This window comes from Sander lucioperca, chromosome 11 (genome assembly GCF_008315115.2).
Source record: "Sander lucioperca isolate FBNREF2018 chromosome 11, SLUC_FBN_1.2, whole genome shotgun sequence".
NCBI lineage: Eukaryota > Metazoa > Chordata > Actinopteri > Perciformes > Percidae > Sander > Sander lucioperca.
In genome coordinates, this window is record NC_050183.1 from 10,186,594 (window position 1) to 10,308,489 (window position 121,896).

Below are 121,896 nucleotides of genomic sequence, written 5' to 3' on the forward strand. Positions count from 1 at the left end.
ACTCAGCATGTGACGGAGCCCACACACAACAAGGGGCACACTCTGGACTTGATTATCTCGAAGGGTTTGAACATTTCCAAGGTTGTGGTGACTGATGCTGCTCTCTCTGATCATTCCTGTGTTTTCTTTAATGGCACTATCTCTGTGCACAAAAGTGTCCAAACAAAGTTAATAAGAAAACGGTATATCACTGACAACACCAGTGAAACATTCATTCAGCTTTTCTTGTCCACACCCGCCCTCTCAGGGGTCTCAGTCAATGAGCTTGTAGACAATTTCAATTGTAAAATTACAAATGTTATTGATGCCATTGCTCCCATTAAGGTAAAAACTGTCTCTGATAAGAAAAGATCTCCATACTGGTAAGAACAGAAAAAAGAGAGTGTCGAAAAGCAGAACGCAGGTGGCGAAAAACTAATCTCCAGGTCCACTACAACACCTATAAAGAGAGACTTCGCACTTATAATTTGGAACTGAGGAATGCAAGGCGGTCCTTCTTCTCGGACATTATTGCCAAAAACAATAATAATTCATGTGCTTTGTTTACTACTGTCGATAGGTTAACAAACCCTCCAGCACCAGGAGCATCTGAACTTTTATCCACAAAGGCCTGCAATGATTTTGCCACCTTCTTCAATGACAAAATTCAGAAAATTAAACAAACAGTCAGTGCTTCCATATCGAGTACAGGGTATGTGTTGTCACAGTGTCCAGGCAAAACAGATTCCAATATGACCCAATTTCATATGATTAACCGTAAAAACCTGGAGGACATTATACAACATCTGAAAACCTCCTCCTGCTGCCTTGATATTCTACCAACGGGCCTTTTCAAAAATGTTTTGAATTGTTTGGCTCCAGATCTTCTACAGATTGTAAACACGTCTCTTCTCTCAGGTATCTTCCCACAGGCCCTGAAAACTGCAGTCATTAAGCCACTCTTAAAAAAGAACAATCTAGACACGTCACTAATGAGCAACTATAGGCCGATATCAAACCTTCCATTTTTAAGTAAAATCATTGAAAAAACGGTTTCTCAACAACTGAACCTTTTCTTGACAGTAAACAACAGTTTTGATGCCTTCCAGTCGGGTTTCCGACCACACCACAGCACTGAGACAGCTCTTGTTAAAGTCTTTAAAGACATCCACTTAAACACAGATAGTGGCAAAATTTCGGTCTTGGTATTACTTGATCTCAGTGCTGCATTTGATACGGTCGACCATGACATATTACTAGACCGATTGGAAAACTGGGTTGGCATTTCTGGCTCAGTACTAAAGTGGTTTGAGTCTTATTTAAAGAATAGGGACTACTTTGTGTCTATAGGGAATTATACATCTGAGCATACAAATATGACGTGCAGAGTTCCCCAAGGCTCCGTTCTGGGGCCTCTCCTGTTTAACATCTACATGCTTCCACTGGCTCAAATTATGGAAAACAACAAAATAAGTTACCATAGTTATGCGGATGACACACAAATTTATATAACCTTATCGCCAGGGGACTATAGTCCAATACAACAACTGACTAAGTGCATTGAACAAATTAACGACTGGATTTGCCAGAACTTTCTTAAATTAAATGAAGAAAAAACTGAGGTGGTTGTTTTTGGAGCAAAAGAGGAACGATTAAAAGTCAGCACTCAGCTTCAAATGATAATGTTAAAAACAACAGACAAAGCCAGAAATCTTGGTGTAGTCATGGACTCAGACCTGAATTTTAACAGCCACATTAAGACAATTACAAAGTCAGCCTATTACCACCTTAAAAATATATCAAGGGTTAAAGGAGTTATGTCTCAGCAAGACTTGGAAAAACTTTAGGTCTCCCTAAAAAATCACTCAGACAGCTGCAGCTGATTCAGAACGCTGCTGCGTATAAAGATACATTTTACAGTTGTATGTGATTTCACTGTTGCTTTCTTCCATAATCGAGCAGCTTAACGACTGGTCACATGACAGTTAAATTTAGCAGTCTTTATAAATAAATTTAGTCGAGAATAGACGACTGTGAGCTGGGTAAAGAGCACCATAAGGTCATGGCCCTTTGAGCGGCCCTAGCAGTTGGGTTTAGCCGACAAAATGTGACGGTCCTGCGGCAACGATCGTTAAGCTTAGTCACCAAAACGACTAGTTAAGATTAAAAAAAATATTGTGTTTAGGGTTAAACAGGTTAGGGAGTAAAGTAGTACTCCCGGGACACAAATGTATCCAGGCTAAAAGCCCTGTGTTTTAGGAACCATCAATTCAACCCTGACCTCCCTATGTGGATCTTGGTGCTCTTACAGTGGCAGTATATTGCAAACAGCAATACATATTTAGAATACAAACAAATTACAGAGCTTTACTTTTCGTAGATATATGTATGAATGGTTCATGAGAACAGCAGTGTTCCTATCTCTCATTTCTATGTGCTGTCTCCTCCCCAGACATCGGCATTACCACAGATATCAATGGAGCAGCAGTGTTGTTAGATTGTGAGTCTAAAGACTGGTATCCAGAGCCTGAGGTGTTGTGGCTGGACGGTGAGGGAAACCTCCTCTCTGCTGGACCTACAGAGACAGTCAGAGGTCCTCATGATCTGTCAGCAACAGAGTGACTGTGGAGAAGAGACCCAGCAAGAGCTTCACCTGTAGAGTCCAACAGAAGAACACCAAACACACTGCACACATACATCCATGTTGCAGGTAGAAATGATTAATAGTATCAGGATTTGCCTGCTGCTTTAATATCAAACAAATAAAGTTCAATATTAAATTATAAATGTCATGTTTTGTCTTTTTTATCATTTCAGATAATGTCTTTATGTTCCCACCTTATTTCATTGTTCGTGTCAGCATTACCTTGCCTGCTTGCTTCTTGTCTATCCTGACAGTTATCTTTATTGTGTGCAAATGTAGATGTACAATAAGTCAACAATATTTTATTATCTTTAAATATTATTATTTTAATGACAACATACTTTCACAGCTCTTTAATGGTAATAAATTCATAATCCTTAAGATTTTCATGAAATCAACTCCCAATCAAAAGCCTTCTTTAAAAAAGACACCAACACTGTATACATTTAACTGATTTTAACTGCAAACTAATAGTTTTCATTCTTTTTTTTTATACAGAGACCAACATTAAACATGACAATGAAACTGAACTTGGAGGAAGAGAGAATATCACAAGAAGAAACAGCATGGAACATCAGTCAATGAGAGAGAATAGTGAGCGATCTGATGGTTTGGACAAGAAAAACACAAAGTTCAATTTTGAACAGGTAAAAGAAATGAATCCAAAATTGGAGGACCAGAAAAACGATCTGATGAACCAGATAGAGAAATTCACATTGTTACTGCAGGAGGAGAACACACAGATAGAGGAAAAAGAAGAAGCTTGACATACCCGCTGCATTTGACAGAGAGAAAAAACATATGAAGCGTATAAAAGCCCAACAGGATCTGGAGAGGTTGAAGGCAGAACATGAGAACCTGTTACAGAACACAAAGCATATATAGAGACAACAAATGATATGATTAATAAAATGAAAAAAAGGGAAAAACTAAAGAAGGATGAGTAGCAAATGAACACCTGGTGGAGAAATAGAGAGATTACATTTACAAAATATTTAAGGCGAGAGAACAAATGGTGGTTTAAGAGGTATAATTCTTTTTCTTTCTTTTTTTAACTTGATCTGCTATTAAAAATCACTGTTTAAAGAGCTGCAAAACAAACAAACAGGCTGTCCAATTGTGTGCTCGGTTTGGTCACATTGCAACAAGTAATTCATTTTTATTCTCTGCTCACATGTGTATATATATATATATATATATATATATATATATATATATATATAGATATATATATATATATATATATATGTGTGAATATATGTGTTGTCAAATTGGTAAAGATGTTTTCTATGTCTATTTTCTTAATTTGCAGTGTGTTGAGCTCTCAGGCTCTCCACTGTAAGGTAGAAAATTCTTTAAAAATAATATAAAAATGTGATGTCGTGGTGTTTGACCCATGACCATACATTTCACCTTGCCTTTAGAGATACACACAGTATACACATGACCCTTTGCTTTGATGCAGACAGGGAATATAGTTTAAGCTAGAAATGTGTTAAAAGAGGTTTTATCTTTTCTGTTTAAAATTAATTAAAATTTAGATTTCATTCTAACCCCCAATTTCCACCAACTGCGGAACGGCTCGGGAACAAAATAAAATACACCGTGCTCACGATGGATCATATTTCCCTGCACTACACCTTGAAAACGTCATAATGGGCGGAGACAGGCCTGAAGTCAGCACAGAGTTGTTTCCCCTCTACGCCTCTGGATGGAAACAAACTGTTGTTGGTTTTGTGGTTCTATTCTACGTGAATTCGCGAGATCTCGTGGGCCCTCGTGACTTCAGCTGTCAGTCATGGCCGCAGCCGTGCCGAAACAAATCCGGTTGGTGGAAATTGCGGGTAAGGCCGGCTTCACACTGGCTGCGTGGCGTGAGCGTGGCGTTTCTGTTGCGTGTCAGTTGCGTGGCGGCTGCGTGGCATGCACACCAGAAACGTGTCTGACGCAGCGCTGCTGCTGCTAGCCTTGTCTGTACACATGTATGTTTCCCATTGATAAAAAGCAGTAGTATACTACATGTTAAATATAAATATATACTGATCTGATTACAGCAAAGACAACGGCAGCAGTATTGATGGCAAAATAGGCTACAGAATATTACGTTCTGTATTGACAGGTGCAATATTTGAAAATCAATATTATATTATATATATATATATATATATATATATATATATATATATATATATATATATAATTATTATTATTTTTTTACTTATTAAATTACATTTATATCTGCATTTATTTCAAAACCTAGAGACTTTCAAACATCAACATGTCATTTATGAATATGTATTTGGGTCAAAATGACATATAAACATATTTTCCTATTCTATTTTGTCTGGAAACGCTTCCAACACGCTAGCATGCACGCATTTTTGGCACTGCTCGAGCCGTGCCTGAGACATGCACGGCTGCCTGAGACAGGCAGTGTGCAAGCTGTAACCTGTTAACATGGGAGCCCAAATAAAAAACAGACACGCCACGCAGCTGATAAGCTCACGCCACGCAGGCAGTGTGAAGCCGGCCTAAGAATAGGGGATTGAACAAAAACTGACCTTTGACCTCTCCCTAGTGTGTGATAATTGAATGAAAAATCACCATTAAGAAAGATAATATTATTTATTTCCTTCAGTACTGCTTCACACTGATTTGCTTCTCAGAGAAACTATGCTGAAATACTTGCAATTGCAACACAGATTACAATCACAGTGTGTGGGCCTTTACAATACCACCATAACTTCCACTGAACCCCTGGAGGTCCAGGTACCAATGATGGTCAGGAAAGTAAGACGAAAGCTAAAGAAGAAGTCCCTGGGTAGCTCACGAAGGTAGAGTGTGTGTTCCATTTACACAGTTTTGATTCTGACCTGTGATGCTTGTGATGCCCCCCCAACTAAGTTACCTGTAGATTATAGATGATAAAAATACTATTTGTTTTATCAGCTGCATCAGGCCTATTCAAACTGGATTCCCCAGATTTCCTTTATACATGTTCAAATATAAAATTCTATTTATTATTCTATGGATTGGCTAAATACTTGGTTATTTACTGAGAGTTGTGCATCTATATTGCCCAGCTAATCGACTGTTTAAATTCAAAATAATTTCTAAATGTCTAAACAGTCAATGTCTACTAGAGTGCGGATCGGGCCGCATTTTTCTGTCCGAGCCCGGCCTGCGTCTGACAGAGCAGTAACCGAGCCCGGCCTGAGCCCGACACAGTTAAAATCTCATTTTTTTCTCATACTAATGACACATGTATGTTTGTTTGTGTGGAAAGCTTTTATTAAGCAGCTGTAGGAAGGCATTCGGAAATGTCAACAGATGAGGTCATCAGCTCACACGGGGCAACAAGCGCACGTAAATAAGCTGTTTAATTTAAAATGTACAATGCTTAACCTTTACAGTGACTATATAATCATTGTCAAGTTTGAAAATGATGTCCGTCTATGAGGAGCACCAATCAGCCACATATTGTCTGTGGACTGGTCCCCTCAGAGGTTCCTGCTGGAAAGCAGTAGCATTTGACACATGTTCACAAGCGACTTGTTTATCTTTTCCAATCTGCAGTTGTCCGGGGCCATTGCTCCAGAATGCAGCAAAAGATTTATTCTACGTTGTGTTTCTGGTTGGCCACCATGCCTGCCATGCCTACATCTCTGTTGTTATTTTGGCTGCTGGTTACTTTTAGCTGTCTGTACAACTCGGCTGCTGTGCCATGCCCTTTTCAAATCAAAACAGTTTTTCACATACATATTCATTCAATAGTACAAGATATAGTGACCATTTTTGGTGGCTTCCTCCATAATGCAACCTAACGATAGTAAAATGAATTGGGTTTACAAAATAATTAAGATGAAACAATGAACAATATAATCAAAATGAGTTTCAATGAGTAGTTATGATTCCCAAAAAAATATAAACAATATATAACCAGAATTTAATAAATGTATCAATATAAACCGTATATGATAGTCTGTGCAGAATAGCTGACATCACTATGACAGTGATGTATGGCAGGTGAATGAATGATAAATTATATCTCTCTATCATGGCCGCCGAGTCCCGACTATCTATGTAATAGGCTTGCAGTAGATGTGCAATAACTTTTCCTTTTCAGACAGATCTACGAATGGTAAGTGCCATTTTCATTTAATTTTAGACAAAGTTGTGTTTTTGGTTGGCTGCCGCGCCTACCTTATGCTTTATTTTCGATCAATCTATCTCTCTCTCTATCATGGCCACATTTCTCTCTCTCTACAACATGGCCGCCGTGCCATATTGTTTCATCTCAAATCTAGTTTTTTCCTCGCATATACAATCATAAACAGTACAAATGGTGAAATTCTTACGTGCTTTGCTCTAGATTACAACCTAACAATAGATAAATTAAGTTTACAAACACTAAAGTAAAACAATGAACAATATAATTATAATTACATTAAACTATTTATAACCAGTAAACAATGTGATATGTATGGCAGGGGAATTTGATTTGTTAAAGTTATTATGAGAGACTACGTTTCTGCACGAATCTAACGTCTTTAAAGGTGCAGTAGGTAAGCCTTATAAAACTAACTTTCTGTCATATTTGCTGAAACTGCCCCTATGTTCCAGTAGAACTACATGAAGCAGGTCATTAAAAAAAATCCAGCTCCTCTGGCTCCACCTACAGCCTGTAGTGCGATTTGCAAAAATCCACCGCTCCCTGTTCAGATGCACCAATCAGGGCCAAGGGGGGTGTCTAACTGCGTGTCAGTGCACACGCATTCATTCTCCCTTGTGGGGGGAGGGGCTTAGGAGACCGTTTCGGGCTTTAGCAGAAAGGGGGGAGGGACTGAGAAGTTGTCGATGTTCAAATTTTTTGGCTAAGTCCTGGATCTTCACAATCCTACCTACAGCACCTTTAAGTGTACAACAATGTGTAGCCATGCCAACATGCTGATTTTGCCGGGGTTTTAAGAGCGGCGTAAGATAAAAACAAACTAAGATGTAGGCCAGTCTGGAGCCATGCCATTTGTACATGTTGCACTGCTTTACGATGCTTGACAACGCTGTTAGTACTGCCTAAAGTGCTGATTGGCTATTCTTTAGTCCCATCGCGCTGTTACTGAAATCGATTGCATTTTTACCCGAGAGTGGAGTTGGAGGATCTACAAAGGTAAGATGCAACTTTATTTTTTATTCTACGTTGTCTTTCTGGTTGGCCGCCGCACCTACCTATATCTCTGTTGTTATTTTGGCTGCTGGTTACTTTTAGCTGTCTGTACAACTCGGCTGCTGTGCCATGCCCTTTTCAAATCAAAACAGTTTTGTCACATACATATTCATTCATAGTACAAGATATAGTGACATTTTTTGGTGGCTTCCTCCATAATGCAACCTAAATGTAGTAAGATGAATTGAGTTTACAAAATAATTAAGGTGAAACAATTAGCAATATAATCAAAATTAGTTTGAATGAGTAGTTATGATTTTTCCGAAAAATGGTTGGCTGCCGCGCCTACCTTACGCTTTGTTTTCGATCAATCTATCTCTCTATCATGGCCCGTGTGCCACATCTCTCTCGCTCTACAACATGGCCGCAGTGCCATATTGTTTCATCTCAAATCTGCTTTGCTCTAGATTGCAACCTAACAAGAGATACATTAAGTTTACAAACACTAAATTAAAATCATGAACAATTTAATCATAATTACATTAAACTGTTAATAACCAGTAAACAATGTGATATGTATGGTAGGGGGGATTTCATTTTTCTTAAGTTATTACGAGAGTCTACATTTCTGCCAGAATCTAAAGTCTTTAAATGAACATTTATGCCCGAATCTAACGTCTTTAAGTGAACGACGATATGTAGCCATGCTAACATACTGGTTTTGCTGGGGTTTTAGGAGCGGAGTAAAATAAAAACAAAGATGTAGGCCGATATAGAAAAGTATACAACTTACAATGTTATATTAATGGCAGGGGGATTTGATTTTTCTGAAGTTATTACTAGAGACTACATTTCTGCCTGAATCTAACGTTTTTTTTTAAGTGAACGTTGATGCATGACAACGGCGTTAGTACTGCCTATAGCACTGATTGGATATTCGCTAGTCCCATCGCGGTGCTACTTTAATCCATTGCTATTTTACCCGAGAATGGACTGGGAGGAGCTACAAAGGTAAGATGCAACTTTATTTTTTTAATTCTAGATTGTGTTTCTGGTTGGCCGGTGCGCCTACCTACTGTATATTAGCTTTGGCTAACTTTCTAATAAGTCATTAAGTTTGCAGTTATAATGTTAAAAAAAATCATGAACAAAAGGTTGCAGGTGTCTCACTTCACCTCTTTGGTAGCTGAAGGCTCTGGCTCCATTCTACTTTACTACTGACACTAGGAACCACAAGTAACTCTACATTCTGGGAGCGCAGTGTTTTAGTCGAGATAATAGGGTTTCATGAGCTCTTTAAGATATGATGGTGCCTCACCATTAAGAGCTTTAAAGAGAGCTTTATGTGAGGAAAAGGATATTAACTTAAATTCTGGATTTTACAGGGAGTCAGTGCAGAGAAGCAAACATGGGAGAAATATGATCTCTTTTCCTAGTTGTTGTCAGTACATTTGCCGGAATGCTGCTGGATCAACCGAAGAGTCTTAAGGGACTTATTGGAGCAACCTGATAATAAGGAATTACTATATTCAAGCCTTGAAGTAACGAATGCATGGACTAGTTTTTATAAATCTTTAATTAATATGAGTGTTTTAAAGGAAGAGTGTGTAGGATTTAGTGGCATCTAGCGGTAAGGTTGCAGATTGCAACCAACTGAATACCTCTCCCCTCACCCCTACTTTTCCAAGCGTGTAATTAGAAGGCCTTCAGGTTACCTAAAAACATGAAAGACCCTAACCCTAACCCTCTGAACTAGTGTTTGATTTGGCCATTCTGGGCTACTGTAGAAACATGGCGGCACTGTAATATTATATTAAAGCAGCCATATTATGCTCATTTTCAGGTTCATAATTGCATTTTAAGGTTGTACCAGAATAGGTTTACATGGTTTAATTTTCAAAAAACATATATTCATATTTTTGTTGTACTGCACCGCTCTCTCTCACTGCTGCAGATCCTCTTTTCAGCTGGTCTCTGTTTTAGCTACAGAGTGAGACCTCTTTTCTTCTTCTTCTTCTGTACTATCTTTGATTGCACTGCACATGCCCAGTAGCTCAGATGTAGCTCATGTCAGCTAGCTAGCTCCATAGACAGTAAAAGAAAGGCTGTTTCTACAACTTCAGTCAGTTACAAGGCAGGATTAGCTGGGAGACTTCTAAATGAGGGTGCACATGGAAGTAGTTCTTTTGTAGATTATGGTGAACTTGTGTGTGTTGTAGCAGTGCTTTGCTATTGAGAATGAGGTAGCATGCTAGCGTTAGCATGCTAACGCTACGAGCTAATGGTTGCGGTTAGCCTGCTCGTTTCGGCTTGTGACGTCACAAGCCGTGCCGATTTTGAACAGCTCACCCAGTGACTGAAAGCAGGACACATTCAGAAACCGTATCTCACTCTAAACAGCATGGATGGATTTTTTTCAAAGTTTGTATGTGTGTGGAAGCACCAGAGACACAACAGAACACCCCAAATCCCAGAAAAAGTGATTTTTTCATAATATGGGCACTTTATGAGTGAAGCGGAGCGAAGTAAAAACAAACTATGATGTCTGCCGATTTTAAGACATCTTGACCACCTTGGTGCTGATTGGCCAATTGTTAGTCCCCCGCGGCGTTCATTGGATCGATTGTTTTTCAACCGAGAAACCACGGTTTCATGTCATGCCGCTGGACGAATTGGTCAACTCGGTGGAGTGGGCAGATGGCGTGGACCCAGGCAATATGTAGATATGAAGGGCTTATTCTAAGCTAACGAAAACACAACAATTCTTAGTTTCTGATGATTATACACTAATAAAAATATAATGATGAATATTATATTTCATTGCTGCCAATAGAGCCCCCTAAATCCTACATAATGGTCTTTTAAATTATAGTCTGAATAGAAAATTTGGTTATAGTGGGAATGGGGGTGGTGCAGAAGGTAGTTGTATGGTAAAGCGAAACACCAGCACAACAGAAAGTTTTGACATGGTGGAGTGCGGAGGATGAGGGGGAGTTGAGGAGTCTCACAGCCTGAGGAAAGAACCTGCTCTAGTCTGGTGGGGAAGCAGCGATACCTCTGCAGAGCTGGGTATCACCAGCATAGCAATGGTAACCACCAGTGGGGCTGGTGTATATTGAGAAGAGAAGGGGACCAATCACAGATACTTGCGGTCAACCCAAGAATAAATTAATAAGTTGTTAATAAATGGATTGTGGTCCAGATGCTCTGTAGTTTTTTTTTCCAAAAAGGTCAGAGGTCAAACCAAAGAGCTAAAAAGTTAAAGCAAGTGTTATGCTGGACAGGGATGACCAACCAAAGGGATTTTTCTCAAGCTGGCAACCCAAAAGTTCTCATTAATAACTTATTTCTAAAGCATTAGTTAATGATTTGTTAGTCCTTAATAAAGCCAGTTATAATGCATTAACTCTTTCTAAATGACTCCTTATAAGAAAGTGGTTTACATAATGTTATTTTAGGGGGTCACTTCTTCCCCTTGTGATATGAGGGAAATCTTGCCTTCTTGCCAACCTTTTAATTGTCTAAACATTTTTAACAGTCAAACTAAAACACTGGCGGTGAGCTCCACGGCCTGCAGCCGCAGACGGACCGTCATCAGTGGGTAAGAGGTGCCAAGTTTCGCATCCCTGCCGAGAATTGCATCCACTAGGGAAAATTATGATTTTATAAGGCAAAGTACTGTTTAAAAACTAGGCAATAGTAAATCTCTTTGGGGAATGGGCCGCTGCTACCGGATGTGGGGCTCTCCGTGTCCCACTGGAGCTCCGACTGCAGGTCGAGGTCGGCAGCGAAGCTTTCTGGCAAAAGCAGTGTTACTACGCTGGTCGATCCCCACTGATGACGGTCCGTCTGCGGCTGCAGGCCGTGGAGTTCACCGCCAGCGTTTTAGTTTGACTGTTAAAAATGTTTAGACAATTAAATTAAAAGGTATTTATTTAGAAGCGGGCTGGCTGCTAGTTAGCTAACGCTAGCATGCTATTCCACCAAGTTTCCATGCTACATAAATAAGCCGGACAGAGTTGTCCCTCATCTGGCGATAGAAACCCTGCTTTTCCCGTTCTGTTAGCTCAGAGCTCCACAGCCTAAGTCCACAGGTACAAATTAGTTTTGCACCAAATGTATCGTCAAGAGTGTTGTGAAAGTCGAGGTGCGCAGATTGGCCACTTTGTGATGCGAGAGAGCACATATGTGAAGTTGCAGTGACAGATTCCAGAGGTTGTAATCACTGAGTTGTGGTTGTGATGGAAAATGAACCAGAGTAAAAAAAAAAGTATACGAGTAAATGTTGCATTATAAGTTTGCAGCTGTCATTGTGTTCATGTAAATATCAATCTACACATTTGTGAATATTTTTTCTGTAACTTCACATTCAGAATACAGGTGTGTGAACATTTTCTACAAGTGCAAATTTCAACTTACAAGTTCCGATTTTTTTTACAAGCTCTCATGTTTTTTTTCTTTGTATGACTTCAAATTCAGATCACATGTGTGTGAATATTTTTTACAAGTGCAAATTTTATTTTTACAAGTGCAAATTAAATTTTTACAAGTGCAAATTTAAACATACAAGTTCAGATTTTTTGTTCTGCAAGTTCTCACATTGTATTCTACAAGCTCTCCCTTTTTGCACCATATTTACCTTCATACGGGACACCCCTGTACCTGGCAGCGTATTGAGCTGGCCCATGTCACGTGGAGACGAGCGAATGAGCGTCAACGTGCGACACAGCCGACAGCGACACAGCCAAGGGCCTGAAAATGTGTATGTTTTTGTTCATATTTAATTTATTTAATTCATATTTATGTTATTTATTTTAATTTAAATTTTATTATGTATTGACCATAATACATTTTGTATAAATGGTCTGTATTTGCCCATGCCAAAAACTGCCACTGGTTATCCCGAAGGACTCCAGAGGCAGTTGCAGGGTACCGAAGGGCCCGAAGAGCTGCAGCCTCTGCCGTGAAAGAGGCAAAGCAGCGGGTGTGGGAGAAGTTCAGAGAAGACATGGAGAAGGACTTTCGGTCGGCACCAAGGTGCTTCTGGAAAACCGTTCGCCACCTCAGGAGGGGGAAGCGGGGAACCATCCAAGCTGTGTACAGTAAGGATGGGACGCTGTTGACCTCAGCTGAGGAGGTAATAGGGCGGTGGAAGGAGCACTTTGAGGAACTCCTAAATCCGACTAATATGCCCTCTATGTCAGAGGCAGAGCTGGAGGATGATGGGGGATTGTCGTCAATTTCCCTGGTGGTGGTTCCCCTGTTCAAAAAGGGGGACCAGAGGGTGTGTGCCAATTACAAGGGTATCACACTTCTCAGCCTCCCTGGTAAAGTCTACTCCAAGGTGCTGGAAAGGAGGGTTCGGCCGATAGTCGAACCTCGGGTTGAAGAGGAACAATGCGGATTCCGTCCTGGTCGTGGAACAACGGACCAGCAAGGATCCTGGAGGGAGCCTGGGAGTATGCCCAACCAGTCTACATGTGCTTTGTGGATCTGGAGAAGGCGTATGCCCGGGTCCTCTGGGAGATACTGTGGGAGGTGCTGCAGGAGTATGGGGTGAGGGGTCTCTTCTCAAGGCCATCCAATCTCTGTACGACCAAAGCGAGAACTGTGTCCGGGTTCTCGGCAGTAAGTCGGACTCGTTTCAGGTGAGAGTTGGCCTCCGCCAGGGCTGCACTTTGTCACCAATCCTGTTATATTTATGGACAGGATATCAAGGCGTAGTCGGGGTGGAGAGGGGTTGCAGTTCAGTGGGCTGGGGATCTCATCGCTGCTCTTTGCAGATGATGTGGTCCTGATGGCATCATCAGCCAGCGACCTTCAGCACTTACTGGATCGGTTCGCAGATCAGCGGGAGATTGGTCGGAGAATCGACGCAGCGGGTGCGGTATTACATTCAATTTATCGCACCGTTGTGACGAAAAGAGAGCTGAGCCAGAAGGCAAAGCTCTCGATCTACCGGTCAATATTTGTTCCTACCCTCACCTATGGTCATGAAGGCTGGGTCATGACCAAAAGAACGAGATCCAGGGTACAAGCGGCCGAAATGGGTTTCCTCAGGAGGGTGGCTGGTGTCTCCCTCAGAGATAGGGTGAGAAGCTCAGTCATCCGTGAGGAGCTCAGAGTAGAGCCGCTGCTCCTTTGCATTGAAAGGAGCCAGTTGAGGTGGTTTGGGCATCTGGTAAGGATGCCCCCTGGGCGCCTCCCTAGGGAGGTGTTCCAGGCACGTCCAGCTGGGAGGAGGCCTCGGGGAAGACCCAGGTCTAGGTGGAGGGATTATATCTCCAACCTGGCCTGGGAACGCCTCGGGATCCCCCAGTCGGAGCTGGTTAATGTGGCTCGGGAAAGGGAAATTTGGGGTCCCCTGCTGGAGCTGCTGCCCCCGCGACCCGACCCCGGATAAGCGGACGAAGATGGATGGATGGATGGATGGACTCTTAGATGTGGATAGTTTTTTTACACCGGCACATAATTGACAACTCACCACTACATTTTTGTCTTTAATTTCGACGAGCGAAAAGTAATGTCTGTCATACACGGTAGTTAGAATGCGCCTGCGCATATACTGTGATATATACGGTAGTTAACATGTGCCTGCGCATATACTGTGATTTATACGGTAGCACCCAAAACGTGTGTGTCACTGCTCACTTGTTACTTGCATCGTGAGTTCAGAGTAAAGAAGACTAAATGATAAACTGCCTCCTTCATTTTTCACAAAAGAGAGTAACGTGAGTAACAAACTCATTTCAATTTCAGTAATTGTAATTGCGTTACTTGATGAAAAATTTTTTTTGTTACATGCTCGTTACCGCTAAAAGTAGTGGAATTACAGTAACGCGTTACTTTGTAGCGCATTACTCCCAACACTGCTAAGCGGCAACACTTTAATTTTGTACTTCTGCAATACAATGAACCGTGACTTAAATACCATCCATTCAAAAACAATTTGGTATATAGGTTGGAAATATTTCCCACTACCTGGAAAATTCGCAAATTACACACATTTTACATTTCACACAATCTATTTCATTTCTTAGATTTAATAGCTAAACTTACATTTTTATACAGTGTTTTTATTTTAGGCATGATAGTTTTTTGCCTTTTATATTATACGAAACTAACTTTTTGCATTGTCCCCTCTATGGTTGATTCAAACTCTATTGTGAACGTTTTAGATAGTGTCCATCACCCAATACCACACTTTTTGGCCTGAGAGCACATTGGCCATTGACAGAAAAGATACATGCATGATCCAACCCTGTTTCCAAGTGGCCATAAAGTCTCATTAGACGACAAAATAATAAACTGTAAAATAGCATCAGCAATTAGGGGAATTTCATATTTCAGTATAGAACCTTTCCAAAATGAACAATCAGAGTTGTATTTTCACCATTAATGCAAATCATGAGCTTGAACTGCTTACTATTTGATCTTTTGGTGGCATCCACTTTCCCTCATTCTCCTTGGACTACCTCTGCTTATTACATTACCCAGAAATCATCTCAATAACTCCAAGTTGAGTGACAGTATTGTTTACAGAATAATTCTTTCTAGTTAAAGGACACATTTTCTTGTTAACAATTCGCATAAAAAGACAACCAGCAAAAAAAAAAAAATCCTACTAACTATTGCACATGTACTCAGCTATTTTAGTAAATTATTTAGTCTTTTAAAAAAATTAAACCAGATATTTGACCCAAAGATTTCCATCTTCAGTATGAACCAATGGGTTTAGGGCAGAGTGCCATAGACAGGGTAGGGAAGTCAAAAGTATTTAGAGAAGAACAAACACATTGTTGGTGTTAATTCTTTCATGGCAATTATTGACAATGAGAGAAGGATAGCCTTATCCCTTAAAGAAAAAAAGAAAGTTGTGCACACATCGCTCAACACACGTCCTGTGTCCAAACTACGTTTTGAAGCTGCTGTTTGTTTAAACATTATATCTCCCACTCTTGAATGATTGACTTTTTTTCTGTATGACTGTTGAACATTTAGTACAACATGGTAAGCATGTAGTTTTCCTTTTTATTTTTTTGTTATAGTGAAGATTGCCATATTGTCGGTCTCTGTACTCAGCCTGGAAAAAAAAAACAAATGAGATTTCTCCTGGACAGTTCTTTCCTTGTTTGCTTTGCTCTTTTGCGTAACTGCTGACATTTTGTTGGAGCTGGAGCTAATCCAGCAGTTCTGTGAGCCACTCATCTTGTGTTAGGTTTGGCCATCCTCAGTGAGAGTTAGGGAGCATATTTATTGTGGTCACTGACCCAGACGCCTCCCTGAAGACAGGCCACTGAATATTCAAAATTTGTTTCCAGGAACCAACAAAGACTCAAATCACTAACAATGACCAGGTTTATCAGAGAAATGTTGGAGCCTTTATGGCCAAAGGGAACCATTTATACACACACACACACACACACACACACACACACACACACTCTTCAGTGGAAGCTTGAGTGATGTTTAAGTCACAAGCCTCATATACGCATTGATTTATTTGCTATGTCGGTTTCCTTTGCACTTTGTTGCATTCTGTGTTTATTTTCTATGTGCAAAGTGAAAATGCACATCAAAAAGGTGGATGGAAGTGCACTTATACAGTATAATGAACAATTTCAACTTGTGGAAAGCTAATGTTAGCTAGCTAGCGTCCCTGCCCAGACTAATTTCTGTCCTTTGTCTTGCATATTTCCCCACAGTGCAAACACTTGTAAATCCTGTGAAATAAAGCTAATAACCTTAATACTACAGGACCCTGCTGTTCCTGCTGGCTCACTTACTGGACTTAATACGGAGCCATTATTAATGTTGTTAGTATCCCCTGTGTTTTTCCTGCTATGACAAGTTAAAGTGGCTACTGTAAGAAAGGTCTTTTCTAGTGTGACTAAAGAATGAAACATGCTGCCTGCACTCCAAAGAGTTTTTTTTCCTGGCCTTGCCACCTTGGAACATGCAACCTGCCTGCTGCTAAGGTCAAATCAAGAGCACCCACCCACTGCTCAAAGTGTCAGCCCTCTGTCACATAATATTTTCTACCTGGTACATACTGTAGAATCAAAGATAATAACATGTAGCTTAAAAAACAGTAATGAGTTTTTAACAAATCTGCACGATTAAAGGTTTGTGATACTCATACCCAAACATATGGTGTCAATATTTTCCACTTTAGTGACTTGAAAGCATGAGTTTGGGAATGTTTCCCACGTCTTACCATTAACAAATGCAACATAACATTTTGTCTTTGAAGCAGGGGAATGTCAAGCAATGTCTTGTCTAAACTCAAACGTTTGGATTTTTTTTCAGGTGGTAAACAGGCGATTGATGCTTTACTTTAATGTTTTTACCATTTCAACGTTCACCACATATTCCAAATTAGACCACTTTCACCTTAACATAAAAACATAGATAACGAGGAATTCAATGAATTCTCAACCAAAATTCAAGAAGAGTGATTGTTAAACCTGGAATAACATATTTTAGTATTCCTTTTAGCTCAGTTTCTGGTCTCCATCAACTCCTGTGGAAAATATCTGATTAAGCTGCAGAATGCTCCGCTATGTTCACCAGCTAGTCACTAACTGTTTCTGTCTGCTGTTTGGTGCTGAGCAGGTAATGTACAAGTGGTTTTTAAAACTTTTTCACTCAAAACAGCTGCCTGCTGCGGCCGAAAACTACAATATGAGTGTGAAAGTAAACCCAAACAGTGGTGGGCCAGAAAACCTAAACAAACAGCTGAAAGATGCTAAAATACTCTGTAGTCGGACGATAATTCTGTGTGACCTCTTTCACACACATGTAAAAATATAGATTATAGCAGCTTTACATTCTGCTTTTTGCTCTATAATAATGTGATATCATTAAAGCAATAATAATAGTCAATATTCTGACAACTGTGATTATAGTTACTTCATGCTATATTAATCCTCGAGACTGTCCTCCCCCGAAAAATGCCTCCATAAATCATTTGTTCAAGCAGCAATTATGACCTGTATTTACGTTTATAGTGGTGGCACCCTCTAGTGGCCATTGTAATTATGATGGGAGCAAAGCAGGAAAAAGGTGACAAAGTATAAGAGCACCTTCGAGTAGTGGATGGGTAAAACAAACACAGGACTTTCACCCAGGAGACTGGGTGAAAGTCAAGTAAACAGTGATGTTTTTTTAATCTTTAAACGTGCGCCCTACTATGCCCTACTGCGCCCTGCTATGCCTGCCACGCCCTACTACGCCTTGCCACGCCCTACTACGCCCTGCTGCTCCCTACTGTGCCCTACTGCTCCCTGCTATGCCTGCTACACCCTACTACGCCCTACTACGCCCTGTTATGCCCTGCTATGCCCTGAACTGCAACAACTACTATTTCTAGTCATAGTTCCATTATCTTTATTGAGACTATTATTGCCACTGTTCATCACACCCCCAACCGACACCGTCAGACACCGCCTACCAAGAGCCTGGGTCTGTCCCAGGTTTCTCCCTAAAAGGAAGTTTTCCTCGCCACTGTTGCACTAAATGCTTGCTCTTGGGAGAATTACTGGAATTGTTGGCGCTTTGTAAAATATAGAGTGTGGTCTAGACCTACTCTATCTGTAAAGTGTCTTGAGATAACTCCTGTTATGATTTGATACTATAAATAAAATTGAATTGAGTAACCAGAAGTGAAGTAGTGTCTGATGTAATCTTAACTACGACCTTTTTCGGAACTTAACTAATGTTGCCTAAACATAACAAAGTAGTTTTTTTGTGCCTAAATCTAACCAAACTGCATCCGTTTCACAACATTATTGTTCCTGTGGCCATTAGAACTAATTAATTACACCGGTTCAATGAGAATTCATCCTCCTCTATCAACGGCTAATGCTCTTATTCATCAAGAAGGGATTACATGTTTTCTGCCCTCTGTAATTAAGAACTGGAGCAAGGGAGCTTAAGGGGATTCACTTTAAAGGCTATTTTTGAAAACCCTGATACTTCTGTTACAAGACAACGTAATGTGAAATAGACCGAAATAAACATTTCCTCCTTTGATCACCCTATCAGCGAGAACTGACCTCATTGAAGGTCTTTCTTTTTTATTTATAATGAGAGGACAAATTGCACAGTGTATTATTAAATACCATATGGAAAAAGCCTTTTATGTGAAATTATGTTAACATTACAGATGATTAGAATGTTGTAATTGTAACAGCTGTGAAAAACTATAAAACAGAGGAAACAGAACTTTTGAGTTGAAACAAAGTATGAGAGAGAACAAATGATTATATTCTGCAGTGCATGGATAATAGTGAACTTTAAGCTATGCTTAGAAGGCAGTGCTTTCACAGATGCCTCGTGTTGTGCTGAACAAGCTGCACAGTGATTCATGATGCTGCTGTAAGGACTATAGTTGTAAATGGTAAGTACAGCACTAGGTATTTGCTACAGTCTTTGTAGTCTCACATTGCCAGACCTTCCTCCACAGTGCTGCAAAGGAAGGTCTGGCTAGTCCACACAGCATTCCGGGATGGGAGAAAAACATACTCTGGTTTATTGGCATTTCTTTAAACCAATCACAATCGTCTTGGGCGGCGCTAGGCGCCGGACAGAGCCACGGTGCCTCTGCTAAATAGTCTCAGGAAGGAACTTGTTTTGGTGGAACGTGTACATTCAAAAGTAGTTTTAGTCGTGCAACAGAAAACTCAGATTGGACAGATAGTCTAGCTAGCTGTCTGGATTTACCCTGCAGAGATCTGAGGAGCAGTTAACCATAGTCCTCACAAATCCATCAGAGGTTAGAAGAAAGAGGAAGGTAACGGACACCCAGCCGATTACACGTATTACACACTGTGCCAGTGGTATGAAACGATAGACACTTCCTGTCTCCTAAATGGGCATGGACCTCATTTTAAGCTAAGTTTGCATTAACTGGCACTTTGACACTTTGTACAGATTCAAAACCAAATAATTTACTCAGTGTATGACTAAAAAAAGTGATAAAAGCAAATTTGTCGCAAGGCTTCTGGTTTCCTCTGAGGCTAACTGAAAACTGACATTACCAGTGTGGAAATTAGAGTTTGTGTAACTGTAGTTACGGATAGTTCTACATTCCTGACAGACTCTCGTGAAAGGAAACAAAACGATTATAGCACAATGACAATCCCACGCTCTGTGCTGATGTTCTGTTGTGGTGGGAGGGTATAAGCCTGCAGGTTTCTGTGAAAAGGCATTCGATGTCATCGACGAAGCCTTCTTTGAGATTATTATTGAGATTGTGAATTTGTTGCATTATGCTTTCAAAACGGCAGATTGCTGGTGTACAACAAGCTCATCTCAACAATGTGGCTGAATTATACTTAAGTTCATTGACTATTGCCACATAGAGACATGTAAGCTCATCTGTTTGATAGTGCTGAAATATTTACTAGATTTGTGTATATAAAGGGAAGGATTTCTCGTGTTAGGATCATTTTCACTTGATAAGACAGAGTAATAGGAACACATCACTCTGGCCCCTGGTTACTTATGATGGGCATTCAACCTCATTTGTGACCATTTCTGATCTGCTACTACAGTATGAACCACCCAGACCTCTCAGGTCGTCTGGGACAGGTCTGCTTGTTGTCCCCAGAGTCAGAACTAAACAGGGGGAAGCAGCGTTCAGTTTTTATGCTCCACATATCTGGAACAAACTCCCAGAAAACTGCTGGTCTGCTGCAACTCTCAGTTCTTTTAAATCAAGGCTGAAGACCTATGTATTTGATGTTGCCTTTCTTTAAATAACTGTTCATTTCTTATACTGAAGTTGCATTGTTGACACTGTATGACAATCTGTATAAGCATATAAAGAGAAATTCCTATTTCATCTGCTTTTACATATTTAACTGTTTTAATTGCTCTTCAATGTTTCATTTCTTATACTGCACTGGAACTTTTATTCTCGTATTTTATCTGTTTTAAATTTTTTAATCTGTTTTCATGTAAAGCACTTTGAATTGCCCTGTTGCTGAAATGTGCTATACAAATAAAGCTGCCTTGCCTTGCCTTAAGAATTACTTGATTGAATAAAAATGCTAAACACCAATGGATTAATCAATAATTACTTGCATGCCTCCAATTAGCTCTGACCAATATCCCAATCAAACCTTCATGTTTGTTCATCACTTTCTACCGGGTTTAACAGCATAGCTCATAAATGTAATCCTTTTTGGCAGGTGATGTAACATGCTTATCGCAGTAGGGTTTTTAAAATCACCCATCATAAATAAAGAAATGTGCCTGTGTTTGTTGTGACTAAATGCCCACTTGTTTTTGAACAAGCAGTTGATTTCCATTGCATAGGGAAGTGAATGAGGGGTAAGAAATGAATGCACAACTCATGGTGTATTTTAGGATGGTGAGCCATAATGACAATACATTTTTGTAGTTCCTGGAGTAAAACAATCTAAAATCACTGCCATGACATTTTAAAAGTCAAGCTTTGGACCGATGCTTCCTCCTCATTCATTAAAGGTTTAATGGAACCATCTGACATTTGGCTAAATACACTTGTTTGCTGTCTTAACAAGAATCAAATGAAAAGATTGACTTCACATTTGTCTCTGTCTATCCTGTACATTGTAGCCTAGCTCCATCTGTCTTTGCGTAAACTGATTAGACATATAAATGTTAAAACTTTGGTAGCTACACGTTGAAGATTTCTGGCCGACCGCTGGGTGTAGTGATTGGGCACAGCGTGAAGCCGGCCGCCATGGAGGGTCAAGACACTGCAAGTGTTCTTTCCATCCAAATGGTAAAGCAGCTGGTTTCACTGATTAGCATGTTTAACGTAGATTTAACGTAGGAAGAAGTAATCATACAGATCACCTGGTGAAACACAGACCTACAAACTGTCAGACCTCTAAGGCATGAGGCTTGACACTCCTGATTTAGACTGAACCATGCTCCACTGTGTTCAAGTTACTTGTGATCATTATCTCTCGCAGGAGCCACTAAAGGCCTATTATTTTCTTTTCAAACCAACAGGCAAGAGGTTTCACAGACTAAAAGCTGCAGCGTCTCTTCCTGGTTGAACCGCAGTTGTGATCACAGCTGATCAAAACTCATTCCCCTTGTTACTATTCCATCCCTTAATAATAGTGCATTTGCATATCTATGACAAAAATGTATTACACTTTCAATGGCTTATTGTTTATAGACATGTATGAGATGATCGCAGAAATGGGAAATAAGACTGCAGAGCATCGACTTAATTGGATTTCTTATCTAGGCATTGTGTGCATGATGAAATAGAGTATGGGCGTGAGAGTTGAAGTCGTGATCCATGCAGGGTTTAACTTTCAACTGTTTTGGCCAAACTGTTGTCTTTGGTTATTCAAACAATCTGATGAAAACAGGTGAGACACCAATAAAAAAAAATTCACAGCGAGATTATCTTATTTTATAGGCCAATGCTAGGCCAATTTGCATTAAAAAAAATAGCTAATTGTAATGTCATGTAATGCAATATCTCCTCAGCTAACTATTGAAATGCTGATTTGAAATTAAAAACAATTTCAATCTAAATGCAAAAGATTTTAAATGAATAGTTTCGCAATTTGTAAAATATGCTTTTTCGTTTTCTTGCTGAGAGCTAGATGAGAAGGTTGATACCTCTCCCATGTCCGCTACAGAGACTGTTAGCTTAGCACAAAAACAGGAGAAAACAGCTTGCCTGGCTTTGTCAAAAAGTTAAAAAAAAAAAATCCTACCAGCCCCTCTAAAGCTCACTAATCATCATGATGGTGGTTACATCAAAATAATATTAACACTTGCACAGTCCATTCAGCTAAGTCAAAAGATTTCTCAAGAAATATCATCTTGTGACTTCTGAGAACTACTGTAGTTTCTCTGAACTGTTGCCTGGGAACTCCTATACATAAGCACAGTGTATGACTCAGTCTAATGTGGAGTGATTAGACTGTCTGTGAGAAGCAGTACTGTATGAGGCGAGAAAGAGATTATTCCAGCAGCTGTTTACATGCTACAGCCTCTCCCTCCTCCTCTACACCTGCTCCCAGCAGGCTGCACCCAAGGATACAATGTGCAGTCACTCTAGTTAACTACACAGCTTCCTCCAGCCTAAATGCAAAAGCTGATGATTGCGTTGGAGGGTTGTGGTCACTGGTTACCTAAAAATGCTATTTCTTTTTCTAGTGCTAAGACAACAAAATGAAGTTTGAGTGATTAAATAAATATAGATCAAATATCAAAGCAAGACTACTTGAACAAATGCTACTGAATGTGATAAAATACTAATATGATATTAAACATAACTGGATAAATGACAAAATGTCAGTGTTTACCAAGCAATGAAAATATACTGTAGTATAAAAATCACATTGCAGAAACTCAATAATCTAATGAATGCAATTTGTCTTTTTTCCCACACTAATATTACTGTTGTGTTTCCCTTTGACGTCTTTGATTAATAGCCATGCTAGCGACGTGGCTTTAGGGGTGGCAATGTCCGTCTGTCAGTAAGTTGGTCTGACGGTCCACCACTTTAGTACAGACTACTGGATGGATTGCAATACAAATTTGGTGCTCAGATGATGAATCCTAAACGTCTGACTTTTCTTCTAGTGCTACCACAAGCTTGACATATGTGGTCTGCTTTACATCTGTATATAGCATTTTTTCTTTTCATATTTTGCCTAGCTATCTGCAGCTAGACAATCAAAAACACTGTAGCCACATACTGTACCTTTCTCTCAATTTGCCAAAATAAATTTAAATTTAGGAAAATTTAGGAAAATTTGATTTAATTTATTGATTTTTAATTTTTATTTCTTAAACAGAATAAGTGTCAATCAACCACATTCTGCCTGATTGATTCTTTATTACTGCACAGATTTAAAAGTGGTGTTGGCATCAGTGTCCATTTCTAAGATACAACAGTTTTTTTGGTGTTTTGGTGTCACCAAGCAGGACCACAGCAGTGTGGTGCAGACCCCTGCTGTAAGGCAGTAGTGGAAATGCATATCATCATGGGTTGGCATGGCACAGCACGGCTAAAGTGGGACGAGTCAGACACATGGAAAAACCCTATTAGCCTCCAAATTCCCAAACAGGCCTCACTCGAATCAAAAAGTAAGAGGTTATGAGATGAATGTTCGGATGGTGAATGAATGAACATATAGCACAGCAACACTATCCCTTTTTTTCCTTTTGAGTCTGACCATCTCAGCGACACCTTTCCCTTTTCTTTTTTGGCTTTCCATCATTAGACTCACACACTGTTAACACTGTTAACCGTTAGACTTCCAAATGTGACGAAGAAAAAAAGAGGTGTTTGATGGCTTTACGTCATAGGCCGACCAGGGCTATGCCATTTGGGGAGGGGCCGCTCACTGATCCCCCTATATTTCTGAAAATCCTAGACATGGTGTCCGCACACCAGGCCGCCGGATGGTGTTGCTAAGAACTTGCAATGTACAACTACTATAACAGGCCTATAACACGGCCTCGAAACACTACTGGCCCACCGGGAAAAGTCCAGACCCTCCCGATTGCCACTCCACCACTGGCTACATTACAAATCCCATACGTTACTGAGTAAAAACTTCGAAAAACGAAAGGAAGAAAAAAAATTGCACCCAGAACCACTGCAGTGAAAGAAAGCTCTATTGTCAAAGTAAAAACAAAAAAAAGAGAGCAGAGAGGGCGAGTCAGCAGTCCGCTAACTTGTTGCTTTCTCTAATATAACCAATATAAGCTGCTCTGTTTCGGCTACAAAACGTGCATGCAGGCTGAAATTCAACCGTGCGGTTTTGTCGGGATTAAGCTAAGCAGAAGGAAACTGTGCAATGGTATCACTGCAGCGTTAACGTTAATGTGTCGACGTCCACCTCAGCTCAACAGACTGTCCATCCTCATGTGTAAAGCTGAAGTGATGAGCAACTTAAGTCTTTTTTTCTCTCCATAAACTCTTGAATGTAGGATAGAAGACAGTCGATGAGGATAACTACACAATGATTATTGCTTTAATTATATTTCATATCACACGATATCTGTTCTCCTGTAATTTTCGCGAGCAAAAAGTAAAAAAATAAATAAAAAATATGCGGTGATGGCGGTGATGTGGTTATCGTCTTCATTTAAAGGTCCTATGACATGCTGCTTTTTGGATGCTTTTATATAGGTCTTAGTTGTCCCCTAATACTGTATCTGAAGTCTCTTTTATATAGACCTTAGTGGTCCCCTAATACTGTATCTGAAGTCTCTTTTATATAGACCTTAGTGGTCCCCTAATACTGTATCTGAAGTCTCTTTTATATAGACCTTAGAAGTCTCTTTTATATAGACCTTAGTGGTCCCCTAATACTGTATCTGAAGTCTCTTTTATATAGACCTTAGTGGTCCCCTAATACTGTATCTGAAGTCTCTTTTATATAGACCTTAGTGGTCCCCTAATACTGTATCTGAAGTCTCTTTTATATAGACCTTAGAAGTCTCTTTTATATAGGCCTTAGTGGTCCCTAATACTGTATCTGAAGTCTCTTTTATATAGGCCTTAGTGGTCCCTAATACTGTATCTGAAGTCTCTTTCCTTAAATTCAGCCTTGGTGCAGAATTCCAGCCACTAGAGCCAGTCCCACAATGAGCTTTCCTTAGGATGTGCCATTTCTGTGTCTGTAGCTTTAAATGCTATTTAGGAGGAGAGAGGGGGGCAAGGTGGAGGGTGGGGGTGTGGCCTTGACCAACTGCCACTTTGCTTGTTTGCAAGCCATGATGTCTCTCTCTCTCTCTCATGGGTGGGCCAAATTCTCTCGGCAGGCAAAGCAGAGAAAGGGGAGGTAACCTTCCTCCTTATGACATCATAAAGGGAAGATTCCAGATTGGCCCATCTGAGCTTTCATTTTCTCAAAGGCAGAGCAGGATACCCAGGGCTCGGTTTACATCTATCACCATTTCTAGCCACTGGGGGACCATAGGCAGGCTAGGGGAACTCATATTAATGTTAAAAAAAACCTCATAAAGTGAAATGTTTATGCCATGGGACCTTTAAATTCAAGAGGGCCAATAGTATCATCATGCAATGCCAGATGTGCCTGCCAAAGGTGACAACTGGCAGCATTCAATAACTCCACATCTAATCTGCGGAAGCATGTTTTGGTAAGTATTTGTGCATTGGTACAAACTAAGTTTTCATGACTAATAGCAAATTGCCAATTAGCAAAACATCGTTTCGTGGCATTGCTACTTTTTGTCTAGCACTAGCAACCCGTAGGACAATGTATGTAGTAGAGCTGCACGATATGAGGAAAATATCTAATTGTGATTATTATTTTGACTGATATTGCGATTGCGATATGATTCACGATATTGAAGGGAATAATCATGTTTGTATCATTATTCTCATTTTCATTGACTAATATTAAATCTTAAAAAATTAAAATGATTATAATGTGATTTCTGCGAGGATCAGTACCAAACAAAGATTTTTTTCTGTAGGATAGGATTTGTAGGCCGGGACGTCTCTGCAGCACCACAAGAAGTGCACAAGAATGTTTTGACACATATTTTGCCTTTAACAAATATTGCGCCCCCCTGCGATTTGGATATTGCACTAGTCAATATTGTGATTTCGATCAAATTGCGATTAATTGTGCAGCCCTAGTATGTAGGACAGTGGCTAAATCCCCCCACCCCACCCTGTTTTACTGGGTTTTTTTTTATGTAACTAAGTAACTTTTACTTAAAGTACATTTGTAAATGAACTACTTATTACTTTTACTTGAGTAATTCTTCAGATAGGTAATTTTACTTGTACTTGAGTAATATTTGATCAAAGTACTGGTACTTTTACTTGAGTACAATATTTTAGTACTTTTCCCACCTCTGATAACCAATGGAAAGAAAAGTACAAAAGGCAACATGTTGTCAAGGCCATTTGACAAAATGGAGTCAGACTTCCCTCGCTGCCTGCGATCTTTAGTCACACTTCATTATATCAGAAAGAACACGGTTACCATGGCAACTGACAATTTTATAGTGCCGAGTAGACAGTTAAGGGGACGACTGACCAACACAGTGCTGATCTATGAATTTGATAGACTAGGCTACTTAATGTTTGGCTGCATCACCCTCTACTGCTCCTACACAAAGAGAATTTTAATGACTCCACAGCCAGTGTTTCCTGAATGAATCAATGTGTAGACCTGGAATCAAATGCATTCGGTGTAGCTTGGTTGCTCTGATCAGTGTATTCTGTTCCTGCCGGCGTTTTGCACCCTTCTGCTATGTGGTGAATTGTCTCAGAGGCCTTTTTGCACAGTCTGCACCTTGACTTCTGACATGGGAGACCCCTGCGCCCCCTTGACAGTACCTGTAACTCTTCCTGGTGATGCCTTAGAGAGGTATCCTGCCCGAGCATCTACTCAACTTTTTCACCCACACTTCCCTATCACTATCCCTATCCGACAGACAATCTAGCAACTGGTGAACACAGTGGAGCGTATAGCAACGAGCAGGTTTTTATTTCAGGAGGAGACTGAAATAGAGCTAAACAAAAAGCCAACACTGGATGTACATTCACTGGATGGCCAGAAACACAACTCTAAAATAAATGCTAAGGGACCGTTAGGTATTTATGGGATGGACCACCGGAGGAAAATAGGGGAGGGTCATGTCTTTTTATTCTTTGTTGAGGGGAGGGTCACCCAAAGTTATTTTAGTCGGTTCATGAAAACCGCAACATTTCAAAGTGGCTTGTTTGGTGCAGTAGCGTTTTTTGGCACTGGTGAAGCGGGCAGCCGCCCAGGGCAGCATTTTTTCATGACACATGGGGGGCGGCACGAGCACTTAAAAAAAAATCCTCTAAGCGGTTTTCTACTGTATTATCTATCATTTCACCATGTGGGGAATTGGGGAATTGGCAAATTGGCGCCCCTGCTTACTGAGAAGGTACCGCGCACAGAGAAGCTGTGTGAGAAGGGGAAAGGGGAGGGGGGGACAGTTCACCTCTGGGCCAAACGGGTTGCTGGGCATAGGCGCCGATATCGTTGGTGCTCCGCTAATACTGAGCACCCACGAAGCTGATCGCGGTTATGTGTCAGTTAAACTTTTCATCTCCAATCCTATCCTGAGTTGAAAGAGCCTACTTTACGGCTTTATTATCGAGTTGATAGGCGTGTGTGTTCGTGTCGGCTGTCTGAAATGCAAACATTTTTTGACTACTTTTTTTTAAAGGGTATGTGCCCGTGAGCACCCACGGAGGAAAACGTAAATTGGCACCTATGTTGCTGGGTCTCCCAAATGGAACGGTCCGGACAAGGGGGGGAACGGGGGATGATAAGGATCTATCAGAGATCTACCCCGACTTTTGGACTGCTCTCAGGATTGCACTTACTCTGCCAGTCACTGTGGCTCAAGCAGAGAGGAGCTTTTCAAAACTAAAGTTGATCAAGTCATACCTGAGGTCAACCATGTCCCAGGAACGGCTCACTGGCCTTTCCGTCAGTACCAATCACTCAATAGGGCAGCAGATTTCATACAATAACATCATTGATGATTTCGCATCAAGGAAGGCCAGAAAGGTCAGGTTTTAGTTTGTGTTTTCTGTTCTTAGTGCAATAGTGTAATAATTGGTTTCTCTTTAGTGTGTTTTCACATTTGTGTGATGAAGGATTTGTGCTATTTAGAATATTTATTCTATATTTTATTCGCATATTATTCTTAATATTTTAAATTATTGTTGCTCTCTGCTCTTGTTACAGTTTTTATATATCTGATTATATATATTTTTGGCACATATATATATATATATATATATATATATATATATATATTATAACAACATAAGTGAAAGAGAAAATTATATTTCTCAATTGCACAAATCCTTCCATTAGAACATTTGAAAAACACACTTAAGAGAATCCAGTTATTTAACTATTGCACTTACAACAGGAAATGCTTTAAGTTGCACAACCTCCACCTCCAACATTTTCAACACAATTCAGCAAAAAATATGACAGTATAAGTTATCAGAACGACTCGAAGGGGGTCTCGGCCGGGGTGTAATTCAGTGTAGAACCGCCACTGGTTTGGTGCCTATTTTTCCATGTAGCTCTCAGTCTCGGCCCCCCATCGCTAGCAGATGGGTCTGACCAAACAAAAAACGTTAGGCCAGCAATACGTCATCCGAGGGAAGGTCTTATCACCGCGCCCCTTTCTGGGGGAAAACATTCCCACGTTCCCCATAGACGACAACAGCGTAAACGACAGAGAAAATGTAAATCGCTCCAAACTTTTACTTTAAGCAAACCGTTTTAAATTAAAAACTATGCCGAAAAGTTGCTGAGTAGTTTGTTGCACCAACAATACATCCAAAAACCCTTGTCTTTGATTTGTCATCTTGCCATGTCCTAAAATAGATCCTAATAGATGGGCTTTGGCTCCAGGCCAGACCGGACTGGCACCGCCGAGGCTCCCAGTGAGAGGGAAGAATCGCGCTGTCACATCAGGAAAGAAACAGGAAAATGCTGAAAAAGCTGTTGTGTAGTGGGTTAATCGAGACTTTCACATTGATATACGAGGCTCATAACATACGTGAATATTCTCAGTCAGTGTGGTAAATGATGCTGGTTACTACTGATGGATAGCTAACGTTGGCTTTAGTGGAAGGCTGCTAACAGTTTAGCAGCATCAGACGGTCTCCAACTAAATCTCAGCTTATAGATCCAACAGTTGGTCATTAATAACAGGTTGATTAATTGATTACAGACGACACTCAGCCTAAAAATAGTGATTTAATCAGATATGTATTTCCACATAAGCAGTATGCGGCCACCGTGTTGGGTCATTGATCTACTGATACGGGGGAAGACTGAGGGGACATGACAGCGATCAGCCTTAGTTTATTAAGGTATCGTGAACGCTCAGGTTCAGGCAAGGTCACAAAATAAATATTAGACGTGTATAAAACAAAACATCTGTTTAACAAGAAATATACGGACTGCTAGCTGGAAGCACAAACACCTAAGAGTTTCACTCATGACGCTGTCCGGTGAGGAAACATTACACAACAGTACAGCAGGCATCAATAAATTGTTGGGGAGGGTCATGCCTGTTTTCCCAATCATTTTGGAGGGTCATAAAATTTTTTATTGCTGGCGAAGGGAGGGTCAAGTCTATTTTGACTAAAGATCCCAAAACTCCTCCGGTAGCCCCTTAAATAAAAAACGAACAGTCCCTAATGTTTCTGTGTGTCTTCTGGATATGTAAGCAGGCAACTGTTTGCTAATAAGTTCGCCATATCAACTTTATAAGGTCTATACAAGTCTTCAGCCATGCTAGCAGCTCTGTGAGGCTGTACGTCAAAAGCACACCGGTTTTCTGAGCTGAATATTAGCATGCTAACATGCTCACAATGACGATTCTAACGTGCTGATGTTTAGCAGGTATAATGTATCATGTTCACCTTCTTGGTTTAGTGTGTCAAGGGCCTTTGCGCTCTAAAACACATTATTTCCAATGGCTTGCGTCGTACCACAACGGTTTTTCGATGACGTCAGCGTGCTGCTAAACACAAATTTACAGCTGAGGCTGATGGGAATGTCATTAGTTTTGCAGGTATTTGGTCATAAACCAAAACTTTGGACTAACAATTAGACCTGACAATGGCATGGGATGAAAGGTTAGAGGTTCACTAAATGTCCTGTGGGGAACATGGACAATCCAGTAGTTGTTGAGACTCTGTCTGGACCAAAGTGATCTACTGACTGACCAGACCAACATTGCAATCCACTCAAATTACAAAAACCTTCTCACTTAGCCCTAATGTCATCATGCCATGCAGATAGTTTCCCCCTCTCAATTTCTGCTTCCACCTTAATGTAATGTGGATTAATAGAATTCTATCTGTGGCGCTCACAGCATTGAAAAATACATTACAAAATATAACAGCCACTTAAAGCATCTTAAAGGATCAAAACTACAGCAGTACTTTAGCATTTAGTAATACAGTCTTGTGGCCTTCACCACCGTCAACATAGACAACTTTATAGAGAACATTTAAACTTTTATTTTATTTTTTTTCATACTTGCTGGAGTTTTGAGCCTTTAAGGCTGCTTACCTGTCTCCATGCATCTTGCAAGTAGGTGAAGTTATGCCAGAAACCTTTAGCGTGGATAACCCACAGACCTAACTGTGGACAATTTCCATTAGAACCATATCGACTTGACCTTTTAAAACTTTTTGTGTCCATGACTGTGATCTTAACACTCACTATACTGCACCTTTGTGTGTGTTTAGAAAACAGGCTACTATGTTCTATGCAAAGGCTCATATTTTGCCCCTGTGGTGAAGGGGCAAACACAATTCCATCTTTTTATGGGTATAAGCAAACAAGAGACATCAAATTGTGTTACTTCCCTCCTCCTTTAGGTAAAGCCTTATTGGATTTCAGGCAATTGAATTTGAAGACAGACTCAGGGTCAGTTTGTTTTGATCCTTTCTCGAATATGTTTTCTCTCGTAGGGTGACTAGACTGGTCTGTAGCAAATACATGGTTTAAACATTTTGCTCAGGTGCAACTATGGAGACATTTTGTGTTTTTGTTGCAGGTTAACAGTTTATGAATGGAGTAGTTGCACAATGGGTCCCATTGTGCTTCTCACTCTGTCCAAAATTGATTTTGACAAAATAAAACAGTTGTGGTAAGAAAGTCTATCAGGAAGCACATTTTCTAATAAACCATTTAAAGCTTTAGTGCGTAACTTTTTACTTTTTATTCAAGCCGTTGCCAAATGAGTTGCTACAAAGCTAATTAAGACTATCAGCTACACACACTCTCTCTGGATTTCTCAGTCTGGCTATGTTCAGAAAGTGGTGTCGTCCGGCAACTTTCGCGCGCAGAAATCGGGTGAAGATAATGACCTCTTCTGAAGAGTCCATGTTTTTTTTTAATCCTCTGTGTCCTCCTTGGCTACTAGCAACTGCGTAGAGGAGGTGCACGATCACGGAAGGCTGTATCATGTGGACGCGCCGACAGTGTTGATGTCATTACTTAGAATTCTTCATGGGGGACACAGAAACTACGCACTATAGCTTTAAAAATGCATTTAAACAAGACATTTGAAATGCCAAATTGACTGCACTGATGTACATTTATAAAAAAACAAACACTTTATTAAAAAAAAAAAACATAGGTATGAAAATAGCATGGGCATCAGAAATGGAATGTAGATGCTGGAGCCAAAAGGAGAAATATCATCAAAACAACCCCACTCACAGGACACCACGCTGTTGAGGAGTACAATCTCAACACTTGCACTTGACTGTACCATTGTGTAATGAGATATCTACTGTATGTCACAATGAATCCACAAATATGAAAACACAAAGCAGAAGAAGTGTACAGTTGAGTATTGTGTATACACTAAGTTAGATAGGAGATAATACATGTCAACAAAAATATGATTTACCACTGTTGAAATACACTGCAGATAGCACAAGTTTGGCTACAGAATGAAAAGCTGCACTTTACATACAGCAGCAGAGACACTCGTCAAAATCCTCTTTAGCACATACAGTAGCAGTTAGTGAGATTTCTGCCACAAATAATACAATCAGTGGATGAATTGGCAAATAACATAAACCATCTTAGGGTGCTTCTAGGCTAATTATTTCTGTTACGCTCATAGTTTTCAGTCCAATGACACTTCACAGTACTGAACTGAATACATGGAAACTGAAGTCGTAACTCAAAACACAACAATTTCCTCCAACATGATTTAAACGTTCAGAGAATAAACTAACACAGACATGTCTTTGGCTTATTCATCACAATACCGAATGTGGCTTAGAATCAATGCAGTATTTGCACTTTGAGTCACCAAAACGTCACTAATACTCTGAAAATTCTGTCCATTTACATGACAAAAATTTCCGAATCACAAAAATACAAAACTTTTCTTTGCAAGGGATTTACATAGCACAGTATTGGCAGACAGATACGTTTCATGTCTAAATGTCTGTCCCTCAGATGCCCCATCTGCACAAGTCCTGCTGATCCTCGGCACAGATGACACGGAGCCCAGACTTGGTTCAATGGTTCAGTCTGGAGTCACACACATGCCCATACTGGCCTGGGATCAAATCCCAGCCTAAATCCCGCCCCGTGTTTACCCCTTTTGCTTTCCCTGTGTCTGGAAAGAAAATACAGAAAAATGTGAACTGTCCATTTGGAAAAACGTGACGCAAAATCAACAGCAAATTTGACAGGGTACGTACAGTAGAGAGTGGTGGTGACAGCCGATGGAAAATCTGTTGTGTCAGTTTAAAGGCACATTTATTTAACCCTTTTAGACCATGTTACATATCCTTAACAACCATTGTATTATTGTCCTATGTAAATCCCATAGCTCTTACAGAAAATGTGATAATAATGAACTTTCAAAGACCATCTGGAGCAGTGTTTACAATAACTCTCAACCTTACATTTGAGTCTTACTCAAAAGAACTACTACTACTAAGTTAAACGATGCAAGAACTTTCTTGTGTCTGTTTCTGCTGTGTGTTGTAGACACTATTGCCTGATGATACAGTGGGAGTCAACAGTGAGATTTCAACAGTCAGGGCCCTGTTGTGTGTATTCTGCCAATACAAACTTAAAAATTGGTGCATCCCGGTGGCTGTGCAGGTGCAGCCTGGGGTCTCCGTCACATATATGCCTCCCCTCTCTGTCAGTTAAGACAAAAATGCCCCACAAAAGTGTATGTTCTTTGAGCTTTAATCACATTGTAGAGTTATTGTAAACTACTGTATAGCACCACTCAGAATAACTTATTGCATCGCCCTTCATCTGTCAGCAGAAATGAGTCAGAACACTGCAACTTCTGGGCTCCACAGAGTAATGAATTAACACTGAATTAAATGTGATATAAAACAATAGTTTTGCATTCACATTGTGGCCAATAAAATACCATGTTAACATTTTTAGTTATTACAAAGTAGGTAGGATTAAAACAAATGGACTACACTGCCAAAGAAAAGAACAAAAAAGTAGGGCTGCAACCATAGAAATAAAATGGATAGAAAGGCCATTGAACTGTTTCCCGTGGTCCTTTGATTGGTACATAACAAAATGGCGATTGTTGTTAGGTGTCATAGAGACAATGTGCGTCAGTGTGTTGCAGCTCGCTGGGAAGAGAGCTGCCCGATGCAGCTCAGGAGACGTTCTCTGGAGTTGCAGGGAGTGAGGAGGGACAGTTAGCCCCAGCGGCAGTGGGTCAGTGGACCGCTAACGTTAGACCCAGCCCGCCGTTCGGCTCATTCTCTGTAACCGATGCAGCAAAGCACGGCGGAACCAGCCAGCAAGCCAGCCAGCTGGTGTTAGTTGGCTAACGTCAGCTTGCTAACTCCGCCTGAACGTTACCCCCTCGCCACATCGTTCACAGAAAACGAGCCGAATAAAGCTGTCAGTCGTGGCGATAGCAACGTGTTTTGTGTGGATGAAGCATGAAGTTAATTTGACTCATTTACTGGCTGCCTCTCTGCCTCTTAACGTTACTACTACACTGCTCGTTTGTCCGTTACTGCAAAACCTCAGTTCCGCGACTTGCCGGAAGTCGGCTTATTATTGGAAGTGTTTTACGTTACCATGGCAATGGTACATGAAAATGGCTGCTGCTCTGACCATTCTGCTACGTTGATTTGAATGGAAATGGCCTTTCTATTCATTTTATTTCTATGACTGCAACCAACGATTATTTTCATAGTCGATAAATCTGCCAATTATTTTGATCAATTAATTGATTAGTTCTTTTGGTCTACAAAATGTTGATCAGTGTTTCCCAAAGACCAAGATGACGTCCTCAAATTTGTCCAAAACTCAAAGATATTCAGTTTACTGTCATAGAAATGTGAAGAAACTAGAAAATATTCAAATTTAAGAAGCTGGAATCAGAGAATTTTAATAAACTACTCAAAACGATTATCAAAATAGTTGGCGAATAATTTAATATGTGACAACTAATCTATTAATCTCTGCAGATGTAAAAGACAGTCAGAAGCACTGCTGTCAGTACTTTGTGTTTGTTGAGGAGACGCAATAAACAGGTGCACTGACATGTGGCTGCATCCATTTTCATTCAGCATCAGTTTGTCTGCAGGCACAGTAGGCGGCACTTTACACCAGTGCTGGCAGAGTTAATTGTTCTTCTCCTGTTGGCAATAATGACTGTTCAGTTTCACATCGACTGCATACTGCCACAGTGTGAACACAGCATCAACCCTGGCAATCGGTAAATACCCCACAATTAAAAAGCCAACTTTATATATATACTATATTTCTTTTACGTCTTAAGAATTTCACCACTGTACTGTTTGTGCAGTAATGAAAGATATTAGTGTTGTTCATACGTGCCTGAAAACATAAATGACAGGACACGTGAAATATTTGGCACATATATGTAGCCTATATAATAAAAAGAAAACCGAGGGATATAAAAAGTTCCACTTAAGTATACTGCCCAAGGCAAAGACGTAACCATCGCTGAAGTTCGGTCTTCCTCATGCTGAGGTTATTATCAGAGGTAAATATATTTCTGTTCATCTCAGCTCTGGGCAGGCTACACTAAGGCAATTCAACGGTTGCTAATGCCAAATACAAACACAGAATCAAATTATAATACAAACAGTCCTTATTAAAACTATAATTCTATCCCAGAACGTATTATAACTTCTTCAGGGTGATATTTAATTGTCTATTGCAAATAAGAGTCAACGGCCAAACAGAGATGAGTGATCCTGATGAGTGGGATTATCATATTTATGCCTACAGTAATGTACAAATGACACCCATTAAATTTAATTTGGGCATCCGGTTAGGAAAAGAACTGAAGGGTCGTTGTTAGTTTAACGACTAAAAGAAGAAATTATTTGCTTATTCACTTCATCTATAGTGTGTTAAGAGCTCTGGCAAGAAGTGGCTGCTGTGCAACACCAATACATGGTAAGATTATGTGTAACATCCAGAAAAGTAACACTTGAATTATACACATGGCTGCCTTTCTTCCCTGGGTGTTTCATCTCTGAGGGCCCCAATCTGTGACAATGCAGTTGGTATACATGAGAAACTGCTTTTTAATGTTTACTGTCTATATATATTTTGCTGACAGTTAGATAAGAGGATTGATAACACTTTTACATGTCTGTACGATGAATACGAAGCTACAGCCAGCAGCCAGATTAGCATAAAGACTGGAAACAGGGGCTAATGGCTAGCCTGGCTCCGTCCATAGGTAAAAACTTACTCGCAGTAAATAAATGTAATGTAAATAACACATTATATGTTTGTTTAATATGTACAAAACCCAAAGAGGTGGTAGGCAAATTATATTACCTTCAGACATGGCCAGGCTACCTGTTAACTAGCATAAAGACTGAAAACCGGGGCTATGCTAACCGGCTGCTGACTGTAGCTCCTATTTAGCATACCGAAGGCTACAGACGTGAGAGTGATATAAATTTTCTCATCCAACTCTTGGCAAGAAAGCCAATTCCTAAAATATCCAAAACTATTCTCTTAAACCAAAGGTATTTTTAAACACGTGTCACTGAAAGTGTTGGTGCTCTGTGCTGGATTTCCTTTTGTAGCCACAGCGTTAGTCTGTGTGTACAGTGATGAGAGATTTGTGCCTGTACGCACACTGTCTAAAATAACCATTTAAATCTTTGACTTCACATCCACTAACCTAAACAATTATGCCAATAAAGCACATACTGTATCAGTATTCTTTCTGCTGTAAGGTTTATTCAAACCACTCTCTTCCCTGGGAACCAGTTTATTGATTATACTGTATAGGGCTACTAGCAGGAGGAATGAGTCATGCCTAATGGCTGAAAGTCAGTATGAAGAGATAAAAACCTAATAAGTTTTCATATGGTTGTTACAACAAATGGCTGTTTTATAAATGTAACTCAAAGCTCTGAATAAGAACAGCCATAATCAGTCAAAGCCAGGCTCTTCTATTAAGTTTTTATAAATCATTATTCCCTGATTATTGTAGCAGATATTATCTACCCCTCCAGAGGAAGGCACTATGAATGGTTTGAATGTCCTTGGATTTTCATCAACTGGATTTAACTGATGGCTGGATAATAACGTGCCGGTACATTCCCTACAACACAAGTCATCCTCCTGATTGAGAAGTTTGGGGTAGCAGTGCAAAGCACATTTCCTTCTTTGCCTTTAGATGGTCATTAGCACACAGTCCATCCTGTCCTCCCTCTGTGTACAGCATATTGAAGGGAATCAGTAATATGTCGTATTATCATATCTGAAGTCATAGAGGCAGAAATCTCTGCTTGGCACAGGCCTGCAGATGCACGCTGTCTTTTTGTCTCCAGGTAACCACTCCAGATAGCACAGGAAATTGTTTATTTGGCGTTACCTTTTTATTAATCTTGGATTCTGTTAAACTGTGCTGTCCATTTATTGTCACCAGTGTGCTAAAGGTAGAGATAGCCTACCCAGTAAACAATGTTAAACAGCAAGAAGGAGGTGGGAAAAAAGACGCGCGAGTATGCGTCCAGGTCAAGTAAATCTATGTGGACGCGTCCTTTTCTCCACCCACCTCCTTTACACTCCTCGAAGCAGCAGAAGAAGCTCTGGCAATCTTTTCCGTCTAGACACTCGTAGACACAAGTGTCCTCAAAGTCCTGCCAGTACATGGAGTTGTTTAAAGTGATGACGGTGTGTGGAGGTCTCACATCCAGGACAGAATAGTTCTGAGAAGAACAAGAGACATAGAGGAACATGAATTTAAATAGATTTTTTAGTTTAATTAATGCTCACTCATCAAATATGTAGTTTTTTCCCCCCACCAGTATGGACCAGATGTTTTAAAGGGATTTTTAGAGGAATTTGGATAGGTAACAACCATGTATTTTCAATGAACAGAGCTTGTTACTGAGTCATGAAAATTAGATCTTTGAATCCATCTGTTTTGTCTGTAGCCAGAGTTTCACCTAACTAATTTTTTATTAAGCCTCACCACATAATCTAATTTACCCAAAACCTAAAAACAATTAAAGGGACACCAGACATTACAGGGACACACCAGTGATTTAGTATTGTACTTGGGGATTGGGAAAGTTGGGGAAAAAAGGTCAAAATTAATGTATTAGCGTTTAAGATATCCTGACTATTATATTACACTTCCATCCTGCAAAAATGTCTCCCATTTACACAGAGAAAAAATATTATTTCACAGTCAAGATAACATTATCAGGGTTACTTTCTCAGACTGGAAGAAGCTAGACTGGGTAAACCCAGCCCGATCTGCCAGCGATTTGATTTTGTAAAGTACAATTTTGTTAATCAAGATTAATTCTTTAATCTACCATTTTAGGTAAAAGTATACAGTATTAATACAGAAGAGGAATGAAAATGTATATATATTAACATATGTAACTGGTCACAGCAGATGGCTGCCCACCAAGAGCCAGATTCTGTCCCAAGGGTTTTTCCTAGTTAAAGGAAGTTTTTCCTCGCTGCTGTCGCACCAAATGCTTGTTCTTGGGGGAAATTGTTAGTTCTCTGTAAATTATAGAGTGTGGTCTAGACCTACTCTATCTGAAAAGTGTCCTGAGATAACGTCGGTTATGATTTGACACTATAAATACAATTAAATTAAAAAAATTAAATACGTATTGCGACTTCAGAAATCTCTGACAAACTTGCAAACTTTCTTCCAAATGCACACGCAGGTCAGACGGCAAAGCTTTCTCTCAACAGATAAATTCTGCATTAGGTCAATTTGATGCAAATTGGACACCAACTCAAACGCTTGTGATTATATATTAAGAAGTTCGACAGAGATAGAAACATATTTCCATTTTAAAAACAATAAAAAGCGCATTTAGAAGAAAAACAATCACACTAATCTCCACAGAGGAGAGCCTGAATGTCTCTGTCTAACTTCAGATTAGAGCTTTGGTTTACTGCACAGAGCATGAGGTGACAGCCTACACTGCCTTCCGTCAGTTGTTGAAGCTTGTTCAGACTGATGCAGTGTCCCTTAAAATAGTAACAGTCTTATCAGAAGAGCTTATAAATGGCAGCATCACCTCATCTCAACCCTGAAAGGTTTTCACACTTCCTTCTTGTGATAACCAAACCAAAGCGCTGTCAGAGAAAAGCTACTTTTGTAACAAGTGACAGTAATCCTGTACATAAGGGCATCACTTCCATCTACATTTGATCATCATTCACATCACTTATGAGTTCATTATTAGGAGATTTTTAGGAATATTGCTGCAGGAATATTCAATGTATCTACTTATAAAAAAAGATGATTTAAGGCCAACTCACCAATCTTTTAGGTTCCATACAGCTGGGTCTTCGAGCACTGTATGAATAGTAATTTAATGTTGCATACTCCATCAAAGCAGCAAAGACAAACAGGAAGCAGACAGTGACGAAAAGATCCATGGCAGTGACATAAGACACTCTGGGTAGTGATGTCCTCGCCACACTACTAAGGGTAGTCATAGTCAGCACTGTGGTTATACCTGAAAGACACAAGAGACAACAAACTCACCTTAGGCACTGCTCACAGGTAATAATGAGGATCCACAAGGTTTGATTGTGGCATTGAACTGTGTTGAAGGACATATTTGCGCTATTTCCTCCGCCTGATGTTTATTTTACTGAAGAAGCACAAGTGAATGCAGGATTACGACAAACACATACATTGTGGACAAAGAACATATAAAATCGTCTTTCTTTGAGTGCAAAATCTAAATTGACCTTAGTCGAAGCTTTGACAGATGCTTGCAGTGTTTGTCTCGAGATCCTTCATGATCACTTTAAACTCAGGAATGAGAAAAAAAGTTTTATAAATTCCTGGAGAAGAGTAAGTAGACTACATGAAAACTCTGTTGATTACAGTGGATTTTGATTTGAAGCTCAGGAGCAGAGACCAATTCTAGTGAATTGTCGCTGGAAGGTTTTATGTTGAACAACCCCTTCATGCACAGAATATTTTGTTATATTACACTTTCATTGAGCTCTAACCTGTCTAATATTTTGAGATGTGCCCAATACAGAATGTATAGAATCCCATCACAGTTTCCACTTTAAATGGGAATTGTGTCAAATGTCCAAAACAAGACAGTGAAAACTCCATAGAGCCAGACCTGTATTATGTGAGCATTATATTAAGATAAAAAAAAGGTCCATCATTCAGTGTTGGGGGTAACGCAGTAATGTAACGCATTACTGTTGATAACTCAGTAATCACATTACAGTTACTAATCAAAATATTATCGCGTTAGTGGTTCTTCAACTATCTGCATAACGGGAGGAGAGAAAAACAAACACTCGCCCGAGGAAACAAAACAAAAATGGCAGAGCCACCGCTTAAGACATCTTTTGCGGGGTGGAGGTATGGCCATTACTTCAAATTAGTTGCGCGAAATGACAAAAACTTGATTGTAAAGTGTAAATTGTGTCTGGGCCACAAACACAACAACCAATCTAAGCTAGTTGCTAAAGACCCCCGGACCCTGAGACGCTGATGAAAAGAGCATGTTGCTGACACCAGCCAAGCAGCCAAGACTGTATTCAACAGCAGGTAAACAAAGCAGAGATACATGGCAGTGGCAGCATGGAGGAAATGTGGCCTGTTTGGACAGTGGAATCACTGTCTTTCTGAACTGGGCAAGATACAGGTTATGAAGAGCGGATGGCGGCCAGTGCTGTAGCGTGTTTTTGACAAATTTTGTGCTGATGTTCACAACTTTGTTGTCAGCTTTGTGGTATTAAAGAGCATAAAAGAGCGATCTTGTGTATGTCCTCATTATGAGAAGGATTTATGTTGATCTGGGCATATGAGGTTTAACTTTATATTGTTATTTGGCAAGTTAGTTATGGTGCATCTCAGGTGAGTAATCCAAAAGTTACTAGTAAGTAACTAGTAGTGTAACTAATTACTTTCAGCAGTGAGTAATAAAGTAAAAGTAAAGTATTACTTTTAAAAAGTAACTAGTAATGTGTAATCCATTACTTTACTTTACTACCCCCCATTACTGATCATTCAATATACATTTTCTCCTTGGTCTACCAGCTTGAAGAACGTTTATATTTTGAAAGTTTTCTCTATCTTTAAGAACACCTCAAAACGGCGTTAAATGTTTTTTTTGGCCACTTGGGGGCAATACAAAAAGCTGTACACAACATTGACATATTAACTTATAAAGTTGATAAAGTGAACCTGTTAGCAAACAGTTGCTTACTTACACATCCAGCAGACATGAAGCATCATTATTAATTTTAAGTTGCCTCTCTGGCCAATGGACAAATGTAAGTAAAATAGTCTTTTTTAGCTCTGTTTTTGGTCACCACCAACTCTTGAAAGAAAGATCTGGCTCTGTAGCTGGTAAATGTGCCAATATGTTCACCTGCTAGTTGCTGACTTTGTATGCCTGCTGTTTGGTGCTGAGCATATAGTGTACAGTGCATTTTTTGTTGTTTTTGCTGAACACAGCTGCCTGCTGCATCTGAGAGGCTGATGAAAGCAGTGAGTGGCAGGCTGTAAAACTAAAACTAAAAACTGAATCACTGTGACGTCATGGTAACACAAAAGTCAATTCCGGGTAGACAAATGGCAGTTGATTTGAACTGCGGATATATGCAAAATTGGCAAAGTTGTTCATTGCTGTTATCTGACGTTTCTGCTGTGCCTTTTTACTGTACTGTATTGCTTTGCTAGCGTCTTTGATAAACCAAATCTAATGCTGCGAACAGCGAGATCTCGCCGCCTGTCGAATTGACTGCTAGTTTGGGTGGTGTAATTTCTTGAGTCTGTGTCTCCAACCTAATCTTAGTGAAAGTGTTGACGTATGAAAGCATCAAACATGCATTTTAGATGAATGCGATGAAAGCATATCCAGTTGTTCCTCGTCCCTGTTAGCTCAAACGCTCAGAGGAACTGTGGAGTTCATTTTCTGTGGGGTCATCACTACGAACTTCTTTCACATTACACATCATCATTTGATCCTTTGTTAATATAAATATATTATATATAGGCAGCTTTAATATTTCCTGGATTTACTGCATGCAAAAGCAACTAGAAGCTGTCGTTCTTTTAGTAATTTTCCTCATAGTAAAAGTAACCTTATCTAAATGTTAAGTGTCACTTAGTTGCTAAGTTAGAAGCTAACGCATCATTTTGACTAACAGCAGATGTTGTTGTCACTCAGATTGACAGACATGAGAAAAACCTCTATTCCTCCAGCATCTCTGTATGATTTCATTCTTTCCTCTCTCCCGTCTCCTCATCCATGAGCATTATAGAGATGCCTATAAGAAAAAAAACGCATCTGTGACTGTTTCACTGAGGTTCCCATGGTAACAAGCCGGCCCCATCTATTTCGGGCGGACAACTCACACTTTTCCTTTAGCCTCTGCTTGCCACAGTGATTACACTTACCTGCCTTTTTGCTGATGCTGTGGCACAGATTTAAGAGTTTTTGCTCTAAACAATAGAATGAACATCAGTTTTGAAGAGGCATTTATCTTAACTGACAGCTTAATGTGGAGTAATTTGTGAGGTTCTGTATATGGTGTGTCAAATATATATGTTTAAAGCAGCCATATTATGCTCATTTTCAGGTTCATACTTGTATTTTAAGGTTGTACCAGAATAGGTTTACATGGTTTAATTTTCAAAAAACACCATATTTTTGTTGTACTGCACCGCTCTCTCTCACTGCTGCAGATCCTCTTTTCAGCTGGTCTCTGTTTTAGCTACAGAGTGAGACCTCGTTTCTTCTTCTTCTTCTGTACTATCTTTGATTGCACTGCACATGCTCAGTAGCTCAGATGTAGATCATGTCAGCTAGCTAGCTCCATAGGCAGTAAAAGAAAGGCTGTTTCTACAACTTCGGTCAGTTACAAGGCAGGATTAGCAGGGAGACTTCTAAATGAGGGCGCACATGTAAGTAGTTCTTTTGTAGATTATGGTGAACTTGTGTGTGTTGTAGAAGTGCTTTGCTAGGTAGCATGCTAGCGTTAGCATGCTAACGCTAATGCTAACGCTAACGCTACGAGCTAATGGTTGCGGTTAGCCTGCTTGTTTCGGCTTGTGACGTCACAAGCCGTGCCGATTTTGAACAGCTCACCCGGAGACTGAAGGCAGCACACATTCAGAAACCGTATCTCACTCTAAACACCATGGATGGATTTTTTTCAAAGTTTGTATGTGTGGAAGCACTAGAGACACAACATAACAACCCAAATCCCAGAAAAAGTGATTTTTTCATAATATGGGCACTTTAAGGGCCCAAGGGGTAACTTGCTAGTGAGATAAGTTAGTACCATCGGTTATTAAAAGTCCCATATTATGCTCATTTTCAGGTTCATACTTGTATTTTAAGTTTCGACTAGAACATGTTTACATGGTTTAATGTTCAAAAAACACATTATTTACCTCATACTGTCTGTCTGATTATACCTGTATTCACCCTCTGTTTAAAATGCTCCGTTTTTAGCGCCTGTCTCTTTAAGCCCCCCTCCCGAAAAATCCCAGTCTGCTCTGATTGGTCTTTCATGTCTTCCACAGCTGCACTCTGTCTCAGCACCGTCATTGCAGCCAGGGAATGACTGTAACTGTGGCGGCACATACTATATATGGTATACTTGTGACCTCACAATAGAAGTCCTGACAGCTTGTTTAAAGGCACAGTTTCTAAATATGGGCTGTGTCCATTTCTCCATGGATTGAGCGTTTTGATACTTTCACAGTATTTATATAGCACCTCATTCTGCTTTTTTAATAAAAAAAATATGGAAATCTAGTTTTTACAATAAGGGTAACTTCGTTTTTTTGTCAACCTGGACCCTATATTTTTGTTTTTGTGTGTATGTGACTGATGGGAACAACATTCTCTGACATTGGTCCGAGTTAATAGGGCAATTGCGCACCTTCAACTTGCGTCTACAAAAGTGCTTGTTTTACCACTGGCGTGCTCAGATTTTTATTCCAAGTGCCTGAGAACATTATGGAAAGAATCCCCTCAGAGGTCGACTTTTTTGTTAAAGAGTAAGATCCTTTTTTTTTTTTTTTTTTTTTAACATAAAAACATCCTCAAAATTGCTATTGCCAAACCACCAGACTCCATGTAAATAAACAGTAATCAGAATCAGAATTTTGTCATCGTAAAATACACGTCATTCAAAGTCAACAGAAATAAAAAATGAAACTCAGTCTTGGTTCATCTTTCCACTGTTCCAACAATCCCCACTCTGGTTTGGTTGAAATAAACCCTTAATTCACCCATTTACATGTGGAGATATGCTGGCTCTATACACGCTAAAAGTGTTGTTTATTTAAATGGAGTCTGGGGGGTTTAGCGATAATGCTCTCGGAGCGGTTTCTAGTTAAACAAACATGATTTTACTCTTTAACAAAAAGGTCTGTCTCTGTAGGGTTCCTTTCCATAATGTTGTCAGACACTTTTGACCATGAAAAACATCGAAATTGACGATGCACATTTGCCCTATTTGATTACATTGCAGCCCGGTTCGCAGCTGATGATTACAGTTTTCTGTCTCAATACTGGACCAGTGGTAAAGAGTTTTGTTCACATTTACTTACTTACTTAGACACAAATTAATAGAAAAAACCTAGGTTAACTTACCCCAATCCTTCTCTACACCTAAGGGCTTTATTGTTACTTCCACACTGGCTTGGCTTGCCCCTGTACTCTACAATCAGCCTACATCTAAGTCCATTCATAATCTTCATTCTTTCTCCTGATTTGCATGCAATTAATTCAGACGCTTTACAGCAAATATAACAGACTAATAGCACTCATTCATTTTCTACCTTTCATCAGTTGTGAATATACAGAATGGAACACAGTGGCTCTGAGCAGATGATAGACACTGTGAGGAGTGGCTGGTGTAATGTTTTGGTGACACTGGTAAGAGAGGCCACAACTTATTACAAGTTTCTATTAAAAGCTGAGTGAAAATCACACATTCATACAAATATTCAGAAAAAATATATATTTTGTAATATTTGCAAAGATAGCTCAGTAGTAGGCACCTGTACTGTTGTAAAAAGGCACATTTACACACTTGTCAGTCTAAAAGTTTAAAAGTGCTGTATGTAAACTAGCATTAAACACAACCTCACTCCAATATGTGAAAAAAGTATAAAATGTAAACAGAGAAAAGGAAAGAAATTGGATGAAATCATGTACCTTCACCAAAGTGGTCCACAGGACTGTGCACGACAAATAGTGAGCATGCACAAAAGAGAAAAAGTATAACAAAACAGTATAAGCAGATGGAGTGACTCAAGTTAAGTGACATAAGCAAATATCCGTGCAGTACAGATAAATAGTAAAGACGGAAATTCAATAATAATATTCAAAGCAAAACATAATTAACGTGCAAAAGGAAACCTAAAAAGAAGGACCTTGACATGATGTCTACATCAGTATTTCCACTTATCTCTAACAGCTGAAGTTTAAAGCAATGTTCCAGACATAATCCTATTGAACTGCAGTGAGACCACAGTACCTAAAGCCGTTCTGGCTGGCGTGGCGTCTTTTTTGATCCAGAAGGACACCCAGGAGAGGACCACGGTGAGAATGCAGGGGATGTAAGTCTGGATGGTGAAGTAGCCCATTCTTCTACTCAGGTCAAAGTACACTGTCATCAACACATAGTCACCTGTGTGTGAAAGAAAACACACAACTTGATGAGAAACTTTACGGACAGACGCCTCCAGTCACTGGTACAGTAATTGTACTGATGAGGATAAACAAAAAAGATAAATAACAAACAAATTTGGGTTATGGCTGATATCTTTGGAGATCATGCATGTAATTTGAGGACAGAAGAGTGTAGTAGTTCACAAATTGTAATTTATCTGTGTACAATAACATCTAATTATTACACGGCTTGGTTTAATACTTGATTCTGATTGGTCAATCACGGCATTCTGCGGTCTGCTAATTCTGTAAAAGAGATCGTTGCTAAGTATAACAGATCGTTGCCATGCATAGCAGAGCATCGCCATGGACACAGTTCTGATCACTCTGGAGGACAGCTATCAATCCGCTGACAGAAGTCCAGGTAATTTATCAGCTCTGGCAAAAAGTGGGGAAAAGTGGAGCAAGATCCTGTCCTCCAATCCAGGCAAGGCAGCAGATCTGGTGAGCACCTATTGCTACATCTTTATATACAGTCTATGATCGCTACGCAGTAACTTCAGCCGTAGGGACAACAATGTTAATTAATTATAGTTATTAATTGCAACATTGTGTTTAGAAATGTGTTCAGCAGAGGCAGGGATATATAGACCAGAAAGGAGGAAATCGCACCCTGTAGACAGGTATGTTATATCTCTATTTCATTCATGAAATAATTTTACAATGCGAGACATGGTTGTACGCCAGTAGCCTACATGAAATTACGCCCCCCTTCCATTTAGCGCCCAGTTTTTATTTCTTTTCAGTCCGTGTTTGTGTTAGCTGCTATTTTCTTTTTGTCCCCCTGTACTTGTGTAAAGCGTCCTTAGGTTTTATGAAAGACGCTATATAAATCTAACTTATTATTATTACGTTCTTTGCTACAACAAACTCTTGCTTTGGCTCGTGACACAGTGACAGTGATACCTGGTTTATCTCACGAGACATCCAAAGTAGGCTAAGTTACTGTATGCAACATTTGAAATGCAACCATGCATCTGTAATGTATTCTCTTATTGTAAATGAATGATTTTCTGTCTGAGCAAAACATTCATCGCAACCACATGACCTCCCAGTAACGCTAGCTTAGTAATACAGTGGGTAATACATGCTTTCCTCCCATGGACATTACATTACGGCACCAGCCGGCATGTGCTAGAAAAGATCTTTACAATAGCAGGTGTGGTAAAAACACTACCGCTTTTGTCCAAAGGGACCGCTAGAATCAAAACTAACTGAAAGTTCCTCATAGCCACTTTAATGTTGACTCATTTATATATTTATTGCCTCATTTATTTTAGGATTTATTTTATAGCCTTATTTATTTATTTTTCATATTTATGTATTTACTTTCAAATGAAATGGATTTTCCATACTTAGGCAGGAAAACCTATATTGATACTACAGTACAGTAGCCTATTTCTTGCCGTATAAATTGCTTCAAATTGCTAGTGTTTTCTGACAACTGAAAAACACAACTTGTTGCACAATATATAAGCGAAGGATTTAATGACTTCTGCCACTACTTCTACAAAACAAGTGTCAGATCCAGATCCTACCTGCTGTAGTCTTTATTATGTCTGTAGTGTTTCTCAGGCCCATGAAATCAAACTGGTAGAGACGCCAGGACTTTTGGTCAGCCGTCTCCACAGAGTTCTTCCTCCACCTGTAAATCATCTCATCTCGTGGGTATCCATCTGCAATTACACAGAGCATGTATGTGTGACCCTTGGAGCTACATGGCACATTCTAATGATAGATATCCTGTGCAGACAGACCTAGGGCCACCCAGAGAAACATTTGTCTTGTGCTGGAGGCTGGCTAATGAAAAGACAGTCTGGAATGAAGACAGAGGCAGAAGGAAAGTAGATTAAATGAAAGCTTTGGTTCAATAATGTACTGAATCCATCTTGATGTTGGGCCTGACCTTCACATGATAGAGCCGGAGCCTGGGAGTGCTTTTACATTCGATCATGTGAGGTTAATGATGGGTTAATGGTTCCATTTCTGATTTGGTGTCACACTAGCCTGGATCTTTCCGGTCTTAAACAGACACATAATCATTTTAAGTAGAAAAGCTAACACAATTAGGATTTAGCCTGATAGCAATTTGATGTAATAGGCTTTCAATTAACAAAAACATTAACTGTAATTGTTTTCAAACATGCTTGATGAATGAATTTCATTAACATTTACCACAGTTCTCTCATTTACTATTAATGATGCCATTAAAGATTCAGCAATCGCTACTCAAATTCAAAATATGCAGAAAGTAACAGCTTACTATTGGAAATAGCTCTTCAACCAACACACTTGATGAATGGCAACACTGGGTTGGCAGTATTGTGTACGTTATTTGCATAAAGCATTACTAATGGGCTCAAGTCACAATTCATGGTGCATTTATAAATTAACAATATTCATGAGACTTAATACACATTAGCCTAACAGGAAGACACATTTTTTTCCTTAGGATGGCAAAGTCATGACCCGCCGTACTCTGCATGTGATTGGCTGGCACTTATTGCCTTAGTTGGTTGAGTTGGTTAAGTTTAGGCATGAGGAGTGAGATTGGTAAGGAGTAGAGTAGGGTGGGTCATGCTTTCCCCATCCTAGGAAGAAAATATTACTAACAGGAAGACATAGTACCTTTCAAAATAAAAGTACTTTAGATGGATACAGTAGAGTTAACACTCTCCACATCAGACCAGGACCCGGAGCTGGTAGAGGCTATATGGTTTATTTCAAGTAGTTATGCCTGTATAATAGCTTTGCTTTTACAGAGGCCTGGTAAATGTGATAAAGTACCTTGACTTGTCAGGTATGTAACTGATTGGATGAGATAGAAATGTACATCTGGTTACTTTATCTATGAATTGTTCAATGAATTTCCAAAAAAAATGTACAATTGTAACTTGTAACTTTTTGTGGGACTGACTTTCACTCTACCTGCCTCAACTACTTGTACTTCAGTTAGTAGTTATTAGAGATCTGTGTCTCTAACATGGAAGTACTAAGCCAAATAAGCACTATATTTTCCATAGAACATGAAGGTATTAAGAATTAAGGTGAGTTAAAGTGCATTTATTTCAGATGGATATTTGTGTTATTGCAAAGACCTTTAGTTAATAATTGCACCAAGTTGCATTTACTGCAAAGCTGGTGTGTCTGTAATGAAAATACTGGGCCAAAAATATGTTGATTTTTATACAAACCCTTATTAATTGATTTTGTTTTTTTGCAACTTAAGTGCAGCAAAAAATTACAAAGCTGTAATAATGAACTTGTTAGCAAACAACTGTCAATTTACCTGTCCAGCAGACAGAGAAACATTAGCATTCATTTGTAATCGTCTTGTTGACCCCCTGGAGAATGTAAATCTAATATTTGCTCTCCTTTTTAGCTCTGTTTTGGATCTCTGCCACTTCCTGATGGGAAAAATCTTAAAACTGGCTTTTAAGTAGCTTACATGCTTCACTCTGTTCACCAGCTAGCCGCTGCTATGTCTGTCTGCCATTTGGTGCTGCACAAGTAGCATACAGTCTGTTTACTGTTGTGTCACTGTTTGCCCTCAGCCTCAGCACTGGCTCCCAACAGGGCTGTGTGCTGAGCCCCCTACGCTACACCTGGTACACCCATGACTGCACCCCCGCCCACACCATTAACAGCAGCATTAAAGTAAAGGGCAACCATTGTATAGCATTTCCAGGATTCTACTTGCATTTTGTGTTTGTACTAGAACATGTTTACATGCTTTAATGTTAAAAAAAAAAAAAAAAAAACTTTATTTTTCTCATACTGCCCATGGCTGCTGCACCTGTATTCACCCTCCGGAGGGCCGTCACCACCGCCCAAAGATCATTGGCTGCCCTCTCCCCTCCCTGGAAGATCTTTACAGTTCCTTGCTGCCTCAAAAAAGCCCAGAGCATACTAAAAGAGCCATCTCACCCTGGAAACTCTCTGGCGACGCAGAGGGGTCTGCGGGGACGCTGTCGATTCGACGCAGAAGCATAAAACAGCCTTAAGGCTACTTGAGTTTTAAGGATGTGCAAGTGAATGTCTTGTATTTGTGGTGTTTTTGTGTCTTTACTTTCTTTTTTAACAATCTTCTGTCTCTTTTTATATATCTTTATACTGACTTTTAGAGGCTCTTTAATATTTATTTACCTGTTTTGCATCTGGAATGCATCTGATTTCGTTGTACATGTACAATGACAATAAAAACTATTCTATTCTTATCGCAACATTTTTTCTTAAAACAGCTGCTTGTAGGGCTGCACGATATATTGTTTTTTAATCGTCATTGATAGGTGATATAATCAAACCAAATGTATTTTCATATTTCATATTTTGTAAATGTGTTATTGAAAGAATCTAGGTAAAAGTTCAGAATGATGTTATGGAGCCTTATGCGTGAGAAGCTGGATCCGATCCAGATGTTGGCATAGGAGAATAACAGACAAAAGAGGCCCTGATTGAGTAACTGTCAAGATGTGTTATGTTTTCTGTCATTCTATAGCTGAATAACAAGTTTAGGCACAGTTAACCTATGACCTTAGAAGAGGCCTACAGGAACTGTGTGTCTTACAGTCTATGGGAACATATCGTTGTTATGATGAGATCATGTAAGGGTTTCCAGATGTGAAGGTTTTCAAGATCTATAAGACGGTCGGGTCGAGACAGATTCGAAGAGAGTACTTGGTCTGTGCCATGCTGCATGTACCTTGTGTTCTCCCTCATGAGAATTTGTTCAATATTGAATAAAGCTGCATATACTCTGAAATCATCGAAGTCATCATCTTTGCGCATCTCCATCATCATTTCCAGAGAGCACCATCTCTCAGTCATCGCAATATCAACTGGCAAAATACATTTCACAAAAGGTTGAGACATACACTATTTTTTTAGTGGTGCCTTTTACATTCAATTCAAATTAATTTTGTTCAATGAAAGAATGTTGGAAATTATTTCCTTTTCATTTGTTTTAAATTCAACAAGCAATTTGTTGTATTTTAGCAGAATACTGAAAGCAGCAGAAATGCAGAACTGAATACACTTTATTATCTGTTTATTTATCGCGAGTAATATTGCATATTTTCCTCATATCGTACAGCCCTAGCTGCCTGCTGTGGCTGGAAACAAGGTTAATGAGAGTGGTGAGAGTAAACCCAAACAGTAAAACCAAAACAACAAACTGAAAGACGCTAAAGTGCTCAGAGCTGAGGGGAACTGTAGAGCTGTCTGATATTTGCACTGTACTCAGTTGATTATTACAATCCGCCAGATGCATGATGGCTTTAAAGATCTGCAAATCTGACTTAATCAGAAAACATTGTTGTCATGGAAACCAGTGTAATGCCTGCTGATTTCCTTAGGTAAGGAAATGGGTTTAATGGATGACAGCAGGATGGGTCTGAAGCTCTAATAAGCTGCACAAGGTGCAAGGTCTTTTCACATTCAAGTAATCCTGATAATAGATCACTGAGAGGCCACTATAGATCCACATCACTCCATCCATACAGCAGCAGGCTTCATTTTCAACACACTGCTCTATTAAGCAGCACATACTATAGCACTATTTTTCCTAAAAGTATCATCGTGCTTCCTGGATTTCCCGCTAGATGAACTGACAACCCTTTAAATGTCACATGACACATCCAAACACCAAACAGTCAGAATAAATTCCACAATGTGAAATTTAGAGTTCTCTTGTTGAACTGTTATGAATAGGGATGTAACGATACATTCAACTCACGATTCAATATGATTCACGATTTTAAGTTCACGATACAATTTTCTCATGATTTTTTTTAACTTTTTAATTAATTAATTTGCAGACGAATGACTGAAAAATATTCCTTTATTTATATAAACTGTGCAAAACATGTATCCTCTTATCAAACATGCAAATTAAATAGTATTTAATCTTAGATAACTGAAAATTTGATTTTCAAAACAAACCCCACATCAAAATGACTAAATAGAAAAAATATCTTCAAAAACATAAACTAAGAACATGTAGGGACGCCTGAAGTCAAACAAGTGAAATCAAAAGTAAATTACGCCCTAGGCTGTTTCGTTTAATTTAATTGCATCACGATTAATTTTTCATCTCAACCGGTTGTAATCTTTACACATTTATATCGATTTTTAACCAATTCACAGTGCATCGTTACTACAGCAGTATGTACTTGTATACTATATTTGTAATGTGGAGGCAGTCTGTCACTGTGACTATGCAGCTACAGTAAATACTTCACTGCACTCATGCTTCAGTTTACTGTACCTATCTTTCCCTTAGTCCTGGAGACAGTGCTGTATGAGCTTCTGCTATGTGTTGTTCAAATGTTTCCATAGCTACCTACAAACCAACCGGAATGTGAGGGGATGAGGATATAGCATGTTGCTTCCAAATGATGACTTGCAAACTAATAGTTTGGTGCAATATGACACAAAAGCAGTGATCATGATACAGTACATATTATGTTTATCTCCTTAATGACAAGACAACAGGGCAGCACAGTCATCTAATTGTAATTCCAAATAGCCAAGAGCCACCGGCAGCTTTTGAGAAAATGGGCCCCTGGACACAGACATGTAAAAGGCCCCTGATCCCTCCAACATATGAGCAAGAAACTCACACTGGTTGTTTCACGTTTCTTTGTGCTTATTTTTTGTCTCTTTGTGGTCATTTATTGTCTCTTTGTAGCATATTTTTGTCTATTTGTGGTCTCTAGCATCTCTTTGTGGTACTTTTGGGTAGAGCTGGGCGATATGGAGAAAATCAAATATCACAATATTTTTGACCAAATACCTCGATGTCGATGTTGTAGGGCTGACAATTGGTGCTTTCAACAAAATATTTACACGAGATTTGTGATAAATAATCACCAGTAATGTGGCTGAATAACGTGTTTAAAGGCAAATAATATGTATATGTAATAATTGCTTTACTGCGATGATGCCTGTAAAACCAGGAAAAGACAACACTTGAAGACGATATCTACCCTCCTGTATCTCTATCGATATAATATCGATGTATTTCCCAACTCTACTTTTGCATCTCTTTGTGGTCACTTGTTTGACTTTTAAACAAGATATGTCCAGAATCCCATGTCTTGATGGGAGCCCCGCCTTTTTCCTGCTGGTGCATTTTACTCACGTAATTTATAACCCATTACACCCAGCTCTGAGGTGCTATAGTGGGACACAGGAATGCTTTTGAATTGGCCTTCAGTCCCTTGGCCATGATTGCCCTTCACCACTACTTTTCCAGATGAAAAAAAAAATCAATGTGTTTTTGACAAACACTTCTAAAAGCATATTTGCTTGTGGGTGGCCACTTCACTGGCTACTTGTCTCACACAAGCAGCTGTACCCAGGTGTGACGGCAATGGTGGACACTAACATCAGCACATGTTCAGTGACTACTAAATCAAACATTTTCACCTGAGACATACAAGACAAAATGTGGTACTTTGTTGCAAAAGATACTCCAAAACAAATATTAGATTTTTTCATACTGGGTACCTGTGACCCTAGAGAGAACACTACATTGAGCAGGGTGTACTCACAGCTGGAGAAGACGAGCGGACAGGAGTGTTCGTCCATTGGAAAGTTGTGCAGCTGCAGCTGGCATTCTGCATTTATTGTCAGTCTGAAAAGAAAACAATATAATCAGTTTGATATATCTCTCTTAGTACTGCAGTGAAGGATCTCATGTGAAAACGCATCACATGAATACATTTTTATTATTAGGCTTTCACATTACATCCTCACATCTATACAAGTAATTTGTTGTATGGAATTTTTTTTTTAAATGGAGAAAAGAATGTAGGCATGAATGCATTTTGCAATTTTGATAAAAAAATATCTTTCAGCCTCAAGTGGTGTGGCAATTTAACTACTGTAGTAGCCATCAACCTACAGTGTACAGTAGGGATTCAAGGACCATAATCACTCAGTGTGAGACAGCTATGAGTGGAGATTGTGAGACATTTCTAAATCACCACACACCAAGTTACAGAGGGCAGAGGTTGAGGAGGAATCTGCTCTTTACAGCTTTTTTCTATAAATTGCTTATTGAATTCCCCTTTGCCATTTGTAGTCAAGAAATTAGTTTTTCAGAACCAGACAAAAGATACCAAAGTCAACAATTTGACCTTTTACACATTTTGCATCTGATTCTTCAAACACACACACAATCAGGTTTTAGCTCTGTATATGCACAGTATAAATCAGGGTTGAAAACCACTAGTCCATTCATCGATTAGTTTTGATGTTTTAATGAGTGGGGCCATGTTTTGTCTGTATGTTGTACACATGCACGGGAAAGCACATGCTCACACACATTCCTGCCAATTATTTTCACTATTCTACTGATCGACAGTAATGTACCGAGGAAAGAAGTGATGCCAGAAAGACAGAGATGACTGCAAGCTTGTCAACTCAGATGTAAACAATGCAGGTCTACAATTTTTCAAAAAAACAAAACAAATTTCAGTCAACATGTTTGTCAGGCCTCAAGGACACACGTGTTTTGCTCAGAAACCGTGAATGTAAACAGAACAATGCCTGTTTTGAAGAAAGTCCTAATAATTGATTATTCTTGAAGTCATTTTTAAAGCAAAGATTCCATACATTCTCTGGTTTGCTGCTTTTCTTTGTTTATATGATAACATCTTCGGAGTTTGGACTGTTTGTCAAGCTACAGTAAACAAGACATCGGAGGATGTTACCTTAGATTCTGGGAATCGTTTTTTACTATTTGCAGACATTCTATTGTAAGGCCCAAACAGTTAATTGATCAAACAGGAAAATAATTGTTACTTGCAGCCCTAGTATAATGTATATTCATATCCTAAAATGACTGCATTTGGAAAAATATTCTATACTTTCTTAGTATACACACATCTTATCTAAACAAGTTCTCACTGTAAACTTGTATTACATGACATAGGATATCTATGTGAGCAATAATCTTAATTGAAAAGTTAAAAGTGGACTTTCATGACTTTTATCGGCCTCCATTGGCAACCAGGTAATTACAGTATGGACTCGGTCTCGGTTTCGCTTCCAAGTGCTCTAGAGTTCGGTTCACTTTAGGTGAGAATGCATTACGACTAAAATAAGGGAAGTGAACCAAAAACAGAGCATTTACTAGTCTGCAATTTCAACCGTGTACAGAATTAACAGACGTATATGTAATTCAAGTGATGATAACTTTCAGATCCATAAAGTATTCTGACAATAAATCGTTGGTCGTCTGTGTGACAACACGTCATCATTTCTCTCTCATCAGGGCCCGCCCTCTCCTTCGCTCGCTGTCTGTCAACTGCTCATATTGTTCGCCTTCTTCTAAAATATTAGAAACATTAAAGCAGAACCAGAAAATCCAAGATGTTATAAATTTGGTGTCTCTATTATTTCTGAGAGCAGAAGTGTCGGCGAGTTTCACTCAGATATTCCGTCCAATAAACAAGCGACCATTTCGACCGCGTGACTTTTGTTTACAATGTTTGCTGCATTTGAGAAAGTGCAGTCTGAAGGCAAACCGAACCAAAGGAAAAATGCAACAATGTTGCAACTTCACGTTCACCCCCAAATTGCACCAAGTCTACTGAACTATAGGTGTGAAAGCGCCCTAAGCTTTGGTGTGGGGAGACAATGTGACACTGTATATCTAAATTCTTCAAACTGCTCTGTGTAAGTGCTATACAAATATTTTAGATTCTGAATACATTGCTGTCAGTGTGTTAATGTTGGAGTCCCGACCCGACTCTTAGCAAAGTTAACTAGTCGCAAGTTTGAGGTAAAATGCAGTTGGGTTGTTGAGGTCAAAACACTATGTAGCAGCTGTGAATCAAATAGTTATTATAAATAATGTCATTTTTTCACTCTTACACTGAATGTTTGCTGCTTCAATCCAGATGAGTATTGAAAAGTATTTTCCGTGACTGAAAAAGGCCCATGTTGAGGATGAGGACCAGCCTGAACCGGAGATATCAGTCTCAAACAGAGCTCAACAGTCCGGCCAGTGGAATAGTTATGGTATTAATTTGTTTACAATATTTTCAGGCTTCAACCAGTGCTGCTCAAGCAGAACGACAGGGTCACTGGGAGAGAAAGAGATTCGCGAGGCATAGAAGAAAGAGTAGGAGAGGAGGACAGCATCCAACAGCATGTCCTCCTCAGTTTTTGATACTTGATTGTTACAAAAATAAGTATTGTACCCCCCCGCGCCACAAATTGCTTTCTAATCTGTGAGAAACACTGCATGTAACTAAAGGATGATGATGTATCAACAAAACTCTTAGAAAACTGCCCACTGCAATTATCATGTGTAGCTTCTGATGGAATCTGTCTGTGATGTAGCTAAAGGCCAGTTGTCCCCTGAAGACTAGACAAACCTGTGGATGTAATTATGCAACCAGTGTGTTGTTGACCTTCAATTATAAACCCGTTAAGAACGCAAGTTACATTTCTTATCTCAATGGGAACAGAGGATACAGGAAGCATTAAGAGTTCCTTGACCTCTTTAAGCATGATGAAATGGACTGGCTGGTTTCACACATCAGCCTGAATGCTTTAATAAATCCAGAATATACAATACAAACCACCTGACTGAGAAAACAACCAAAACGACATGAAAGAAAGTATGTTGAAAGCAGAGTTCTGGTGGTAAAAGGGGGGTTGCATTTTTTTCCAAAATGGTTTTATCCCCTACAGAAAGTGTAAGATAAAATCCAAATTAAGTGAAAAAGTACACTTTACGGGCACATATGACAGAAAAAAGAAGAAAGTAGAGAAAAAAAATCTGTACTGTAATTCTGGTGTGATCTTTAAACCTCATTAAAGCATGGAATAGGGACAATGCAATGCATGTGGGAGAGGCATGGATATCACAAAATGTCATCTCTGTTTACTGCGGCCAAGCCAATGCACAATTAATACCAAATGACATTTCATTGTCTTTCTCTCATGCCATCAACGGATATTACTCCTCAAAGTTTGCACGCTCCCAAAAAGTCAATATCAATAGAGCTGCATGAGGATCTAGCCGGGCGTTGTTAGTGACTTGACTAGCTCTTAGAAACTTTTCTGTTCTTGCAGAAATGTACTAGCTCCGCTTAAATTATTACATTTCCCCAACACTATGTTTTAGAGACTGATATAAATTTAAAACACGGATGCTTATTGAGAGTTTTTTTCTGACCGGTAGCCGACCCTTGTTAACCGATCATTAACCGTTAACCGACAAGCAGTCAGAGGAGTGCTGTCCGGGAGGCTCGGACATACTTTCCATACTCTGAGTCCGTAGACAGCTGCAGGGTTGTACCAGTCGCGCAGCCACAATGTTCTGTGCATTGATGTGGACACATGTTGCCACTTTTTCTGGAACCGCTTGCGGGACCGAAAGAAGTCTACAGCGGTCTGCGACGTGTATGTCTAAGCCTGTCTTCACTCATCCATATGCTAGGGTGTCAGCTGTTTGGGTGCATGGAAATAACATGTTTTGTGCCTTTGGTGTAATGGACTTACTAAGTAATTAAACTTAGCTCAAAAAGTAAGGAAACTTGTGTTTGGTAGATTATTTCTCTGTGGTAACAATGCTTTTTGGCAATAAATCTTATACCGTTGGAAAGCCTGTTTAGTTCCCTTTCAAATGGTGCCCCATTTGTAAGGAACATGCATTTGTGGGATGAGCAGCAGCGCTGAGTATGTGGATTGCGCCCATGAAAAATTTGCCAAATCTTCTCTGCCAATGCCCTTCACTGTCAGGCCCGTTTGCGCTGGTGTCGGCATCACGTGCACTGGAACCTGAACATGTGGAGGAACGTTATGTTCAGTGATGAGTCCAGATTCTGCCTATGGCAGTTGGATCGTAGGGTCAAAGTGTGGAGAAGACGCGGAGAACGCTATGCTGATTGCTGCACCGAGTAACACCTTTTGGTGAAGGCAGTGTGATGGCATCTCCCTCACGGGAAAAACAAGGCTTATCATCATTGGAGGCAATCTCAATGCAGAGAGATATAGAGATGAGATTCTGCAACCAGTGGCAATCCCATATCTCCACAGTCTGGGACCGAACTCTATCCTCCAAGATGACAACGCTCGTCCCCACAGGGCGGGGTTTATCAGAGACTACCTCCAGAATGTGGGAGTGGAGAGGATGGATGGCCTGCCAGCAGTCCTGACCTCAACTCCATTGAACACTTGTGGGATCAGCTTGGGCGTGCTGTTGGTGCCAGAGTGACCAACACAACCACGTTGGCTGACTTGTGAAAAATGCTGGTTGAAGAATGGGATGCCATCCCACAGCAGTGTGTGACCAGGCTGGTGACCAGCATGAGGAGGAGGTGCCAGGCTGTTGTGGCTGTGTATGGTTCTTCCACACGCTACTGAGTTGCTGAGTTTGTGAAATGAATACATTGTTAAATTACCAATATATCTTGTTTCTTCAAATCTTCAATCATCCAATCCACCAAACGAGTCAATGGCAGAATAAGCTGTTTGGCATTGGCAGAGAAGATTTGGCAAATTTTCCATGGGCGCAACCCACATACTCAGCGCTGCTGCTCATCCCACAAATGCATGTTCCTTACAAATGGGGCACCATTTGTAAGGGAACTAAACAGGCTTTCCAACGGTATAACATTTATTGCCAAAAAGCATTGTTACCACAGAGAAATAATCTACCAAACACAAATTTCCTTACTTTTGTGCTTTATATGTATAGTTTATATTTCATATGTGACAGAATGAGCTACCCTACTTTTAACTACATTAATAAGAGAAGTAGGCCATTCTGATAGATCTTTAGTGCCTGAGAGAATGAGATACTCTACTTTTAACTACATTTATAGAGGAAGTAAGCCATTCTGATAGATATTTCCTGCCTAAAGAAATGAGTTGCCCTACTTTTAACCACATTTGCATAGATATTTCATTTTGTGCTAGGTTATTAGGAGTAAGGGGCTTAGTTCATCAGAGTAGTCTGACAGGGCTGACAGTACTCATCAATATACTGGCTATTTTCACTTATCTTTGATCTACTAGTGAATTTTTTTAATTCATTTTTTGCCCCATCTTTGTTGTGTATGTATAGGTATGTGTACTGATGTGCTGTCTATATTTGTTTTGTTTATGCTTTTGTTTCTTCTGTTAAAGCACTTTGTAAGCTGTTGTTTTAAAGGTGCTATACCAATAAAAGTTATTATTATGTGTCATTTAGCCCTCTGCTTTGAGTGCCGTCCAGCAGAAAACAAAGAGCAGCTTAAAAAGCAACTTGCTAGTACAAAGTTGGCACTAGCTAGTTAACTAGCAGTTAAGAAATAAATATAGCCTTGTTTTTTATAATGTGAAAAAGCTTTTTTAATCTTTTTTAATTTCAGTAGTAGTAGTTTAACTGTTAATCATTAACATCCCTAGCTCGACTAAATCTTCCACGTGTACAATACATGGTACTAATATATAACACAGAAACGTCCTTAAACATTATCAAAAGTCTGGAGATGTGTCAAACATAAGGACAGTGTCAAAAAGATTGAGGGCAGTCCAGAGATGATATTATGAAGGAGCAGTTTATATTAATGTCGAGTAGTCCAATTACAAAGAGCGCTTTAGGGCACTAGGGTGGCTGCTTTAGTAAATTGGTCCTAAAGCTCAAGCAGGCAATTTGCACTTACAATTGGTAATGACAGGAGCTTTTGCGCTGCTCTTTTTAGGAAATGTTTGCATCACAAATTGTTTTGCATACATTTCTTAGTGAGTAAGACTGCTAAAGTCTGCTAAAATATAAACGGATTGATTGATAAACCTCATATATTCCCAATGGGAAGTCTAAATGCTCACAGTGCACAGAGAAGATGGCGAGTCAGGAATGTAATTAAAAGAATCATATTAAAAATGTTGATACAGCTTTCAGATAATATTCTACATAAATCACTATAATACTATAATACTATTACTGTAAGTAAATGTTCAGGAACTTAGAAGGCCCAAAATTCCTCCAGACCATATTAACCTGTCGCAATGTCCCAATTCCATACTGTATAGTAAAAACGATGTACTAAATAATCTTTATAGCAGAGTGTTTTACAGTTAGTTTACATGACTTAAAAGTATTTTTAGCATTATTTTTAGGGATGTAGGAAAACTAATAGACCTGAAACAATTACCAGTAAGTTAATTGACAGCAACTATTTTGATAATTTATTACTCATTTTTCAAGACCAGCTTCTGAAATGTGAGGATTTGCTGCTTATCTGTGATTTATATCATTGTGAACTGAATATCTAAAGCTTTAGAAAATGTGGTGAGGATTTTTTAGAAAATAATTTGACGATTAACTGAGAAAAGTATTGGCAGATTAAAAGTGCTGTAGGTAGGATTGTGAAGATCCAGGACTTAGCCAAAACATTTGAACATCAACAACTTCTCAGTCCCAGAAGCCCAGAACAGTCTCCTAAGCCCCTCCCCCCACAAGGGAGAATGAATGCGTGTGCATGAGCAGTGATTGACACACAGTTAGACACCCCCCCCTGGCCCTGATTGGTGCATCTGAACAGGGAGCGGTGGATTTTAGTAAATCTCACTACAGGCTGTAGGTGGAGCCAGAGGAGCTGGATTTTTTTAAATGACCTGCTTCATGTAGTTCTACTGGAACATAGGGTCAGTTTCAGCAAATATGACAGAAGCTCAGTCCGTAGGGTTGGGAACCGGAGGGTCGCTGGTTCAAGTCCCCGTTCGGACCAAAGTACAGAGTGTGGATTGGTAGCTGGAGAGATGCCAGTTTACCTCCGGGGCACTGCCAATGTGCTCTTGAGCAAGGCACCTTACCCCCCCAAACGCTCAGAGCGCTGGTCCAGCACTGGCAGCCCCCTCACTGACATCTCTCCATTTGTGTATGAATAGGTTCTGAGCATGTGTGTGTATTTCAGGCCTGTGTGTAGTGATTTCTAACAAACAGAGTGTAAATTGTAATTTCCCCACTGGGGATCAATAAACAGTATACAATTAAATTATAGTTTTAGAGCCGTGAGAAGCTTCTCATTTTTGTTGTGCACTGCTTGGTGAGACAATAATGTCCATCATCTCACTCAACACTTTGTACGCATAATGACATCTTTTAGTATCCATAACTTTGATAATATTCCAGTTTAAACACAGCTCATACTAAAAATCCAGTTAGAATAGATAAGTGGAAGGAATGTTGACAATATAACATCACAAACACCAAAATCAGAGCTGGGACGTTTTCACCCAAAAACATCCCACGCTATTTTGACCAAGATATTGTTCTGTACCAAATAAAATGGCAATCTAGCCAATAGTTTTTGAGATTTCACTCAAAACCATGAATATGAACTTTATAGTGACACTAGAGGAAAGTCTGTAAGATTCATCCTAGCTATTTGATCACGTCATTAAAAACGTAATTGTTACTAACTTCCTAACTTCCTTCCAGTTTATTCAGCTACTAATTTGGAATATTCAAAAACGTATCCAGACTATTCTCCCCAAATATTCTTTCTGTGTCCAGTCATAAAATAAACTACGAAAACAGACTGGTAAGCAAATCTGGTGTCCTAAACTACAGTAACACACATTTTTCTGTGCATTCCAACATATGCAATTTGATCTTAGACATGCAAACAATCAGGCATACTTTAACTTATTGTTATAAATTGTGTGTGATAATTGGGTTATAGCTGTAATGCTATTCATTACTGTTTAACGTGAATATATTCATGAACATAAATTCTGCATAAGCTTTGACTTTGTATTGTATTTCTTCACTAAATCACTGAAGTCCTCCATTCTAAATGATTATCTTAGGTTTAACAAATAAAAATCTTTCTGTGTTTACCTTAAGGTGTAAAGTATCTTCCCATCGTTCCATATTCTGAGCAGCTGGTTAGGCACTGTAATCCAGTGGGAATCTGCACTCTTGGAGTTTCTGAAGATGGTATCTGGTAGCCAAATAAGTCCAACCATATTGCTGTTCAAAGTCAATTTTTTCATTGTGCTGTTGTATCTGAGACGACTGTCTGTCCACGTCTGGGCAAAGATGATGTCTATTTGGTATTCCTAAAAGGGAAAATCAAAAGACATGTAAGTGGATGTATAGCGCTGTATCATTTGATGCCATGTCATTTCAAAAACATCAATAGTGCTGTTCTGTGTCCTCAGCTAAAGGAGCAGAAGGAGCAGCTTCACCCGTATTGATTTTCTTTTTAAACGACACGGAATAGAAGGATTATGTGCTTCAGCAACACATCTCTGTGCGCCATCTATCATTCATCACTTTCACCAACGGGAGCGTTTCTCATTTCACTTGTTCACCGGACCGTATGTCGAGCACAGACCTCACCTGGCTCCTCTCAGTGATTTGCTTAACTCACCATTGTGCTGACACCAAACTCTCCCTGTCTGCTGAGCTTCCCACTGGGAGCAAACATTATGTTTGGAGATGTTTGGTCATAAACCAAAGTATTGGACAAACTGAAAATTTGATTTGATGGGTTCGATATGAAAAGTTAAGGGATCACCAAAGGGATTTTAATTCATCTTGAAGGAGGCATACATGTATGTAGCAAATGTTATGGATATACTTTCAAAAGTTATTAAAACATTTCACACAAGCCTCATGTTGGCGTTAGAGGAAAAGTCAGAGGATAGGAAGTCAGTAGGATACATCGTCTGGGAACCATGAGTGTCTGCACAAAATTTGGTACCAATCCATCAAGTAGATTTTTAGATATTTCAATGAATAAAAAAACTGACCTGCTGGAGGCACGAGGAAAAGTCAGGGGATCTCCAAAGTCAGAATGTTTCATCCTCTGGGGACCATGAATGTGTTTACAAAATGTCATGTCAATCCATGCAATAGCTGTTGAGATATTTCAGTCTGGACAAAAGTGGTGGTCCGATGGACCTAGGCGTCTCGAGCCATGACACTAGTATGACTAAAATATTTATTTTTACATACAAATAAAAATAAAGCAGCACTGTTTTCGGATAGTCTTTGTCTCAGGGAGCCTCCACAGAGGTTAACAGCATACATGACACTAAAATGCCCTGTTGCTTTGTTTGGCTCCTTCATCCAGATCACTTAGAAATCTGAGGGCAATCCACCCAACTTAATGACTTGCTTTTACTTACTTTAACAAGGGTTATGTGGTCGGTGGGTTCAGGAAAAACAAGAAAACAGGGGCAAAAAGTCAAAAGGGGAGACTGGTGGAAAGACGAGGAATTGCAGAGTCTGGAAAGACATGGCCGAGGGGACGGAAGAAGGTCTGAGGCTGAAGAACGACAGAACCCCAGAGTTGCTTAAGAACAGGATCATATACATATATAGCATTTCACACGTATGCTTGCATCTAAAAATGACTGAATTACCAACACAATGACAGTTACATGCACTTAGAGTATTTAAAGTAGTTACTGTAGTTTCTTTACTTTGACCTCAGTGATGTATGTACAAAAACTCATGTTTTAGCATTAAAGCTAATCTGCCTTTTGTTAGATTTTCTGAAGATTATCTAGTCTAAAATCAGTAATTCCAACTGGCCTTGTTTTCGTATATTGCATTAAATGAATAGTTTGTCATTTTGGAAAATACACTTATTCACTTTCTTGCTGAGAGTTTGATACCAAACTCATGTCTGTAAATAGGAAGCTACAGCTAGCAGCCAATAAGCTTAGCATGCCAGACAACAAGTGGAGACTCCAGTCATTGTCATGACATTTTTGTATAGATTAAACAAATAAGATAGAATTAATTTTTATTTTAATGCTAGGTGTATATATTTTTGCTACATATGTTTTTATACATGTGCACCTGTGTAAGCCAAGTCAAAGACTCATTTTAACTGCTTTGCAATGGACAATAAGTTTTTGTAAATTAGTCAGCTTTAGGGATAGGGTAAGGTGCTAGGGTTAGGCTGATTGTTACCTTTGGACAGAACCAGGCTAGCTATTTCCCACTAACGCCAAAAACACACAGGATGCGGAAGCGCTGTGAAGAGGAGCTATTTTCGTTTCGGCGCCCATGTTATCCAATCTGTCTGGCCACACAGGCTGTGATCAGGAGTGGAGCGGCCACGCCAGCCCACACGCTGCAGCAATCGTTTCGGCGTCTCCACTATTTCTTTCTTTCGTGAGCGAATGTGTCAAGCCAGGTAGGTAATCAAATACAGGAAGGCCACAGCACAGTTGGATACTTTACAAAATAAAACACCCAGGTTATGGTGATTTTGGCTGTCTTCTCAGCTGTGCAGAGCTAGACAGGCAATCAAGCACACAGAGGGAGACGGACACATACACACACACGCACACACATGCGCGCACACACACACACACACACACACACACACACACACACACACACACCAAACACTCATGGGGAGAGAGGGAGAGAAAAGAGAGAGCCGTTCTGTTGAGAGGAGAAGCATCGCTTTGTAACCGCCGCAGAGAAATGCACGTCTGGTATGAACAGCCAGGCGCGATCGGACACGAATCTACGCTTCACGGCGCTTCGCAGCTTGTGTGTTTTTGGCACACTCTTTATGGTAAGCTAAGCTAACCGGCTCCAGGTACATAAATACATATGAAAAATGCTGTAAAGCCCACCCATAATGTAATCTGGCATGTGTTAAATCCTTGCCTTGAAACACTACTAACCAAGATACCAGATAATGGTTTCAAGATCCCATTTAGCCTGTTGTTAGAAATGCATGATGTCTCTATCAAGTAAACCAGTATCTCATTCAGTCAGGAAGCATGACGTCAAGTCAAAATGAAACCATCCACTAGACTGCCGTTGCAGAGATGATCATGCTTTGGTTTTAACTGATGGAGACCACTTTGCAGGTGGTATACCCTCAGGTGTGTCAGCTCCCATGGTGCTTGATTGATTTTAGCACCTTGATGTGCGGAGTAAACACTGAAAAGCCAATACATGTTGGTCGCATACATTTCCCAGAAGTGAATGTACATTCTCAACACACATCCAGGTGTGTTCTCTGGTATCATACAATCACCTTTAGGGTAAAAGGTAATGTGTGCTTTATACATCGCCAGTGTGTGTTGCTCTTGTGGACCTGCCAGTTAGCACAGAAGCTACTTATGTCAAATACCATGAAGTTACTCTGTTGTGGAAAGGTAAAACAAAATTACAGCTAGATTAGTGTCAGAAATTATTAAGGGCAAAGAGCAAAAATGCCCCAAGAAATATCAGTATGGCCCCAAAAAAGTGATTTGGAAGATTTTGGGGGAAAAAAAGATGAATTTGCCAATATCCTAATCTTACATTAAGCCATCATTTATTTGTCATTCAATTCTCATCTCCATCTCTAGTTTACACTCACACAAACAGCCCTGTTAATATAACTGCACTGATAGTAGCAATAGTGTGCTTTTTATTTTTTATTTTATTTACTCATGTTTGCACAAGGTGGTGAGTGTTGCAATCTAATTTAATCTGGGCTCATTTCACATTAGAAACAGCTGGCAAAAGTTGCCCAAAATGTTCTACACTGAGTTGGATTATAGCATATACACACAGCACTCTGTAAAACACCTGCAGCTCTTTCAATTGTTTTTAAATGTACCAGGCTTGTGATTAAAAGAGTTATGTACTGCTGCCTTACTGACAGTCCCTACTTTGTAATCTAACTGACTTGACAGTGATGCTGCTGTGCAAGCTCAGTGGGGCACATGCTAGCTGAGACACCGCCAAAAATCTCTTCAGCAGCAGTTGAGTTCCTAGGGTCCAACAACACAGAAAAGATGTAAAGTATAATGAAATTAATAATAGTCTGCCTTCCTCCATTAGCCCACACATTTTCATACTGCTGCCTGAAATGCTTTTGACCTTTTACCCAGTCTCTGCAACAGTTTGAATAGCTCACCAATTAGAATGAAGGCTATAATCAAGAGAACCACTGGGTGCTCATGACCTTTGATTGTGTGCAGCTCAGGGGATCTAATTTTTTTTTAACAATATCCAGGATTTAATGACCAGTGGAGGAAAAGTGCTGCAAATCAAATAAATAGAACTAATATAAGATGAAGCAATCACATCTGGACATAGTGAGATGCAGATGGAGGCTGAGAGGTGAATCTCATATAACAGACCAGCATTTCCAGCTTTGTAATCTCTTATATCATTTCACATTAGAAGGAAATTGTGCCTATGCTGAAAGAGTATTGATCTCACTTCCCCTCCCCGCTGCTTCCATATGCTTTCAGCCACTGCAGCAGGCAGGCTGTAAAGAAAATGAGTCTTTCACCCAACTGCCTCAGATGAGCTGCTATATTAAGCTTGATCTTCTAGAGGTACTGTATATACTTGCAGTAAAATCAAAGTTACTGCTGTAAAGAAAACAGACCCCACTCTATAAAGCCCTTCAAACTGAAGTACAGAACAAACGATCTCCTAAGACATGCAGACCTGACATATGCTTAAAGCAACATTGCTCAACTATTTTACCTAAAATAACAGTTTCAAAATGAATTTGATGCTACACTGACTTGTAATAGGGAGAATGGTGCCTCTGTCATTCCCACTGCGCGCCCTGATCTGCAGTTCATCTCGAACTATGTAACTTTGCCGAGCAGGTACGATCTCCCGGAAGCGCTGTAACGCTTTATGGCACTACCACTGCTTTTGGTGAAACTGGATCATATTTGTGTGAAAAAATGTTTTTTCTAGTTTTTCCCCTGATGTCTTCCGGCTTCTCTGCCTTGACTCTTGGTGATTTACGGAGTTTCCTAATGGACAAAAAGCTTTAGTTGTTGCCAATGTAAGGCTAACCGATAACTGATGCTAACTTTAGCTGCCGTCAGCTCAGTTAGCCGTGCCGACAGCACTGGAAGCTCGGAGCACCGGGGGAGTGTTGGTGTTCACACCGCTAGCACAGGAGCTTTGGACTCCGGTGTCGTGCCAGAACCAGTGCCGTGCGGGCAACAGAACCAGGTTCTGCAGCATGTACGGCCAGCTGAGCAGTGGCAGAGAGACCGAAGAGAACATTGACAGAAGAAGCAAAGAAGAGAAAAGAAAAAAAATACCAAGTAAGAGTAAATCTCTGACTGGCTTTTAGTCGCGATGACAGCTTCGCAAAATAAAAGGCTGCAAGACAGATGCAAGCTAGTCATCTTGCTGTTGGACTAGTAAATATTACCTGGCTTGCTAGGTCTTGTGTTGTTGCACTTGCTTGATGTTTGAAACCCTGACTTTAACCCCATCTAAAACCGTCAGGATGAATTTGAATGTCAACTGCCAGCGAGGCCTTATCAGAGCAACAGAAAACTCAGATTGGACAGATAGTCTAGCTAGCTGTCTGGATTTACCCTGCAGAGATCTGAGGAGCAGTTAACCATAGTCCTCAGAGATCCACCGGAGGTTAGAACACCAACACAGAGAAAGAGGAAGGTAACGCATATCTGGGCGAAAAGAGCGTGATCCAGCGGCATTTCTGGCAGCACCGGAGCAATCCCGGAAGTGAAGAAGAGCTTTATGTGGTTTACGTTGGACGGTTATGGCATGTGGCTAAGAGTCCCTCATAAAAACTATTTATATTGCCTTATTTGCTGTTTGATTTTTTGTTTTCATTTTTATATATAGTTTTTTTCACAACCTCACCAAATCTAGCCTGAACTGCTTGTTGGTGTTACAACTAAACTTAAAAAAAAAAAAAACGAGGGGAATCTTTCCACACGCATCTTAATGCCTTTGTTCATCCTATGTGATGTGAAAACATCAGATTTCCACATATAAATTGTGTGCGTCCTGGCACACCACAGAGTTTCTCTCCTGTGTGACATGGAGGGTTACAAAAACATGATGGACTCTTCAGAAGACGTAATTATCTTCACTCGAGTTCTGCGCGGGAAAGTCACCGGACGCCACAATCTTCTGAACATAGTGTTAAATATCAAGTTTCCACCTGACCTGCCTCATTCATGGACTGAAACCACGCCCCTTTCCAAGCTTGTAGAACTCCGCCCTTCAGGCCTGTGACACTCATTTTTTTCCTTCCAAACAAAGCAGGCAGAACCAAGAGAGGAGTGATGTGAGTCTAATGGACTTTTTCGTTGTATAACACTTATATTTATTTGGTCACATTGAATGTTATGCCTGAAAGTTTTATGTATATTGTTAGGTTTATGTTAGATTGCAGAGTGAAATCCTATTTAAAATTAAGAGAAAAACCAAGTGCAGACTGTGGATGCATTACTGAACCCAACCTAATTTATTATGATTGATTGTTCAAGGCTATTTAGATCTGTGACATTTTCTTTATATATTTATTTGTTTAGACAAAATCATCCATACATCCATCCATCCACCATCCATTATTCACCTGCAACCAGTGTAAACCTTTTCCCTGCATTGACAACAATAAAACCTTGGAACGGCACTGGATCCTGTGTTTAAGTGTGCACACCACATCAGATGTTACCAACACCATCAGCACTTAAGAGTATTTTCAATAGTCATACTGAGAAATCCAGAGAGAGTTGTGTGGAGCTGATAGTTTTAATTAGCTTTGTAGCAACTCATTTAGCAATAGCTTGAATGTAACGGACGTTCATTAATATCAAAGTAAAAGTACTAATACCACACTGTAAAACCATCTCTGTTACAAGTCAAAGTCCTGCATTGAAAATGTTACTTAAGTAAAAGTATGTAAGTATCATCAGAAAAACTAAATATACTTAATAATAATACTTATTACTTAAATACTAATACTTAAAGTACTCAATGCCGAAAAATCCTCACATTTTAGAATCTGGAAACGATCAAAACAGTTAATCAACAAAGTGATTAATGGTCTAATCATTTCAGCTGGACTTGTAGGTCTATATATTGTGTAGTTTAATTTATAATAAAACATTGTATTTTACAAACTACATGTGTTTTGTGTGGACAAATCTTAATTTGCAAAGTAACTAGTAACTAAAGCTGTCAGATGAATGTAGTGGAGTAAAAAGTACAATATTTCTCTCTGAAATGCAGCGGAGTAGCAGTAGAACATGGCATGAAAAGACTCAAGTAAAGTACAAGTACCTCAACATTTGTACTTAAGTACAGTACTGGAGTAAATGTACTTAGCTACATTCCACCACTGACAATGACGCAGTGATTTGACTGGTAACATGAGATATAACTCGGGGGCTTCGCGACTAATGATTTAAATCCGAACATTTAGGGTTTTCTAATTTTTTTAACTGTCAACGCAAAACTCTTTCTGCCTCATGTGACTTTACTTTCAAAAGATACTAGGGGTGGGAAAAATAATCGATTCTTAGATGCATCGCGATTCTCTCTAGAACGATTCGATTATCGATTCTGATAAGTTAATAATCGATTTTAAAAAAAAATGTTTTTTTTAAATGTGTTGATTTTTATTTAAAAGTCTCCAGACAAGTACAAATCAGAAAACAGAGTGACTGAAAGAGGATGGGATAATAGACAACAACTTAGAGTTTAGTTTTTTGTATATAATTTTGTAAATATACACACATGATCTAATAAGACATACATAAAATAATTAGGCAAAACACACATAGGCTGTTCATCTACTTTATCACATGACATGTGACCACCTCATGTTTCATGTTGTAAGAAGCCAATTCTCCACCTTTAAACATGACTGGGCCTCTGACATGAAGATCACCGGGAGAGAAGGGGACTTTCAGCATGGAATGACTACACCATAAAAACCTCAGTAGACAAAACATTTCATTAAAACTTGTGTGTGACTGACCGTATTTGTCGTATTTTGAAAGTCTGAAAGAGTTACCCAGTGGGTGAGTATCTCTAATTGTAACTGAGAACCCCCCCACCCCTTTATCCTTTCAGCTGTTTATTTTTTATAAACCATTCATATCTCTCCCTTTTTTTCTGTTGATATTTGATCGCATCACAGAATGGTTGACACATTGTAAATAATTACTGAATTTGAGTCACCTAATATGTTATGGACATATGTGGGCCTATGCTTTGAAAGTATATTGATGCACAGCTGTGAGAATGTACATTCATAATTGAGAAAGTTTTTTATATATTTTTTTTTTTTTTTTGTGTGAACATACTATGCCAGGAGGTGTATGGGGAGGGTGGGTGAGGGTAATCTTGTTCCTGTTTATATTAAAATTAAAAAAAAAAACGAAGAAAATGTATTGTTTGGTGTAACCTGTATTGTGCGATTCCTTCAATAAATATATATATATATATAAAAAAAAAAAAAACTTGTGTGTGACAAATATAGGTCAACATCTAAGCTTTGTCTAGCTGCTTTTCTAGGAAGTGATTAGCAAACTCTGAGTAGCAAACTCAGATTTATATGTATATTTCTTTTAAATCACGCATAGAAATTGAGATGCATCGATAATCGGTTTAGAATCGAATCGTTGGCCTCTGAATCAGAATTGAATCGAAAGGTGCCAATCGATTCCCACCCCTAAAAGACGGGGTGGAAAGTGAAAAATATCTAATTCCATCATTCATCATTCTGTCCTGTCTAAATGATGTTAAGTTGGGTCATGCTGAACAGATTTACTCTTATAATTGAATATTTCTCCATCCATTTTTAAATCATGTGGGACAAATTAGGACGTTACTCATTATTGAAAATCTGCACATGGCTTAATGTCGACTCTGATATGTGGGGAATTACTCTGCCACAGTTTACTCAATGTTTTAAATGACCAGAATACAAATCAGACTGCAGCCGGGTTGACTAATGGCTCAGGATGTGAAGCCACCTACCACGATGACAGCACTGCTCTGTGCCGCCTGCAGCGGTGCAGCTTTTAATTTCTGTGAAAAGAGAGCGGAGGCTTATTCCACTGGCCTTCCTGTCCCCTTAGGCAAATAAGGCGTTATTAATGATTTTTTGAGATTTTTATGGATGACACTATGTTGTCTGAGCTAGGAAGGATACCCCTAATCACCACATTCTGTATATGCAGAGTGCAGGCATACTAGTAAAATAACATCCATTACTAATGTTTCCCCTGCATGAAATTATGTTTTTTTGAATGGTACATTTTACACTTTTTGGTGGGTTGTTGAACAAGATACTGGTGAAAACACGCTAAACAAAAACTATCTTTCTGACTTTTTTTCTTGTTATTTATGCGTTTTTTCCCCAGTAGATTTTGTAGTTGCACCACTTATGACTGACATAACTGTGAACTCAAGGACTTGGATAAAACCTGTATTTTTCAGCTCTCCAGCCCTTTTTAACTGAGCAGAGTTCAGTACTTCAAGTACTTCATCTGGTTTGAACACTTATTTTACTCCCACTATTCTATTATCTCCCCTACTATCTTTCTCCTTGTTTCACTGCAGTTCAAGGTGGAAATGGCCCATTTTCAGACATGAAATAATCAGAACATTCACATTTAAACATCCTCCCCAAATAAGCAATTTCCTGACAAAATTGGTGGCATGTTAAAATAAGATTAAAGTAAAAGTTCATTTTTTCAGCCCAGTACAGTACTGTTCACTGCACCAGATACTGTAAACTAGGACAAAGCATATGTCTCAAGTGTGAAGCTGGGACTTTATGATTATGCAGCAAAGAGGATAGAGTACATACTGTATCTGTCCTGTGCTTTGAGAGTTCTTGTCACGCTCCTTTGTTGGCTTGAGGTCGGTCCTTGTGTCCTCATTAGAGGCAGCTAAAGGATGTATGTCAGTGCGGGAAATCTTTATAAGTCACCCTTTGTTAGTGCTATGATGCAACAAAACCCAGGTTTTCATCAAGCACAGGTGCACTTCCTTTGTGATAGAACCTGACGGAGGAGGTCATTTTCTGTAATTACATTTTATCTTTGAATAACAACTTGCATACTGTATGGGTCTTTTTTTCCCATCTGCTTTGTAAAATATTAATGTAAACCCTCACTTTTAAATTAGGGAGTAAGCAAGCCATATCTGTGTGAGTTTCCTCTCACTGTCTAACAACATGCAGGCCAGGTGAACTGGAAACTTGTCCATAGGGTGTGCCCCACCTCTCACTCAGTGCATGCTGGGAAGGGCATCAGCCTCCCTTGACCCTGCATATAGAAAGAAAGTGGATGGCTGGAGTTTAACAACATGCTCCAGTACCCTCGAGGTAGCTTAATGTTACACATTGAATGCTTGTTATATTGAGCATTATTTATGTTTCATAGTTCAATGAATTTAAGTAACCTGTAACAGTGATTGTTCTCTTCAAGTTACTCTTTTATTCCTACAGTTTAAAGGTTTAAAAAGCAGTACTATTATATAAAACATTTCTTGACATTTCATGACATCAAGGAGAAATTACAATTTGATTTCCCTGCTGCAACTGTCAGGACTGCGACTGTGAAACATGTGAAACAAGCACCCTTTGTTAGCTCACGATTCTGCCTTTGCAAATTTCAGTCGACTAATGTTGAAGTATTTCCTCACTGAGAGCAAATATTTTCTAAAGCCCACTTTCCTGCAATCATTAGGAGGCACACGCACATCCATAATAATATCCTTCTATTTATCCTTTGCAGGTGCTGGGTAACAATAATCTGCGCAAAAAGATGAAAACATTCACACTGCAATCTAGTTGGGAAAGAAGCAGGATGGTGGTATTTTTGTCTTTACATACACTTTATAACACCAAATGATTAATGGCATATGAAACTGGCAAGGAGAGTTCACACTATCGTCTCCAAGTAAGAATGTTATTACTTTTTGATGTGTTTTGTGAAAAGCAAGGAATAAACTACTGTACAGTGCAGCTGATACTGGATATTTAAGGTTGATAAAAAGATCAAATGAACTCGTCGGTGTTCTCTGGTAGACAAAATATGTAACGGAGACACTGCTTCTAAATTACCTCAACCATATATTTGGCCTGTCTGTACAGCAATTTCTTGTTACTATACGGATATAACTGCAACAAAATCTGTGAATATATCAGTCTACAGTAGCTCTAGGATATACAACACTACAATGTGAATGTGGAGATAATGAAATATATATTTGCTTGTAAACTAAGCAATCAGTTCATGTTCTGATCAGGTACCAGTTCACGATACTTTATACAATATACCTTTATCGAGGATGCAGGTAAAGCCCCTTTGAGTGTCTGCCAGCATGAAATATTGTACTTAAACCATGCTAAAAGAGACATCAAGATATACAGTATTGTTGCCCTACATCCAATTTGATAACTGCCATATCAAGCTAAATATCAAACTCCTCTGCACACTGAATTGTTCTTTTTTTGGCAATTATTACATACAGTATCTGCTTCCATGCCTCACACAGTCATGCATTACTTACCTTACTTGGCGCTTACCCACTGCTAGTACCAGCTCTAATCGGCTCGGCTCGACTCGGCCGCGGTGCCCCGTCCTCCTTTTTCCATTGCAGATTTAGTACCGCCTCATGTGTGAGGCGAGCGTGGCTGGTCGTCATAGCGACGCCGCAGGAAACTGCCGTGAGCTAATGCGACACGCACACAGAACGTGGAAGGTGTGTTGTTTGTGATTCTCAGCATGTGGCTGTTTGCCAGAAGACACATTTATTTTCTAAAGAAGCTGGAGGCAGCAAAAAAAACCACACCGCTGGCTAAACTATTTAAAAATGGCGAGTTTGTCCAGGACCCCCCCTGTCTGTCGCTATATGATGCAGTGATTAGTGACAATTCTCTCTGACCAATCAGGAGTCTGCAGGTTTTCACGTCACCTTTTGGTATCGCCTCAGCTCACTTGGAACCTCGACGGAGGTGGTACTAAAAGAAGTACCTGTTAGCAGGTACCAGCGACTTTTTATCAGAATGGAAAACCAAAAAAGGCGAGTAGAGATGAGCTGAGTCGAGCAGGTACCATGTGATGGAAAAACGCCAAGAGTCTCTAGCAGCAGGAGGTAGGTGTTAGGAGCACTGGTAGTACAACACGTCTGCTAATCGTTCATTTCTTTAATTAGGGGTGCAACGACACATCGATCTGGATCAATATATTGATTTACTCCTCAACGATCCAATATTATTGATACAAAGTAAACATTTCCATGCATATCGTTATCTTTAAGATGCGCCTTTATTTTGAAATTCCCTCTTAATATTTATTGTTTTTATTAAAAAGACTGGTTTGTTTTTAATTCAAATGTCTAGAAGAGTTTTGTAATACAATTGTCAAATCATATTTTAGTTGCTTTTTGTAAATAAAAGACCGATAGACACTGGCCGATTTTCGGGCCGTTTTTTGGCAGTTTGCAGATTATCTGTATAACTGATAAAGTTAATGAATTAAAAAGTGTTCTACTTTGGCTCGGCTACAGCTCTGTGTCCGTTCCTCTGCTTCAGTTTGTTGACTTAATGTCCCGCGCACAACACTATCTGACTCTCTTTTACTGGCTATTATGTTGAAAGTTTCTAATGCATTAAATGATTGCTAAAAGCATTTAAACTAAGTTTTGTGTTGTGAGTTTGTAACATTCCAAAATCTTGATTTGGACTTTTTTACATTTTCACTGTAAATGCATATATCCAAATATACTAGTAATAATCGGTATCAGTATTGGTTGATCTCTAGTAAAAATATATATATATATATACATATAAATGTAATGGGTTGTGTTAAATGGGCTTATGTATTGTCTCGTATCAGTCGCAGGCCCCTGAATTGAATCAAGATTGGATCATGGCAGACTTTGTGATATCAGTAAATATTGTATCGTTGTCCAAAGAATCAATATAATATGATAAAAAGGAGAGTTCTCTGCGCTTCTGCAGACCACAAAAATCCGGTGCAACCAAGGCAGGACAAAAACAGTATAAAGTAACAAAAAATAGCCGGTGCAACACAGATGTCTTCTTACTTGATAGTTTTATTACTTAAGGTGCAAAACAGTGACTAACGTTTCGATGTAGTAACAGTAACAGTACACATGTAGTGTACCTTCTAAAGTGTCCCTGTGGACTGGCTTATATAGGCCAAACAAAACGTCAACTCAAACTAAGAATATCTGAACATAAGAAAGCTATTCGTACCCAGAATTTAACATATGCCATGGCCAGGCATTATAAGCAGGCCAATCATGGCTCCCCTGCATCACTGAGGTTTTGGGGAATCGAGAAAATCACACCCCCATCCAGGGGTGGTGATATCATTAATAAACTTCTATGCAGGGAAGTGTTTTGGATACCTACACTCTGCACTTTAGAACCTCTAGGTTTAAATGAAGAATTTAATTTAACTTGCTTTCTCTAAAGTCAAAATATGTTAAAGTATAGTATTTAAGATGAATATACTTTTATTTCCATTGTATTGTGAACATTTTATATTTGTTACGTATCAACATTGTTTTTTAATCACTTTTGATCTGTGTGTGGCATTTGCCCTTTAATGACTGATTGAGTGGAACACCTTGATTGAGATGGGTGTATCTTCAGGCAGCTAACACGCCCCCCTTACGCACCTGTTGATTCTTATTAAGGGCTTCATTGCCCACTCTCTCCAAGGACTCTGATGAAGATGTAACTCTACATCAAAACGTTAGTCACTGTTATGCACCTTAAGTAATAAAACTATCAAGTAAGAAGACATCTGTGTTGCACCGGCTATTTTTTGTTACTATCAATAATGTCAATATAATATCTTATTGTGATAAAACGTGTTAACCCATGGTTCTGCAGATCATGTACTGATCTGTCTACAACTGGATGCTCAGTACCGGGGTCACACAGGTGCCATTAAAGTCATGACGACTGGTAAAACAGGAAAGATATTTTTGTTAGGTCATTAAATGCTAATTGGACCACACTACCAGCATATTACAGTTTTTCTTGATTGCTTTGACCTGCTTAAAGAAACTGGGATCCACTCGGTTTTCATCAGCACTGTCTCAGCAGAGCAGAAGACACCACTTGCAAATGTCTTAACCCTTTCTCATTGGATTGACACATTTTCCCCACCCTTTTGCAGAACAGTTAACACGGATGTCATTCAAGCAGTCTAAACTCCATTGTTTTAGCTATGGTAACCAAACAGAAACCATCTGTTCCTAACTATTAGAAACTACCTACATCAGTATGAAATCACTGAAGCACCTCTTTGACACTCCTTCACACAAATCTTCAATTAGCAATCAGTCTGCAGGCCTTAAAGGTGCAGCGTCTGTGTTGTTCTTTGCCATCATGGATGGAAGAGGTCAAAGGCAGATGAGAGTGAGAGGAAAAGGTAGAGGGGTCCGAGGAAGAGGAGTCTGAGTGCGAGGTGGAGGTATAGTTGGAAGGGCTCAGGTTTCTGATGAAATTCGGGCAACTGTTATTGATCAAGTTATCAATCATGGCCATGTGGCCCCATCATCAAGACAGAAGAGACTGAGTATCAATAGTGGCTATTTCTTATACTCTACAGTAATAGATGTTTATACTTTACTGTAAGAGATGTTATTTTTATTTTCTTAATTTCTTATACTCTAATAGATTTTATTTTGGTTTACATGTATTTTGTGTAATATTTACAGTATTTCAGTTTTCAGCCACAGTTTGAAAATAAGAATCAATGGAATCAATAACATTTGCATCAAAGCATTTCTGATTCTGGATCCAATTCTTTGCAAGAAGGCAAATTTGACAACAAATGTCACTGGCATGAAAGCTACATAGAGTAATAGGCTACAATGACAAGCAATGGTGCACTGATTTGCACTGAGTGCTGTATTTAGTATTTTGTTGTCCACTGTGTAATGGTTGATTGGAAGAGCTCATACACTTGTTTGCAAGTTGTGTTGTTTGAAGGAAAAATTAGCTTTTGTTGCATATTTTAAATGTTTTGGCACGGTTAGAGCCTTTTACAAACAAAATGTGTCATTTTGACCATGACTGCCACTGTTTCGGCCTGTGTGTTAACTGTTTTGAAAAATGTGGAGTTTGAGTTGACTGCTGCATCAAAGCAATCAAGAAAAACTGTAATATTCCACTGAGATCTGTTCTGTTTGTGGCATTACCAAGAGCCTCATTATATGATCCTCATGCTGATGACTTCATTACCCAAATCTTCCAGCCATAAAAATGAGAAGAAAAAAATGAGAGCCACCACTTGGAGCCTATTAGGTGAAAACATACTTTTCTTTTTGTATCTGAGCCATCTAGTAATTAAGTTGAACCAGCTGACCCACCTATTGAAGAAAGATTTTTTTGGAAGTGAACAAAATAAAATTCAACGTTTTCTATCACAGCAGGTATGAGCCAAACAATTACAGTAAGGAACATTACAAATGAATACTGTGCTGCGAGCTAAAGAAAACCACAATACCAAGGATGTTGCAGTAGTCCTGCCAGCAGTAGGACATCAACTGGCATGAATATTGTAAAGTGTGTGTGTGTGTGTGTGTGTGTGTGTGTGTGTGTGTGTGTGTGTGTGCGTGTGTGTTAGCCTTGGAGTGGGCATCTCTCTCCACAGGGTGAGACTAGCATCAGGCAACTGGCACCGGCTTTTGTTTTGGCCGAAATTCCTGGATTACACCAGATTGCATTGGACGCTGCATGACAGAGTATACAAACAGCTTCTTTGTAATTACAAAGAGGCTGCCCTCTCCAACTTAACATATTGTGTATTGCTTATTAAAACATAGCTCAGCTTATTGTTGCCTCTGAATAAGTTAGTTATGGTGTGCCTCATCGTCACTGTGCCTAATGAAGAGAACATTAGGGAAAATAGATTGGTTTCACAGTCACAAAAATTCCAGGATGTTTGTGTGTAGCAAGAGGTAGAAAAAAAATGTTGCAACAATGTCATGACAGCTTATCATGCACATTTTTTTTAGAATTAAAAACATGTAAGGGCCTTTTCACACCTGAAGGTCTGAACCAAGGTTCATGTTTTTGTTACATTGTATACATTTGATCCGGTTTTGGTTTCACACTGCAGTTATGCAAGCACACTAAATAGTGGCGGTTCTACATTAAATTACACCCAGGACGAGACACCCTTCGGGTACCCCCCCCCCCCCAAAAAAAACAAACACACACACACACAAAATTGCAGAATTACTATATTATAGTGTATATTTATTTTAAGTTCTGATAACTTATACTGTCATATTTTGTGCTGAATTGTGTTCATTGTATTTTGAAAATGTTGGAGGTGGAGATTGTGCAACTTATAAAGTGTGTTTCCTGTTGTAATTGCAATAGTTAAATAACTGGATTCTCTTAAGTGTGTTTTTCAAATGTTCTAATGAAGGATTTGTGCAATTGAGAAATATAATTTTCTCTTTCACTTAGGCAGAGTAAGTGCAATCCTGAGAGCAGTCCAAAAGTCGGGGTAGATCTCTGATAGATCCTTATCATCCCCCGTTCCCCCCCTTGTCCGGACTGTTCCATTTGGGAGACCCAGCAACATAGGCGCCAATTTACGTTTTCCTCCGTGGGTGCTCACGGGCGCATGCCCTTTAAAAAAAAGTAGTCAAAAAATGTTTGCATTTCAGACAGCCGACACGAACACACACACCTATCAACTTGATAATAAAGCCGTAAAGTAGGCTGTTTTAACTCAGGATAGGATTGGAGATGAAAAGTTTAACTGACACATAACCGCGATCAGCTTCGTGGGTGCTCAGTATTAGTGGAGCACCAACGATATCGGCGCCTATGCCCAGCAACCTGTTCGACCCAGAGGTGAACTGTCCCCCCCTCCCCTTTCCCCTTCTCACACAGCTTCTCTGTGCGTGGTACCTTCTCAGTAAGCAGGGGCGCCAATTTGCCAATTCCCCACATGGTGAAATGATAGATAATACAGTAGAAAACCGCTTAGAGGATTTTTTTTAAGTGCACGTGCCACCCCCCATGTGTCATGAAAAAATGCCGCCTCTGGTGGCTGCCCGCTTCACCAATGCCAAAAACCGCTACTGGCACTAAAGAACTAGACATGACATAACTACGTCCTGTCGTCATCACACACATGAGCCACGTCTCCCAATACTTGTAATTGATTGGTTTGTAGACCGGCTTCCCCGTCCTCTCGTGTCCACTCTATGGTGTCGGAATTTTTGTGAGTTTTCAGCTCGTCATGATTGCTACTCTCCCTGAGCTACTGCGTTTTGTTGTTGTTGAGAAGTAAGACACAACTTTACTTGGGTTTTGAGGAGCTACATTTATTCAGAGACAAACTTAAACCTACAATGTACATTTCCTACCACTTAAAGGGATATTTCACCGCTGGAAAAATGAATATATCTTTAAATTGGGTCACTTATGTAGTAGAAATGTGAATTTCTTTTAGAAATTGGCGCCTTCTAGGCCGAGAAAAGCCAGAAAATGTGTTTTTGGCTGGTTTTATGCACTTGCTTTGCTTCACTACGAGGCCACCCCCAAGCCACGCCTACCGCTTACAGAGACTGAGTCAAGTCTATTGTGTTTTATTGTCATTTCAACCATATACACGAAACAACGTTTCACTGTGGCTCAAGTGGTGTTACACATTTAAAATATAAAAACGACATACGAAACAAGCTACATTAAGTGCACACACATTATAGGCTCCGTAAAGTTCAGCTAATGCATTGCATTAGTGCTTGGTGTAAACACCCGAGTATAAACACAGTCGTGAATTTGCGTGGAATGTAGCTAGAATGGTCGGCATCTAACAGTCACAAACTCCACCAGTGGTGAGCAGTAGTTGGATACAAGCACCCCATTTCTGCACCAGTCCGTGTAAACACAGCCCACCTCCACGAGTTTTATCCAGTGACACAGCAGCATCTCTATCTGCTCGGAAGGCTAGCAGGCCTGGTAGCTGGATAGTCCCGTACACTGTTGTTCAGCCATGTTTCCACAAACAAAAACACAGCAGTCTCTGAACTCGCGTTGGGAGTTTCGTTGAAGTTGGATGTAGTCCAGTTTGTTGTCTAATGAGCGGACACTTGCAAGCAGGATGGATGGCACAGGTTGCCGCCTAGCGTTAGCTTTCCACCTAGCTGGAACTCCTGCGATCGTCCCGCTTTTCCGCACACCGCTTTGGATGTACCCTTACCCGGCTAGCGGCATCGAGCAACAGCGCTGGCTGAGGTGCTGGTCTCCATAGGAGGCGAAGCTCACGTAGTGTGTCGAGTATTAATATATATATTATAGTAATAAAGTAATCCTATTCTGCTGAAAAGACAGAGCCTGTTTAGCGAAGCTTCAAGATGACTGTCCGCTCGGCTAGCATCGGCCAGTGACAGTCCAACCCCCTATGGGCGGGTTGAAAACATGCGGAACTAGCTGGCTGTAGTTCATAGACTCTGGGAAAAAATGCCTCCGATGACGCTAAATGGCGATTTTTGTGTCATCACAGGCTTTTTTCCAGACACACAATACAGAGAAGTTTGTCGCAGGGGGACATGAGGGAGGGAAGCAGGGTCATTCGAAAATACTACCGGGTTTCTACTGATACAAAGCTTAATGCTAATCTGTGAAGTATCCCTTTAACAAGTAAACTGCTTTATTATTCTCTAACACTGTCACTCTCACTACGTACACACTAATTCAATTCAATTTTATTTATAGTATCAAATCATAACAAGAGTTATCTCGAGACACTTTACAGATAGAGTAGGTCTAGACCACACTCTATAAAGCCCCAACAATTCCAATAGTTCCCCCAAGAGCAAGCATTAGCAGTGGCTATTGCGACAGTGGCGAGGAAAAACTCCCTTTTAGGAAGAAACCTCGGCAGACCCAGACTCTTGGTGGGCGGTGTCTGACGGTTGGGGTTATGACGGTACGGGATGTAGCGTGGCACAGCAGAGCATGGGTGGACGCGGTGGACGCAGCAAGACGTAGACGGGCATTGCAGGGAATCGCAGAGCGTAGCAGGGTGTAGCAGGTCCATAGCCACAGCTGCACCCAAGACCCAGGTCTTGGTGTCGCCCTAATCCGAGGCGATGTTCTGGGCGAAGAAGAAACATAAGGACTAAACTCCCCAGAGCTAGGTGAGTAACAAGCACTTCTGAGACAGGATGTGCATAAAAGGAAACAAAAGAAAAGAGCGTATCATAAGAAGGAACTTCCTCGGCAGTCTAGAATTATAATAGCATAACTAGGAGAGGCACTATATTATTGATTATACGATAGATAAATCTGATGACTGTAAAGAGAAGCAGAGAAAAGCAGGGGTGCTGTGTCTGCAGCTATACACCCTGCCCCGCCGGTCTAGGCGTCCACTGCTACTCCTCACTCCCCAACTATAAGCTTTATCAAAGAGGAGAGTTTTCACTTTAGTCTTAAATGTAGCGACGGTGTCTGCCCCCCGAACCCAGATTGGGAGCTGGTTCCACAGGAGAGGAGCCTGATAGCTGAAGGCTATGCCTCTCATTCTACTTTTAGAGACTCTAGGAACCACAAGTAACTCTGCATTCTGGGAGCGTAGTGCTCTAGTGAGACAATAAGGTACTAAGAGGTCCTCAAGATATGAAGGCGCTTGACCATTTAGAGCTTTGTTGGTCAGAAGAAGGATTTTAAATTCAATCCTGGATTTTACAGGAAGCCAATGGAGAGAAGCTAATACAGGAGAAATATGATCTCTTTTCTTAGTTCTTGTCAGAACACGCGCTGCAGCATTCTGGATCAGCTGGAGAGTCCTAAGGGACTTATTTGAGCATCCTGATAATAAGGAATTACAGTAGTCCAGCCTGGAAGTAACGAATGCATGGACTAGTTTTTCTGCATCGGTTTGAGATAGGATGTTCCTAATTTTAGCAATGTTACGAAGGTGAAAAAAGGCTGTTCTAGAGGTTTGTTTTAGATGGGCGTTAAAGGATAGATCCTGATCAAAAATAACTCCTAGATTTCTGACAGTAGTACTGGAGGCCAGGGCAATGCCATCCAGAGTAATTATATCTTCGGCTAATGAGGTTTGTAGGTGTTTCGGGCCCAGCACAATAACTTCGGTTTTGTTTGAGTTTAACATCAGAAAATTGTAGGCCATCCATGATTTTATATCTTTAATGCAAGCTTGAAGTTTAGCTAACTGGCTGGTTTCGTCTGGCTTGATTGACAGATATAATTGGGTGTCATCCGCATAACAGTGAAAGTTAATTGAGTGTTTCCTAATAATATTGCCTAGAGGAAGCATATATAAGGAGAATAGAATTGGTCCAAGCACTGAGCCTTGAGGAACGCCATGGTTAATTTTAGCGTAATTGGAGGGTTTATTGTTAACATTAACAAATTGCGATCGATCAGAGAAGTAGGACTTAAACCAGTTTAGTGCGATTCCATTAATGCCAACTAAATGTTCCAGTCTCTGTAAGAAGATGGTATGGTTGATAGTGTCGAATGCAGCACTAAGATCTAATAAGACAAGTACGGAGACAAGTCCTTTGTCTGATGCACTTAGAAGGTCGTTAGTGATTTTCACCAGTGCCGTCTCTGTGCTATGATGCTTTCTAAATTCTGACTGAAAGTCCTCAAATAAGCTATTGCTATGTAGAAAATCACATAACTGGTTAGCGACTACTTTCTCAAGGATCTTGGATAGAAAGGGAAGGTTAGATATAGGTCTATAGTTGGCTAAGACCTCAGGATCGAGGGTGGGTTTTTTCAGTAGAGGTTTTATCACAGCTACTTTAAATGACTGCGGTACATAACCTGTCAATAAAGACATATTTATCATATCTAGCAATGAAGTGTTAACCACGGGTAACGCTTCTTTAAGTAGCCTCGTTGGGATGGGGTCCAAGAGACAGGTAGATGGCTTTGCTGAAGAGACCTTTAGCATTAATTGTTGAGGGTTTATAGGATAAAAGCAATCTAAGTATATGTCAGGTCTAGTCGTTCTTTCTAGCAGTCTGTCAGTTAAAGGTGACCCATTAGAGGTTGGGGGCAAGAGGTGATGAATAGTATCTCTAATTGTTATAATTTTATCGTTAAAGAAACTCATGAAGTCATCACTACTCAGAGCTATAGGAATAGATGGCTCTATAGAGCTGTGGCTATCTGTCAGCCTGGCTACAGTGCTGAAAAGAAACCTTGGGTTGTTCTTATTTTCTTCTATTAGTGATGAATAATAGTCTGATCTGGCCTTTCTTAGGGTCTTCCTATAGGTTTTCAGACTGTCTTGCCAGTCTAAACGAGATTCTTCCAGTTTGGTGGAACGCCATTTACTTTCAAGTTTGCACGAGATTTGCTTTAATTTACGAGTTTGGGAGTTATACCAAGGTGCTAGTTTCCTTTGCTTCATCGTCTTCTTTTTAAGGGGAGCAACAGAGTCTAAAGTAGTCCGTAGGCAGGCCGTAGCACTGTCTACGAAATTACCAATTTGAGAGGGACTAAAGTTTACATAAAGATCCTCTGTTATATTACGGCACGGTAATGAGTTTAGTGCTGTTGGAATATCTTCCTTAAATTTAGCTATAGCACTGTCAGATAGGCTTCTAGTGTAGAAGCTTTTATCTAATTTCGTATAGTCGGGTAGTAAGAATTCGAAAGTTATTAAGAAGTGGTCTGATAATAAAGGATTTTGCGGGAATACTATTACGTCTTCAATTTTGATGCCATATGCCAGCACAAGGTCAAGGGTGTGGTTAAAACAGTGCGTGGCCTCATGCACACTCTGACTGAAACCAATTAAATCTAGTAGTGAGTTGAAAGCAGTACTAAGGCTATTGCTGTCAACGTCCACATGGATATTAAAATCACCTACAATAAGTACTTTGTCTGATTTTAGGACTACACACGATAAAAATTCAGAATATGGACCTGGTGCTCGGTAGACAACAACAAATATAATAGGCTGTACTGTTTTCCATGTTGGATGCTGAAGATTAAGAACGAGATTTTCAAAAGAGTTATAATTTAGTTTAGGTTTAGGATTAATTAACAGGTTTGAGTCAAATATGGCTGGAACTCCCCCTCCTCGGCCTGAGCCTCTAGGAATTTGAGTATTAATATGAGTGGGAGGAGTGGCTTCATTTAGACTGACATACTCTTCATGGCCCAGCCATGTTTCAGTTAGACAGAATAGATCAATTTGATTATCGGATATCAATTCGTTTACTAGTATTGCTTTAGAAGACAGAGATCTGATATTTAGTAGACCGCATCTAATTTTCCTATCGTGTTCTATCATTGCAGTGGTAGTTGTAATTCCAATTAGGTTGTTAAGTATTGCCCCTCTTTTGGTTACCTTTCAAGCACTGAGCTATTTTTTTTTTTTTTTATTTATTTATTTTTATTGAGCTACAGAGTATTGTACAGACAGTGAATTAGTCAAGTCAGTGCTCATTCATTTTTCTTTTTTTTAGAACAGTGAAAGTAAAATTACAGCTATTAATCTATATACATAAAACAGTTGTTACAGAAAAACACAATTAAAGCACACAATGTAGAACCGGAGAAGAACTACTAAAGAACGAAGGTAGAGATAAAAAAATAAAAATAAAAATAAAAATAAAAAAATGCATAGTGCATATAAGAGAGTTTCGTGCCTCTATACCCTACCCAATCCCAGTCTGTCGTTTCTACTCATCTAACTCACTCGGAAGTTATAGTAAAACAGTGTATATATGTATTTTATAACTTTCATTGTGACAGGTAGGAAACCAAGGGTTGCCAGGTCTTAATGTATTGTGCTAAGTTGTCCTTCATTACATATCTTATCCTTTCCAAATGTAGTGTATTAGACAGGTCTTGGAGCCACATCTTATGTGTAGGGACTATTGTCCCTTTCCATGACATCAGAATCAATTTTTTCGCTGTGATGAAACAGTAGGAGAGGAATTGCTGTTGGAACTTGGTAAATTTTCTCAACGTTTCAGATGTTCCGAGGACAATCAGTAGAGGCTCTGGTTCTAATGGAGTGTTGGTGATTTCTGAGAGGGTTTTAAAGATATGAGTCCAGAAGGGAGTTATTTTGGGACATGATACAAAACTGTGAAAGAGGGTTGCTTCTGAGGTCAGACATTTATCACACATGGGCGAGACGTTTTGATAAATGGTGTGTATTTTCACCTTAGAAAAGTGAAGCCTGTGTAATATCTTAAACTGTATAAGGCGATGTCTGGCATTATTTGAACATTTATGTATATGTTTAAGACTCTCTTCCCAAATATTGTCTGGAATTTGAATACCCATTTCATTTTCCCATTTAAGTTTGAAACTTTCAGAAGACGGAAGGGTTGTCGATAGTAAAGAGTTATATATACAGGAGATAAAATTATCGTTAAATGGCGACGTAGACAGGTACTTGTCTAGGGATGAAAGCTCCTGTGACTCAAATTCCGGAAGATATTTCCGTACATAGTCTTTGATTTGTAAGTATCTGAAAAAGTTGTTGTTTGGGAGTTTAAACTTATGTTGTAATTGTGCAAAAGTGGCAAACAATAAAGGTTGTTTTTTTTGCACCAGATAAAGGTTTAAGACCAAAATGAGACTTAATTTGTTTCCACGTACGTATTAAGTCAAATATGACAGGGTTGTGGTTGTACACCGATCTAGGGATTATAGTGGGGGCTAGGAGTACGGCACCTATAGAGTAGGGATGGCAATCTTCCTGTTGAAGCTTTAACCAGTCGGGTGGAGAGATTGAGGTATCTAACCAAAAGGCAAAGGATTGAATGGCAGAAGCCCAATGATATAGCACGAAATTAGGGAGAGCTAGGCCCCCATAATGTTTTGGTTTGGAAAGATGTTTCCTATTTATCCTATGAGCTTTATAATTCCATAGAAAGGGTAATATTATTGAGTCCAATCTTCTAAAAAAAGCTTTCTGCAGAAAAATTGGAATATTTTGCATTAGGTAAAGCAATTGGGGGAGAAAGATCATCTTAATGGAGTTCACTCTGCCAAGAAGAGAGATTGGGAGGGTTCTCCAAAACTGTATTTTGTTTTGTAGTCTATCAACGGTTGAAAGTTGGCTTGAAAGAGAGAGGAGTGGCGTTTTGTGACCTCAATGCCTAGATAGGTGATTTTTTCTAAGGATATCTTAAATGGAAAGTGTTCTAGTGAACCTGTGGGAGCTGAATGGATGGGCATTAACGTACTTTTACTCCAGTTAATCCTATATCCAGCAAATGTACCGAATAGTTCGATTTTTTCTAAGATTGTTGGGATGGTTATTTGTGGGTTTGTTATATATAGAAGAATATCATCTGCATATAGCGAAATTTTATTTATTGTGTCTCTTGTGTTGTAACCATGGATTTGGGGGTCCAGTCTTATACTTTGGGCAAGTGGTTCTATAGCCAGTGCAAATATTAATGCAGACAGAGGGCAACCTTGCCTTGTACCTCTGAGTAACTTGAAAGAGGGGGATAATGTTTGGTTGGTAAGGATTTGCGCTGTGGGGCATTTATAAAGAAGCTTAATCCAAGTTAGGAATCTGCCTCCAATATTAAACCTTCGTAGGACCTCAAAGAGATATGGCCATTCAATCTGGTCAAATGCTTTTTCAGCATCGAGGGAGAGTATAACCAGATCTTCATTTCCTCGTCTTTTGGTGTAAATAATATTGAAGAGTCGTTTCAGATTAAAAGTTGAGTTTCTATTGGGTATGAAGCCTGTTTGATCTACGTGAATTAGTTTGGTCATTAATGGATTGAGCCTATTAGCTAAGATTTTGGCAAATAATTTTCCATCTAAATTTAAAAGGGAGATTGGACGATATGAACCTACTTGTTGTGGATCTTTTCTTTTCTTGTAGATTACTGTGATTATCGCTTCCGTTAGGGTTGGGGGGAGAGTATCGTCGAATTGGGCCTGTGTGTACATTCTGTGTATATATGGGGATAGAATATCATTGAATTTCTCGTAAAGTTCAGCTGGAAGGCCATCTGGGCCTGGAGTTTTCCCACTTTTAAGAGATTTAATTGCCTTCTGAATTTCTACAACACTGATTTCCGAATTTAGATTGTTACATTCTGCTTCGCTAATCTTCGGAAGGTTGCATTTTACGAGAAAATCTTCCATGATCGATGTTTCCGCAGTGTATTTGGAAGTGTAAAAGAGTAAAATTGTAGGAACCTGTCGTTAATATCTTTGGGTTTTGTTAATTTTTCTCCATTGTTAGTCTTAAGTTTATGTATTGTTCGGTCGCTCTCCATTTTTCGAAGTTGACGTGCTAGGAGTTTGTGCGGTTTGTCCCCGAATTCAAAATATTTTTGTTTGGTGTATAAAAATGCTGTACTTATTTTTGACGACAGTATTTGATTATATTCATATTTCAAGTTAATTATTTTAACAGAGGGAGATAGGGCATTTTCCCTGTCGAGTTGTTGGATGTGTTTCTCTAAATCTTCTATTCTTTTTCTGTTCTTTTTTTTCTTTGCCGCTTCGAAAGATATTACACAGCCTCTTAGGAAGGCTTTGAAGGCCTCCCATAATATGGTGGATGAGGTTTCCGGGACGTCATTCGCTTCAAAATATAGGACAATCTGAGACTTCAGATATTCACAGAAGTCTTTTTCAGTCAACAATTGTGGGTTTAGTCTCCATGTCTTATGTGGTTTGTCGATGTCATCCAGATAAAGCGAAAAGGTCAAGGGGCTATGATCTGAGATCCCAATGCTATGATATTTGACGTTGGTGATAAAGGGTGTACATTTTGCATCCACTAGGAAATAGTCAATTCTACTGTACGAGTTATGTACAGAAGAATAGAATGAGTAGTCTCTGCCAGTGGGGTTGTTAATGCGCCATATATCTGAGAGGTTTGTATTTTTGATTATGGCGTTTAAGAATTCACTTGAGTTATTTCTTGCCAATCTCGTGGTAGATGATCTGTCAAGATATAGATCCAGCGTGGTGTTAAAGTCTCCACCTATCATCAAATTTGTTTGGGATATATCTGGTATTAGCGCAAAAACGTTCCTAAAAAATGACGGATTGTCTACATTTGGTGCATATAGGTTAATCAGGGTCAAGGAGGTGTTCTGTATATCTCCAATTACAATTAAATAGCGTCCCTCCTTATCAGCAATTTTTTTTTATGAACGAAAGGTACTCCTTTTCTTATTAAAATTGCTGCACCTCTTGCTCTCGTGTTAAAGGTTGAGTGATATGTCCTGTATCCACGTTGTTCTAAGTCTGTTGTGAGAGTCATTTTTCAGATGTGTTTCTTGGGGGAACATTACATCTGAATTTAATGATTTCAAGTGGGTAAAGATTTTGCCTCGTTTAATTGGATTATTCATTCTCCTAACGTTCCAAGTTGTGAATATCAGACCTTTCCTGTCCTCTCTAGTTTGATTAATTATGGTCATCGTCTGGAATATGTGTTGAGTGTCCCGTGGGTTCTTACACCGTTCTGGGTCCTATCAGTGAGTTTCTGAGTGAGTAGTCCCCCATCTCTTGAAAGTAACCCTCCCTCCCCCAGCTTACCTCTTCTTAAGGAACTCTCTGCACCTTGCATTACTATTAACAACAAAGAAAAACAGCAAAATATCTCTAGCCAATACTACTAGAACACGTACGGCACGAGTCCAAAAAGAAAATAACAAAAAACAGGGATTAGTTTCTCTTCAGAGTAGCTGTTAACCTCGTAGAACTGTTACTTCTGTCTTCAAAGTAGCTCCAGTATATGGATATGAACCAAATGTATCCTTACAACATTAAACTATACCAGCCAAAGCCATTTTAAACATTTAGAAAACAAGGTAAAGATAGTAAGGTAAACGTAAGGCTAGTTCTCACCATATTTTACTCGATCTATGCTACCGGCTCGTAGTGGAATGAGGGAGAGGAACGTAATGGGTGGAGTATACAGTGCGCTACGTTTCATTTGTGGAGAGATGGATATATTAGTAGAGAGGAGAACTAAATAGTAGTGAGTAGATAAATACTCAGGTTGTAAATATTAAAAATAAATAATTTAAGTTACTCCACTTTGGGTAGTAAATGTGAACGGTCATTCTAGATCTCAAGTATCAATATTACTCCATTATAAAAGTGGAAATATTCCACTCCGGGCCAGTAGGTGGTGGTAGTGCGCTCGAGGGCCGATTGTCATCGGTTAATGCAGCATAGATAGATAGGTTGTAGCCTTCAGTGAGTCCGGCAGTCTGTTTTGAGACTTAGCATGAGTAACACAAGCACCCACATATCATCTTGGCGTCTTTAAGTTATTCAGAATGGATCGAGTGAACAGTGGTAGATGTGCATCCAGTCTGTAACATTGTAGGCAACGTTCACATTGTCCGTGGCTTAAGTTAGCCAGCGCTGCTAATGAAGTTAGCTTCGTGTTGACCTTCCCGAGATTTTTAAAGTGTAGTGTTAATGCCTTACCGCACTGTATAGTCACTATTTGGCAGGGATTGGTGAGTGATCCGACCGTATCCCGAAGAGTTGTTCCGCGTATGTCTGGGCTTTCTGTGGATCAGTGAATGAAGTCTGAACTCCTTTATAGGTCACCAAGAGCCTCGCAGGATAGAGCAGTCCGTATTTGACACCGGGTTGGTTTCGTAAAATTTCCCTGGTTCTGGTGAAGAGGGCTCTCTGTTTCACGATGGTTGGTGGGTAGTCTGGAAAGATGTGGATTTTCTTTCCTTGGTACTGAAGGTTTTTGCCATCTCTGGTTGTTGTCGCAGCCTTGTTTAGAATGTATTCTGTGGTATGGTAGTAGTGTAGCCTTACGACGAAGGGCCGCGGAGGTGTACCAGGTCCTGGCCGTTGTCGCAGGGTCCTATGGGCTCTGTCGATAAGTGGCGGTTCGTCTAGCGACAGTACATCCTGTAGAAGTTTGGCAGTAAAGTTTCTTGGTTTGGGCCCTTCTTCCCCTTCGGCTATTCCCACTATCCGTACGTTATTCCGCCGTGAGCGGGCTTCTAAGTCCTCACATTTTTGAGCGTACTTCTCCATTTCTGATTTGAGATAGGTCACCTGGCGTTGAAGTGTAGTAACGCTATCTGAGTGATCTGTGGTGGATCTTTCTATCTCCTTGATGGTGGTGTCATGCGAAGCCGTTGTTGCTTCGAGTTTCGTAATGGACGTCTGTAGACTCGATGTGGCCGATATTATTTCTTCTTTTAAGTCATTGTACGTGTCTTTAATGCGAGTGTCTATTATGGCACATACATCAGTCTTAATTTGGGCTACCTCGTCTCGTAGTGTCATGATAGCGTCTAGTACCGCTCTGTTGGGTGGGTCTTTTTCTTCGGTCGCTTCAGCAAGGTGTCCGTGTTCAGGCGAGGCCGAGGGTTTTCCGAGGCCTTGTCCGTCGCTGCTTTTCTTATCGTTTCTTGCCTTCGTCTGCCTCGATGCCATAGTTATTCTTTTGGAGTCGGGTTGATTGATTTCAAAATGCAATGCAGATGTACTTTGGCGGGGAGTTTTGATAGATTTTTAAGTATTTATTGTATAAATTTGTCGGAGCTACGAGAAAATGCGTGTTACTCCTCCATTGCTCCAGCATAACACGAAGATAGCCTGACAGAATTTCCTGTATTTGGTCCGAAAGTCCAAACCATCCAAAAAAAAACCACCAGAAACGAACCGGACCATGGTTCAGTTTGATCCGGACCGAGTCTAACTCTTTTGGTCGGACCAAATTTCGACTGTTTTGTCCAGACCGTGGTCCGTGGAGCTTTCTCACCTGTAACTTTGGTTCGGATCAAACCGTTTCAGAACTTTGCAAGAAAACCTGCAGCAGTCTGAACTGGCCGTCTTAGCTCGCCAGCTGAGGCTGTTGCCTTCGATTCAGCTTGTCAAGTCCCCCCAGGGGGCATCCATACCAGATGCCCAAACCACCTCAACTGATTCCTTGCGACGCAATGGAACAGCGGCTCTACTCCGAGTTCCTCCCTGATGACTGAGCTTCTCACCCTATCTCTAAGGGAGATGCCGGTGGCTGGCGTAACATAAGAGACGTCTTTAACAGCCAACCATCTTATAGCAAGTCAGAGGTAAAGTCAGTTACAAACCACATCAGCTAGTTGAAATGTTTTTGACGGAGGCTCAACGAGCGCCCGGGAGCAAGTAGTCGAAGTGTTAGAGAACAAACAGTGAATCAGAGACAAAAAACATTTTCGTCGTTTCATCACTACTAGAAATGCAACAGTGATAAATATTTCACTATCACAATCCTCATTCATATTTTAAGAGTCTACCAATTCTATCCAGCTACAAAAAAGCTTGAAGAGTCGGAAGTTAGAACGGCAGTACAGAGAGTCGTTGCCATGGAGGATGATACACCCTCTCGTCTAGTCCCATTGGTGTAAAGTGGCAGGATTTTCAGAACATTGCAGAACGGTGCATTGCAAGTGGTTGCAAGTTTCAGCTTGTCTCGTTACGAATCTTTAGTCTGAACTGGGCTTCAGCCGGACCTTCTGCCAGACCATGAGCCACCAACAAGCCAGCAAAATGTACTTTTTTTCTCATTACTTTTTTTGAACAGTACTTTAAAATGAATTCCAGTTGGTCTAATACACATTTCAAATACACTTGCAAATGGAATGTCAAGAGTGCATGACCCTCTTTATGTTAATATATAAATAGAAAATGTGAACAGGAGTCAGTTTAGGCCACTCCATCATGATGCCTCATGGACACCTCCCTGTGCAGATATTCTCTCCTCAGTTAGTGGTACAACATGAATGAATGGATAGATATGCAGTGTTAGCCATTCAGGCATCAAGTGATGTCAACACTTTTTAAAGAACAGCACAAATGTATTATTGTAATTTAGTATGAATGATGCTGCAGTGGACTCCAACAGCCACTCCATTCAAACCTTTCAGCATGTTGGCAGTGCCATCTTTACGTCAAAAGACGTGGTACAATACTTTAGCGGGCTAATGGACATTAATAAGCCCATTTCTATTCTTTCAATGTCTCCACAGGATACTTTTCTCTTTGATTGTACATTGTAAACTCTGAGTTTTTTCCTAAAGCGAAGGGAGTTAATCACCATCTGTCTCCCGGCAGAGTCATGACACACGGAATTATACACCGCTTTCTAATTAGAAACAATACAAGTAGGACAACTGATACTGTATATGGATTCTTCTCTGACAATGGGGCTTAAAATTAGCTTGTCACACAGTTGAGTGCTTGCTGTAATATGCACAAAAAATTGAGTAGTACTAATTTAAATTTAAATGCAGGCTCTCATGTATGCCATCAGAATATTCCAGAATGCCAATATGAAGCAAATGACTTTTCTCATAATATGGATACAATGCCCCATATAAGACTGGTGCAGTAATATTGAAATATTTCCTAGCACAGTATACTGTATGACGTATTCAGGTACTGCACTGTTTATCTAAAACAGATCTTCAACAGGGGGTCTGGGACCCCTAGGGCGTCATCAGAGTTAGTGCAGAGGGGCTGCCAGATTATGTAAAAAAATGTTTTTATATATATATAGTTTATTTCAAAAATTAAAAGTCTGAAAATATACACTAATATGAATGCAAAATTTTAATAGCAAGGATAAATTGGCTTATTAGTGAAAAAAACAATTATTCACACATTGAACATAAGCTTAATATAGGTAAGTTAGACACTATGGTAGCCATACAGTTGACCTTAAGGAGTCACTGTGCCTTCCACATGTTATGTTTAATGTTAAAACATGATGCATAAATAATATCCATTTATTTTTATCCAATCTGTCCAGTTTAATATGCAACTCAATTGTATACAATATATGCGGTAGGGGGTCCCTATACTCAGTCTCTTTCAGTTTAGGGGTCCCTGGCCTGAAAGACGTTGAAGACCCCTGACCTAAAACACAAGTAAGCAAGCGTGTAAAAAGGATTCCTGTCATTAGAGAGAGAGAGCATTTGGCTCAAAGGGTCATCCTTCTGTGACAATAGAAAAATGCATTTAAAAGACAAAAATGGTCACTTATTGGTTTGTTGGTTGGTCACACAGGTCTGTGCAAGCACAGTGTGTTCCTTTTTCAGATATTCTGCCCAAATGTGCACTCAGTTTGCAAAACCAGCAGGTGTTCTGCGAGCTCAAGAGCTGCATCAAGTTCAAGGGAAAAAGCTGGTGTCTGCTCAAAAAGTAGTTCAATTCTTTTTTTTCACTAAAGGGTCTGAACATTTGTAAACTGTAGACACAAAATCACTCAGGTGGCAACAATGATGACAAGGTTAAAGCCCGCCGCACACCCATGTTGCAGGCCCACAGGTGTTTTCACTTAACTTGGCTGATTATACTGTGTGTGGGTGTGTGCGGGCTGCATGATTGACAGAGTAATGTCGCAAATGTTAGAGTGGAACAACTGACACCTGTAATGTTACACTCAACTTAAACCTCTGACATTTATCACCCAGAATAACTGAGAACACTCGTGTGGTTTAGCTAGGCCTTTAAATTAATGTAAGCATTTAAATGTTAGCTAACATTTCAAGAAAGAAAAAAGCCCTGCTAACTTACAATGAACAGCGGTGAAAATAAAACTAACTGCACAGCTACTGACAACATTAACTAACACACACACACACACACACACACACACACACACACACACACACACACACACACACACACACACACAAAAAAGAATCGTGAAAAGATTGTGGATCGTGATCATGCCTAAAAGAAATTGTGATATATTTTTGCCATATCACATAAACGTCTCATACTAGGACACAGTATCAACAGAAATGATCCTGATCAGATAAGGGCATTTTCACACTTGTAGTTGGTTTGCTTTGGTCTGAATCAGTTGGTGAGTTTGTAAACTTGGAGCAATTTTCCCTTGGTTGGTTTGGTTTGGTTTCACACCTGAAAAAATCCAAGCGTACCAAAATGCGTCATTACAAATCACGCAAGAACGTCCAGCCCTCTTATTGGTCGGATATGTCTGGGGGCGGGAGCAAGAAAGTAAATACAGGAAGAAGGTCCTGTGTTCTGGTCTAGTTGTCAAACCAGCTCATTTCATTAAAATGATCAGACATTGTTTCGCAAGAGACGTTACTACGCCTGCTCTGGTCACCGAAACTTCGCTCTGCTCTGGCGGCGTCTGTCTCCAACTTTAGCAGCAGCTGGTTTGACCACGGAGATACAAGTGATGGACAGCGAGCCTGACTGCTGTCTATTTCTGTGATAGAAACACTGCTAGCTGCTACAGTTTGCTGCTCTGCTGCAACGCAGATTGCTAGGCAGACCTGACTGCAGGAGACATTAGCTCAGACTTGCGGAGTACATATCGGTGCGGTTCGAGTACGGATCACGTTCTCACCACAAACGAACCGCTCCAGAGTTCGATTGAAAGCGGACCAAATAAGCGTACCGAGACCTGCTTGAAGAGGTGGTCTCGGTATGCTTGTTTGGTCCGCTTTTGGTGCGCATCAGAGTTCGATTGCCGCGTTCTCACCTGCCCAAATGAACTGCACCAGCGGGGCAAACAAACTCTAGTTCGATTCAACCGAACTAAAGGCTGTCGGTGTGAAAACGCCCTAAGATGCCCAAGAAAATGTCTCATCCGTTTCTCTTAGTGCTTCTTTCAAACTGACTTTGAATTTGTTTCCCCTCTCAACAAAAGACTCTCTGTCCATCTGACAGCCGATACTCTATCCTTTTCTAAAACCCATAACTCTCCCCCACTTGACCATTCTTCACATACACTCAACATCTCCTGCCTCTCACCCATCTCTTATCAGTTTCCGTGCTTTCTTTCCATTTCTACATCCATCCCAGATTCCCCCATCCCTCTCTGATCCGGTTCTCCCCAGCTTCCTTTCCTCCCCTCATATCATAACTAAAAGCCTCTCTTGCTTATAAAGTGACACCTCTAAGACATAACCTTTGCTAGCACGTAGTACATATAGCATTGTCTCATAAATATAACATCTCTCAATTTTAAATGTATGTATCGTAAAGCCACAATGTAGGACAATCCAAATCCAAGCAGGCCATTCAAACCAGTCTGTCACGTCAGCAAGCAACGTTTTTCTAACACATCCGATCATTCAGAAGGTGCACCAAGCTGCTGTAGCTGTTATCAGATACCTGATCACTTTGACCATTGAATGATTGGTGTGGGTGAGAAGGTGGCGTGAAAAAATTTACTGTAGCAATAATATTTCTATAATAACAATGTATCAAATGACAATGTGAAATCGATGTGACAATGTGTGAGGTGAGCTTCATCACCTGAATCTGTCTGGCCGTTACTGTTTTAGTTCACTCTCTCCGCTCTGTGTCATTTTTAGGTACAGCCGTTTTCAACGACAAAGGCTCTAAAAACCCACTGTACACTACCTGCTCAGCACCAAACTCCAGATACAGTTCCAGACACAGTTAGCTGGTGAACATAGTGGCGCATTTAGCAGGTGTTAATAGAGCCAAAAACAGAGCTAAAGCATATTGGAATTACATTTATCAGGTGGCCAGAAACTTGACACACAAATGAATATGTTGCTCTGTGTCTACTGGATGTGTAAATAAGTAACTGATTGCTAACAAGTTCGCCCTATCTACTTAAAAGGTGATGATATGTCAATGTTGTGCTCACAACTTGTTTCCGCTGCCCCCAAGTGGCCAAAGAAAATTAGTTATTGCAGGTACTTAGTAGATAATATATAAAGGCAATTAGGACAGCACTCCAATTAATACTTTTGATTGCCACACAGACATTTTGTTTCGCCCTTCTTCAGCATGTTTTTGCCTGGGGAGACACTTGCACAAAATGTCTGTGTGGTAATAAAAAGTATTAACAGTGCTGCCTTTATATATTATTATCTACATAAGGATCCAGCACCCAGTCTTCAAAGTTTCAATGTGAGTTGAACACGTTAGGTCTTATGAAAATAAGGTTTAAGAAGATGAAATCTAAAGTTTCAAAGAGTTGTGCGAGGTGGAGCATTCAGTAAATACAGTAAATAGGGAGTTGTGAGTTACTGACTCTGGTTTTGATGCCCATGATTTAAGGAAGAGAACCTCAGTAAATCATCAAATTAAAAGCTGAAGAAACCAAATACCATCCAGCCAAGCACCGTCTCAAGACAAATTTATGCTTCTGCATTAAATTGATGCCGTGGGTACGCACGTAGGTACGTGGAGATACAGACCCTATGCCGTAGCCTGATGTGCACCTTTCAAAAAATTTAACTACACGTTACTGCAGACCGCAACAACTGTGATTGGTCTGTTTGGCTAGGGTTTGGTAGCGTCGCATTTCGCCCTAGTCATTTCATCTGACTCATTTCATGCTTCTCCTTCTCCATAAACAACATGAAATCAAGGAGAGGGTTAACTTTTCCTGCTACAGCTTGCCCACAGTGGTCAGAAAGCACAGGGGAGACACTTTGTTTCCCCGTCTACACCTCTAGAGTTGGTATTTGCTCCAAAACTAATCCCCGCCACTCTCTCACTCGCTCTACCACACACTCCCCACACATAAACACACATGCTTGCTCTGCTATTCTCTTAAAGAGATACACCAGAACAACGCAGGAACAAGCGCACAAGTATAAACCTCAGGCCACTTACGTAGGCTACGGGAAGGCTCTGCGTAGAGCCACCGCAGAAGCATAAACCCCGCTTTAGCTGCACGCAACTCCACTTGGATGTGACTACCCTCTCTTCTAATACCAAACTATGGTCAATGCACATTTCAAGGTCAGACAAAAAAAAATAATGTAACAAGGTGCAATTGGTGCATGGTGTTGTGCCGCCATGAAGACAGAACTGTAAAGGGATTAACTCACCATATTTATTGAAGACACTGGTCCAATGCTGTTCACAAATATATCGACATCTATAACAGTTGGTTTAACTGTGGAAAAAAAAAAGAGAAAAATAATTATTGATCAAAACTGTCATTTAGGCACCATACATGCCTCTATTTTAAACCAAAGAGAGGCAAAGTGCAGTTAGATTGATGAGACTTTGTTGTTCTGAATCCTTTGTAGAGTGAGTAGCTGCTGTGTGAGGCAGTCCTCGGGGAGTTGTGGTTGTTAATGATCGCACATTAGTCTTCATCACATAAACTGCTGTCATCAAACACCTCTATATGTGATCTTTTGAATGCAGCATCCTCTAATTATTTAAGCAACAGGCCACAGACTGCACAATAACGCAACATACTATCAGACATTACTGCTCCATGTAGAGTATCAGAGGAAGTGCATTGTAGTCCGCTGGTTCTCAATCCCACTTATCCCTGCGGGTTTTCACTCCAGCCAACTAATTAAGAACTGAATTACACATGGGAGGCCAGATGAATGCAATTAACTGATAAACCAGCAGTGCTTCTATCCCTGATTGGACAGAGATGAAGCGCTGTGGTGGTCTACGTCCTATCCCAAACTCCAATGTTATCTATCTAACCTGAAGGTAGAAGATAATTCTACAAATTAAAAAAGCCAAAACCTTATCAGCAGCAGAATAGGGAACACACGTTTGAAACACAGTGGCAGAATCAGTGCATTAGTAGCAGTGGTGGGTTGCATTATTTTATAATACAAACTACTGATTTAATCACAGCTAAAAATAAATGTATTTTTCGTCCAATTGTGTTTACTCAAGATCACAGATAGGCGACCACTAGTAGTAGAGCTCAGCAGGCGGACTTGCACCTTCACCAGAAACATCTCTAAATACTTAGTAGGGCACTTATTCTAGATTTTCTAGATTTTGTTTTTTTTTATAACATCTTAGTTGTGATAGTAAGTTAGTTAAAGACTTTAATATAAAAAGCAATTGGCGATCATCCCTTCAATCGTTGATATACGATCTGATTGCCAATCAGCACAAGCCTAGAGTCCAACAATGTTACCCATGGAATTCCACCAGGCGTGGATGTGCCTCGTTCTGGCTGCACCATGGTTTTGCGTCATACCACACTGGGAGCATCTCAGAAGTGGAGCGTATTGCCTGCCATGCGTAGATTCCGTTGTTTTGGTCATTTTTCCTGGATATTCATGCTTCCAACATTAAAAGTAAGTTGTCTACATAGTTAAATGGTTTCTTCCATTTAGTCCAGTTATGAATGACATGGATCAAAGATTTGTGGGTGTGTTTTAGTTGTTAAAAAAGTGTAGTGATGTGATATGCGATCGGGAGTCTTCACAGGGTGTTTATTTTGAAAATTGACCGGATGCTCTAGTCCTTCCACTCACCGCGTGGCCTGTTGAATGGCCTGCGGTTCGGTCAAAAATAGACCTGGTGGTGTATAGCCGGTTTGGCTCAGTTGGTGGAGCCAGGCACACATATAGAGGTTTGTTCCTCCACGTAGAAGGTCCGGGGTTCGGGTCCGGTCTGTGACGATTTCCTGCATGTCTTCCCCCTCTCTCTCCCCTTTCATGTCTGGCTGTCCTATCCATTAAAGGTGGAAATGCCCACAAAATAATCTTTAAAAAAACCAAAAAAAATAGACCTGGTGCGTATTTTTGACAAGGCAGAGCGGACAGCCACATCTGGCGTGGTGATGGTGCAGTGGATATGAGACATGCTCTTGGTGTGGGAGATCTGGGTTCAATTCCAACTGCGATACATCAACCAATGTGTCCCTGAACAAGACTCTTAACCCATAGTTGCTCCAGAGGCGTGTGGCCTCTGACACACACACACACACACACACACACACATATATATATACATATATATATATATATATATATATATATATATACACATATAGCCATGGAGCAGAACGCAGTGTGGACACGTCTGGTGCAATCTAGGGGTTATAGGAGTGCGATGCAAAATCGGTTGAGTACTCTATTAAAGCTATAGTGCGCAACTATTTTATATTAATGGGCATCTGTTACATTCAAGCCATTGCCAAATGAGTTGCTACAAAGCTAATTAAGCCCATCAGCTCCACAACTCTGTCTGGATTTCTCAGTATGGCTATGTTTAGAAAATAGTGTCGTCCGGCAACTTGCGCACGCAGAAACTCAAGTGAAGATAATGACCTCTTCTGAAGAGTCCAGCATGTTTTTTTTTAATCCTCCGTGTCCTCCTTGGCTACAAGCAACTGCGTGGAGGAGGGGGGGTGGTGCACAATCATTGAAGGCTGTGTCATGTGGATGGGGAGATAGAAACTATGCACTATAGCTTTAAGGCAAAAAACAAGCACTTAATGTAGCTCAGTGACATAAGATAATAATGGGGTGTAAGGATATCATCAAATCAGTTAAGTTTGTGAAACGTGGATGATAAATGTTAGAGCTAGGCTTACAACAACTAACAACAAATACTTCAGTCAAGGTGAATTATTCCACTCTCACTAGTTTGACAATGTCAGTGCTGTGTCCCCCTGCCCATTAGTGTGAGCTGCCAGTGGGCTGTATAATTACACATATGCCACAGTTAGCCAACAATCGCCTTCACCAGGAAGGTCTTGGCAGACTGAGGAGAAAGCTCTCCCTCGCAGTTTTCAACCAGTTTTCATAGCCTGCAGCACCAACATACAGTACACCAACACACTCCTCACAGTGCATACACACCACATTGTAAGAACAGACTATTGTCTACAATCTAACTCCCGTTGGCAGGAACACTCCTGGCTTTCCCCAACTTTGCTGCTCTCAGGGATTTCATGCTCGGAGTAAAACTGTCGTTTAAAGCCTGAACTTTTAAAGCGGCTAAGTGACAGCTGTGACATACTGCTGTCATGAGCAATCACATTTACATAGCAAAGAGCTCCCCCATCATTTTACATTACCTGTCTTTTAGAGTTTTCATGTCTCAGCCAATTAAGTCCACAGCTAGAATTTTTCCACCTGCCATTCTCCGTTCCAGCGTTCAGTTCACGTGCTAACAGATGGCACACTAGAGAACACTTCTGGAGAGTCCCTGCTGAGGCAGCGTTTCAAAAGCACGATATTCATAATCACACAGTACCTGGTGAGCAAACTGCATAGATTCACTGTATAAACCTCTAAAAGTAAAAGGGAAGAATAGCTTTAAAACCTTTTATGATAACTCTATTGCTGTCATTTGTACATTTCTGTAAATCACGGTATAATCAGCACTATCGTTTTTGTATTGCCTGGCCTAGGTTGAACCGTTTGTAAACCATAAACAAATACATACAGAGAATGAATGCCATAGAACTTTTTATTATCTAGTTGCACAATCATAACAAAAAAAGAGTTGTTCAGTGGCACATGAAGCCTTCATGGAACCAAAAATTACCCGGATCTTGCGCTCTGCTTCCGCATTGTTCAGCCTATAAAGCGTGCACACTCGAGACCTCTGGCAGCAGAGCCGGCCACTTCCAGTTAAGCGCTCTGCTAACTTAAATGGGGATTCAATTATTTAATTGTGTGGTTGGTTGTGTAATTAATTAGGCTCACGTGCAACTCATTTGCATTAGTAATTTATGTTCAGCAGGAAGTAGTGTGACATTCATACAGTGCAAAGAAAACTAGTAATGTGGAGGTCGGTGTAGGGCAGTGTTACTCATTGCGTGGCTCGCCAAGCTTTAATTTGTGGCTCACATGGCAGTAAATAATATGGTGATATGATCATGCACTCAATACAGATATTTCATAAAAACAATATAAACAAGCAGGGCTATAACATAACCATAAGTCTGCTCTATTTCAAATAATTTGAAAAAAATACCTGAAACAGCGGCATTACAAGATGGAAATATAGACTAAAAGAGATAAACTTGCTCTGCCCTTCCGTCATTAACACTGACTCAGTGCGGAGTTGCCAGTTTGGGCAATCTTTCCAGCTCTTAACGCCAAATGTGCTCTTGGATGGTTAGATACATGATGGGCTAATGTAGAAAAAACTGCATATTGTATGTTCAGGGATGATAGATTGATAAACAGACATGCTATTTATGACTGGATGTAACTTTTGATACTTTGTGGTAAAAGTGGCTCTCCTATTGACTTTGACCTATCAGTGTGGCTCTCATGAAAGAAATAGTGAAGACCACTGATGTAGGGGATGTTATTGAAATACATGCATTTCCCATCTTCATGCAAAGATTACATTTGAAGCGATTCTCTTCTTACAGTCTTCACTTTGTATCTTTTTTTAGATTAGAACCCAACCCTCAAATCAAAAATGCCTCATTTAGACATCTATGGCCAGCTGTACAGTTAATTAATATGACCAGCAGGAAGCTTTCCTCTACATCAAATCTACAGAAAAAAGATCAACAGGATATCCACATTTGACTAATATACTTTAAATAAGCTATAATCACATAATAATTGTACACCCCATGACTATAATTATTAACTGAGTGACAATGTGCTGAAAAGAGACTTGATTGGACGCAAGTCTTCGCTAAACCCACCCTCCGAACAGCCAATCCCCAATCATAGTTTAGCCACTGTAACTAGGCACGGCAGGTCTGTGAAGCTTTTGATTGCTCCTCATGTTGAAGCAGTGTGTATAGAGCTTTACAGTGAAGTTAGTCTCGCTTTGCCAGACCTTGGTCTGGCTAGTCCACACAGCATTCTGGGATTGGAGAAAAACGTGCTCTGGTTTATTGGCATTTCTTTAAACCAATCACAATCGTCTTGGGCGGCTCTAAGCACCGGACAGAGCCACGGTGCCTCTGCTGAATAGTCTCAGGAAGGAACTTGTTTTGGTGGAACATGTACCAATATACAGGAAACGACTTACTGACTGTGAATGAGAGTTTTGACCGTTTCTGTTTTTATTTCTTGTTTCCCTCCCGTGCATCCTCTGATAACAGCTGGCAGTAGGGGTGTAACGGTACATGTATTCGTACTGGAGCGTTTCGGTACAGGGCTTTCGGTACAGTGCGCATGTGCACCGAATGCAATCTTTTGTGTGCGGAACATAGGTCAATTTTCGTGTTTCCACACAAACATATTAAGTTGCGGAAGTCTCCGCGTTCAGCGCAAATCCCGCCCTGCAGCTGATTCTAAAGTTTTCATTGGTCATGTCAATATGTCAATCACTGTACAGACACCAAACACTGATCTCTAAACCTACCCGCCGTCACTGTAACCTAAACCAATGAAATCGACTGCAGGGCGGGATTTCTGCTGAAGTGGTTTGGGGAAAAAAATAATAATCACATACCGCGTGCTGTACAACAACATACACGGCACGCTTTAGCCCAGCCTCTCACTAGCTAGCGTCATGGCCAATGCAGACAAGGCCATAGACAGGACGGACAAGCCGGAGCTTGAAGAGCCACCCACATCATTAAGGTCTCCTGTTTGGGAACACTTCGGTTTCCCAGTGAAATACGTCAACGGACAAAGACTAGTCGATAAGACGAAAGCAGTGTGCCGACGTTGCTAACGCACTTGAAACGGCATCACGCGAGTGTGAACATCACTACTACAAGGAAAAAAACGACCGTAATTCAAACGCAGCTCCCGTTGGCATTTAAACAGACCTTTGCTGGTAATTCTGATCGGGCCAACGCAATAACGAAAGCAATTGGTGTTTTTATAGCAGCTGATCTACGACCATACTCGGTTGTTGACAAGCTGGGATTGACGTGACATGACGTGTCATTTGTTGACGTGTCATTTAGCTGACGCTTTTATCCGAAGCGACTTACAATTGCTATATATATCAGAGGTCGCACACCTCTGGAGCAACTAGGGGTTAAGTGTCTTGCTCAGAGAGACATTGGTTGATGTATCACAGTGGGAATCAAACCCAGGTCTCCCACACCAAAGGCATGTGTCATATCCACTGCGCCATCACCACCCTTGGATTGGTAATGCTGCACTGTAATCCATAGTTATTTATTTATATTTTTCATTATATTTTATTATGTGATATTGGTTTGAGACTGAGTATTTTATTTAGTGGAGAACTTTGCAGCAATATTTTTCTTATTCTTTTTTTATTTTATATATATTATATTATATTTTATTAAAAAGTTTTTTAAAAAGTGTAAACAAATTGTTAAAACAAGTTTATAGTAATAAACAACCTGCAGTTTAATGTTTGCATTTCTTTCCCTTACTGTACCGAAAATGAACCGAACCGTGACTTTAAAACCGAGGTACGTACCGAACCGTGATTTTTGCGTACCGTTACACCCCTAGCTGGCAGCAGATTGACGTTTTCACAGCTCTGTGCTGTCCCAAAGCAAAAGCTCTCCGTCTGGCCTGTGACTCACACACGGTGTGTGTGCGCAGCAGGTGTAGCCAGTTAAACCGTACATTCTGCGGCACATACGCTCCGCTAACGGTCCGCATACGTTACACGTTCAATGTAGCCAAAGTCGCACAACCTTGTTTTTTTTAACTGTTACTAACTGTTGCCAAATAGTTGTGTTATGCATAAATCAATGTTGTTTATAGTTATTTTCAAAAATGATGTGCACTAAACCACAATTGTGCTAGTGGTCACACAGTTAAGTGTTTGGACACCCTCATAAATAGTTGTTTTGTCAATGTTGTTTTTATTTATTCAGCAACACCATCATCCGCAGCACCTCTGGCAGCAACGGACCAATCCTGGTAGTGGAACGTTGTGGATATAGAATACAATGAAGTAAGCATCCAAATGGGGTCAAGTTAGAATGAAACAACATTTTTCATTTACCTAATAAGAATGCACTATAAGGGCACCACTGGGGCGTGATGAATAAATGACAGGGAAATGCGAAATAATCGCCCCCATCAAAACTATTCATACCAGCAGCGACGCAAATTTGCGAACGTTTTCAATACAAGTTTGTAATATTTGCCCCAGCTCATCTACCATGTTGGTGGAGAGTTTGAGGTCCTTCTGGGGAGGGCTGCTGAACAAAGAGAGAAAGTGTTGGGAGATACGGTGTGAGCGGACGAGAGAGAGCGCTCGGAGCAGAGGAGAGTTCATGTTTAGCGCTGAAGATATTAAGTGAATGTACAGTAGCTGGAGTCTGAGCAGTTTGAGCAGAAATAAATGCTGCAGCTCCTCCAAACCACCGGGGTTGTCCTGTCTTGTCTCCCCGGCTGTTGAGTGGAGTGATGAGGGTTAGCTCCGGAGATCCCAGCCCTGTCTGCCCCTGTGCTTTCCGACCACTGTCGGGATGCCGAAGCAGGAAAAGCTAACACTATTCTACTGTTGCTACATTTCCAGGATAATTGCCTCACATCTCTCATGGATTCCACTCTCTGTGAGTCGCTGTTCCCAAAATCCCTTCGGGAAACAACAACAAACTTCATGCAAGTGGCAAATCTGCCTATTATTATTGTAAACTGCATGTTTGAAATGTTACAAGGGAAAATTATACATAGTAACAGTACGTACTGGGGGTAGCACATTTGTCAATGCAACTTCAAATAGCATGTTGGTATGTCTTGTTTTAAAATACCAAAGGGATGGACAAAGCAAATTTCATGATCAGGAAAGCACCATATTGTTGCATACACCGTGTTCACTTTACCAAAGTTAGGCTCTCTAAAATTTATAAAGATGTTGACCCAGCTTGTGATAAATCTCAACAAGCTCCTGCAAGCCATGTCCATATGTTTTGGTCTTGCCCCACTCTAAAATCTTACTGGGTAGACATCTTTAGTTCATTGTCCGAGGTCATTGGGAAAGCAACTGATCCAAATGCTATGGTAGCATTGTTTGGCGTAATCCCACCCATGTTATCACTCTCTTCCTCAAAAAAAAGGCTTTGTAGCTTTTGTCACTCTACTCACCAGACGCTTGATCTTATTAGGGTGGAAATCTCCGGCAACACCTCTGCATTCCCGTTGGAAAAGGGAAGTTCTTGGGTTTGTCAAATTGGAAAGAAATAGATGTATACTACGGGGCTCACTGAGAAAATTCAATAAAATATGGGACCCCTTCTTTCAATACATTTGAGACGTGCATTTTCCAAATATCCCTGAGTGATGTACTTACTGATATGATATGACGGGCAGCAGACCAGCCCACAGCCTTCGTTTTTCTAGTTTGTAGTTTGTATTGTCTTAATAGTGCTCTGTCTTTGCTTTAACATTTGTATGATACCGTGTTTGGACCCCCTTTGTACTGTTCATTGTTTTGTTTACATCATTGTTGGAAAATTTAATAAACAGATTGGGGGGAAAAAAAAAAATGTTGAAAATAACTTGTGTGGGGTATTTATCAGTGCAGCCATTAGTGAAACATTATGGATGGTCATCTGCCAAATATACTTTGCTGTTCAGAAATTTGTTTCGTCAGATGCCAATACAATGAAAGTACATTGTCTGGGCACTTTTAAATAACAGGAAGACAAGAGAATAACAGAGAAGGAACTCTCTCAGGGGAGGGTGTAATCTGCTCTGCAATGCTGAACGAGTACTTGGAGACATTTATAAAAAATCGCCCAGTGAGAAGGAGAGGTAAGCCATAACCTCTTGTGAGATTTATTTGTCATTAGGGTGGGCAGAGGATGATGAACAGGTCCACAGAGACATTAGCCAATCTCTCCCCAGGTCTGCAATGGAGCCGTCTGATGAATGGATGTATATTAGCTGCCAATGAAGAGCGGGGACAAACTGCAGGCTCGTCTCTGTTTGACATACTGTGACGGTGATATTTATGGCAAACAAGAAGATGTGACCACAGATGGATATTTGCCTTTTTATGTAAATGTATTAGAAATGTCCTACTCATGGCTGTTACAGCCTACATTTAAAGAAACAAACCAAGGCTCAAAAGGGATTGGAGGATGCAACATATAAAAAAGGATGCCAGTCACAAGGTTAACAATTAACCAACAAGCTTTATTAAATAATGCAAAAATATTCCCAAAAGTAGCAAACAAAGAAACAAAAAGGGACTGGAGACCCCGGCCAAAAAGAACAAATGATGGGAAGATGCCTGACCAACCTCGCAGTGGTGCCTCCAGCACCTGGGGGTTAGGGGGTTAGCCTGTCATCCTTATTCAAAGAAACTGAGTTTAAGCCAAAAACGAGAAAAGGAGGGGAGGGGGACGTGTGTCTGTCCTTACCAAGGGTGACTCTCTCTGTTTACAAAGAACAGAATATTTAATCAGTTAATTAGAGTTCCACTTCTGTGAGTCATCAAGCTGATCAATTGTTTTGACCTCCTGCTGAGTGGGTTTGGATCTTCCCACCACATCCTCTCCTGAAAGGCTCCCCGAGCAGGAAGATAATCCATCTTTGATTTTCAATAATTCCTCATCACCAATCACCAATAAAGGTCTTTTTTCTGCAGTGCATATTAGTGATGGCTGGTTAGTGCCGGAATAAAGAGGATTACCTTTCCTCTTTGAATACTGAATGGTGCTGGGCCACTTGGTTGAAATGAGTATCACAACATTGATAAGAATATTTTTAAATAGTATATAAATAATATAACAAAACATAAAATAAACAAATTGAGGTTCAATGTAATAAACTGTGAAGACTCACAAACGTACAAAAAACATCAATAACTTTTTGTTTTTAATTACTATTTGCTCAGATTCATTAATTTGGACAATGGGAAAAACAAAATATGATGATATAATCATAATACAATAGCACGGAAAGTCAAGATATGATAAAACCTCTTGAAACAAGATGCATAGGGTAAGTAATACTTCACTAACAGACAAACCTGCTCTAAAATATGGAAGCTCATATCTGCAAAAAATTTGAAAGTAAAAATAAGCACGCTAATTGTTAGGGCTGGGATGATTCGTCGACGTAATCGATTATGTAAATGCGTCGACACAAATAATTTGCGTCAACGCGTCACACGTAGAAATCTATAAATAACCAGCTGCCTCCAGCAACAGCACAAGTATGGATTCCTCGCAAGTTCAACAACACGTTGAGAAAAAAGCTCGCACACGGTCTTCTAAAGTGTGGGAGTATTTTACTCTTAATGCCAACAACAACAACGTGGTAGTCTGTAGACTTTGTAAAATGCATCCCTGAGTCAGGATAACAGCAGCAAAACACCGTAAGTTCTGCTCACCTTTTTGTCCCTTTACCTCCCAAGTAGAGTTTACTGTATGTATGTATGTATGTATGTATGTATGTATGTATGTATATATATATATATATATATTTATTAAGGCTGAGCAATTTTATCGATTCTGCGATATAAATCGATATTGTTTTTCCCAAAAAAGTATCGATTTTTAAGCCGCGAGTATCGATACATAAGTACCATTCAAATCCCCCGTGTTTACCCCCGTTCGCGTTGCAGGAAGAGCGATTTGGTCAGCCAGCCGCTAGTGTCGCTGTAGAGCAAGTTACCGTACTAACTTTACACAGACGCCGACATCTACGGGCACTGACACACAGAGCCGATAATCGGCCATCGGACCGTCTGGCGAGGTCAGTGACTCGAGTCTGTTCGGTATGTTCCGTGCCGTCGTCCATCCGAGGAGCCATCGGCCTTTGTCAGAGACAGGGCAGTCGGTGAGCGGATGAGCCCCTTAAAATCTGACGAAAATCTTTTAAACTAACCTTTGTCGATCTGAAATGAAGACAGATTCAGCAACTGCACGGCCTATTTCTCTCTTAAAATGTTTTCAGAAACACGTTTCGGTGAACTATTTTAGTCCAATATGAGATCGTATTCTGAACAAGCCGCCATGACAGTCTGGCTGTGAATTTCCGGAGAAAAAAGAACCACGTGACGCGTTTGTCCAATCAGCTGCCGGTTTTCATTTTCTGGGAAACAATCAGACTGTTAATGGAAACAATTAAAACTAACCCTAACCCAAGCTAAAAAAGCTGTCAAAGACACTGTTCAGAACAGGCCACTTGCTGCACTTTTTAACTCTCCATTGTTAATTGCAATACTGCACTTTATTTACTTTTCAAAGGCTTGTAAGCTACAGTTTGCACTGTTTCAATAAATGGAACTAATTTCTCAACACATCTTTGATTCATTTTGTCCAGCATTTGCAAGCTGTAGACTCTCTGTCTAGTCAGAGACATATATTGTGTAATTGATGTTTTTAGTTTTCGTGTATCGAATTATATCGAATCGTATCGTTGGCTGAATATCGTGATATATATCGTATCGTGAGTTAAATATCGTGTATCGTATCGTGAGATTAGTGTATCGCTACAGCCCTAATATATATATATATATATATATATATATATATATATAAACTTAGCACAAAAAGTAAGGAAATTTGTGTTTGGTAGATTATTTCTCTGTGGTAACAATGCTTTTTGGCAATAAATCTTATACCGTTGGAAAGCCTGTTTAGTTCCCTTACAAATGGTGCCCCATTTGTAAGGAACATGCATTTGTGGGATGAGCAGCAGCGCTGAGTATGTGGGTTGCTCCCATGAAAAATTTGCCAAATCTTCTCTGTCAATGCCAAACAACTTATTCTGCCATTGACTCGTTTGGTGTTTGGTGGATTGGATGATTGAAGTTTGAAGAAATAAGACATATTGGCAATTGAACAATTTATTCATTTCACAAACAGGAGCCTCAGTAGCGTGTGGAAGAACCATACACAGCTACAACAGCCTGGCACCTCCTCCTCATGCTGGTCACCAGCCTGGTCACACACTGCTGTGGGATGGCATCCCATTCTTCAACCAGCATTTGTCGCAAGTCAGCCAACGTGGTTGTGTTGGTCACTCTGGCACCAACAGCACGCCCAAGCTGATCCCACAAGTGTTCAATGGGGTTGAGGTCAGGACTGCTGGTTGAAGAATGGGATGCCATCCCACAGCAGTGTGTGACCAGGCTGGTGACCAGCATGAGGAGGAGGTGCCAGGCTGTTGTGGCTGTTTTTAGTAGTAGTTTTGATGACAAACAAAACCGGGAAGGTGGAGGTTGGGGTGGTGGAGGTGAGCTTTGCCAGCAGCAGCGGTGTGAGGCAGCACTGAAGTAGCAGGAAGCAGAGAGGAATAGGGAGACATTTAAATGGACCGTCTGATGTGAAAATGGCTGTGTTTGGTTGTGACTGGTGGGAATGATAATTCCATTAGTGGGCCTATGACTTCCGTGTCCTGCATGAATTAATGCAATGCTTAATATATACTGTATATATTCTAAACTTCTCTTACTATTTTGATGTCAGGAATATTATTTATTATAATGACATTTTAGATTTGTTTCCTGTGAAATATTATTGAGTTATAGTGACTTTACTGTTGTAAACTTTACTGTTGCCACTCTAGAAACCACATTTTGTTATTTTGAAAATATAAATAAATTCAAATCATATTCTGAATTTATTCTTTTTAAAAATGTAGTAATGGAAAAGAACTAATAACTGTATGGATAAAGAACCGATAAGGAATATCGATAAGAGTATAGTAGTATCGATACAATCCTTATTATACCCACCCCTAGGGGCGAGTATGGAAGAAGATTTTTTATTTTTAGTTTATTTTGAACATGTTTGAAATATATATATATATATATATATAAAATATATATATAATATATAATTCAAACATGTCCAAAATAAACTAAACAAAAAATAAAAATATTTAAAAGGAGTAGGAAGAAGTTAAAAAAAAACTTTTCTGGTCCTACCCCCTTTTTCTATAATTATACTTTAGTTAAATACAAAATAATGTGATGCTTCACTTATTTATACATGTTTACATACACATACATGTACCGTATATCTACCTACCTAAAAAGACATGACATGCATACACATAGACACATAGACATGCATACACACATTTACACATTTTTTTCTTTTCCTTCTATCTACATGAAACCGAATAATAACCTATCCAAACTAGACTTACTATATAAGCCCAGGAACCATACAGTCAGTATACAATACTATCACCTCGAGTCCTTTTCGTATCCATTCAATATATTCATTTTAAATAGTCTCTTTTAAATAGATTAGGGCCACATGTGAAAAATGTATTTGAGTTAAGTCACTATTGTGAGATTACAGTCAGAATTCTGAGAATAAAGTGAGAATTCCGACTTTAATTCTAATAAAAAAGTCAGAAATCTGGGAATAAAGTCAAAACTCAAATACATTTTTCACACTGGCCCTAATCTTCTTCCGTAGATGAGAGAGGGGTATAACAACAAAGGTCCCTGGCTGGAATAGAATTATGGATGATGTCGCTGACATTGTATACACCTTAGGCATTATGCAACCAGGGTGCCGTAAAATGCACATCTAACCATTTGATTGTGACTGACAAAACTCAGGTTTGCAGCTCTGAATAATTACTGTGAAGTAAATGTACAATAAGCCACATCAATATATCACTGTCAACCACCTAGCTGACAGTCTGACACATCCTGACAGCATCTTTTGTAACCAACTCAGTAACTAGGTAATGGTCCACACAAAAGCCTCAGTCATTTTTCTGTGTGAAAGGTGGCGTTTGAAACAACACATTTCTTTTTTTTTTCTTTTTGGGGCCTTTGAAAGCCCATTATACTACTGTGATGGTGTCAGCTTTTAACCGTTTGTGTCTTGACATTATGCACAATAGAGAGGAAAAAAACAGCTGTAATTATAAGGGTGTTTTATGTAAGTCCATCAGAGAGCTACACATGTACTCATGGAACTAGAGCTACTGTACATTGAGATAACTTTACTGTTTAAAGTTGTAATCCTTAAGATGTTTATGAAATGAAAAGCCTCTTTTGATATTATGTATGCTCTGCATTTATTTAGCAATATCCATTTAATGTATTTACATTCTGTAATTACCTATTTATAGAGACATTTTTATTGGTATGGCGGAGTCAGCCATTCCCGTGCTAGTTTTAAACTGGCTACCTACTGTACGTACAAGAGATTTATTGGAAATGCTGCAGTGTTAAATCTCCTTACGCCAGAGCTGTATATAGTTACTGCTATTGCCAACATTTACTACTGCTACTGCACATTAAAAAGCATTCAACAGTAAACTGACTCAATGATCATTTGATAGCAATAGCCACAATGAGCTTCTGGTTACACCATTGAGTGAGTTTGTGTTTTATTATGGCTAACCAGTGTTTCCCCTATAATTGTACAAGCCTGGCGGACTGCCAGGCTAACGGGAACACACTTCTTTTTTTTTGAATGCAAAATATAACACCAAATATTCATTGTGTTTCCTCTATATTCATTCCGCAGCCGCACACCGCCATGGACTGACTGCAGCGACGCACCGCCACGTGTCAGTGAAACAACAGTTGTGGTTAGTTCACATCTGTAACAGCAGGACAGTCAAGTTATCTAAACTGCTAGAGTCAGTTGAACAGATGAAGTGAATGTTGTTGATAACGTTTGCCTACTGGTAGTCTCGCATTGCCAGACCTATCTCCACAGCGCTGACAGATTCTGTGTTTTTAGCTGAGATAGGCCAGAGAATATTCGGTTAAAACAGATCGGCGATGCTGTTTTGCCCTCATTGTTCTCTGTGAGGTTGGCGGGAAGTGAATGTATTGTTGCGTCGTGGAGTGAGCAATGCACCCGACTCCTTTAAAAAAAAGTCTTTTAAAGGCTAACGTTACATTGCTTGACGAGAGTAACAGGTGAACAAGCTTAAAAGTCATATAAGACAACTATGCCGATGTGAAGCGTTTTTCATGTGGATCTCGAAAAGTAACTGATAAATATAACAAACTTTAAAGTGTTAAGAACGGAATTTGGTGCGGTGGTATCTAGGGCTGCAACAACAAATCGATAAAATCGATAAAATTCGATTATTAAAAAAGTTGGCAACGAATTTCATTATCGATTCGTTGTGTCGCGCGACACGCCACTCAGTCGCAGAGATAAAAGCAATTGAGTTGAGTGCCGTGCGGAGCGGCGCAGAGCGAAAGAAAAGAAAAAAGAGCAGAGCGGGGGTAGAGGAAGTACGGAGAGAGACAAGAGAGACCCTTAACGTTGTTCTGAAACACATAGCGGAGGCAGAGAAATCAGTAGGACCTAAGTCATCCAAGGTGTGGGAGCATTTCACACTAAATAAATCAAAAACGTGTTAATTGAAAAAGCGACACGGCATGGCACGGCCGCACCACGGTAATGATTCAGCACCTAAAACGTAAACATGTTGGAGTCCTTGATGAGGAGGGAGTTCAACAGCAGGGTAAAGTCACTACACAATCCTACTTTTGTTCCGTTTTGAAGTGAGGAACGTAACGTCCCTCCAGTAGCTCATCTGGTGCTGGTGTGGTGTTTAATCGTTATCCGGCTTGACAAGCATGACAAGCTAGCTTTAGCTCGTTAATAACAGGAGTAAAGCAGGACTAAAGACGTTTTTATTCACTCGCCTTTTTTGGCCCATTCATTTTTCAATCTATTGTCATGTATATATTCTGTGCTTTGTCCCATATCAGTTATTGTTGACAAATATATTTGTGTGTGTTGTACTTTTTAATTTAATTTTAAAGTTATTTTATAGCACTTGGTCATGTTAAGCTGTGTTTAAATGTGGTGTACAAATAAACTTAACTTGCACTTACTACAATGATGGTAATAATGTAATGAATAAGCTTCAAGTAAACGTGTGCGTGCGTGCGTGCGTGCATGCGTGCGTGCGTGTGCGTGCGTGCGTGTGCGCGCACGTGCGTGTGTGTGCGGTCTGTATCTGCTCTTTGGGTTACTTACCTTTACACAACTATTAACTAAAACAACATGTATGTATTGAATTGATGTAAATTAATGTTTTTTTGTTTTTTTATCCGATTCATCAATTAATCGAAAAAATAATCGGCAGATTAATCGATTATTAAAATAATCGTTAGTTGCAGCCCTAGTGGTATCAGCATCCCTCCACCAGGCTAAAGAAGTCAACCTTTGGGAAAACACTGCTAACTAGGCATGGGCCAGTTACTGGTTTCAAGGTATACCGCGGTTTGAAAAAGTCAAAGTTGTGTGGTCAAGGAGAGAAACTGCAGTTTTGAAATCCATCTCCCTGCCAGTGTGCAGTGTGTAAAATACATTGTGTTCAATGGAAAAAAACATTTTACCCAGACATTTAAAAAAAATTACATTTTAAAGCTTCAATTGCAATACCGCAATACCGTGAAACCATGGTATTTTTGCTGAAGGTCATCATACAGTCAGAATCGTATACCGGCCCATGTCTACTGCTAACAACATCTAACTTGTAACAGGAATAAAGTGTTATTTCTTCTTTAAAAAGTTACATAGTCCCGCTTTAAGATATGACATTAGGAAGTCCAATCACCCTTCTTAATATTCCTCTCCTGTAAACATTCAACCTTAAATACCACCACACGCAGACATGACACAACGGAGACACTACTCACATATTCACCTCAGTGTGGACTGTCTCTCAACATCACCAGCAGTATCACTTTACATTCAAGCCCTGTGGGGGAAAAGGCCCCTTGATGTTTAACAATGGCCCATTAGAAGTTTTAAAAAGTCCCATTCAAGAGGACAAGGTCAAATGACTTTAGTGCACCATCTGCCATCAAAGGGCCAGCATCACAACAAATTACTTTATAATTTACTTTCGATCAGGGGAATTAAAAAAAGAGGCTTATTGCCAACATCCTATTTATCATTGCTTCTTTGAAAGTGTCCTTACATGTTAATTTAGTCAGCTTTGGCTGGGCAACCAGGGAGGAATAAATATCTGTGATACACAATAGAATAGACAAAAACTGTAGGAGTGTGTGTGTGTGTGTGTGTGTGTGTGGCACACACACACACACACACACACACACACACTCAGACTCAGACACTTATGTTGCATTTCCACTGCATGGTGCTACTCAACTCACTCTTTTGGAGTTTTCCATTAGCAAAAGTTGTGGATGGTACATGGTACCTGGTACTTATGTTATCGCACAACGCAGGTTTTCCTCATATCATGCAGGCTTGCAAAATCAGTAATTGCAGGTTTAAAGTGCCCAGAAGATTCTACAAGAGTCTACAGTTTTAAACTCTGTGTGGTATGATGGAAATCTCCAGACCATAAACACTAAGGTATTGATTTGTCAACTGCTGTTTCCAAACTCGTCGCACAACAATTTTTTTGACACTACAAAGCTCAGCAGAAATGACATAGAATTTAGTCTCTACAGTGTTTCCCATACATACAGTAGGATCTATATTGGGCGCACCGCCCAGGTAGATTGAGCCCCGCCCAGATATATATGAAATCCAAATTACATTTTTTTCCCCAAATCAACAATGTATTTTTTACAGCGCACACAGACCAGCTGCCTCCAGCCCCTCCCCCTCATGAAATCTCCCGCTGCGTCAGAGGCTATTGTTAGTATGGGAGCGTGCCTATGTTCCCACAGCCCTATGTTCCCACATTTCTAGGAATTTTAGTTTTCACTGAAAATTAGGCCCTGTGTTCCCACAGCCCTGTTCCCACATTTCTAAGATTTTTTTCAAAATTAGGCCCTATGTTCCCACATTTCCTTTTTCATAAATTTGTATCAGATTTTATCCCCCTTTCTCCCAATTTGGTAGCCAATTACACCCAACCTATTATCCACTACAGATGGAATGTAACCCTAACCCTAACACTAACATAGGGCCTAATTTTAAGGAAAATGTTAGAAATGTGGGAACATAGGGCTGACCCCGTTAGAGTAGCACGCTGCTGGCGGTCTTGCCGTGGGATTAACTATAACGTTACTAATAAACCGTAGAAACACCGCGGCTACGCTGCTGTGAAAGCTCCCCGAACATCATTTATCAGAGTCTGGTTGTTCACCCTCTCCGCGGCAGTCTGCTTCACTCTTTATAATGGAGCTGACCGGAGCTAACTGCTAACCGAGCTTTCAGTTCCCGTTCTCCGTGCCTGTATCCATCAACTGCATTTATTGACTCGAACCCGATATTTTATTAAGTTGGCTGTAAAAGTTATGAACTACAACTTTGAGTTGGTTGAATGACAGGAATCTGTTCAGATGAGATCTTAATGAATGCAACACGAACATGTAGGCTATAATACAAAACAGTGTGTTTAGGATCCCCAAAACACGGATTAAAATGAATAATGCTCTAACAAACTAAATGAAAAAGAATCAACTTTAGATGAACCTTAGTCTTATATGATTTAACAGGAGTTAGGAGGAGGCAGTGTTGAGATTTATAACAACATGTAACTTTCTGTATGGATCATATAGTATTAAGGTTAAGTTGCTAGTAGGCCTACATCGGCCTATAACATTTGGGCTCTGAGTAATCGGGTATTTTATCTTCTGAACCATAACATTTGACTAACCTACCAGATTTAAATGACAAAGCACATCATGGCTACACTCCTTTCTAAAGTATGTTAATGTTATGTAGTCATTGTTTTCAATAAATAGTTCATAAACCTTCGTATTACTTAACCCAGCCATCACGCGCCGCGCCGTCACATCCTGCACCACCACAACATTTTCACCCTGTGGGAAACACTGCTCTAATATATTATTATCCTCCTCTAGGGCAACTTGGTCAGTAATAGTACTCATTTTTGTCCTCTGTCACTAAATGATTCACCGCCTCATTTTCAATGGCAAACATATGGCTGACATTATGAAGACTAAAGTCCAGAAAATGAACGAGCAAATTTGCATGACATCAATGGTTTATTTAAATGTAAATGTGCAGCTGAGCACCCTTAAACATGTTATTTTAGGTCATAAATTTCCCTAACTTTTTTTTCTCATGTTGGAGGAGGATGCTACCAACTGATTTATCAACATAAACGCATGGGCGGTACACTGTCCATAAGTCACTACATGTTGTTGGAAAATCTTTAACTGATTACAATGACTTATGTTTCTATGTGCTGCAAGTGACAAAGGGGGTTAGAGCATAGAGTGAGGTAAATAAAAGCACCTGAAAGTGGCCATAGGGCGAGTGGAAGTACAAAATCCCCCAGATGTGTTTCATAAAAGAGGAGAGTGAGAGGTTAGGGTTATTTATTGGAGTCAAAGTGACACATGGAGAAACTGACAGAGAAAGTGGCACTTCAACCTCTCTCAGGACAGCATCAAAAGGTCTTTTTCACAGCTCAATGTGTGAGGGTATCGGCCGCTCAGTGACATCCTGTGTACCAGAAATATTTGTTCCTTTCTGTTCTCTCTCTGTAAGGCCAAGACAACAGAGCGTGCTTGGATTTCTCTATACAGGTGCTAACGTTTATTCAAGTGTTCATTGTTCTAATAAGTTTATTTTATTAGTTATTTGATGCTATAAAAAGAAGGTGAAACCTCATGATTGACAGCTGTGATTGACTAGAGATTGGTCAGGCAGGTGTATTGGCGGGACTTTGACATTGCGGCTCCACCGCCCGATCATTACTGCGCAGACTCTGGCTCCAAAATTACAAGATGGCAGAGCCCGTATCCTGGATATTTTGGCTTCACGTTTGTACAGTGGGAGGAAGTGGAGATGTGCCGTCCATCTTTATATACAGTCTATGAGTCTGATAAGAGGTGAGTTTTCAAGTACTGATTGAACATTGAAATACTACTAACCTGAACACAATTAACAGAGTAAGTTAGCCAGCTGGTCCAACACCTCATCAGTGACAGCAGCATTTCTATCAAGACAACAAATGCCAAAAGACAGACAAACCACCTCAGCAAAGACGAACCGGTGTCACAGGTTGAGGCTGTTGTCCAACACAGTGCGCCCTTTCAAGACTCAATACAACAGGGTGTTGAAAAGTGTCAGCTGGACATCTTCTTCTGGTACGTGTACTGTTAGAATTACATTTCTCAGATGGATTAAAAACCTGACCTACAGCTCCACTCTGAGCTGTGGTAACTGTGCTCTGCAACCAATTTGTGTTTCATCAGTTTGAAGGTTACAAAATAACACAGCCTTGTTATGTTTTGTTCTTATCAAAATAATAAGCTACATTATGCTCTCAACTACTGGTAATACCTACAAAAGAAAACAAATCACAGAAATATCTTAAATGAAGCCCATCTCATCGAACCATATGGCGGGATATGAGCTTCACACCAATTCTTGATCCAGACACCAAGGAGAGGAAACCGAAGCAGAGCTGAGAGTGAATACTGCCTCTCTACATGACCAACCGGCAACATATTCTCAGATCCTCTCATACTGTATGTGACATGAGAAAATGGATGAGAGTCTGTGAATTCGAAAAACTCCTTATCTCTCTCCTGAACTCAAAGAACTTAGTTTTAACCTCTAAATGTAATTTATATTCATGAGGATATGCAGATGAGTTACATGTCAACCTTTTGTTGCTGTAGGTCAGTAAGTAACAAACGGCTGAAAAACTGGGTGATTTTCTCCTTGCTTGAAACAAACAACCAAGAATATAATGTTACAATGCAACCTTATAAAAATGCTTTAACTACCTATTAATCAGGTATGGAGTACTTGAGTCCTGGACTCGGACCTGACTCAAGTCACTGATGACTTGGGACTCGAGGATTTATGAAATCACACTTGAGCATTCATGAAATAGGACTCTGAAGTTGGGTGACATTTCTGACTACTTATGTGTAATAGGTCATAAAGATTTGATATAAGAGGCAGGGCGTGTGTCCTGTGACTGTAGTTCATGATGCCCCAAGATTAAGATTTCCTTCACGGATTTTACATCCAATGCTGGAAAGAGCTGGACTTGGACTCGAACACTGGGGACTTAAGACTGAACCTCGAAATTAAGGTAATGGTGACTTGACTCAGACTCGACAGTTGGTGACTCGACTAAAATAATATTTTTTTCATTTGACAGGGACAATGCACAGCTCCCTAGCAGTACCAGAGTTAGCTATAAGCTAATTTTCATCTACAGTCTCTGGTCAGGAAACAGAGAACAACATCTCTGCCAGAAGGGAAACCTAACTGCCTATGACTTATTTTTTTAATATATTTTTTTAAACAAGTATTACAGCATGTCATTATTTCCATATATGGGTCAAGAAGATATGAGATGAATGGTTGAATATTATTTTATACAGCAAGATCATTTTACATTTGATGCATGAAAGTACGAAGAAGATTACAACTGAAAGTGTCTGCTATCACTTAATTAGCTAGCTAATGTTACTGTAGTTGTGGGGGGTGTTGACAACATAGCTTAGTAGCTTTGGCGCACCACAGTTCAGAGAGATACTAAAATATTAGCCAGCTTGATAAATTAATATTTTTGCCTTTATTAAACACAAAATGTATAGGTTAGTACAGTGGTTCCCAAACCTTTCACGTCAAGGACCCCTAAACGGACACAAATTAGACCTCGGACCCCTATTTGATAAGATTTTGACCAAGGGTCCCCCCATCTGATAGGATTTTGGTTTTTAGATGTTTTATTACAAAGTAGGGATGCACCGATCTGACTTTTTCAGTCCCGATACCAATACCGATGCCTGGGCTTTGTGTATCTGTTGATACCCGATACCGATCCGATACCGTTGTTGAATTTGCGTCGTTGAAGTGCATCTGCCAAAGTTAGTTGCTGGGCTGTATTGTCTCCTGCTCCTTTGGTTTTGTTGAGCTGCAGGAATTCGGCGTGCTCCTTAGCATGGTGCTTTTGGATGTGCTTGATTAAATTGGTAGTATTGTACTTTGCAGTACTACCACCACCCCTCGAAACATTTAATTTGCAGACATTGCAAACAGCCAACAAACTAGTTGGCGTGGCAAGTGTGAAATATCTCCACACAGCCGACTCTTTGGCTCACTCCATGTTGCTTAACGGTTAACTCAACTCTTCCAGCATGCAACACACGTGCTGCTGACGAATGGCGTAGGATGTGCTGCGATGGAGGGAAAAAAAACAACAACTGGAAACTGGATCGGCCCGTGGATCTGTTCATTTTTCCAATCCCCGATCAAGCTATTTTGTCAATATCGGGGCCGATATCCGATCTTAATATCAGATCGGTACACCCCTATTACAGAGAAGCAAAAAAGTTACACATTCAGTATTTGTGTAAAGCCCAGTTCAGACCAAAGATTCGCGACGAGACAAAACTGTTTTAGAACATTGCAGAGAAAAGTTTCAGCGGTCTGAACCCCCCCCTCAGCTCGACTCAAACAGCTGATGGTGCCGCTCCGACTCAGCTGTAATGTCAGGTCGAAGGAATTAATTCAATTTGAATATTTATAACATGTTTATATTCTTTTTCTGACAGGCACCTCATCTGCTGAAAAATAATTTAATAAATAAATAAAATAATTTTACACTGTTCCACTCCCTATCACCAGGGGTGCACAGCACTCCCTCTTGCAAATTTACGAATCCCACTATGACCATGCCAAGACCCGCCCTACAAAGCAGCTCGATTGGTTAGGGTTAGTCACCGATTGGTCAGGGGATAGGACCTGAACAAATGGGGTTACGTTACCTTGCGCAAGCATGAACGCCTGGCCAATAAATGCTATTGAAGGACGGGTCTTGGCATGGCCATAGTGGGATTTGTAATATCACCTCCCTCTTGGCCACTAGGGCGTGCTGCAGCACCATCAGCACCCACCCTCCAGCGCCCTTGGAAGTGTTTTAAACTAAAGTAAAGTGCTGTAACGTGAAAAGTCTATGCATAGAAGGATAAAATCTGAGCAGGAGTTGCTGGTTGTATTTAGTCGCTACAGAGCTCTGGGACGCCGGCTACCAGCAGCAGTTGTTTATAGGTGACTGCGAGCCGGCTACAGGCACCGCCAGATGACGGTCCTTTCAGGGACCGTGGTAGTGGAGTTTAGATAGAAGAAGTGAGCGTCATGCGGCGATGACCGTTAAGTTTAGGCACCAAAACGACTCGTTAAGTTTAGGAAAAAGATCAGATTTGGATTAAAACACTCCTGAGGAACGAACAGACGTTTCCTGGGTTAAAGTATTTTGTGTTTGCCGCAAAGCGAACTCCGCTCTCCAGCTGGAAAGCGTCTTTTATGCTGACACCACGTTGTGCCATTTCATTTTGAAATTATTTTCCATTGGATATTGAAGTGCATTTGTTTTGGTATGGCTGGCAGCGTATCACTATATCCATGGTATTGAAAGGGGGATTCAATTCTTGCATGTTTTGTTTTGTTGTGCATGATCAACCCCCCCCTCTGCTTTTTTCACAAATCACACCCTGTTTATCATTAACAAATACTGATTTTGACTACTGATACTGGTTCCAATGACATATGCATTAAGAGTTGGACATTTTTCTAGATATCCAAACAATGACTTGAAGCAGACAATGAGTTGTCACGGGATGTCACTACCATATTACAAAAAGCACAATGATGTCACCTTATAACCTCACTTACAAATGGCTAGAGCAGTTATACACAGCTGTGATGTCCGACCTTGCAGAGTATTATAATACTTATAGTGCCAAATGGCTGCTGCTAAAATACATCTTTATGCATTATGAAGGCTCATTAGCAATTCTTACATTGCATGATTTTGCATACATTAATCATTGTCTGTGATACAAGATATTGTATAGCCTATGGCGTTTTTAATTACAAGTGGCTCCCTTACAGACACCACATATCTGCTCATTGATCAGATTGTAAGACCAACTGAACCTGCAGGTTTAGGTCAGTTACGATTCGCTGTGGTCAAAAAAGGCAGCATTTATCATACCAATTAAACAGTTTGACATGGGATGGATTTACAGTGTGCAACTACAGTGACTGAAACAAAACGAGTCGGTTAATTACCTCCGATATCTGGTCGCAGCTTCTTATCATATTCTTTCAGTAAATTGTTGAGTATTTCCGTGGCGTCGGTTTCCTGTGATTTAGGAGCCAGCATTTGGCTCACAGTGACATCTTCGTAGTCCTCCTCTTCGTACTCGATTGTTAAAGAGCTGTAAAAGGTAAAGTGAAAAAAGGGGGTTGAAAATAGGCGGACGTTTGTGTCTAGATAAAGTTAGAGCTAAAGTTTCCTGTAGGAAGCAAGCGACAAACAGAGGCGAGCTTATTAAGTTTATGTTATCCAACAGCCCTGAACACAACACATCTTTCTCAGTCTTTTAGAGCGGTTTGAAAACAAAAGTACGCCACTTACCAGGTATGAAGGACAGACAGAAGTAAGACGTACGCCAGACATTTGGGTGACATGTTTCTCGCAGGGGGGACAACAAGTAGAGATGTGTCTGAGTATGGAGGACGGTGCGTGTCGGTGTGTGGACACGGTGGTCACAGCTGCTCAGAGGACACAGCGAGGGAAAAGCTCCTCGTAGTTTGTATTCCAGCAGATATTCCAGTCATTTTTTAAATGAGGCGTTTTAGAAACCCTCCTCGCGGGCGTTTTTCAGACGAAGGAGCAGCTTCCCACTTGTAAAAAAGGTGGCAGGTTGCGGACACTGCTGGTCTCACGTAGGTGCGCACACTCTGAATGCATCCTCTGAAAGAACCTAATTCATCAAAAACTCCTATGGGTAAGTCTGCGTCACTCCGCTTTCTTAGGGACTACTTTGCACTTTTCATGAGAACTGTTAAAACAGCATAAAAATACCTCTTGATGAGCTTTTTCCCCACACTGTCTCTCTTCCTTATTATTTAAGATGTGTAAAAAAAATGCCTTTGTGATTTGGCAGAATATTTTAATCATCAGCCCAGTGGCTCCCAAAAGTGGGGTCCTAGAGCCTGGGGTCCACAGCAAAAGGGAGCATCATTTATAGGCTATTCACTGTAATTCCATCCATAAGTAACACAGTGACAGACTATTTTGGTTATGGGCTTCATACACTTTCTGTAATAAAACATCTCAATCAGATAGGGGCCCCTGGGACGAAATCTTATCAAATGGGGGTCCGTGGTCTAATTTGTGTCAGTTTAGGGGTCCTTGATATGAAAAGGTTTGGGAAGCACTGATATTATTAAACTAGTAGACAAGGCATTCATTTTAAAGCCAATAAATATGTGCCCATAATATTAATTAAAGCAGCCATATTCTGCTCATTTTCAGGTTCATAATTGCATTTTAAGGTTGTACCAGAATAGGTTTACATGGTTTAATTTTCAAAAAACACCATATTGTTGTTGTACTGCACCGCTCTCTCTCACTGCTGCAGATCCTCTTTTCAGCTGGTCTCTGTTTTAGCTACAGAGTGAGACCTCTTTTCTTCTTCTTCTTCTGTACTATCTTTGATTGCACTCGTACATGCCCAGTAGCTCAGATGTAGATCATGTCAGCTAGCTAGCTCCATAGACAGTAAAAGAAAGGCTCTTTCTACAACTTCGGTCAGTTACAAGGCAGGATTAGCTGGGAGTCTTCTAAATGAGGGCGCACATGGAAGTAGTTCTTTTGTAGATTACGGTGAACTTGTGTGTGTTGTAGCAGTGCTTTGCTATTGAGAACAAGGTAGCATGCTAGCGTTAGCATGCTAACGCTATGAGCTAATGGTTGCGGTTAGCCTACTCGTTTCGGCTTGTGACGTCACAAGCCGTGCCGATTTTGAGAGGAGCATCTCGCTGCAGTCTGCGGGAAGGCGGGGCTTGACATCAAGCCCCGCCCACATCCAAGTCAGTCTTTTTTTTTTTTTTTTTTTTTTTTTACCTACGTCGTCTCCCCATACACTCGAACGGACAAAGACGGTAGCAAAGCTGATATCCTCTTGTTTCACATTAGATGACAGAAACTGATGTAAGCTAAACACAAACGACATTTCATGCAACAACAGTGAACTGTAATTGGGCCCGTGT

The 121,896-nt window shown here is 40.0% G+C and overlaps 1 protein-coding gene across 1 annotated transcript; it reads right to left on the bottom strand.

Moving 5' to 3' along the window:
• Positions 1 to 34,703: 34,703 nt before the first annotated feature.
• LOC116057023 (gamma-aminobutyric acid type A receptor subunit gamma3) lies at positions 34,704 to 120,644 on the bottom strand. Its single transcript, XM_031309449.2, has 9 exons — positions 120,257 to 120,644; positions 119,908 to 120,056; positions 96,152 to 96,219; positions 61,394 to 61,614; positions 53,097 to 53,179; positions 47,082 to 47,219; positions 45,350 to 45,502; positions 39,131 to 39,330; positions 34,704 to 37,545 (listed from the first exon to the last, which is right to left on the bottom strand). Exons 1-9 carry the CDS (start codon positions 120,307 to 120,309, stop codon positions 37,267 to 37,269), a joined length of 1,344 nt encoding a protein of 447 aa, XP_031165309.1. The 5' UTR covers positions 120,310 to 120,644; the 3' UTR covers positions 34,704 to 37,266.
• Positions 120,645 to 121,896: the final 1,252 nt, after the last annotated feature.

Bases quoted from the DNA above. Each gene is read 5' to 3' on its own strand.
- LOC116057023 (XM_031309449.2), bottom strand. From the start codon at position 120,309: ATGTCACCCAAATGTCTGGCGTACGTCTTACTTCTGTCTGTCCTTCAT. The intron at 96,220-119,907 runs GTAATTAACCGA...TTTTTTCCACAG, and splicing joins GCTGCGACCAGATATCGGAG to TTAAACCAACTGTTATAGAT. The intron at 47,220-53,096 runs GTGAGTACACCC...GTGTAATTGCAG, and splicing joins TCCGCTCGTCTTCTCCAGCT to ATGGATACCCACGAGATGAG.